General features: G+C 43.7%; 4 protein-coding genes across 8 annotated transcripts in view; 2 read left to right on the top strand and 2 right to left on the bottom strand.

Moving 5' to 3' along the window:
- LOC142490639 (zona pellucida sperm-binding protein 4-like) overlaps positions 1 to 9748 on the top strand; it is a 14513-nt gene extending 4765 nt beyond the window's left edge. The window contains exons 4-13 of the mRNA XM_075593058.1: positions 234 to 333; positions 1402 to 1557; positions 1699 to 1886; positions 2376 to 2473; positions 3891 to 4018; positions 5320 to 5509; positions 5605 to 5752; positions 7903 to 7978; positions 8362 to 8469; positions 9597 to 9748. Coding sequence (XP_075449173.1) covers positions 234 to 333; positions 1402 to 1557; positions 1699 to 1886; positions 2376 to 2473; positions 3891 to 4018; positions 5320 to 5509; positions 5605 to 5752; positions 7903 to 7978; positions 8362 to 8469; positions 9597 to 9748 — 1344 coding nt within the window. The remainder of the gene's footprint in view (positions 1 to 233; positions 334 to 1401; positions 1558 to 1698; positions 1887 to 2375; positions 2474 to 3890; positions 4019 to 5319; positions 5510 to 5604; positions 5753 to 7902; positions 7979 to 8361; positions 8470 to 9596) is intronic.
- A 1836-nt stretch (positions 9749 to 11584) lies between these two features.
- On the bottom strand, positions 11585 to 41784 carry LOC142491457 (syntaxin-19-like). Of its 3 annotated transcripts, none has more exons than XM_075594071.1 (3): positions 41390 to 41784; positions 38864 to 40570; positions 11585 to 14039 (listed from the first exon to the last, which is right to left on the bottom strand). In XM_075594071.1, exon 3 carries the CDS (start codon positions 13973 to 13975, stop codon positions 13100 to 13102), a length of 876 nt encoding a protein of 291 aa, XP_075450186.1. In that variant the 5' UTR covers positions 13976 to 14039; positions 38864 to 40570; positions 41390 to 41784; the 3' UTR covers positions 11585 to 13099. The 3 variants fall into 3 exon arrangements, with proteins under 3 accessions (XP_075450186.1, XP_075450187.1, XP_075450185.1); XM_075594072.1 differs by having other exon boundaries at positions 41655 to 41784; XM_075594070.1 differs by lacking the exons at positions 38864 to 40570; positions 41390 to 41784 and adding an exon at positions 19972 to 20195.
- LOC142491456 (uncharacterized) lies at positions 41782 to 56810 on the top strand. 2 transcript variants are annotated; one of them, XM_075594068.1, is made up of 9 exons: positions 41782 to 41908; positions 44471 to 45130; positions 46971 to 47037; positions 47895 to 48013; positions 49517 to 49618; positions 50811 to 51043; positions 51682 to 51745; positions 52304 to 52366; positions 56085 to 56809. In XM_075594068.1, exons 2-9 carry the CDS (start codon positions 44474 to 44476, stop codon positions 56271 to 56273), a joined length of 1494 nt encoding a protein of 497 aa, XP_075450183.1. In that variant the 5' UTR covers positions 41782 to 41908; positions 44471 to 44473; the 3' UTR covers positions 56274 to 56809. The 2 variants fall into 2 exon arrangements, with proteins under 2 accessions (XP_075450183.1, XP_075450184.1); XM_075594069.1 differs by lacking the exon at positions 41782 to 41908 and adding an exon at positions 41955 to 42088 and having other exon boundaries at positions 56085 to 56810.
- A 16747-nt stretch (positions 56811 to 73557) lies between these two features.
- DCBLD2 (discoidin, CUB and LCCL domain containing 2) lies at positions 73558 to 132256 on the bottom strand. Of its 2 annotated transcripts, none has more exons than XM_075594066.1 (15): positions 131666 to 132256; positions 114137 to 114364; positions 103088 to 103225; positions 102307 to 102358; positions 101246 to 101318; positions 100471 to 100604; positions 99667 to 99707; positions 90999 to 91214; positions 88923 to 89047; positions 88033 to 88180; positions 87299 to 87436; positions 84326 to 84419; positions 81241 to 81290; positions 80166 to 80303; positions 73558 to 79436 (listed from the first exon to the last, which is right to left on the bottom strand). In XM_075594066.1, exons 1-15 carry the CDS (start codon positions 131757 to 131759, stop codon positions 79006 to 79008), a joined length of 2100 nt encoding a protein of 699 aa, XP_075450181.1. In that variant the 5' UTR covers positions 131760 to 132256; the 3' UTR covers positions 73558 to 79005. The 2 variants fall into 2 exon arrangements, with proteins under 2 accessions (XP_075450181.1, XP_075450182.1); XM_075594067.1 differs by lacking the exon at positions 131666 to 132256 and adding an exon at positions 124405 to 124678.
- Positions 132257 to 144179: the final 11923 nt, after the last annotated feature.

Raw genomic sequence — 144179 nt, 5'->3', positions numbered from 1 at the left:
AACTTTATTAATGATCAATTAGGCTTCATTTTGAGATGTACTAAATTCAGCCCTTTACAATGCAATAACTCTTTACACGTGCACATTTTTGTTGGAATAAATAGGTGAATTATACAAGAACAAGCCTGTACAAATTAACTGTATTGCACAAGAGAATAAACCGAGTTGAGGGAAGAAATGAAAAGCTGTTGGTGCTTATATGCCCAAGTATTCTTCCCCCTTTATTTTTGTAGAACTATGACCATATAATGACTCTCTTAATTGAAAGAGAATATACTGCTGGGAAGTGGACTATTCCGCAAAGTGAAGAGCTGAGATGCCCTATGTTGGAAGGTAAGCTTTTGAATTCCCTAGTCTGTGGGTTTTTTTTTTTTTTGGGGTGCTAACATTGGTACTAGAGGAATGTTATCATTTGGTTTCAGATCTTAAAATTGCAATCTCTGTACTCTTTTTATAATGCCCCTATCTTGAAACGTCTGGGTACACAAGCCTGCCGGTTCGGTATGTATGGCACATTCACATGTCTTAGACTAAGTCCCTGCTTGCGCTGAGTGCGTTCATTCTTGGAGAGCACTCCAAGCATGAATGCCGAGTGTCCTGTTGTACGTGGGGGGGGGGGGGGGGGGCAGGGAGTTGAGTGCGCGGTTAAGTAGATATTTTTTTTTGTTTTTGTTTACTTGAGCGTGTGCACACCGCGTGAGCGGGGACTTAAATATTTCTATATGTAAGTCTCCTCTGCAAGCGCTACCCGATCAGCGCTAGCGGGGACTTGGCCTTAGACAGGTCTGCAACCCTGCCTTTCGACCATTATCACCCAGCATACAGTGCTCCCATTGCAGCAAGGGATTCTGGGAAATGACCTGCAAATGAGCACACAATGTCACCTGGAATATCCATTCACATGGAACCCATATAAGCAAATGCAATGCTGTTCACACAGCTTTTTAAGCACAACATGGGATTAGATGCAAAGTTAGTAAAACCAATCACAGACATGTTTCAACCTTAATTGGTCTCATCAGTGTGGGGTTGGTTGTTCTAGCTTTGCAATTTTCTAGGTTGAATGGATATTCCAGGCAAAAGGTGACACATTGTGTGCTTATTTGTATGTAATTTCCCAGAATCCCTTGTTGCAGTGGGAGCACTGTATGCGAGGTGATAATGGTTGAAAGGCAGGGCTGCAGACCTGTCTAAGACATGTGAATGTGCTCACAAGTGATATTCTTTATTGGCTATATGTGAATGGAGTTTTTTTTGTTGCCTTTTTTTTTTACCCACTATGTTGTTGTTGTTATTGTTATCCTGGGGAAGAAAATAACCCATATTGTCAATCTAAACCCTACCAATGTAACTGGCTTTTGTGACCATTTTACTACAGTTAATGAGATCCTAATGTTTCAGCTCTTGATGCTCCAAGCTCTGATCATTGCTCAGATGTCAAAAAAGAAGAGAGAATGTCTTGTGCCAGTTCTCCTGCCTCCCAGGATATCTGTCAAAGACGAGGATGCTGCTTTGACCCAAGTGACCGAAGCACCCCCTGCTATTATGGAGACAAAGGTGACATTAGCATTTATTTCTGACAACCTAATATTGATGTAAAGGGGACGCTGTTTAAAAGTATATAGTGACTCTACTACACCATCCACTTTCATACTAACTTGAGTATTTGAACCTAAATTGTCCTGACTTTCTACTTAGTGACTGTGCAGTGTAGCAAGGATGGACAGATCTCCATTGCAGTCTCAAAGGACCTCACATTGCCACCACTCATCGTAGACTCTGTTCGGTTAATTAAAGGAGAAGGGGTCGCATGTAGTCCTGTACAGAAGAACAATGCTTTTGTCCTTTTCCAGTTTCCTCTTTCAACTTGTGGTACAACATTCAGGGTAAGTTAGGAGGGATTACAACTAGCAAAACAGGGAATTTTGGGTCTTACATTGTGGTGGCAGTGGGGTTAATGGAGGAGTGGCTCAGTGAGTAAAGACACTGACTGGCACTGAGTTTGAAGCAGGGGAACCTGGTTCAATTCCCAGGGTCGCTCATTGTGACCTTGGGCAAGTCACTTTATTTCCCTGCGCCTCATGCACCAAAAAACAGATTGTAAGCTCCACAAGGCCGGGACCCGTGCCTGCAAAATGTCTCTGTAAAGCGCTACGTAAAACTAGCAGCGCTATACAAGAACTTATTATTATTATTATTATTATTATTATACATTTCTTTTAGGTATAACTATATACATTCTGTAGGACTATCTGTCTTAATGAGCAACGTGAGGTACAGTAATCTGAGGACTAGCGTATTGATTGTCTTGGTCACACGAGTAGAAGTCTTACATGTGTTCTGCCATGTACATGTTGCATTTTCTACACCTCCAGGACAGTGGGAATTATGCCTTGTATGAGAATAATGTGCTTGCAGACACTGATGTGAGAACCTGGAGAGCTGCGTCTATCACCAGAGACAGCACTTTAAGGTGAGTATAAATGACCGTTGTCTGCATTCCATCACACTTTATCTTTGTGCGATGCCAAGGTAACTATAAGCAAGGGTGTTTTGATGTGCTAAATCCCAGTAAACTCCTGGATTTAAATATATATTTTTTTAAATGAGAAATTAAAACTTTTCAAACATTTTTCTTGACTTTGCAGGTTTAGGTCAAACGTTTAATATCTATTTAAAAAGAGAACTAGATGCGCCTTGGTGTGTGTAGATGTGACAACTCATTTTGAAGTTCAATACAAATGGTTAAATTAAATGTTTGAATCGTACTTCCAAATATGAAACTTGCAAACATGCCCATCCTTCTCTTTACCTGTAGCCAGCTACACTATGGGGTGTTTATTTATTTTTTTGCAAAACTTGCACAGTAGACACTTTTTCTTGCTGGAAGAAAATCCAAACTGCGCAATGGAACCTTCTTGCAGCTGGGAGATTCTGCATTTTCCTTATGTTCAAGCAGAGGCTTTACAGTAGACCAACATTGCCCTGTACAAAGCAACCAATCTTAATCTTGTTAATATAACAGATTATGTCTCGGCATGGCTTTTATAACCCCCTTCATGGCATACAGCTATGCATGCTGTCCCCTGACTGGCTCCTCTCGCGTGTGCTGCTGGTAATGAGCCAATGACAGATCAGGGGCCTCTGGGAGTTGTAGCCTGAAATGGGGACACATGACATTACAGCCAATTGGTGCAAGGTTCAAAGGTCGGTGGACCCAGGAAATGTAGAGGAGCAGGAGGAGACCAAAGTTAGGCCTTGTATATAGTAGGCACCGGCACGATTGGTGTTTTGTGTGCTGTCAGGCCTTAGACCCTGAGAGCAGACCCTGTCTCAGAGCTGCTGCAACCTGATAACCAGGCCCTGAGGACAACTAAGGGGAGGTGGGTGACTAGGTAATAGACAGGCTCCTCGAGTGGAGGTGAATGTGGATCAGCAGCCTACCAGACTAAGGGGTTGAGTAAACAGAGGAGCCTCATTACAGAAAAGGGTACGACAGTCTTTGAAGATACATTCCTGCTACAGTATTACTGTTAAGTGTTCCAATGTTGTGCCGGCACCTACACATGGGCCCCTTATAACACTGGGTCACGGTGACTTTGAGAAACATTGGCACACAGCGCCTTTCAAGTATTGACTGTATGTATATGATTCTCCAACAGAGGATCACAATTATGTTTGTCTGGTTATAGGGGTTTAATATAAATACGTTTTTGTTATTCATAGCGCAATATCATGTCCTATTTTATGACCTTCAACTGCGTGCTCTGTTAGTCAGGGCACTGGCCACAATGGGGAATAGAACTTGGGCCCCCACCTTGGCATATAGAAGTCAGTCTAAGTGAAATAAAGAGGGGTTACATTCTGTATTTGTTTTTTTTAATCTGTAGGCTGTATGTCCGCTGCAGTTTTGCCTCCACAGACATTGTCCCACTGAATGTTAGTGTCTTCACCCTGCCACCCCCTCTCCCAGTGACCAGTTTTGGGCCTCTCACCTTGGACATGAGGATTGCCAAAGGTAAACAACGTCTTGTTCCCCTTTTTTTTTTTTTTTTTTTTTTTTTTTTAATCGCAAGACAAATTCAGTCTTGCTCCTGCTTAGCAGGGCTTGCTTAATGTTTAAATCTAAATAACCATTCCTAAGTAATTGTATAACAAAGGAGACTTTGAATATTGGAAGTTGCACTGATACTAAACACAGATCTCATTTAAATACCTTCTTTGCTTCCAAAGGAGGCCATGCTGCTATTGCCACGTGTTGGCATACCACTAATGTAGATCACAATGCACATTAGGCTTCCATTCTGTGTTGGCATAAAGTTTCGTAAAACATACTGGACACCTAACAAGCTCCTATTGAACCCCCAAAATAACCACAACATATATATATAAGCATATGAGTGTCACAGAGGAGTGCTACTGAGCATGGCAATATATATTTAAAACCAGAGACAGAACATAAAACACAGACAAAGCTCAGTTTTAGCACATCCAGTGAAACTCATACACGGTACAGTGCCTAAACATATATGTATAAATATCTATTAAGTAAAATGGTCTTTTAGTTTGACATTTTTGGCCAAAATTGTTGTAAGCCCCTGAGCCAACGGCACGGCAGACCACATTTCAGGGGTCCCTAACGCTAATATAAATTCATGTTGTGGTTATTTTGGGGGTTCAATAGGAGCTTGTTGGGTGTCCAGTATGTTTTTTACAATTCTTGTTCAGCTAGTCTTGGCTGTTTGGAGGGTGGCAACCTCCTACCTAATTGAAGCTCACCCTCTCCAACATTTAAATGGTTAGGGGCTCACTCCATAGCATCTTCCACTCAGGGGAACTTGCTTGCTTGCAGTTTGGCTGTGACAACTCTAATACAGAGTGCTTTTCCTGGTAATGTACAGGTTAATAAAAGCTTCAATCAGACTTAGAACTTTGCAACTAATATTGACAGATTTATTATAAATCATTCTTCCTGTTATTACACAGGTTATTAAGAATTTATATTAGCTTTAGGGACCCCTGAAATGTGGTCTGTCGTGCAGTTGGCTCAGAGGCTTACAACAATTTTGGCCAAAAATGTCAAACTAAAAGACCATTTTACTTAATAGATATTTATACATATATGTTTAGGCACTGTACCGTGTATGAGTTTCACTGGATGTGCTAAAACTGAGCTTTGTCTGTGTTTTATGTTCTGTCTCTGGTTTTAAATAGGCATAAAGTTTCAACTTGGATTCGTTTTATAGGCTCCTAAAGATATGGTGCACTTTCCAGAATTTAACAAATTAAGTGGCTTTTTTTTTTCTTTTTCTTCTGAAGACGACCAGTATCTGAATTACTATGTAGATGGAGATTACCCTGTAATAAAGCTGCTTCGAGATCCTGTGCCTATTGAAGTTAGAATATTGCAAAGAACCGATCCAAACTTAGTCCTGGTTCTTCATCAGTGTTGGGCCTCAACAACTGAAGACCCAATGCATCAACCTCAGTGGCCTGTTTTGGTTGATGGGTGCGTAGAATGACAATATTGCGGTAGTGGATGGTATAACTGCATGTCCTAGAATAATATCACTTATATTTTTATTATTTTTTTTCCCCTCACAGGTGCCCATTTACTGGTGACAACTACAAAACTCAGCAGCTAACTGAAGCAACTTACGCTGGGTTGAACTTTCCATCTCACTACAAACGTTTTATTGTAAACACCTTCACGTTTGTTGATGCATCCCTGCAAGTGGCTTTTGGTGGACTGGTAAGTGCTGGGGGCAACTTCTAGCCAATTACATTCATGAACAAGGCCTGCTTTGAAAAAATTCAATCATTGAAAAGGTAGTCTTGCCAAGGAAAGTTATCAGGCGGTAGTATTTCTGCTATTTGTCAGTGGTGAGAAGAGCCTAGGAGATACTTAATGTACAGTATGTCGCAGAAAATTGGTCTACAGTCTCTTCTTTAAACTAGAGTGGTTATCTACTGGCTCAGTAAGTTTCTTTTTCTTGAAGAAAAAGTTGGTATCATTTCATGTAGCACCTTCTCTTCGGGTACAAAATAACAGTTCATAAATCTCTCCTAAACATCAACCTCATCCAATGTATTAAAGCGGCAATCCCATCTGCTTGTTTGACTTTGTTTACATTTGTTTCAATTCTGTGCTGGCTCTCACAAACTAGAAACATGGCTGCAAAGGTCACTGATAAAGCTCACAAACCCTAAACATGGGGTCTCCAGATGTTGAGCGACCACTGACCCCGTGGTTCAAGCAAGAGTTTAAAAAAACTGGGATTGCTGCAGTAACCTTTTAAGCTACAATGCATTGGAGATGTAAAAGGATTAAGTGACCTGTATATAGCACATGGTTTTTTTTTTCTTTACACTGAAGAGAAGTAATTACATGGGAAGATTAAGTACAGACTTAAAATAGTTTTAAATGTTTAGTTTCACCCCCCCCCCCCCTAAAGTATGAAGATGTTATGCATTTTCCAAGCTAGGAAATGGCTACTAACATTCCTGTATCAAGAAATCTGGTGTTCCACAGTAACTTCCAATACCAGAGAAATTAAAAACATTGCACAAGTAGTTTTAGAACATACTATTACAGATGCAGCCACGAGTATTAGAACTCTTGCTTTGGAAATTCTGGGGCAGTCTCACAGTAAATTATGCAACATTTCTGTGAGATTCTTAATGGCCCATTGGATTAACACAGCAGGGGTCCCATTCAGTTTGACTGGGACTGGAGGGACCCCCCGCTGTGTTAATCTGATGGTCATTAAGAATCTCACAGAAATGTTGAGGCATTTACTGTGCGACTGCCCCGGAATTTCCCAGGTAAGTGTTCTAATACTGGTGGCTGCATCTGTACAGCATGGGTATCACTGTTGCTGGGGAATTGCTTCTTGCAACACTAAGGCCTGGGACCCGCTGCGCTCGTTGGCGCGGGCGGCAATGTAGCGAGTTCCCCACCAGCAGGGGAATCCTCGCGAGTCGGTCCCGGTCCCCACTGGCTGCACAGCTGATCACACGCTGTGGCGCGTCAGCCGCTAGGAGACACCACAGAATGGTGTTTCCTAGCTTCGACGCGTCACGTGGTGTGGCTGTGAGCCAATGGGGAGGGGAGGCTGCGGGAGGAGGAGAGGCTTCGGGCAGCGGGGAGGAGTGTGGAGTGAAAGCAGGTGAGTGCCTGTCTGTATATCTGAGTGCCTGTGTGTGTGTGTATGTGTGTGTGTGTGTGTGTGTGTGTGTGTGTGTGTGCCTGTCTCTGTCTGTGTGTGTGTGTGTATGAGTGCGTGTGTGTGTGTGCCTGTCTCTGTCTCTGTCTCTGTGTGTGTGTGTGTGCCTGTCTCTGTCTCTGTCTCTGTGTGTGTGTCTGCGTGTGTGTGCCTGCGTGTGTGTGCCTGCGTGTGTGTGGTTTTTTTACTTACCTGCAGCCCGTGGCAGCCCCTGGAGGGAGAGGGGGGAAGAGTAGCGGGTCCCTCCGCTCAAGCCATGCCCCCCCTCCCTGTCAATCCTCCGAGTCAATCCTCCCACCTCCCGCTCCGGCCCCTCACGTCATGGCCGCGCCCCCCCCGACCCGTTTGGCCACGCCCCCCCCGCTCCGAGAAAAGCATCCTGTAGACCGCAGATCGCGGTACAGCGAGTTGCACGCGCCGCCGGCAAGCAAGCCAGCCGTGCGGACGCGTGCAACGGGACCTTAGCCTAAGGCTGCGCTTATAGTGCTGGCGACAGCGACGGTGACGTCACGCTACGGTTGCTGGAAAAATCAAATGGACTTTACTTCCAGCGATTGCGATCAAGCCGTCACACCGCTTCTACTATAAGCGCACGAGATGGTGGCAATACATTTGTTTTGCCGCAACATCACCGGCACTATAAGTGCAGCCTAACTGTAAATTCTACTCTGTACAGGTTTATTTCCACTGCAGTGCCTCCGCATGCTTTCCAAGTACACTGGACTCGTGTGTAACTTTGTGCCAACAAAGAAGTAAGACTATTTTATGGGTTTTATGAATGATCAGGGATTCAATTTTGAGTGAATGAGGACAGTGAACATACTCTATAGAAATGTATGCAATATCATTAAAATAAGGCTGCGGGGAGCATGCTCCATCAATGGAAAATCACACCACTAGCTGTAGAGGAAACGTAGGTACAAAAGCAGGCTGCATTATATAAAATGAATGTGCTGGTGAGGAGCCCTGGAAGGTTCAATGGGAAACTACAGTATCAGAGGGCAGTACAGCACCAGTGTTCAATTTCTGCCTGCACCTAAATATATTATACTAGGAGTATCCCATTCTAGATGAAGCGATCTACTGTAGTTTGCATTCCATGTGACAACACGGATTACTTCAACTCCATTTTCAGAAAGGAGATCGGCTAGCAATGCAACTAACTATCTGAGAGAGCTGGTCTCTTCCCATGGGCCGGTGTACATTCAAAGTGAATTGGATTCAAATGCAATCTCTGCCAAAGGTACGTATAGCAACTTCTTCTAGGACAGACTTTCTATGGCTATCATGGTGTAACTCTAAGTGCCATACAAGGCCACGGCCGGGCTCGGAGCGTGCTCGAGCGCAGTGACATCAGACACTGGGCGGTTCCTGGCCAGCTAGATGCGTGCGTGAGGGGCGCGTGCCTGTGATGTCACGTGAGTGGTTTGCCCTCATTGGTTGAACCTCACATGACACCAGGGCAGTCACGACAAAAGTATTGGTTTCTCCAAGCATCGCACCGCTGCACTTGCACGAGCGCTCACAGATTGGACACAACAATTTACTTTAATTGTTGTGATCGCGCGCTCGCCTGGACGAGGCCTTAGGATGGCATAAAAAAATCAAATGTAACTTAATGCTCAAGATCTATTGAGCTACTTGAGCCATATCACATTTTTAACTTCTCTTCTTCTCCCACCCTCTGCACTTAACTTCTCTCCCTCCAGTGCCAAAATACTGTCTGGATTTGATGTCTGTTTTGTCTTATCAACTCATGGATTCCCTAGTCAACTATTACAACCCTTTTAGTCTTAATGGACACAAACTTGCCTACTTTTTTTTTCTGTAGGTACAGTAGCTACTTGTATCTATTTATATCCTGTACAGATTAAAACCATGTATACATACGGATTTTAAGAAGCCAATCTGCAAGCAGATTGCTGGCTCCACAGGTCGTATTGTTACAATTCATCAGTGGGTTGTATCCAATGGCGGTCTTGGATTAATCTGTGCAGATTGACACTAACAATCCGTTGGTGGATTTTGAGTGGGAAATGGATTTGGACTGGTTCCACCCATCTCTAGTGATCACCACTTTTTATTATGTGAATAAATACAGAAATGATGGCTACAATATTTGTGTATAATGGCACAGTATCACATGCATTTTTATAAGAGATAAAGCTCCAGTATTCTGCATTGAAAGGAAATGTAAATGTTCATGTTGCTAAAGGGGATGTTCTGTAACTATAGCTGTATTAAGTATTGCAATTCTCTCTCCACAAACTTTCTTTAGGGCCCTGCCTTAACAATAACTTTTGTATTTATTTATTTTTGCCCTGCATGTCTTTAGACTGGTTACTAGAGCTGTTCTTTCTCTCTCCACAGGCTCTCCAGTCACCAGCAGCCTACTAGATCAGGAGTGGTTCAGAATAGCAGTCGTGGCCAGTGTTCTTGCTGTTATGCTAGTGACATTGGGACTGTGGCGTCTTCTCAAAAAGAACTGCAAGGTTCAAACACTGAAAAGCTTAATAAAGTGAGCTACTCAAACATTAAACTTGCCTTTATTTTGCTAAACAATGTCTGGTGCTTCTCTGCAATTGTTTGTTTGAAATATTGTATGAAGCAAAAAAGTGACCTTATCCTGAAAGGTCCAACTAAAAATGTAAGGCCCTCTGCTACTTGTCCTGGGGTGTAAATGGAATGTTTGGGTCTCGACTTTCCTGGGCATAACTTTCCAGCCTCTGACCATCACGAGAATGTCATGCCCCAAAATTGAGTGCAGGATGGCTTCCTCTGCCTTCTCATCTGGGAAGGGGGTGGGAGTTGCCTTGTGCCCAGCCAGTCTCTTGACATTCCTGTGTGGATGGGAACTGAGCAGCTATATAAAGTGATGTGAGCAGTCATGTAATTCTTCCTTCTCTCCCTCGCTCCCCAAATCTCTGAAAATAAATGTAAACAAATTCTGACTGTACAGTGCTACACACTAATAGAATGTGTGTCTGCTCTAAAGGATGTACACTGAACAGGGTACACTTTCCAAAGATTACAGGAAAAACAAGATATATTTCTGGGCCAGATTTAAAAAAAAAATTTCTTGGGGAGGGAAAAAAGGGAAACTGCCCAAAATATTGTATTGAGACTGTAGAATAAAGATATACTACATGATTAGAGCCTGACACTATAGTAAAAGAATAATCTAGCAAAGGATTTTGATCAAGTTTCTGTTTTTATAACCAGTAAAATATTATGAAATCACATCCATTGATATGGACCATTTTTAGGGAGTTGAACGGGTTTGCAAGCTCTGTATTCAGAATGGCAAAATGATGTATAATATCATACCTCTAATCATAAGTTCCTTACATTGAAATAAGTGCTTCTGGAAAAACAGAATTATATTCTAAAATTTCTTGGGAATAAAAGGGCAATTAACCAGAAATTACAGTTTAGTGTAACACTCTACCCGCTTCTAAAGAAGGTCACATCAGATTGCTTATATACAGATGTACTGTAGCAAGACTTGGTTTCCTGCGTTCATGGGAACAGTAACTCTCCGGCATTTTGTGGACGCGGTGACTGCAGTAATGATAGGCAACCGTGTTTCTTTACTCTAAATGCAATGTAACCCATCCATTAATCCTGTTAATTTAATATGATTGCAGTGTTAAGCCACTACGTATTCCCATAACTTCAGGTGACTAAAGTTAAATTGTGACAATCACAGAGTGCAAGTGTGGTGATAATAAATGCAGATACAGGCGTGGGGATAAGGAATAGATCTGATGATAGATCTGGTATTATATACACTTACACGGCCCTGTGTAAGTCTGTACCAAACATGGTTTTTGTCTTTTCCGAATGCATCCCCTGGGTGGTGTACGTATCAGAGTACTCAAAGTACAGTGCTGATAATGCAGGCGTAGTGATCGTAATACGTAACGGTATTCAATATATAGAAGTGTAAATAATATATGTATATTGACTCTCACGGCTGTGAGTCACTGCCTCAAATATGTATTGTAAAATAAATACAATTAAAAAAAGACTGCCAGTCACTCAATAGGGAGCTGCGGCATTATCTCCTAATGACATCGCTGCTTTCTATTGGTCACTGTAGCGATGTTTACCTTGGCTGCCATATTGTGTCCACAGGACGTGCATTCTTGTCTCAGGGATGCAGTGGTAGATATCTCGGTACCTGGAGGTCGCTGGACTTTGCAGTACCATGAATCGGCTCTGAGGGAAAGTGTCACGTTTCAGCGACGAGGCAGCTGAATGCATCGCCTTTCTGACTGTGGAGTTTAGAGCAACTTGCTGTTTTTACCACATTTGTCTGCATTGTTTACCAAAAAATTATTGTAGACAAACATTGTCAGTGTCATTATTTTTATTTTGAAAAAACAAAAGTATTTGCAATGGATAAACAAGGAGGCATGTACAGATTATTTTAATCATCTATGGTCCAAGTAACCAACAGATTACATCAATCTACTAACTTTGCAATAAATATTTAAGTTAAAATTCATAATGATCATTTGTTAAAACTATATTTCTGATCATTGGCACAAAGTATAATCCTTTTAAGGCTCAAAGTAAACCATTGGGCTTATGCGTATGTGCTAAAAAAAAACTTAATTACATGACCTGGTTATAAATGAATTACTCATTGTCATTATCAACATTTTAATGAGCTTCCCCCTTTCTCTTCACTTAGCACTGGATGAACATCATGGTTCCCTTCAAAATGCCTCATTTTTGAGGGCCTGCAGTCGAACTAGTCCTACTGTGAAAAGCTAAGTAATGTAACTCGGTTTATTAAAGGAGCAAGTTACATATTTACTTAGTCTCTGGTGCATAACATGCTTACTGTTTGCATCCGGAGCTTAATCTGAGGCCTAATACTGTCAGTGATTCAAAAACAAGAAGCGGAAATTGGGAAATATACCTGATAAATGGAGGGCTAGCAGCGAGCACAAAAAGTATTTTGTGTGGCACAAAAACGTGGAAGCCGGAGCTACCAATTCATACCGTGTGGCTTCCTTCGTTACTTGGACACTGCACAGCCCTGCAAACTAGCAAGTAGTGTGGCTCTTGGTTAAAAGGTTAGAGCTGGAGACGTTGAAGTAATGTATTTGTTATTGTTTCTGATGTATCTGGCACACTGTGTTATTATTATCTCTATTTTTAGGCTTTCATTACATATAATAAAGTATTATAGAAGAGATACATAAATGTTTTTTTTTTAAATGCCATGCCAGTGCGGAAAGTAATTTACAAAGACACAGAGTGTACGTGGTAAACAATCGTGAGTCAAGCAAACATTGCATGAAAAATAAAAATACATTCCTTCTCATGAATAAAGATAGGATGTATCAGTTTCCTCCAGCGTAGCAGGAAGACGTGGCACGATAACATTCCATTTCTAAAACGCACATCTGCACTTTCTATAACTCTGTAGGCACGTTGCACTGTGCGATTACACCCTAATACGGCAGTTCATTTTTACCATAAAACATGGTTTCTAAAAACAAAGTCAGAGGTGAAATGCATTTTATTAAACCAAGTGAAAGGGTTATTTCCTGCCCATTACTCTTAATGAAGAGATGGCACTTGTGACTATGCATAAATGGGCCCATATTTTAGCAATTCCCCCTAGTACTGTTCTTTGGTGACTCCCTTGAAAGGAGTCAGTGTGTTTCTTTAATTTGGTCCTTATTGTTTAATGACTTCTATTCATGTCAGAGTATTATGTAATGAGTATAGAATAATAGAAACCGCACATTGAATGGGAAATTACCAATACCACATAGGTTTTAGGGGGGAAAAAACATGTTCTGTAACTTTAAGTGACTGTTAAACTGTAATATATTTTTCTTTTAACAACTTTATTACAAGCAAGGAAAACAACAGCACCATAGCAACTTGCATGGGTTTTTCCTTTTATACTTAACTGCCAGTTTAAACTCATCCTTTGATTTCTGGACATAGTCTTCAGTATTATTTGTGACCATTTCAATATTATCGATCATCTCCCCCTGTTCTTCCACTAAAAGGGATATCTGGATAAAGAGTTCTCTTAAGTCTTTCATCTGATTTTCTAAGGTGATCAGCTCCTTGTGCCTCTGCTCGATCTCGCACAACTGCACTTTAGTGATCTTCACTTCTGTGAGCAAGTTCTCATTGAAAACATCCCATTTACCTTGTTCGAGCATTTTGTTCACTTCCTCCTCAGATACTTCTTTGCCGGCTACCTCTAGCTGTCTAATGATGAATGTTTTACACTTTGATTGCTTAGCTGCAATTGTATCATTGTATTGGAACATTGTGTTCTGAAAGTTTTTGAAGATGGCTGCATGATGGGACTTGAGTATCCTGGTGAGACAAGATGATGGCCCATTATCCGCTTCTGCTTTTTTAACTTGATTTAATAAAGCATCCAAGCGCTTATTAATACTCTCAGCTTGGATTTTGATATCCTTGGTAATGTTGCATTCCTTCTTTAGGACGCTGAATCTTCTCATGGACGATACAAGGATCTTTTGCTGCTGCCCAAACTTTGTCACATTGTCTGACAGATCAGTAATATCATTTTGAAGTCTCTGTATTTCATGTAGGTAACTTTCAACGATCGGCTCTTTTTCAAAAATAACAGCTTGCTGCTTTAGCTTGGCAGGTTCCTTCTGGTCTTCCAGAGAGGATTCGATGTCCTTGGACAACTCCAGTTCTTTTGCCTTCTGCTTAAGCTCCTGAAGCCGATCTTTCATTTTGGCACTGTATGATCCAGCAAACAAATATAGCCTCTTGCGTAGAAACGTAGTCACCAATATCCTAAAAATGTACATTAAAAAGAAAAAACACAGTTAACACTCTTCTTTTGTGAATAAAATTCACAAATGGCCAAATTACATGTTTTACTGATATTCGTCAAAATTATTGGGTAAACGCTTTAGAATTGAGTAATCCAGTCCATGACGTCAATAACTTTTGTAACTTGGTTTCTACAAAACAATATCTTACAAAAGTTACTCTGTATCTGTGCCATCTTTCTATCTCTCCACTCTCACTTTTTAATAACCTCACTATGATAGGGGAAATCATTAGACTGGGGCACTATCGCACTGAAACTCCCAGTGACTTGTCGGCACGATCACAGTTTAATGTATAGACCCCAAAAAAAAAACTGCAAAATGTGACTGTTGTAATGCCTTAGAAGTGTAAAAAAGACAGTGTTAAACATTGCCGTAAGACTGGATTCTTACCCCAGTCTTGTAGTTTTGTCTAATTGTTTACCTCTGTGTAGCACCTTTTATGTAGCTTTAGACCGGTCAACCCCCTCAGCTACATTGCTGCAGTGTATATGCATTCAATGCATTTTGGACAAAAATCTTATGAGCCAGACAGATTTTTTTAGGAGCCAGAGTTTTGGGCTGTCACAACACCTCACCCACCCCTCTAGCTCTGTGTGTCGGAGTGTTTGTTTCAGTATGTATCTGTGGCACACTAAGAGACACACTGACATGACACCCAACGCACACACAACACACTGACAAATGCCCATAATATATGAATATATATAACAATGAACAATCGAGCACAATGAAATGAACCTCAAAAATCTAAAAGGATAACACAACCCTAATCCTAAATATTTGTCTATAGATGGTGTAGAAAAATATTAGCCAATATAATATACATGTATAGATCACTGTATCAAATGTAGGTAGTTGGTGTAGTAATCCGTCACTCATAATCTTAAAAGTTGCAGTTATGTAGCAAATCAGAGTAGATATAGTTTGTCTAAGAGGAGATCATGATTTATTCTCTGCGGCTTTTTAGTTTTTTTTTAATGTTATTGAATAGTTGCAAGGATATAATATCCAAATGAGGAATCTGTGGACCGTACATGGATTTAGCCTTGTATGTGGTGTCGTGTGAGACCACCCATGTATACACTCCCACCTGCTGACATGCTCTGCACCCAGACACTGGAGAGCGCTCCAAGCATGAGCGCCAGGTGTCCTGCTTGTGCGCGGGGGAGAGGGGGCATTGTGGGTAGTTGAGCGCGTGGGTAAGTATAGGTTTTTGTTTACCTAAGTGCCAATCGCGTGTGTGCCCGCGCACGAGCGCCACACGCACCGCGAGAGCGGGGACTTACATGTATCTATATATGTAAGTTCCCGCCGCCCGCTCAGTGCTAGCGGGGACTTAGCCTTACTTATAATGCTGCTTGTGCCTCTTGTGGTCTCCTAACTTAAAGGAGCAATCCATGCAATATCCTTCATGTGTTTTTTTTAATCAGTTCTGTAGTATTAGGTAACTCTGTAGTATTAGATAATACTTACTACACTTTTTAAATTCAATTCTTAATGCCATTTTTAATGAGTTGCAAGATAATGAGCACCCTTTGATTTCTATAGCAGGTTTAGCCACCTCCCCAGCAGTGGAAGATCTATGCAACATTTTCCTGTTTGTGATCATTTGTTGCCAATATTCCCAGCAGTTTGAGCTGCAAACTGTAACAATAGATCAGTGTTTCCCAACTCCAGTCCTCAGGGAACCCCAACAGTTCAGGTCTTAAGGATATTCCTGCTCGAGCACAGGTGGCTCAGTCAAAATGACTGAGCCGCTGATTGACCCACCTGTGCTGGACCAGGAATATCCTTAAGACCTGACTTGTTGAGATTCCCTGAGGACTGGAGTTGGGAAACACTGCACCAGCTAATGTTACCTTAGTAATTTAAGACTACATGGTAGCTGCTGAGTTACACTGACTGAAGGATTGATTGAAACTGAAAGGCAGCCATTTAGTGAACCCTGGGAAGCAGAATCTTTGCTGATCGATTAGGAGAATGAATCGATCAGCAGCTTAGGTAATTAGTTTTCATATATTAAAACAATTTTTTTTTAAATGCCGCTTGGATTGCCTCTTTAAGCAGCAATATGGGTTACACTTTTACATTTATTAATTTATTTTTTTAATGCAGGATTGAAGCAAGGGGTCTCAGGAGCTCAACTGTGTTAATTTCACTCAGGCTACCCCCTGCTAACAGAGATACTTGCCTCTGCAGGGATGCTGGTATCTGCAGGCAGAGAAACAGTGTGCCTAACATAATGGCGGCGCTTAAATGTCCCACATCACGCGGGCCCATAGGAAGCCGTGACATCATCCGGTGTGGCTTCCTATTGGACGGCGTGACCTGGACCTTTAAACTCCTCCAAGATACAGCCACCCCCTACGGAAGAAAGTATCTCTGGAAGCAGGGTCCCTAGAGCAGGAATCAATGCAGCTCTGGAGACCCTCTTTTTTTGGGAGGGGGGGGGGGAGGAGGGGTGCGCAAACTGCTGAAAATAATTAATCAGCATCATTAGTGAGAAAATACATGTAAACCGTAAAACTACAACCTTCCAAGACCGTCCGTCTTCTTATTGCTGTTAAAATGTTAATCTGTGATGTTCAGGGTTTCCTGGGAACGCTTAAATTGCTCGTAAAGAAAATTCATTTGAAAGGCATGTGAAAGTAAACTTGAATGCCATATATAACTTTTGAGACATCATTTGACCCCCCCCCCCCCTCTTCTCTTGGGAAAAAAAGAAGCTCTTGAAGCCAGCTAGTTATATGTACTGTATTCTGAGCATTTAAAGAAAAAACATTGTTAAAAAGATTTGTATTTTTGCGACTGGTATATGTAAAAAAAGTGTTGGGGGTGGGGAATAGACTCTCTAAACATGTTATCAAGAATGAATAAAGCACGTTTTTCTCTCTCGTTTTCTTAACAGTTGGGTTTCAAAAGAAGACCCTGAAGAATTAGTGGTGCTTGTTGCTTACTCTGGAACAGTCTTCAACAATGATAATCAGTGGTAAGGTTTTATTTGTTAGAGACGAGTTTGTGAGAATATGCCTAGTATTGCCCTTTTTTGTGAATGTTGGTCAAAAGTGTTTGAAATTGTTACTGCTGGATAAGAAATTTGAATCCGTTATGGGAATAAATGTATTTATTTATAAAATGTTTTACCAGGGTGTAATACATTGAGTTACCTCTTGTTTTCAAGTACTGTATGTCCTGGGCACAGAGTTATGATGACAGATGCATGGTTACAAATACAGGGTTATATTAGGTGAACTGGGTTATACATTATATATAAAGACATTGCATGAACAGTTAAAGATGAAATATGTTATAGGCGTATGTAACCGTTACAGACCAGATTAAAATGTGAGACAGCGTTTAGTTTTGAAAGAAGATGAATTATAATATATATCTTAATTTCTTACCAAAATATTTACATGTCGACATATTAATACTGTATGTTGAGATAAATGAAGGTAAGCATTTCCACATGAATAATCACTTTATTAAAGTCCAGGTGAGGCAATCTATCCACATTAACTAAAACAGGGGGGTAATTACTATTTTTCTATAGTATGAATAGATGTACTTTTCCATTTACTTCATCTTTTTGCCTGCATACCAAGCATGATGGTCTTACTAATGCTTCAATATAACTGCTCAGTAATAAATGTTTTTTTTTCTTCTGGTGGTTGCTGCACTATAATCTGTCATTAGACTACATTGTTATAAGAGTGGGTCTGTTGGTTATTAGCATTCGTTTAGACATCGAGAAAAACCGGTTTGAACCCTTGATATTGCCAATATATTTGGGGCTACAATAAATAGAGGTTTTGATGAACAGGGATGTATAACATTGACTTAGTGGCTTGGTTTGCATGATAAAGAAATCTTGTCTGCCCTATATGAATACAAGCTGCAGTTCTACAATTTGTCTGCTCACATCTATACATAGAAACACTGTTTTTTGATTTGTAGGTATAATAGGTGTTGCTACCTTTTACTTGACCAATAAGTGGGTTCTTCCTAGACATAATCGAATATGCAGACTATAAAGGAAAGTGTTGGAATTATGATTTGTCCAGTTTAAGTATAAAATGTATTTGTACATACACACTGGGCTACACATACAATATCGTCAAAGAACATTTTAAGCTATAAACATTAAGACTTGTGATCATTTGGTAATTTCCATGCTAAGTGCTAAACAAACTGATTTCTTGGCGCGACACGCAGGTCACGTGAGTGGTTCACCCAATGTGGGTGAACAGCTCCGTTACGCCCCTAGGAACGCCCCCCACGGCCCATCGACCATGGCCAGGGAAAGCACCCGCTTTCCCACAGCCTCCGCGCAGGCACCATCAGAATCCTTTTGCAGCATATGTGCTGCTTGTGGCACTGTAGCTTTAGAGGAAAGTCTTTGTAATACAGGTAGTCCTCGCTATCCAATGTTTCACTTTACACCGAATGGCATATCCAATGCAACCGTATGGGGCGTTTTTCAATGCCGGAATGCGTTATCCGACACCTGAATGCGTTATCCAACGCTCACCGCCACTGATTAACATGGGACTCACTTTACAAAGGTTTCACTATCCAACGCTACTTCCAGAAGGGATTCCGTTGGATAACGAGGACTGCCTGTATGTTGGCTTTGTGTGTTGATCAGGAATGTAGCGGGCCCCTCTTATTGAAACTGCTGTGAAGTTTCTCTGTCCTTACTTGGACAGATTGTGGCTCCTTCTCAAACAGGGGAAGGATTGAGTCGCAGCATTTTGACTAGGAGCCAAAGTGTTTCTTTAACCTGCTTTATATAGTATAGGTCGGATATCCTTTTATGTTTGTACAATTAAAAGCAAGAAAAACACATCCTGGTCTGCTTGCCATATGCTCTGTGTAATAAAAATGCATCCAAAACTGACATCACCCGTTATCTGCCATTTCCGTCTTTCTCTTTTTATAAATACTGCTGTACATCACCTACATATAAGCCAGACTTGTTTTATGTGGAAGGGTTCAGGTTGTCACTGAATGAACAGATTTTCAGTTGATTAGTGTGAGTGACAAAGGATATGAAGGGGATATGGGGGTTGGTGTATTTTGTAGTTTTTGTGTGGTTTGCTTTTGAGTAATCCTCCTTTAATTTCCATCTGTACTATTTAGTATCTATTAATTGCTCATATTACCATCAACATTTTTACACATTACTAAAATATTTAAGAACGATAATATAACACAAATGCCATAGAGACATTTAGACCTACGTTTGTATCTGTATTGCTTTGACGATCGTCCAGTGCCGTGGCATGCTGGGATGTATAACAATGGTGGTGAAAACATCGCATAAATGCCAGGGGCTCAGCCACACATTACTGTATTGTGTTCCTGGTGACACACGCACCGTTGGGTCTAGACATAATCTTCCTCCTCTCCCTATACTTTGAATTTATTTACAACATCTTTCTCCAGGAATAAAGGTGTTTTTTTTTCTTGTACAATAAATCTCATTGCAGCAAAAGTAACAAGTTGAACATTTTTCAGGATGCTTTCTCCCCCCCCCCCCCCTTCCCTTATTTGTATCTTTATATCAGATGCACTTATTAGATTATAATGACTCCTGCATGAAAACGCCTGTTTGTCTTATGAATATGGTTGCTGCTATGTAAATAAAAAGTACACCTGCATACATAAAAATACAAGTATTCAAACTGGCATACACGTAACAGATAATTATAAAAACCTAAAATTAAAATACCGGCAGATGTCCTGTAAATTTTACCTATTCGTAACCTTGTTACTTCGAATTCTTAACTACATATGAATCCGTAAAACGAACAATCGGTTATAATATCCACAAGTTTGCTTCATAAATAATTGTATAGAATTCAAAACAAGAAATGTAACAAACTTACCTGTAAGTCCTATCGTCCCTTTAGGGCAATGTTGAGCAGCTATTGAATCATGTTACTGCTAATGGTAAAAGCTGGCATTGTAAGGCTTTTTGGGTTCAGACTATGTACGACTGACTTCAGTGTTGTGCTTCTTTCAGATCCACCAGGAAACCAAATGGTGAATGGCTGGAGAGCACCGAGTTTCATGTGATCTCATGCTTTGCACTTCTTACAAATTGAAGGAATCTGCTTCTGCCTGTTGCAGGCCAATGCTTTTTGGTTGGAGGCGGAACATTATTTTGTCAGTAACCAATCAAAGAAGGTGGCAGAAATCTATTGTTTACATACTTTGTACTTCTTCTGAAGGGAAAAAAAAGCATCTTGGTCTAAAGCTCTGGCAAACGAAGAGATGTTTTTACTTTTACAATATATATTTATTTGGCATTACACTGGTCTTCTTTTTTTGACAGATACGTATTATAATACTGACTTTCCAACGAACGGGTTAAAATGACATTTTATTTTAAGTGAGAGAGACCAGACCGGTTTGGTTAGTTCATTTATTGACAATGCTCACTTTTTATGTTTGACGTTTAGCAGCCTGTTGAACAGTAAAACTTGTGTGTGTTAGATGCTGGATTAGATGCCAGTTCCCAGCCGTTTTCTGTTTCTTTAGAAACAACTGGACATTTACAGTAGAATTTGTACACTAACCTTGCCGTGTTTTTGTAGTTTAAGGGGAAATATGGATTTTGTGCAGATTTGAAAACTTTTCAACACACACACACACACACACACACACACACACACACACACACACACACACACACACACACACACACACACACACACACACACACACACACACACACACACGTCTTCTATTTAAGCTGTAAAGAGCATACATTTCTTCATATGATCATACTTTAAAACCACTAAACAATGTTATATATGTTATGCCACTGTGCTGCTCCAAAATGCGCTTATAGCGACGGCGATGCAACGTCGCTTCAAAACAATTGTATTGTTGCCATTGCGTGTGCTTATAGTGGACGCGATGGAGCGACAGCGCTACCAAAATCCTTGTAGTCACTAGAATTTGATTTTGCAGAGAAGGTCTCCTCGTGACTGCCTATTAGCCAATCACATAGCCTCTATGCCTCCCCCTTGCTGACGTCATTCCCCTTGTAGCCAGAGACGTCTCCAAACCTGATTACAACTTTTGCAATGGCGACGGGTGACGTCATCGGCACTATAAGCGCGGCCTTATTGGGCTGGTTGAGTTAAACATTTTACAGAGAAGTTAAAGATTTGACACATTTTTTTTCTTACGATATCAATGGATACACGAAAAGAGGAGAAAAACAAGCTACTAAAGACTCCTCTTTGTAGACACTGTAGTGGAATAGACAGGGTAAGAAGGGAACACTAAATATGTTCATGTAGCCCTTTCTGGTTTGGGCTAATATGTCTGCCCTCCTCCTGGCTGTAATCCTTGGTAAGGGCAGGTTGCCAGGAGTATTCATGGGTTTGCCCCACACCTCTGCAGCTCAGTGAGTCAAAAGAAGGTAGTGTAATCAGGCCTGGTGTCCAATCAGCGGCAAGAGGCTGGTTCTTACTGGATTTGTACTTAAGGGTCTGCACTTCCTGTATTTAGCAGTTGCCTCTACCGTTAGAGAGGCTGGTCTACCCGAGAGCAGTGTGCAGGGCTCTGTACACTGTGTGCCCTCCCTTAGGGGATCGGTGGGAGACTGTTCCCCTTACTCTACCAGAGAGTAAGGGAAGAGTTAGTACTGCTCCTAGTGGCCTCTGGCTGGGAGTGTAGTCCAGGACATCCTGAGGGTGCAGGCCCTAGTTCTGCTGAGTGACTGCTGTGCTCTGTGCATAGTGAATAAAGAGATACTGTTTACTATACTTCTGTCCTGAGATTGAAATCTATTGGGAAGAAGGAGAACGAGACTCAAGCAGGGATTTCTCCCCTTATGCTGGGGACTGCAAGAGATGGAGGTGCTGTCACGTGAGTAAGAATTCATATATGCCTCAGAAGCCTGTCCTGTTGCTATCCCCTACCACCATGCGGGAGACTCAGGGCTACTGCAAGTGACCAGCATAGTTTTCCCCATAATAGACCCTATCTGCGATGGGGGGGAGGGAGAGAAACAGGGTTACATTTGGAGGCGCTGCTGAGATGCTGAGAGCATCAGGACAGGCTTTCAGCGAAGCAGAACTGAAAGTTCCGAATGTATGCTTCCAGAGCAAGTGCTAAGGAAGGAGGGAATCTAGGTGTAGTCAGGAGGCACATAAACCTTGCAAAGCACGACCTAGACTAGCCCTAAAGGGGTGAATAGATCTGGAGACAAGGCTATAGCTGTTTTAGTCAAACCTGAGGCGGGTAATCGGGATTCCTAGAAGGAGGTGTACCTGGGTGTTCCAGGAGCCACTGAGGGAAGGATCTGTGAGGTACTGAAAGCCAAGAGGGGGAGATGCCCAAGTACTATAGGGAGAAGCCAAGGGTACTTCTAGTCAGTAACCAGACTATAACCACAGAGCACTTGCATTGGTCTGCAATTGTTTGCAGTATGCTGCATGAGGGAGTTCTGTCAGCCTGGGGTATAGAGATGTCCCACTGGTCAGAGTCTATCATGGATTGCAGTCGTAGCAGGAGAGTGGGTCCCCTACCAAATTGTGAGGGTCGTTCTATGCTGAAGCACGTTAGTTCACCTAAGATGGCGTCTACCCAGCAAGGGAGTACCTGGCGTGGACTAAGTGATCTAAAATGGCAGTTCCCGCCATGTCTGGATGGCGCACGTGCTGCGTGCAACCAGGCTGCAAGAAAATTATTTGCAAAGATCTGTCCGATTTTGGCGCGAAAGCCAAAGCCCCACCTTTGCAAGATGAGTGGTGTGAAAGCAGGAGCCCACCTGCTCCATGACTGGCTCAGAGCAGAGCCAGGGCCAACCCCTGATGCCGAGTGCCCCTCCTCTAATCTCCACTAGAGGGAGGGGGCACAATGAGAGCCAATCCCAGAGCTCTACCCAGGCTGAAGGAGGAGCCGGATGTGAGCTGCCACACCATCAGTCCTTCCTAGCTGGCGAGCAAGAAGGAGCTGTTTGTCGAGCTCTTGTATCCACAACTGCCCGAGCTACAGAAATTATGGCGTGTCGGCTAACCTCCTACCAACTTCCAGGAGGCTTCCTGGTGGTGGAAGTAGGAGACAGAGAGTTCCTAAGTTGTCTGTGTCTGCAGTGCAGACTACCTGGGGATGAATATGGAAAGTAGGCCAAGCGCTCAAATGCAGGTGCAATGAATAAAATAAGCCAAACCACTAAACCAGGGTACTAATGAGAATAATATAGTACTTAATGTGCAATAGTATGGGTACTATCCTCCTGAAGACAGGTGGTAGATGGTACAAGCCCACTAACCCTCAGTCTCATCGGCAGGTTCCCCTGAAAATCAGCAATACTCACATCCTGGTAGTAGGTAGGCAAGCTGTGCAGCTACAGATATGCAATAACAGGAAAAGGGAGACCAAAAAGCGCACCAGCAAAAACGGAGCAGGAAGGACCCAAAATGAAAAAAATGATTAAAAGGGCACTTTAATGTGACAGAAGACCCATCCAACGCGTTTCGAACATCACAGCGTTCTTTTTCAAGGATAAAACACAATATACTAACATCCATTAAATACCCTCTTACCTGTGGGCCGTTTCGCGCCAAAAAACGGAACCTGATGACGTCATGACGCTACGCGCGTCATCGCGCATGCGCAGAGCGACCTAGTGTCGTTCTAAGGGCAAAAGAAGTCCCACAGGCAGTGTGGCCATATTAGTTAAGGGCAAGCCATAGAGTATCATAGACCCAATGAATGCAATAAACCTCCCCATGAAGTTTACTCGCAGTTCTAATCACTGCGCATGCGCATCACGGCGATTCAAGTGCCAAAAAATAAAATCAGAAAATTAAGAAAAATTAGAAAAAAGGGAGGGGAAAAGCATCATGTACAAAAGGGAAAATATAAAAACAACAATGATGTAGCAGACATTTTAAGCTAATACATAAAGGAAAACATAGGGGTATAAAGCATATAGCCACGAATATACAAAAAAATAGAATAATTAGAAGCATCTAAATGACATGAAAAAACATGTAAAAACATGAATAATATATCACATATCATGTATAATCTAGAACCTAGGAACCAGGGAAATGTGTCCAAATATAGTACATGTAAAACATTGTATAGTAAAGCTAAAATGAACACAAAACATAAAAAACAAGTGTATTAAATACTATATGAAACTTTTCAGGGCTAATTTGATCAATCCATTTATCGTAAAGCAAAATTGACTTTTATAAATTAGCGTATAACAAGAAATGGGTTAACTACCAGTCAATATTCAGAACTTATTAATAAGCAAAATTGACTTATATAAAATAGCATGTGTTAGCTGACAGTCAATATTCAGACCCATAGGGAAGCGCGTTTGGAGGGTAAAGATCCAATACGCCTCCCTACGGTTCAGAAGGTTGACATGATCACCTCCTCTGGATTTACAGTTAACTAATTCAATTCCCAGGAAGGAAAAATTCCTTGTTCCTCCCTGACCACATTCTGTGAAGTGTTTGGAAACAGGATGATTAGTGTCTTTCAATCTTATGAGCCTTAGATGCTCTAACATCCTGACCTTAAGGCGTTGCCCCCGCTGCCTACTACAGCGTCCGCTGTGGCGGACGCTGCGCGCACGAGAGCCCTCCCCGCAATGGCGCCGGGCCCGCTGCGAGGGGGGGCTGCAGCGCTCACGCGAGAGCTACTCCTGCTTTCAATAGAATTGAGAGCAGGACTCGCGTCGAGCGATTAGGCACGCCCCCCGGCGGTTCAGCCAATGAGGGCAAACCTGCTGGGTGACGTCATGGCCACGCCCCCGTCACTCCTCTGCCTCGCCCCCCCCCCCCCCGTCTCTCCTCCTGCAGTGAGCTGCAGATCGGGGAATCGGCTGAACGCGCCGCCAAAAGCGCGGGCGCGCGTTACAGCTGAGATACCGGGGCCTTAGCCTAAGAGCTCTAATCGTTCTACCCACATATCTTTTGCCGCAACCACATGTTATGAGATAAACGACAAATTGACTTTTACAATTTATGAAACTGTTGATATAAAATTCCTTATTTTTAACTTTATTCCCATCATGTGGCTGCGGCAGGACATATTGTAGAAAACTTTTTGCTGGCTTCATGTGTTTTCAAATACTACAGGAGCCACATTTAAAGGAACCCCTGGTAACAAAAGGTCTTACAGACCCAGGAGTAATAAGATCACTTGGTGAGACATAAGATCCAATTGTTCTCGCTCTACGGTATACAAAGGTAGGACCAGATTCAACATATTTTTTAAGTACAGGGTCCATGGATAGGACATTCCAATGTTTGGAGATTATAGAATTAATTTTTCCACTTTGTTTGTTGAACTGTGAAATAAAAAGAGGACATTTATTTTTAGACTTTACCAATCCATGTGCACCCTCTTTATTAATATGTGTCTCCTTGTTGTAACCAAGACGAGAATCCCCAATTGAATATGTGGGTAACAATGACACCCTCTCTGTTTGTACTGCATTATTAAAAGCAACTGCTATATGGGATTTAGAATATCCCCTATCCAAAAACCTCTTTGTCAGATCCTCAGATTGAGAAAGAAAACTACCTAAGGTAGAGCAGTTTCTTCTCAGTCTGAGGAACTGTCCCTTGGGTATGGCCTTTATTATATGAGATGGATGGCAGCTGTCCGCCCTAAGGAATGTATTTCTTGCGTTTAATTTCCTATAGACATCAGTTTGGATTGTTTTGTCAATATCCACAAATAATTGTAGATCCAGAAATTCAATGTGATGAAAATGAAAATTTAATGTAAATTTTAGGTTGTATATATTGTCATTAAGATAAGAAACAAAGGTGTGAAGTGTAGTGACATCCCCTTTCCAAATAATAATTAATTCATCCACAAACCTTTTATAAAAAACAATATTGTGACGAAAGGAATTAGTGCTCGAATATATAAAAAGTGCTTCCCACCACCCCATAAATAAATTTGCAAAAGAAGGAGCAAAGCTCGTGCCCATAGCAGTGCCAATTAATTGTAAATAAAATTTGTGATTAAATGTGAAAAAGTTGTGCGTGAGCACAAAATTAATAGCGTCCCAAATAAAAGCCGACTGAAAGATTGAAATTTCTGGTATCTCAATAAATTGGCGAACAGCTGCCATCCCATGATCATGTTGTATAACTGAATTCAGAGAGGTAACATCAAGTGTCACCCACAAATAATTGTTGTCCCAATTGACATTTTTGATCTGATCAAGAAGATCACCAGAGTACCGTATAAATGAGGGCAATTTCCTAACGAATGGCTGAAGAAAACCATTAACATATCTTGACAAACCATCTCCCAAAGATCCAATACTGGAGACAATTGGACGACCAGGAGGGTCGACCAATGTCTTATGGGTCTTTGGGAGATGGTGGAAGATAGGAACAATGGGATGTGATGGTATGATGTATTTAACCTCTTCCTTGGACAAAACCTCCATAATAACACCTGAGTCAACCAGTTCAGTAAGGACATCCAAGAAGTGCGGGGTGGGATCGGCGGGTAGTACCCGGTAGGCAGGCCATCATCAAGTTGGCGTAATGCCTCCCTGACGTAACCCTCTCTACCCTGCACCACCACTGCACCACCCTTGTCCGCACTCTTAATGACCAAAGCATGATTACTTTTCAGAGATTTTAAAGCTAAACGTTCACTTTGATTCAAATTGTCATGATCTATACGTAATTTCTGATTTTATTTTTTGGCACTTGAATCGCCGTGATGCGCATGCGCAGTGATTAGCACTGCGAGTAAACTTCATGGGGAGGTTTATTGCATTCATTGGGTCTATGATACTCTATGGCTTGCCCTTAACCAATATGGCCACACTGCCTGTGGGACTTCTTTTGCCCTTAGAACGACACTGGGTCGCTCTGCGCATGCGCGATGACGCGCGTAGCGTCATGACGTCATCAAGTTCCGTTTTTTGGCGCGAAACAGCCCACAGGTAAGAGGGTATTTAATGGATGTTAGTATATTGTTTTTTATCCTTGAAAAAGAACGCTGTGACGTTCGAAACGCGTTGGATGGGTCTTCTGTCACATTAAAGTGCCCTTTTAATAATTTTTTTCGTTTTGGGTCCTTCCTGCTCCGTTTTTGCTGGTGCGCTTTTTGGTCTCCCTTTTCCTGTACCGTGGGATGAACCCAGTACTACCGCGAGGTGTCCGCAGTGTGGGATATACTACCTATGGCTGGTAGAACCGTTCCCGCCAGTTGTTGCCCAGCCGGATGGCTTGAAAGCAACACTAATCGAAGTGGATAGCCTCGATGTTACCACCAACGTGGGCCCGTGCGCCCTACCTGGTGCTCCAGGGGGTCCGTGTACCCCGGTTCCAGAGGCGGAAACCGTGATGGTGGAACCCAAGAAGGTGACTGTCCAGGGAGAATGGGGATCGCTATCGCTGGTGGTACCGGAGCGGGACCGTTTCGTACCGATTGCAGTCAGTGAATGAGAGGGGCCACGAAGTTGTTCCCCTACGGAGGTGTCCCTGCCTCATTCGTCGTACAACGACCATGACAGCGTGTCATCTGTGGTGATGCGCCAACCGGCGGACCACTCCAACAGTGCTGTAAACAGACGACCACTTACCAGTGATGTGGAGCGGGTGAGCCTGGATATCCCATGACAGGTGCTGGTGTGGCCTGAGCCACGTAGAAGCCCCACGGCCGTGGAGGCTCCTAGTGTCATCGAGGAGGTCCCCTTGGCTGCTCCAGAGGACCAGAAGACCATCCCGAGCCAGCGGAGTGGTGAGAAACCATCCCCTTACTCCCGACAGGCTGCTGCGGAGGAGTCTGGAGACGAGGCCCATCCTGGTGCCTACTTCAGAATGACGAGCGACACCAAGCTTCCGGTGACGTGCACTGCGGATGATGAACTTCCGGTGCAGGACCTGGACCTGTACCGGGATTCCGCGATGTCCCTGAATGATGACGTCACTTCCATGTCAAGTGCCGGAGTGGACCGGGACGGTGCTGCTACTGCTCCATTGAGCACCATTCCTTCCAAGGAGGACATGGAGAAGTACTTGCAATCTGTTGCGGGCTGAGAGAAACGGAGGTCTGTAGACCAGGACATTAAGAAGACTCCAACTGGTCGCAGCATAGCCCAACTTAAGGACCTTTTCCAGGACTCTGCCCCGTCCCAAACCCCACTTTCCAGTGTTCCTGCCATTGCCACTGCCCCGTCCAGCCCTGGTTCATGTCCTGGTCACTGGGGGTCTAAGAGTAAGACACCAAAAGCCCCCACACCATCCATGGACTGGCGGAATTGGGTGACAAGCGATGAGGGGTCGGAGGGGGAAATACCTGTGTCTAGCAAACTGCCTGTAATGAATCCTACTGTATTGAAGACTGTATTTAGGGGTAAACCCAAAAGGGTCAGTGTCTGGTGGGTCGGATACTTCAGGGGTATCGTCTAGAGTGGATACTGAGAAATCAGTACCTTCACCAGAGTCCACGGATCATAGTAGGAAATGGTGGTCTCCGTTATATCAAAGGCATTCGGTAGCTATGCCCGGTTTGTATTAATAGATGGAGATATAGTAGATCATTGGTGGGATGAAGGCGCTTACTCCACTGAGGAGGCTGCTGAAGAGCTCCGTAGGAGACTAAGGGCGATCCAGCAAGGGATTGTAACACCTAAAGGGCCTTCTATTCTGTATGATGAGATTGCTCCAGTGGAACCTTTATTCTGGGTACTGCCAGGAAAGGCCCATGGTAAGAAGCTGATTAAATTAAGCCGAGCAGACAGAGCCATAGTAGCCAGGTATAGGCAATCTCATGGCTATGAGTATCCATACGTGCCTGAGCCCATTATGTTGGAAATTGAGGAGAAAAGAGAGACCTTGCTCCGAGACGCAGTAATAGATTACCTGAGCTCTAAAAATAGTAACTCAGCGTACCACACTGAAGAGAGAATATGCTACCTCATGAGGGTCTAGAGTGTAGGGCGGAACATTTTTATGCATACGATTGTGAACCGTTCTGAAAATGGTCCTCCCCAGACTTATTTTGCAAAGGTGGTTGACCACAATGGTCGTACCGTAAAAAAACCTGACCCTAGACATTATTATTAAAAAGGATTCTCTATGTTGGAGACATCCCAGTTGTTATCACCATCCCGGGTGGGTGGGTTTGTAAACTGCAGGTACTATGATGGCATACTATGTACACTGTATTGTTTGATATATTTGTTGCAGGTTCTTCACCTACAGGATGGCCCAGCAAATTTAGGTCCAAGTGGGGACCAGTGGATTCCACCAGAGGGAGAGTGTAGCCCTGTCTGGTTTGGGCTAATACATCTGCCCTCCTCCTGGCAGTAATTCCTGGTACGGGCAGGTTGCCAGGAGTAATCATGGGTTTTCCCCACCTCTGCAGCTCAGTGAGTCACAGAGAAGGTAGTGTAATCAGGCCTGGGGTCCAATCAGGGGCAAGGGGCTGGATCTGTACTTAAGGGGCTGCACTTCCTGTATTTAGCAGTTGCCTCTACCATTAGAGAGGCTGGTCTACCCGAGAGCAGTGTGCAGGGCTCTGTACACTGTGTGCCCTCCCTTAGGGAGCGGTGGGAGACTGTTTCCCTTATGCTACCAGAGAGAAAGGGAAGAGCTAGGACTGCTCCTGGTGGCCTCTGGCTGGGAGTGTAGTCCAGGAACATACTGAGGGTGCAGGCCCTAGTTCTGCTGAGTGACTGCTGTGCTGTGTGCATAGTGAATAAAGAGATACTGTTTACTATACTTCTGTCCTGAGATTGAAATCTATTGGGAAGAAGGAGAACGAGACTCAAGCAGGGATTTCTCCCCTGATCCTGGGGACTGCAAGAGAGAGATGGAGGTGCTGTCACCGTGAGTAAGAATTCATATATGCCTCAGAAACCTGTCCTTTTGCTATCCCCTACCACCATGCGGGAGACTCAGGGCTACTGTTTATCAGCAGGTATGCACCACACTACTCCAAGTGACAAGCATAGTTTTCCCCGTAATAGACCCTATCTGCGATAAGTGGGGGAGGTTAACAGGGTTACATTCATATGAAAAGGAAGTGTATTTTATTAAGTGTAACTCCATGGAGGGGAAATATTATGTTCCATACTCTTCAAAAAAGATTGATTTACTGCTTTTTCGTACAATACTGCATTTTTCTGGCTGGTAAAAATGTATTCGTATTGACGTTGTAGTCTGAAAATGGGAACATACCCATGCGTGTAGATTTTGGAAATACTTTGCAGTTCTGTGTGAATTGTTGACTCCACGTCATCCTTTTTCAGACGGATAAATCATTGACTTTGAAAGTTGACCGAACCTTTGGCCTTTCCCACAGATGTTCTCAAACAGCCACTGGATACTCTTTTCCTGCTATGAATCTGACATGGCACAAATATTTGAAAAAGTGTAGATTTTTTGTAAAAATTACTTTTTTTCGTGTTTCATCCTGAGCACATTATAAAATCCTTCAACGGTTTTTGACTTTGGAAAGTAGTGATGTTAGTGGTTTGGTGATGACTATAAATATATAGCTTTATAAATCATCTGCATGCTTGCACGTTTGGAATTCTTTCCTCCGCTAGGTACGAGCTGCTATCATCCTCCTCACAAAAGCATCATTTCATTATATCATTTTGTTTTTATGTTTTTGGCACTAGAATTGAAGTTTTTTTAAAATATAATTTAACATCTAAAAACAGTTGTACTAATGACTGATGGCAAACTGATTTATGTATATACACAGACAAACGGCACCACCCTACAATATCTATGGCAATATAATGGGTGCACGTGGACATAAGGAATCCCTAATTCGTAAAAAAACAAGTCATACATAAATTCCTCAATTGTCCTCAGCTCTCCATAAGTTTAAAGTCTTAGGCTGGGGCCATATAGGGGGGGAGCCGTGCTGGACCACGCTGACGCTGAGGCCAGGCGATCGGGATGCGGGGGGAGGTGGTGGGAGGCGGGGCAGTGACGTCGCTGGGCCAATCGCCCGCAACGCACTGACGTCAACGTCACGGCGCAGACGTCACGGCGCCGTGACGTTGACGCTGCTTCGTGCTGATTGGATGTTTTCAGCCGACAGCGCGCTGAAAAACAGCTTGGCTGTCGGCTGAAAAATCCAACTTGTCAGCACGCCTGCGGACGCTCGCGTGAGCCCTCTCTCAAGGCATCTTCATTGAGGATGCAGGGGCTCAGCGCGGAGCGTCCGCACGGCTCAGCGCAGCCTGTCCTTCTATGGACTCGGCCTTAGAGGGGTATCTACGACTCCCCAACAATAGAAGCTCTAGTAAACAATCACCCTGAAGCGTTTACGTTGCCCCCTGCTCATTTAGCTCCCCTGCTCATTCATTTCTTGTGCACTTATTTTTCTAACCCCTTAGTGATTGTTGTGTAATTTTTATTTATCCTCTGCACTTTGTTTCATTTGTGCGTTGGTGTTGTAGTGCTGGTTTAGTTACTGTATGTATAGAAGTCTGTAGATCATTCTCATGCATAGTTGTGCTTAGGCATTTACAGTACTTATTTGCGGTCTTGATGCTGTGTGATTTTTTTTTCTTCACGTTTGTAGATTGTGTATATGAAATAAATTTGTACTTTCCACCCTATTTTTGTTTTAATTGTATCCAGTGTTTATTAAATTCGTTTTGGGCTAGTGTACTAGAGCTTCTATTGTTAGGGAGTCGTAGATACCCCTCTAAGACTTTAAACTTATGGAGTGCTGAGGACAATTGTGGAATGTTCAAACATATATGTGTGATCAGCACAATTGTGAATTAAACCTGTTCATTGTCTTGTTCATTTGATTAATTAGAATGGATAAGACCCCAAGACACTAAACCATTCAGGAATGTTCTTTACAGATGCTGTGAAACTAACTGCACAATGCCTGTCTACTACTGAAATTCCGGATTAGATTGAGTGAGAAAGGAACACATTCTTCTTTCTTTTTTTTCATGAGTTTCATTCTAGAAGGAAATATGTATCGAAGGCATTTACCTGCACAGTTGGTGCAAGAAACAGTCACGGGTAAAGGGAAGAGAGAAAAATCCTACTGAATGCTGTGCTTTGATGCATTTTGTAGAATCTGTTTAAATGTTTACTACAAAGCGATTGCATGGCACCATATTCTTTAGCATTAAGAGGAAGGTACTGTACTATCTGGTACTTAGACATTTATCAGCAAACATTACAGTTGGGGTGGAATGTGTAACTTGTGTTAGTGGCCCATCAACTTACATTGTTCAGCTTGATGGCAACTACTTAACTTTTTTTTAAACATTTTTTTTAGCATTGTTGCTTCAGGTTCCTTCTGTTCTCTTCCTTCCATGAAAAATATATTGTGTGGTATCTGTTTTCAAAAAAAGTATTTAATTCTTAATGCATGTTTACTTTAATTTAATTTTTTTCTTTTACTTGTAAAGATTTTACTTGTTGTTTGCAAACACACAATTCCTGTAAGCAGATTTAATGATCATATATGAAATATCATGGTACAAAATGACGATGTAAGAGAAAGGGGTCTGTGTACTAAGCAGTGTTTCTCAAACCTCTCCTCAGCCCATTGGCTACACCAGATTTTTGGAATAGCCAATGTGCTTGCGCACAGGTTAATCACACACCGAGTTTTTATATAAATATAATGTTGGGTGGTTTGCCTAAGAAACCTTGTCTGGCTCTGGGCCCTTAGCTAACACCGTTTTGGAAAAATTAGCATTCTTTTTGTTTTTACGTGCCTGTGTCAATCGCTGGGATTCACAAAACACAGACATAGGGTATTGAACCAGGATCCAGCATTAACTGCTATTGATTTGAACCGCGCATCAGCACTTTGTACATTTCCCTCAATTTTTCCTAATTTTTATTCAATGTGCATCAACTTGCTATTTCGGGAGTAACATGGCACAAATTATGAGATGTAATCAAATCTGAGGGACCTATTCGATACAGTGCAATAGTGCTGATTTGGTGTTACCACACGGAAACTGTTGTTCAGTGTCGAATCAGCACTCTTGCACTTTATTGAGTAAGCCCTTGAGTCAGTGTAAATTTTTTTTTTTTTAATGTTCCCTTCAATCTGTGTGACCGCTAGGTTTAATGTGGCATGAACTTTCTGCTCTCTAGCAGCTGCACCAGATCTATAAAACGGTTTGTACATTTGATGTAGCTGTGCACTGAGAGAAGTCCAATGCGTTAATACACACTTTCTCTGCTCCAAAATTGTGACACACAGTCACAGTAATGCATATACGACAGTCAGGTACAAGAGCTGACACTCTAGGACCCCAAAACACGGATCAGGGGCAACCAAGTGGGCTTAACTTTTATTAGTGAGCCTGGTTACCCCTTCACCGTCACAGAGGCTATATAATATTTTAAAATATTTGGTACTGCCAACCCACCTCCTTACTTAGACTCCAACATAATTGACCTGGCTATTCTCGGTTGTTTATGTTTCCAAATAAATTGCATAATTCGATGTTGAATTTCTTTTATATTTATATGTGGGACAGATACTGGTAGTGTCTGGAAATAATACAGAAGTCTGGGGAGGATATTCATCTTAACCTCGGTTATATGCCCTATCCAGGAAAGGCAATGAGAGTTCCAAGCTTGTGGGTCTTTTTTATCTTTGAGAAAAGCTCAGGATATTTATATTTATATAGTGAGTTGTAGTCTCTAGTACGGTGTATACCCAGGTATTTTAGATGGGTCTTTTTCCACTTGTAGTTAAACTACCGTTTAAGGACCTCAACCTCCATTTCCGTTAACGTTAAATTTACTGCGTCCGACTTACCTACATTGACTTTATTCCCTGATAGCTCCCCAAACCCACGGAGAGCGGATTGCAAATTCGGGAGAGATGTCAATGGGTAAGATATAGTAAGAATAATATCATCCGCAAAGAGTGATATTTTGTAACACTCATCTTTTATTTTAATCCCTTGTATATTTGGGGAAGTTCTGATTGTAGCCACGATAGGTTCGATTATCAAGGCAAAAAGAAGAGGGGACAGGGGGCACTGAGGAAGCGGTTAATCCATACAGAGAAACGCGTAGAGCATGGTTCACTGCGTGAACCGGAGGATACAGAGGCAGAGGAGACAGAGGCACTTGTTGACGATCACGGTCGGACGAATCAGCGTGACCGGAAGTGACTTGGGCCAATAGGAGCTCGCCACGATGTTAAATCCACTCGCCCGGGGCTTGTAAATGTATAGGTTTGTCGAACACTGTATATATATATATATATCTTGCATTCCCAGTAAAATCAACCCCACACTGATGAGACCCATCAAGGTCGAAACGGCTGTCTGTGGGTGGTTTTCTGGGTATGCACCTTAACCCTGGCTGTGCTCAAAGCTGTGACCATGCAGCAAGCTTAAGCCTATAGGGAACCATGTTAAAAATGGTTATTGAGGCAAAAAGTGACACTGTGTGCTCATTTGCATGTCATTTCCCAGAATCCCTTGCTGCAGTGGAAGTGCTGTATGCTGGGTGATAATGGGGAAAGGCGGGGTTGCAGACCTGCCTAAGACATGCAGATGAGCATACAGCTATATTTGCATATATATATATATATATATATTCACTCTATTTCATATATATATATATTCACTCTATTTCACTTTATTCCATTTGTTTTGGTGCTTTAGACCAGCGGTGGGCGAGACTGACTGCGGGGGGCGCGGGTTTTACAGAGGCCCCACGTGCTTCCCGAAGGCACTTAAATTAAGTGCCGGGGAAGCGGCGAAGGCCTCTATAAACCTCATTTACCTTTGCTCTGGCGGCTTCGTAGACGCGTTGCCATGGCAACGTGACTCTGGAGCTGAGGTAAGAGGGGGGCGCGGAGAGAGGGGAACTGCCGGCAGGGGGGCGCAGGGAAAAAAGTTTGTGCTCCCCTGCTATAGACTATTTGTGCTGGCACATTATTTTATGATAATATTATTTCCCATTCACTTAAATCACTGGGTTTTTAAAGGGAGTAGTTGAACGCCATCCAGTGTGTTTTCTTGTTATACGCCATTCTTATTTGTTATTAGATTCCTCTCACTCCCTGGAATCTTCAAAGTGGCTGTTGGTGTCTGATAGAGGGCACAACAACACTGCTTTCACTTTAGATTTACGTATCTGTTCAATCACATGAATAATTTTCCTGGTGTTATCCGACACCTGGTGTGCGCTCACAAAACCTACTTGATCATAATGCATTCATCTAGCAAGTATTGGGTTCAACCGGTGAGCCATAATTTTACTTTCATATCCGTATTAAGCAATGACATTGGCCTGTAGCTACCACAACATATGGGGTCCTTACCCTGTTTAGGGATCACCACTATATTGGCTTTCGTCATCTGTAGGGGGATTTGTTTTCCGCTAAGAAAATCGTTAAATAAATCCAATAAACATGGTCCTAGAATTCTTATACAAATTCTATAGTACAGATTTGAAAAACCATCTGGGCTAGGTCCGTTTGATGGCTTCAATGACCCAGTAACCGCCCTTACTAGCTCTATCTGAGTTATTTTTGCATTTAAATGTAGCAGGGTCACTCCTGACTACTAAACTGCCCTTCTCCTGGCAGTAAGCCCTGGTACAGCAGGCCTACCAGTAGTCATAATGGGTGTTTCCCCCTTCACTGGTGCTGCCCCTGAGTGTCAGAGGAGGCGGTGACAGCAGGTCTGAGATTGCCCAATCCTGGGACAGACCTGGTGCCCTCTCCTGGGTGTACTTAAAGGCAAAGACCGCGCTAAAGTTAGGAGTACCTTCCCCCACTTGAGGAAGGCAGGTCACACATTGGAAAAGCTGCATATTGGGCCCACTCTATTCCTCTTCCCCTTGGGGGAGAGTAAGTGTGTATCTTACCTCTGCCTCCGCTAGGGAGGTGGGTAAGAGCTAGGACGGCTGCGAGTGCCCTTGGCCTGTAGTGATGGTCCAGGGACCATCTTCAGTGATAGCTGACCTGACTGTATCCGGCAGAAGACTGCCATGTAACTGTTACTGCAGAGTGTAGTAATAAACCCGTTCCTGTTTTGCAATATACCTCCTGCCTGGAGCGTGACGTTACTGGTGGGAGAGGTAATAAGTGTTACCGTGGGAGATCATCTTCAGTTCCTGGAGCCTAGGGCAGATGGAGGCGGTGCACTGCTAAGGAGATATGTGGGGTATGAACCCCAGAAGCCTGTTGCTGTGTCCCCACTACCATCGGCGGACAACTCAGCCCTCCTGTTGCCAGCAGGTATATGCACCATACACCCTGTAATGGTCCCTATCTGCAATTGTGTGGGGGAAACACCGTTACATAAAGTTTGATGGTCTTTCTCTGTCAATTTTGGGAGGTTGCAATCTCTAAAATAATCCTCAATCTGGGTCTGGATTTTAGCATTTGGGGCTGAGATATCTATGTCATAAAGGTCCGTATAGAATTTAGCAAATTCCTCTGCTATCTTAGAGGGGTTGTAAGTCAATTCTCCTCCTTTCATTCCAATAGCGGGAACCAAAGTTCTCAACCTGATCCCTTTGAGTCTATTTGCCAGTAAACGGTCTGCCTTGTCTCCCTTATCATAATACGTCTTTTTAGTCCACTTAAGGGCCTTCTCTACATCTTCTAATTGCAACCTCTTAAGTTCTCCTCTTGCCAGAATGTTATAAATTTTCCTCAACGGGTTTTTTTTTTGTGAATATTCTAATTTTACAATTTTTTTTGGTGTAAATGTTCTGTTTCTCTATTTTTGTTCTCTTTCTGTGTGATGCTATTGAGATGAGCTGTCCTCTGATCGTGGCCTTTTCAGCCTTCCATAGAGTTGCTGTTGATTCTACAGACCCATTATTAATACGGAAATAATTTTTAAGCGAATTTCCAATTTGAGTACTAATCTCCAGATAATTTAGTAGGGAGTTGTTCATCCTCCAATGGAATGATCGAGTCCTGGCAAATGGGGGATCAAACAATATCGCCACCGGGGCATGGTCTGACAACATGATCGGCCCTATATCTGAATGAACCAATACCTCCAAGATACCTGGGGATTCAAATATATTATCGATTCTGGAGTACGAATCGTGTGGGGGTAAATAAAAAGAATAATCCCTCTGTCCTTTATGTGAGCTACGCCAGTCATCCCACAAACCAAATTCTTTAAGTAGCAGTCTAAATTTCTTTGCTACACTATGTCATTGCAGAGTGTGATTGCTCTGTGTGAGTGGACTTGTCCATATCTGGATCTGGTACCATATTAAAGTCACCTCCCAGGATCAGCAGCTGATCTCGGCTAGCTCTCATAGATTCCAGTGTTTCCCTTAAATAGTCAATTTGTCCCTCGTTGGGCGCATATATATTCACTAACATAATCTGTTGGCCAGAGAGGAGCCCATTAACCACAAGGGACCTCCCTCTTGATCTCTCCAACCTCCAATGCCTGGAAAGGGATATCCTGTTTTACCAGTATTACCCGCTTTTTTTGCTACTAAAAGACAAGTAAAATGCTACAGGGTATGTCCCGCTGAAAGTATTTGGTGGGCTGCTGGGTATCAAAGTGTGTCTCTTGCAGAAAAACAATATCTGCTTTCAGATTCCTAAATTCTTTTAGGGCCAATCTGCGCTTACCATTACTATTAAGGCCTTTAATATTCAGGGATACAAACTTCAATGGCGCTTGATTGGTCATTCCCAATATTGTGTCTCTCTCTCACATGTGAAAGTTATGAACGAAAAACTTTAATGGTTGTTGTGAACAGGTGGGGGTAGAAAAATAAATGAGGGAACTTTCCCCCTCCTGAAACTTGGGTAACAAAAAAAAAATTAAACGGTAAAGAAAGATGAGTGTAACCAGCTACACATCCCAATTTTGCGGCCAGACCCTACACGGCCTGGCGGGCATATGGCCCTACTGACTACACACCCCGCATTCTTCTATTCTCAATCCCCGAATAATACCCGCACCGGAGCTTGCTTTAAAGTACATATATACTGATGCAGCAGCCGTAATTCGAACATATCACGGCGCCGATTTTGAGTTCTCTGCTGTTCCCCACGCAGCATGAACGCGGCCAATCGCCCCTGGCACCCGCGCTTATCGTGGATGTTTTGTTTGAATTTCATGGATTCTGTTTCTTCGTTTGCAATAAAATGGATGAATTGTAATGTGTACAGTACTGTGCTACTGTGTCAATTTCATGTTTTTTAAAGCCAGAACACTCAAATTCGTTTTTCTGCACTCGCTGCGCTCGCATCTTAGTGCGGGAAGGCTGGAATTCATCCCGTGGTTTCAAATCGCGATTCCGATGTACATGACGTGTGAAGTGTTCGAATAACGGCCGCTGCATCAGTAAATAGGGAAAGGGGAAAGGAAAATACCCCTTAATAAACACACCCATTCCTAACATCTGTGGGACCGGTAAACAAATCAAACCTTTCGTATTAGAATACACATATAGGGGTAGGCTTCCCGGGCAAAAATATAAAAAAGGGGTTTTATGTATTATCATTAAATGTTCAGTATCTATAAGTGTTAGTTTTCAAGCAAAAATTGCTCTTGACCTTCAGTGAAGCTTAATGTCCTTTTGGTTCATAAACATAAACAATCCCTCTCTAGTCTTTGGGCCAAGGCCCCCTCACCCATCGCCAGGACCCTCAATCCGCTCGTTTATCGGTTTCATCCACCAGTCAGCTGACTGGCATGCAGAAAGTGGGCGGTAGACTCCAAATTGCAGATGAAACAGTCCCTACAATAGATTATAAGGAATAAATGGGGAAACAGGGGGGAAAAGCAGAGGGAAAACAAACCTAGCTATAGATCTGGTATAGACTTCTCAGGGTCGCCGTGGGAAGCCGGATCGTCGGTTAGGGGAACGGCCGTGGACTCTTATTGAGTCTTCCAAGGTTCTGGTGAACAGCAGAGGGACTCAGTAGGACTCCCGCAAGAGCGTAGCCGATCTTAGCCCATTCCTCTCCGGGCTACCGTCCCCTCAGCTGATCGATCATCCTCTGTGTTATCGTTCTGAGATCTTCGCTGCTGACCCGATCCATCCCTGGGGGTCAGATTTAACGCCGATAGGAAGGATGCAGATTCCTCAGAGTAACAAAGCAAGATCTGTCTGCCTTCATGGTTGACTATAAGGCGGAATGGGAAGGCCTAACGGTAGTGAATACCCCTTTCCTCAAGTACTGCAGTCACCGGTCGCAGCCCTCTCCGCCTATCTATTGTCAACCTGGACAGGTCCTGGAAAATCTGGATAGTCATTTTCGAATTCAATTGAGTCTCTGTTTCTGCAGCCTTTTATAATCCTTTCCTTGGTTGCATATTGATGAAGCCTCAGAACCACGCCTCTGCTTTTTTTGGGGTCATCAAATCTCGGGCCCAAGGCTCTGTGAGCTCTATTCATCAAAAAGTCACCATCTTGTAGCTGGGGGTCAATTGACAGAAACAGTCTCTTAAGATATGGCTGGAGGGCTTCCGCGGACACCGTCTGAGGGATATGTTGAATTAGTAGATTCTGCCTTCGCTCCCTGTTCTCCAGGTCATCCATACCGCCCCTCATAGCTCTTATCTCTTCGTTGAGACGCAGGACCTTATTGTCAGTATTTACCTGGTTTTGTATGGAAACGTCCATCTTATTTTCCAGCTCCGTAGTTCTTTTGGCCAATAAAAAGACTTCTGCTTTAAATTTATTTACAGCTCTATCCAGGGCTGGCTGAAAACCCGCTTGCAGTTCTTTGAGCATGTTCTGGAGGTCCTGCCTTGTGATCACTGTGTCTCCCTCTGCCATACTATTCTCTCTCTTTCAGTGGCAGCTCTCACCTCTGGCTCTTTTCCTGCTGTGCCTTTCTCTGCTGAATTTCTCAGAGTTGCCCTTCTCTAAGAGATGTCCCACAACCTATCTCACTCCTTCTTTGTCTAGGTTCGCCGATGCGCGCTCCCGTTCGCTCAGCTCGGCGCCATCTTTGTTTTTCTCCTTTCCACTGCCGCTGACTGCCCGCGGCTGAAGTGGGAGAGATCTGGGGTCCACGGCTTCAGATCCTTCTTCAAGGGCCTTGTGACGTCACGTGACCCAAATGACGCTGTGATGTCATGACGACATGTACAGAAGCTGGCTGAATCCTGGTAAATTGAAGTTGCAGAGGCCTCGCGTGGTCCCCCGGCATTTAATTTAAATGCCTCGAGGAAGAGCGCGGGGCCTCTGCAACCGCCGCGCCCCCTAAAAAAATCCTGTGCCCCCCCAGTTTGCGCTCCCCTGAGTTAACCCATTTAGTCACTCTGACAATGACGAGGTAAAGCGATTTTTTTGGGGGAGCGGGGAGTGGTATTTCTTCTTAGTGGTGTTCAGGGGAGCTTAACTGCGCTGCTCTTGTTTCAAGGCTCCTCCTCACCCCTGGTTGCCGGTAAATAAACCCCAAAAATACTTGCCTGGGAGAACAATATGGCTGCTGGGTGAGCATGAAATTACATTGTAGATTTCTATTTTGGAGATTTTTGCATTTGGAATGGCTCGCCTGATGAAGTAGCAAAAAAAGAAGAAAAAAAAATCAATTAAGAAAAGGAACAATATGAACATAATTTAAAAAAAATAAACACAATTTGAATAACTTCTTTAACAATTAAAAACAATAAATCAAATCAATTAAATTCAAGGCTGTGACCCCCGTGCCGCGGACCGTGCTCAAGCCTGAGAGTGGTGACGTCACAAACTCTACAAGCATGAGCGTTCGGGTGTCCGGCAACTTTTTCTGTCAGTGCAAGCGGGGGGAACGGGACTGCCAAAACACTGACTGGCGCTGACTGACTGAGGTCATGTGACCCATCAGCACGCCTGAAACTCAATTTAATTTGTCTCAGCAAGCACCCAGCGCGCATGCTCATAAGCGCGCGTTGCGTGGCTGGAAAAATTAAAATTGATTGTTCTGATCGCACCAGGCGCGGTCAGCGGCAGCGTGGACGCAGCCTTAAGTTATTCCCCATATTTGTTTTGAGAGCAGACATTTTCGGCAATTAACTTTATTAAACATAAGTACAGCTCTGTCGACAGACGCTCAAGTGTGCTCTCGAAAATCAATCGAAGGCCTCGGGCATGAGCGCTGACCCGTGCTGAGGCGCACTGCTGCTCGGCAGTGAGGCCCTGCAGCCGCAATGAGAGCGGCTTTAGCAGGGGCTCGCGCACGTTTCCGCAAGCGTGCGGAAGCGTAGGTCTTACCAAATTTTTAGTTTCTGCACTCGCTTTTTTTTCTGCACACTTTTTTTTTACATTTTTTTTTTTTTAGGATTTCACATTTTTTCACATTTTTTTTTTTGTAATATTTTATTGTTTTTATTACCTTTGTTTACTTTTGGCGTTATTTAGTTTCGATTTAGCTATTAATTTATACTTTGTGTAGGGGGCAGCAGTACAGCAGCCGCCCAATACAATTGTACACGCCTGATCTAGATGTGTTGTATAATGGTATTTTCACTTCACTACAACACCCACAACATTCTAATCTGATCTTATTAACTTATATTTATAGCCACCCAGCGCCTCTTTGAATGGCCAGGCGAACACTACATTTATAAACTCCAGGTTCAACCCATATAACCTCTCACATAGGACACATCCTCCAGTTGGACGCCAGAGGGCACCTATGACGTCACTAAATCGAAAAGCTTTCAATTGGGCAACTGGGGGAGAGCGAATCACAGCTCTGAACCGGACTAGCCCGCCAATAGGACCGCTCGCCTCCCGCCCAATCAGGGGGCAGCAGCGCGCCTGTTGAAAACGGTTGATACTGTGCAGTGTCTTGGAACGCGGGTTATTGCGTGCGCGGGGTCACGTGCGCAGGCAGCCGTTGGCGAAGGCGGTAAGTGGCCACCAGCGCTTAGTTGGCGCCGAGCAGCAGCCGGCAACACATCCCACGAGGCAGTGGGGGAGCCGCCACGAGGCAGTGGGGGAGCCGCACTCCGCTGGCGGGCAGGGGCTGAAATAAAAAAAAAAAACCAAACGTTCCCAAACAGCGCAAAGACAGTTATTGTTGATAAAAGTAACACATTTCCCATTAAAATGCATTTTTTGTTTGATCATATACTGTTGGAAGTTGCTCTGCTTATCCTTGGGTACAGCTGACACCTCCATGCTACAAGCCACAACAGCAGCTCATTCTGCTGGCTGGGAAGGCTACTGTGAAGCCTTTACTGGGATAAAAAAAAATCTAGGAAGGACCATGATATGTGTAAGGGGTACACTGGGCGGATGGAGGCTTTCTAATAAATTATATCTTAAACTGAATTTGCCAATCTGATCATCTGCAACATGGGGTGTGTGGTGTTGATGATGTTCAGTATAAGATAAAATACCCGTTTCTCTCACAAGCTACCCCCCCCCCCCCCATGAGTACAATCGAAAAGATAATCCTTCTATCCAAAGAAACAGAATAATACATATTTCTTGTTATATTAAAAGGTCAATTGCGTTGTTATCCCATGCATGTTTTTGTTTGTATGTGTGAGCTACTGTAGCTGGGGCCATCCCCCCACCCCCCCACCCAGTCTGGTAGCTGCAATAATTTTGGTAAAAAGGCATCAACCCCTTTAACATGTCACTGTCATTGGAACACTTGGGTGCTAAGAGGAACTGCCTTAGTACCGTGAGCTAGATGTGTATATGTACACACTTGTGGACTGTTTTATTGAAGCCTCGGTAGTGCAAAAACAGCATTTTACTTTTGCATCAGTTCCATTTGAACCAATGTTATTTTTTTCTTCGATAAATCCTATCCTGTTTACCCCCCCCCCCCTGCCACCAGCCTTGCTACATTTTTGTAGTCTTGATCAATAATCCACATAATGTTGCACATTTGTTTTATCAACCTGTTGTGTGGCAACTTTTTTTTTTTTCTAAACACAAAATTATGATATTCCTTAACCACACCTTGTTAATTTGTATTGTTTTACTGACTTGATGAAATGGTGGTAGAAATCATTTTATACTTATTTACTACTACTACTGTTAAGGTCAATTGCGTTGTTATCCCATGCATGTTTGTGTTTGTATATGTGAGCTACTGTAGCTGGGGCCAATCCCCCCCATCCATCCACCCCCCCATCCATCCACCCCCCCCCCCATCCATCCACCCCCCCCCCCCCATCCATCCATCCACCCACCCCACATTTGTTTTATCAAACTGTTGTGTGGCAACTTTTTTTTTTCTAAACACAAAATTATGATATTCCTTAACCACGCCTTGTTAATTTGTATTGTTTTACTGACTTGATGAAATGGTGGTAGAAATCATTTTATACTTATTTACTACTAGCGGATATACCCGGTGTTGCCCGGGATAGAATGTTCCCGCTCCACCACTCTCTCCGCTCACCCCTTATCTCCGCCCCCCCTCTCCTTTCAGCCCCGGTGACAGCAATCTGCACCCCCCCCCCTGCACGTGAATGCGGCCCTCCCGCATTCACAGCTGGGATCCCCTCCCACGTTCACAGCTGGTGTCCCCCCCCCTTCACACCTCCGCCCCCCCCTTCACACCTCCACCCCCCCCTTCACACCTCCACCCCCCCTTCACACCTCCGTTCCCCCCCCTACACATTGGTGATTCGCCCCCCCTGCCGTCTTGCTTGCCGGCGGCGCGTGCAACTCACTGCACTGCGGTCTGCAGGTATATTTTTTTTTTGCGTGGGGTGTGTGTCCAAAACGGGTCAGGGGGCGGAGCCACGTGTACCTCAGTGTATACAACTCTGAGTGTCCCTTGGAAGCAGTCTCTTCCCCCTGTATACAGCGTGTCACCCCTGTATAACGTGACCTCTCTCTGGGCACAGGAGAAGCTGTCCCTTGGCTTGCTCCGTCACCAGACACAGAGTGAATGCGGTGCTGCGGTGCTGCGGTCGTTCCCCTCCCCCCCCCCCCCCCCCCCGGTGTGTGAGCGGTGTAGCCGGGAGTGAGGCCTCTCTCCTCATGGGCCTCCCGGTGCTCCCGCCTCTCCACACTCGCAGCCCCGGAGGCCTCGGTGATAGCGGGCCGGGGAGGTGCAGGGTCAGGCAGGGAGGTGATGTGTGGCATTACCCCGTCTGCCGGTAAGTACTGCCGCAGTGTCTCTCTGTTTGTGTGTTGCGGCCTCCCCCCCACCCTCACAGAGCCGCAGTGGGCAGGGGCAGCCTGTGAAACGGGCACGGGGGGGGGGGGGGGAGAAGAGTTAACGGCTGCCATACAGACAGCTCCCCTCCTCCACAGCTCCTGTGGTGTGAGTGGGTTAGAGCGCACCGGCCAATGAGAGCCTTGGGGGGCACGACACACCGGCCAATGAGAGCCGTGGGAGGGCAGACGGACCAATCAAATTGTCTACAGGGACGCACAAACAACACTTTGAGTTTTATATATAGATATATTCTAATATGCATGTTGTGTGTTTTTAATACAGGCAATGTCTCTACACAAGACAGAGAGGGTGATCCCTGCTGGGAAATGTCCTATAACTGCCCTCAACGACCAAGAAGTGAAGAACTTTTCCAAAGAATTCAAGGAGCTGAAAAAACCTGAGCAGGAAAATGCTTTTGACCACAATCCCGTAAAAAGCAAGCACAAGCCACAGGGCTCCCTCTATCCATCTCCCACGAATATTCTGCACCCAGGACGCCAACTTCTACGAAGTCCTGGCCCAGGGATCTTGCCTCCTTTGCCCTCCCAGATATTTGAACCCAGGGCAGTAAGGCTTGGCTCCTTTGGGGAATTGTATAAATTAATCACAAATAATGCTGTGAAAATCACAGACAATATGGTTCCTTCTGGCAAACAGCTTCAGCGCACTCCCATATTAACAAGCCATCAAGAATCGATGACAAAGTCTGATGTCCTGAAGGAAAACCAGCCTCTTGCAAAGGAAAAACTGAGCAAGACACCAGCGATATCCAAGGATTCAATGGCGTGTGACAAACCAGCCACCAAGCCGAAGGCTAAAGTTGCCCACGTTGAAGAGCGTGAAGAAATATCCTTCGAGCAACAGTGTGCAGAGCCCAGCTTGAGGAAAGCCAAGAGTGAGCAAGAGAACGTGGATCCTGAAGAGGAAATACATCCAGATGAAGTGGGTGTTATTTTACATGCAACATGTAAGGCTTTGGTCCCGCTGCGGCCAGTGGCACGCACGCAGCCGCAGACCACCAGCTGCTTGCCTCTGGTCTTGAGGTCCCCGCTGGCTCCTTCCGGCGTGGCTGACTGCGTGCTGTGACGCGTCAGCCAGCCGGAGCTACAAGGAGCTTGTGATTTCGGCGAGTGCCGCGTCACGTGGCATGTAAGGGAACCAATCACGGATTGGATCCCAGCAGCCAATCCGATTTCTCCCCCCCCCGCTCCGATCCCCCCCGTTCCATTCACCCTCCCGTTCCGATTTCCCCCTCTGATTCCCCCCCTGCTACGATTTCCCCCCTCTGCTCCGATTCCCCTCCTGCTCTGATCCCCCTCCGATTCACCCCCCCCGATTCACCCCCCCATGTGTATTTGTGTGTGTGAGGGTGCCTGTGTGTGTGCGAGTGCCTGTGCCTGTGTGTGTGAGGGTGCCTGTGAGTGTATGAGGGTGCCTGTGAGTGTGTGAGGGTGCCTGTGAGTGTGTGAGGGTGCCATGGGGCTGAGGGGCGGCTGCAGTGCTGCGCTGTGGGGCGGTCGCGCCCCCCCACCCGTTTTGGCCATGCCCCCCCCCCCCTTCCACCCCCACCCCCCCCCCCCCCGCGCCGGAAAAAAATTCACTGCAGATCGCGGTGCAGTGAATTGCACGCGCCGCCGGCAAGCAAGGCGGGCGCGTGCAGCGGGGCCTTAGCCTTAGTGGATTAGAGCAGCACCCCTTGATGTTTTGGGGGGCAAAATCAACGATGTTACAAATTATTTTTGCTCTGTTTAGAGGAAAAGAGGACGTGATGATATTTGGAGGTGCATTAGAGATGGCAGCTGCGGTTGGGTGGTTTCCAATATTGTAACTCTGTTTTATGGCGCTTTCATTTAAAATACTGTATGTGATGTAAGCTTTGAAGTGTCACTCCTGGCTTTATTAGTTTGTGTGGTTGCACTTCTGATCCTCCTATCCAATTTAGGATTTGCAACACTGTCCCTATGTGATCACTCTGTAGGATTTATGCTTGTATTCCTGATCTCAAATTGTGCTGAAATCCTTCAGTGCTGCTTCAAATATAGCTATCAAGTATTCTCAGGTGCACTTCAATTCAGTACTATGAATTCTCAAAAACCTTGCTTAGCCCAGACAACACCAGTGTCTGAAAACTTTCCTATGATAAGCAATTCTGTTTTGTCCCTAAACAGCAGCATTTATTTGATAGTCCATGGTTGTGTTGTTTGAAGTGAACGGTTTTCATTTACTCAGATACATATGAAATCAGTAACGTTTTGAAAATACAATAACAAAGGAAAAAAGCATGTTCAATAAAATTGTTGCTTTGGTGACAAAACATGATCAAAATAAAAACTGAAGTACTATATACACTAGTTTTACACGTGCCTTTTTTGGTGATCATTCTTTTTTTGGGAAATCCGCGCTTGCACAAGGGACAGTTTTGTGATGTATATTTTCCGTTAAAATCATAGTAAACAGTATAGATGAATTTAAAATACACAAACTTTTCAAATTGTCTTAAAATTGTGGGGTGCAGGCTTACCTTTGCACCCTGGTTACTTTACAATTTGTCTGTCGGTAAAAAAAGGAAACCATAATGGTTATTCTCAAATGTAAGCAAATGTTTTGAAATGCAGAAGTTTTTTTTTTTTTTCTAGTTATGTTAAATCAAAAATTATTGTGTCGCGTCTAGTTAGAAAATGTAAACCTATTTATATCACCAATCGGAAGATTCTTAAAGAGTTTTAAGATCTTCATCTGTTGCTTTTTATAATGAAATATTATTCACGTTTTATCGAAACAGATACATAAAGAAGCAAAAGATTGTGAAAATAAGAGTAACCGGCGAATAAGTGAATTACCTGTTCACGGTAAGTATTGGTCTCAATGAATGTGCTTGTAAACGAAACCTCCAACGACACTCAAAGATAATACCACAAAGGCTGTGTCCTCCCAAAATGTAACGGAATGGTGAGTGTTCTTATCGCCTTCACAACCAGGATCCTATCTGCTTACATTTACCATATGCTGTGAGGGTCTTCCCCGTACTGGAAAATATTTGTGTTGCCATTCAGTTGAATGGAAATGATCTCTTTTCCAGCACTGGGAAGCGGCTTTTTAGCCTATTAAATGGAAGCTGAGACGCAAACCATTTTATGCCCCGGCATTTGGAATTTGATCATGGTTGTTTTAAACATTTCTATTACATTACATACAATCAAGGCTGCATGTGGTCTGCTGTCGAGGATTAACACGTAATTGGCAGAGCATTGTAAACTCATCTTTCACCATTACAAATAACTACATGATGTTGCTGATAACAGTTGGTATGATTTGTTTGTGTGACGATCTCTGGGGTCTCGCTGTGCTGTGATCTCCTCTTGTTTCCATTGAGTAAAACGCTAAAAATGTCTTGCTAGTGTGTGACTAGAGCTCTTTGGGTGAAATCTATCAAGGTATTGTGGCAGCAAAAATGGTTCAAAACTGGTGCCACAATACTGCACCATATTTATCTAAAACTCCCACTGGTTCTAAAAGGAATGTTTTTATTTTTCTCGTAAAGTCTGGTGCCGTGTTTGTGCTCCAGTTCTGCAATGTTAAGGCTTTAGTTAAATACGTCCCCTCCTTGCGTTTCAGTGTTGGTTTTCCAGTTAATTGTACTTTCAATCTTAGAAAAATACATTGGTATGTAATGCTCGTGTTCAATTATTCGATTTGTTTTGCTCAGGATTAAATCGGATGCGGGTTTCTGGTTTACTGAAAAAAATGCCTGGTTACCAGTGCCGTAATGAAGACCTGGAGTTTCTCAAACACCTGCAGAATCAAGAAAAAGCAAAGGCGCTGAAGGTACTGACTGACCGTTAAGTTATTGTCACCATTGCTGCTTATTGACAAGATTTTTACCATGTGGGTTTTCTAGCCAACGTTGGTATATAGTGCTGAAGGAGCAGCTCAGTGAGTAAAGGCGCTGACTCCTTCATATCCTAGCGTCGGCTCCTTGTGACATTGGACAAGTCACTATATATCCTGTGCCTCAGGCACCAAAACCGATTGTAAGCTTGTTGGGGGCAGGGACTGTGCTATGTTGTAATTGTGAAGCGGCTTAAGTTCTGTTGGGGGGAAAATGCTGCATATAATAATAGTCCTTCCTGTTGTGCTTGAGGGAAAAGTTCGAATCGTACTCGTGAAACAAATGATTTAAATGTTAAAAAAAAAATGTAATTTTTTTTTTCTCTCTCAGAAATAAGGACCAGGGGGACTCCATGGCTGAACCACTCTGTTATCAGCTCCAGGGTCCTCTGCCTGGTTTCCCATATACATAGTCGTAGCTGCCAATCACCTCGCCTCTTCCTGAGGATTCAAAACGGCTGCCAAAGCACAGGCCAATAGAAAGCTGCAAGAGATGACATTGTGGCTTCCTATTGGATGACCCATTTTTTTTAACGATAAGGCGAGCGAAACACATTGGTAGTCACAGCTAATTATCAATGGGAGGGGGCAGAAAGTAGAACGGTTCAGCATGGGGGCAGAAGGGGCACAATAGTTATTTGCCACAGGTTAAAACGTGGCTTATTTGAATGAAATTGCATTAATCATACTTTTAAAAGAAACATTTTTTTATTATGGATTGTTTTATTGTTTTTCAAATATACAACATATCACACATAACTAACACAATATTTCAAAATCATAATTTATACTTACATCATATTGAGACACTTACATTACCATTTACATAAAAATGGACATAATATTATTTATAACCCGTTACAATAAAAATAACACCTTTTTTTCTTACACTTCTCTAATACATCTTATATTTACGCACTACTTGTTCATTTGTTACCTCTTCAATATATTCTTACTATATTATTATGCCTTTCCCCATTAGTGTTTATATATATATATATATATATATATATATATATATATTTTTTTTTTTACAGGTTGAGGATCCTCTATTCTCCTCATAGCTGCGTCTTAAGACTCCACTTGGAATGATTAATCAAATTTTAAACACTTGCACTACATGCAAAAATAATAATTTGGAGAACCTAACAATTAAGGAGAACCTTGTGTTGTTTTTTTTTTTTTTTAACAGACTCTTTGAGGTGCACAAAAGTTGCTTAGAGACTTTGTTATTTAAAACAAATTGAAAGAAAAGTTAAGTTGTGTCTGCTTTATGGTCACACCCTCAGTCATACATTTTTTCATACAAGAGTTTTTGAAATTACGAACTTTCGTGATGTGTATTTATTTTATCATAACACATTTTTTTTCAGGCAACATTTAGTAAAAATCAGTCTTGGCTCTTTCTGGTATTAATGAGTAATAATACTATATTTACAGGATGAATTGCTACATCTAAAAAAGGAGCTTGCTAAAGCAAATCAAGAAAAAGAATGGACGTTGGCTAAAAATGAGAAAATTGAACACGATATTCACAAAATGGTAATAAAATGTAGTCCACGTGCTGAATACAACTTTGCAGGTTTGGGGTAGTGATATTACAATTCATATACTCCTGAAGTCAGCAACTTCCTATAGTGTTATGTTAAAAGACGCTTCAGTATAAGATCATTTCATAAGAAATGCGTCTGTGGACCATGTTCTACGTTATTTTTATGCAGTGTACAAGAATGATATTGATTTACCGTGGGACATTTTTGAAATGCTATGTACTACTGTGATGTCTTGCCATAGAGGCACAGATCACATTTTAGTCACTAGTGCACCATGTACAAAAGCAAAAATAACGGGGTAGACCACACAAGTGGGATACATTCTTGTTCTACTGTGTATGGGTTTTTATCATTATTCATACCTCCATATGGGATAATGATGCAGACTGGTATATTAGGGTAAGGTCTAAAGGAAGACCAAAGTTGCTAACAGACAAGCAAATGGGAATACATATAATTGGCGTTGGTTGGCAGGTATTATCTTGCATGCTGGGTTATGAAATGAAACTGTAATATTTCCTATGGTTTTTTTGGGGGGGGATCATTTTAATTTTTATTCACGTAAGTGTTTCGATATATCTCTTGAATATGTATGCCTGTTAGTATTTTCTTTTAATGCTCCTGCTAAGCTTTTCGTGTGCTTGTATACATGTTATGTTTCGCCATTGTCAAAGAATCAATCACTTTGGTTATTATTTCTGTTCCTCATATGGCTACTTTAAGAAATCTATCTATCATCCTAGGTGGGGAGCAGGGGGTCTCCGGAGCTGAACTGCATTAATTTCAGCTCTGGGGATCCTGTGCCCCCCGGGATACATACCCCTAAAGCTGCTGCTGGTATCTCAATCCTGTTTAAAGCTCAGGTGGGCCAATTAGAGCCACATGGGATGACGTTGCTGCTTGCGATTGGGTCGCGGGATATTTAAATCGCTGTATTGCGTGTTCAGAGGTATCTCGGGATGCAGGTGGTCCTTGCATCTGAAATGAATGCAGTTCAGTTCCAGAGACCGACCTACTTTCCACCTAGGACAAAATCCCCAAGTACAAATGCTGCTTTACACACCATTACTGTGGACTAATAATTCCTTCTAGAAAAGGGGGGCATACATATAATGAAAATGTTGCATTCACCCCCTACTACAGAGAATGAAACATTAAAAGATGTTGTTTTGGTCTTCTAGAAAATGTCCTATGAAAGGACAGTGCAGCTTGGGAGGGTGTTCCTGTGTAGGAAGCAAGATCCCGCCTCTGTGAAGGATTTGCCTCCTGAGGAGGTTCTGAAGCAGTTAAACCCAAAGTCCATCCAACATGTGCAGCAACAGGCGTGTGCTAGACTCCTTGCAGCGCAGACAGAATTGAGGAGAAGAAAGCAAATCGCTACAAATACAATAAGTAAAGTAGATGATAAATTGAGGTATGTACTATGTTACATGATAAAGCATACTGCCATGCAGTATCTCCATTTCAATTTCATGTATACAGACATCTTTCATAAAATATTGAAGAAGGAGATGTAGACACTTTTCCAAACCATTTACAATATATTGTAATGGTCCAAGATAGGTAGAATGGGCACACCAGGAAGTCACTCCTAAAATAAACAGTAGTGGTCATTTAGACAGAATAAATTAAATCAAAATGTGACTTTTTTCGGCTTCAAAAAAAGACTTTTACCTTCCAAGGATTGGTTTAATTCACTTTATTCTTTATATTCTCAGCAAAATAATGGTCCCTTCGAGTCTGGGGGATATAGAAAACCGCCAGATATCAGCGATGGTCCCTTACATATAGGCTCACAAGCAATTGCCACTTCCCAAAAGCTCAAAGCTCTGCTCGCCTGACAGGTATAGGGGCTCCCATGTATAAGTGAGCAGTGCTGTTCCTGGGACTGTGCAGTCAGGGGGGCAGCAGGAAAGCATTGAAGGGGGATTTGCTGCTTAAAGCAATCAATGTATATTGCCAGCTTCTCCTGTATGTTTTTTTATTTTATTCTGAGAACTTGACAAATTGCTAATTATTACGCTTACTTTGTTTTGTTTGTTTTTGTTTTAGTCTTAAAAGTGATTCCTGTAATGAGCATGTGAAGGCGGCTGAATCTCGAGTCCAGAAATTACATGTAAGATATGTTCTGACATAACCCATATCATTCAAGCAAAGCCTTGTATCTAAATGTACGGGATACTGCAATTCACAGCCAATATTTCTAGTTCAATTAAATTGTAACGTGTGTGTGTGTACTTTAGAAAAAAGATGCTGAAACGCATGAAATCCCTGTATTGTTGTAATAATTGAACCAAATAGAAAAACATTAGGAATCCTTGCAAAGCTTGCAATGTGAGAGGTATGTGTGATGAGTTACTGAGACTGTAGTGGGTGTATTTGCAAGTGCAGTGCTTAACCTGTGTGAGTTTAAAAGAAAGCCAAAGACACCAAGGAGGTTTTAACTTCCAATCTCTGGCTTATGTGATCAGTCAGCGCCCTAACTAGATGGCATGGATTCCAACTACTTAGTCTTAATCATTTTAATGCTACAGGTGCAGATGGGTCACAAGTGTATTAAACACAAAGGAGCATCTGCTCTAAAGCTTTCTAACAGGTGGTTTTGGGCTATGAATGTTTCTTGTCACAGCATTTCTTTGGCAGCATGTGTTCATCCATGTTTTTACCTAACCAGGAAGAAGTTGTGGATCTCAAAAATCAAGTTACAAAAGTCCAGAAAGATATTGCAGTAACAGAGGTACGTTTCAGGGAATTCTGTGCTGTTGAACTTTGTTGGGTGAACTTCTAAGGCTGGGGCGATGGTACCGCAGACCGTGCGGACGCTGAGCAAACAGACTGCCGTAAGGCAGTGTTCGCGTCCATGCGGCGTGCGTGCGGATGCAGTTCAAACTGATTTCTTGGCGCGACAGGCCGGTCACGTGAGCGGTTCGCCCAATGAGGGCGAACCATCTCTTTGACGCCGCTAGGCACGCCCCGGCACGGCCCGGCCCGTCGACCACGCTCGGTGAAAGCACCCTCTTTCTCACAGCCTCCGCACGCCTCCGTGCGGGCGAAGGCATCATGGCCCGGGCCTAAGACTTTGGGCACTTGTTCCGTAATGTTTTAGATGTGGTGTTTATGCCCTTTGGTATAAACATATGACACGGCCTGGTCATGTACGACATTCCACAGTTCATCAAAGCTGTTTTACTTTCGTGGCATTGGTGCCTGCAATGTGGCGTTGAAGGGCAAATGTGTATTGGCATTAAGTAACAAAAATGTCTTCTGCATTTGAAAGACACTGAACTGTTTAAAGTGTGTGTGTGTGTGTGTGTGTGAAGTTTTTTTTTTAAACTCCTAATGCTATTAATTTATTTTTTAATTACTGATCATTCTTTGGCTGCTATCGTATCCACTTCCCTTTGGCCACAAAGTATCACAAACATAACAAACAGTATTAGACAGCACACAAAACTCTGTATAAAGTGAAATAATAGGTGCAAGACGGGAACAAGGAGGACCCTGATTCCTCCCAAATAATCAATAAACCACAAATGTTCCCAGCACTCAAACGGAAAGGACAGATAGTAAATGGATCAGCCAAAAGTAAGTATTTAATGGTACACGAATGATGCAAAAAAATGGTCAAACGAAGACCAAAAAAAAAGCACTATGTGCTAGGGCAGGGACAAGGAAGGGGAAAAGGGAGAGGGGAGAGGGAAAGAAAAGGGAAAACATGGGGAGTTAAAAGTCCAGGGCAAGGGGGGCAAGGTCCCGTTTCAGGGTATAGGAACCCCTTCTACAGGCCCTTTCCCGTGGTCACCTGGTACATCCCTAAACCCTGAGGCACAAGACTCAGACCAACTAACCCTAAGTGAGTAACAGGAAAACTGGATGATAAGGGTCTGAACCTAAAAGGTATATATAAACACTATAAAGGCTAAGTAGCAGTGGCGTTAGCTGGTAAAGACGTCATCAGGCCACGCCGCTTTAAGGCTCTCAGACATCACCATCTGCACATTGCTGGGCTGCCTGCACAAGGAGGAGTTTGCTGCCACGACCTGTTTTTTGCCATTGGACATTTCCTGCATTTACTGGACTCAAAGCTCTCCAGCGTGGGGCATTAACCCTTCAGCACCCTGCTTTGCCAGCTAACTCCACTGCTACTTAGATAGCCTTTATAGTGTTTATATATACCTTTTAGGTTCAGACCCTTATTTTCCAATTTTCCGTTTACTCACTTAGTCCCAGTCCCCCCTCGCTGCTGGCTCACTACGCGCTGTGACGCGTCAGCCGCCAGGGGATGCAAGAAAATTGTGATCCCGAGCAGTGACGCGTCACATGGTGCGCTGATGAACCAATCAGCGGTGGGGGGCGGGAGCTGGAGCTGTCAGGAAGCAAAGTGAGGGGTGTGTGTGTTTTGTTGCTGATGCTTACCTTCCAGCAGCAGCTCCCTCCTGCAGCCCGAGCCCGTGGAGGGAGGGGGGGGGGAGTAGCGGGTCCCTCCGCTCAAGCCACGCCCGTCCACCTCCCGCTCCGGCTCCCACTCCCTACAGACCGCATATCGCAGTCTGTGTCTGTCAGCGCCCCGCCTGTCTGCAGTGCGGGCGCGCTGACTGAGGGAGCGGGGCCTTAGGGTTAGTTGGTCTGAGCCTTGTGCCTCAGGGTTTAGGGATGTACCAGGTGACTACGGTCTACATGGGAACGGGCCTGTAGAAGGGGTTCCTATACCCCGAAACGTGACGTTGCCCCCCTTGCCCTGGACTTTTAACTCCCTGTGTTTTCCCTTTTCTTTCCCTCTCCCTTTTCTCCTTCCCTGTCCTTGTCCCTGCCCTAGCACATACAGTAGTGCTTTCTTTTTTAGTCTTTGTTTGACCATTTTTTGCATCATTCGTGTACCATTAAATACTTACTTTTGGCTGATCCATTTACTATCTGTCCTTTCCGTTTGAGTGCTGGGAACATTTGTGGTTTATTTAGTATCACAAACAGATCTGTTGCTGTTTTCCAAACAGCAGACTGTCTATTACAGGGGTAGCTAACTCTAGTCCTCAAGAGCTACCAACAGGTCAGTTTTTCAGGATATCGCCGCTTCAGCACAGGTGGCTCGGTCACTATGATTGAGCCACCTGTGCTGAACCAGGGATATCCTTTCAGTCAATATCGTAGACATTTAAACTCAGTTTGGTCAAAGATGAGATGATGGCTCATGAGCAGTTTCTTTCATTACACAACATTTGTCCAATAGGTGGTGCAATTGTACTGTTGCCTGATTAGCTGTAAGCCAATATAGGGGCCTATGCAGAGAGCAGCGAATTTAAAAATTGGAGAGTTTCAGAAAAAGTAGCTTTAATGGAGAGTTTTATTCTCCATATGCAGAAATGGGCGAAATCCGCTATTTTTAGCATTACTGCATGTGGAGAATTGTAAAGGAGGAGATTCGCGCAGCTGAAAGGGAGAGAAAAAAAAAATCGTGCATTTTTTTTTTCCCTATAGCCTTTTAGAGCGATTTTCGCCGGAAAATGGCGAGATTGTTCATAGCGCTGCTCTCTGCATGAGGCCCAAAGTCGCAAAACATTTTGCCATAAATGTGTGGTGTTTTTTTTGGGGGGGGGAAGAGTTTGTTCTATGATTTGAAACAGGGGGTCTCCAGATCTGAATTGTAAATTGTTCAGCTCCGGGGACCCCAAGCTTTCAGAGATACTTGCCTCCATAGGGGGTGCCAGTATCTCTGTGGAGTTTAAATGTCCAGGCCACGCGGGCCAATAGGAGGCCGCAAGGGATGACATCATGGTTCCTATTGGCTCGTGCGACGTTTAAACGCTGCCATTTCGTTAGAGACACACGTTCCCTTGTTGCAGAGATACTGGCACTTACGGAGAGGTAAGTATCTCTGGAAGCAGGGCCCCCCGGAGCTGAAATTAACAAAGTTCAGCTCCGGAGACCCCTGCTTCAATCCTAGAACTAAAAATAATGTAGTGCACGGGGTTTTGCTGCCTTAACAATAATACAATAATAACAATAAAACTGCTGTATAACACAGCTCAACTCACAAAAACTATGCACAAGCATTGTCAAAGGTAAAGTTTTATATACTGGTTCCTAAGGCTAAGGCCATATAGCCTTCGCCCCCGTACGGAGGTGTGCGAAGGCTGTGACGTCACGTGTGTGTGAAGCGGGTGCGTTTTCTTTCCATGGTAGACGTGCCTGGGGGCGTCACGGAGCTGGTTCGCCCTCATCGGGTAACCGCTCACGTGACCTGGCTGTCGCGCCGAGAAATCGGTTGAAACTGATTTCCCGCGCAACGTCTGCCCGCGCGGTCTATGGGCGCGATCAATGCCTTTAGGCAATGTGATCGGACCCCGCCGCGTGGCCTGCAGCAGTGGACCTGCCCTAACAATGGTAGTATACAATATTTTGGTTTGTCTTTGTTTCTCTGCCACTTGTAAATGTATTTTGTTTTCTTACCCAAACAGGAAAGTTTGCAGAAGAAGAGAGATCACATCACCCAATATGATAAACAGTCCACTGTCTCAAAGCAAACCAGCAGCAAGACTGAAGCAGACCGAGAGAAACTAAACCGGAGGCTTCAGAGAATTTTACATCGGAAAGATCTTTTTCTAGAAAGGGAGAAAATATTACAAAGATTAAATCAAGGTCTATGATTTTTGTTTTAGTACAATTGAAGTGCACTATACACTATCAATAAGATCAACAATTCAGTGAATGAAGGAACAAATTAAGTGCTAGATGACTAGACAAATAGTATATGTGAATCTGTTAATAAATACATAATACGCAAGTGTGACTCAAATGGAAAAAATATATAAAAATAGTGCAATCAACATGCACGATATGACCAGGGTATAAAATGTGAATTGACGCTGCAAAGACCAATAGAATCTAAAACGTGTTACATACCAGTGGTATAGTGTAATGACAATGTGCCCAAAAAGTGAAACAAAGTGAAAGGAGAAAACTCAGAAGTGAAACTCTTGGATTCATATGCTGCTTTAGACAATCGACGAACCAGTCTGTGAATAGAAGAGACCTCATGCACAAAAAACAATGAAAAAGCACCCAGAATCCACATATGAAATACAATAATTTGACTGATATTGAAACAGAATGGAAAAAACAAGTATAAAAAGAATTTCAGGTGACTACACATCATGCTTCAATCTGTTTGTGGCAGTAGAAGTTCAAAGTACCTAACATGTAAAGTTTCTAATAGGAGAGGAAAGAAGAGCAGAGGCAATAGGACTCAACGTCTCCAGAGTTCCACTGATAGGTGGCTGCTGAGACGTCTTAGTGTAGGTCCTGCATGACCTGAATGTCCAGAATGGAATAGAACAAAACACAGGTAGACAACACTGACTAGACAAGAGTGGAATGTCTCAGTATGGCAGTACAATATAGAAACAGGTCACTGCTGGTCCTTTGAGATCCCAAAGGAGATGATAATTTGAAGGCTGATATACCTGTAGGACTGCCAGCCAGTCATCAGTATCTGTAGCCTCTGATGCCAAATGGGAAATGGAAGTTCCTTTACCTGGACATTTCCGTCTCAGGTGGGTGTGCCGGTACAGCTTGATCCAGTGACTGCAGTCATATGAATTGCCGGTAAGAGAAGGTACAGACCACACACCTCGCCAGCCATGTTCCAATCCACAGATAACGGTTAATGTTGATCCGCTGGGAGTACTGGATTCTTTACATTGCCTGCACCTCGCCAAATAGGACAATTGCCTTGAACTCCTCCACCAGCTGTAATCACAGGACTGATCGCGTTGAAAGCCACAGAGAACCGCAAGTATTGACGTCCCAGCGATACACGGTAAGACTACGTGTCAAAGTTCCGGATGTGTTTGCTTGCCTACCGCCTATTCAGCTGTTCACAGTGGCAGGGTGTATTCACCTCGAAACCTGGGTAGAAACCACCCTATGCATTTTGTAGTTAACGGCCACTTTGACGGGTACGCCTGACGAAGTGGCCATTTGCTACAAAACGCGTAAAGGTGGTTTCTACTGCGTTACGAGGTTAATACACAGTGCCACTGTGCCTACCGCCTATTCAGCTGTCATTGTCACTTGATCAAGCTGTACTGACACACCTACCTTTTGATGGAGGTTCCTTTACCGGACGCTTCCATTTCCCACTTGCGCATAGGCTACAGATATGGATGCCTGGCTGACAGTCCTACAGGTACATCAGCCTTCAAATTATCATCTCCTTTGGGATCTCAGAGTACTAGCCGTGACCTGTTTCTATATTGTACTGACATTCTGAGACATTCCGAGACATTCCACTCTTGTCCAGTTCAGTGTCATCCACCTGTGTTTTGTTCTATTCCACTCTGGACCTTCAGGTCATGCAGGACCTACACTAAGACTCTCAGCAGTCACCTATCAGTGGAAATCTGGAGATGTTGAGTTCTATTGCATCTGCTTTTATTGCCTTTCCTATTAGAAACTTGACTTGTGCAGTACTTTGAACTTCATGCTTCAATCCATTTGTGGCAGCAGATGTTTTCACCTGAAATTATTTTTATACTTGTTTTCTTTTCCATTCTGCTTCAATATTAGTAAAATTATTGTATTTCATATGTGGATTCTGGGCGCATTTTCATTGTTTTTTTGCATTCGGTCTCCTCTATGATTGTTTTACTTCTAAAAAAAATAAATAAGAAGGATGTTAAAACACGAGGGATTTTTGTGTTTAGAAAAGATGTAATGAAGCTTGAGTAGGTTAATGCTGTGAATTGGTTTTTTTAATTATCCATTAAAAGGCTTCCTGAACCATTGAACAATTGTATATTTATTTATTGTAAGGTAATGCATTTTTACAATGCTGTATATTACTTTATAAATGCTAATGTTGCACTTCTTTGAAACTATAGGGAAACCGCAATGCAACTACATTGAATGATTTGCTACTTAACATTGAAACAAAATGAAGTTGTATGTTCTGTAGTTTGTCGCTAGCATAATAAAATAAAGTGACCTCTTAAACTTATTGTTGGTGTAAGTTTTTGGCAATTTTCATGTAGCCCATTAGAAAGTCTGAAATTACAGATGTTTAACATTTCTTAATGAAACAATAAAGCGGCAAATCGTGTGTGTGTGTGTGTGTGTGTGTGTATAAATATACAGTTACCAGAAAAATCGTGATGACAGAGACAGCACACTGCAGGTTTGAACAAAAATAAAGTATATTGTGAACACAAGGCAACCAATGTTTCGGTCCTCACAGAGGGACCTTCCTCAGGGCAGTGCAACAAGTGACTGATCCGGACACCCATATATACCCCCACCAATGTGGGAAAAAAAAACCTGAACCTAATAACTAAAATCAGTGAAGCCCGCGAAAATCCAAACGGCAGCTGTTGGGTAACGCCCACTGCAGTCAATGAGCCAATCAGATAAAGTCCCGTGTTGTGGATGCTTGGGAAAACGGCACAGGGTGGTGTACCAATAGGAGCGTTGACATCACCGGGGGACAACGCATGTGTTGGTCGTAAGCTTACAGATGTATCCATGGTGCCACGTTGCTCCGCGAGCTGGTAACCAAGGGCTGCTTCCGACAGCGTTCATAGCAACCAGGAGAATGTATTACTGTCACTGTGAGAGCCGCACATGCATTGGCTACGCACACAGCACAGGCCATATGCAGTCAAATTGTCCGTGGCAATGCACATCTGCGGGATCGTATAACTGCATACTGCATCTGACCGTAACACAGGCAACCACTCAATGCGTAATGCCGTATGCTGTGCCACTCAAAAGAATAGTCACGCAGATCAAGGGTCACTAGTAAAGTTGCCGATATAGGTTTGCGCATGCATTAGTCCTGTGCTTGGGTAAGAGCAGGGGACCAGGGTAAGCAAGAATCAAGGGCAAGGACACGAAGGCATGTAATAGCACGGAGCAATAACCAAGATGGTAAAGGGGCAACGAGAGATGCTGAGCCATGGGAAAAACGCAGGACCAATCCCAGGAGGGAGGGTAGTGAAGTAGGGACGGGGGGGAACCAAGGAAGAAATGCTACTTTGCTGCAGTAGCTGCAATTTGGGCGATCTATTAATACAAACAGATCCAGCTAACACATACGCGCCCACCAAATCGTGGCTAAGTAGAAAACCTGGATCTTACCGATGCCATGGTTGCACAAATTGCAAAATTTTTAGCCCTTTAGTTTTGTCCACATAAGGACCATCAGTTAACTTTCAGTTAAGTTTTTGGGATGGATACTTAATCCATCCCCCCCATATACAGTACTCGTTGTTTTTTTGTGTCTGTTCTCCTAATCTTTTTCCCCTTCCCAAGGTGTTCCCCTCCCAATACCACAACAGAACTTCGAGGAAGATACGTTTTCCCTTTTTCGAGACGGGTAGTAGTAAGTCCTCAGGTCGAGGTAACGATGTCTGTGCACCCACACTCTATTTTATATCTCACAAAATCTGCAGAGCGAGTTTTGATTTGTAAACTATGACTGCACAACTCCCCATTAAAGTAATCTCTTTAAATGTAAAGGGACTAAACTCAAATAAAAAGAGGAGACTAGCCCTGAGAGAATTTAAGAAAATGCAGGCAGATATTCTATTTCTTCAGGAAACCCATTTCAACACCCATGGACCTCCCTAACACTTTTCGGGGTACTTGCCCGTTGGCTTTCTACTCCTTTTTTTCTAAAAAGAAAAGAGTAGCTATTTTGTTAAAACATGATATTCCATTTCAAATGGAAGAAATTAAAAGAGATAAGGAAGGTAGATTAATTTTGTTGACAGGGCTGCTGTCGGGGGTTAGATTGACCTTAGTTAATATATATGCCCCGAATGATCAACAAGCTGATTTTCTGAAATCAATTTTAGGGGAGATTGGGGGATCCCCCTCGGATGATATAATTGTAGGGGGTGACTTCAATATGACCCTGAACCCCGATCTGGACAGATCCTTATCCCCACGGTATAAGATAACGAACGAGGTTTTCAGCCAAGCAAAAATGTTTAAGAAACTGATAAGAGTTTGCACTGGTAGACGCTTGGCATATGAAGAACAAAAAACAAAGGGATTATACATTTTACTCTCCCCCACACGATATATACACCATAATTGACTATATATTTGTCTCAGCGAATCTGCTGGATCGGGTCGCGCAGACAGGTATAGGCCCTATATCATGGTCTGACCACGCCCCAGTGGAAATGGTCCAGAAACCCCCTTTTATTAGACCTAAGGTGTTCCAGTGACGCCTAAATGAGTCGCTTCTGAACCAGACTGGGATTGAGGAACAGATAGGTAATATTCTGGAAGATTATTTCAGACTAAATAAAGGTTCAGTCGAAAGCCTGTCCACCCTCTGGGAGGCTCATAGAGCCTCCATTAGAGGTCAATTTATCTCAATTGGTTCATACAGGAAAAAAGCAAAATATCTTAAATAAGGCAAACTCACAGCTAAAATAATTGAATTAGAACAGGAACATAAAACACGCCTTTGCATGAAGATTTACAAACTTCTCTGTCCAGACTAGAGAGGAATTACGTAAACTAAGATTGGAGGACACAGAAAAAGCATTAAAATGGACCCGCCAGACTTATTATGATAAAGGTAATAAGGTAGATAAGCTTCTCGCCAGCAAGCTAAGAGGTGTTAAAGCTAAATCGCAAGCATTAGCCATAAAGCAAGGTAACAGCGAAATTACACATAACCCTTTCCAAATTGCCGAGGAATTTTCTACATTTTACAATAAATTGCATAATCTGGATTCATCAGATCCCAATTTTAATAAATCCTCCAGTGAACAAATAGACAACTATCTACAGGCATGCGAACTTCCAAAACTCTCCACGGAAGAGCGCCTCAATGCTAAAGTTAGTCTGACAGAATTAAAAGAGGTTATTAAAGATCTGAAGCCCTCAAAAGCCCCAGGGTTGGATGCTTCTCAAATCTTTATTATAAAAAATACTGGGGAATACTAGCTCCACATCTTTTAGATATGTTTAATAGTTTCCTATCCGGCTCCCAGATTCCCTCGCAAATGTCAAAAGCAAATTTAGTAGTAATACCTAAGGAAGAAAAGGATCCAATGAGTTGCGCAAGTTACAGGCCAATCTCGCTACTTAATACAGATTTAAAGATATATAGTAATTTTCTAGGACTAGATTAAACCCAATTTTGCCCAGACAAATCCTTATCGATCAAGTAGGTTTTATAAGCAAGCATCAGGCCTCAGATAATACACGCAATATTATGAATATAATTGATTATGTCCAGTTTTCTAAACCTAAGGCGATGTTGTTGAGTCTAGACCCCAAAAAAGCATTCAACAGAATTAACTGGAATTTTCTAGATAGAACTATGTTGGGGTTGGGCTTCTCTGGTCCATTTTTAAAAGGGGCCCAAGCGCTATGTGATGCCCCTACAGCCTCCCTAAAAATGCCTATGGTGAACTAAACCAAATCAAGATCAGTAATGGGACCAGGCAGGATTGTCCATTATCTCCCCTGCTCTTCGCGTTAACAATTGAACCGCTTGCAATTAAAATAAGGAAAACCCCAAATATTCAGGGTATCAAGATTGGCCAGAAAAGTTTCAAATTATCTCTCTTTGCCGATGATATTATCCTAACAATTTCCAACCCTCTGACTTCACTCCCCAATTTACAAGATGAGCTCTCTAGATTCGGTTGGTTCTCAGGTTATAACATTAACTCATTTAAAACCAGGGACAGAACATGAAACACAGACAGAGCTCAGTGCACATCCAGTGAACCCTAAACACGGTACAGTGCCTAAATATATATGTATAGATATCTATTAAATAAAATGGTCTTTTAGTTGAACATTTTGGCCAAAGTGTTGTAAGCCCCTGAGCCACTACACGGCAGACCACATCTCAAGGGTCCCTAACACCAATATAAATTCTTAATAACCTGTGCATTACCAGGAAGAATGATTTATAATAAATCTGTCAAAATTAGTTGCATAGTTCTAAGTCTGATTGAAGCTTTTATTAACCTGTACATTACCAGGAAAAGCACTCTGTATTAGATCTGTCACAATCATACTGCAAGCAAGCAAGTTCCCCTGAGAGTGGGAGATGCTATGGAGTGAGCTTTTAACCATTTAAATGTGGGAGGGGGTGAGCTTCAACAAGATAGGTAGAGCGACCTTCCAATCAGCTAAGACCAGCTGAACAAGATTTGTAAAACATACATGACACATGCAAGCTGATATATTGAACCCCCAAAGTAACCACAACATGCCGTGTAGTGCCTCAGGAGCTTACAACACTTTGGCTAAAATGTTAAACTAAAAGACCATTTTATTTAATAGATATCTATATTGTACATATATATGTATAGGTTTCACTGGATGTGCACTGAGCTCTGTCTGTGTTTCATGTTCTGTCTCTGGTTTTAAATATATATTGCCATGCTCAGTAGCACTCCTCTGTGACACCTATATGCTTATATATATGTTGTGGTTATTTTGGGGGTTCAATATGAGCTTGCAGGTGTCCTGTATATAACATTAACTCTGCTAAATCAGAAGCTTTAAATTTAACTTTACCAGCCCCCTCGGTTAAAATAATCAAATTAAATTTAAATTACCTTTGGAATAAGGTGGGATTTAAATATTTTGGGATTGTCCTCACAAAAAACTATCACTCTCTATATAAATATAACTACCCAGAAATGTTCACCAATTTAAAACAAGATCTCCCATTCTCGAACGGCCACCAAATTTTCTGGATAGGCATATTTTATCAGTTAAGATGAATATTCTCCCGAAACTGCTTTATTGTTTCAGACACTCCCAGTCTCTATCCCGATAAAATATTTAAGGGATCTACAGAATAAAATGATGCAATTTATTTGGGGTAACAAAAGACCTAGAGTGCCGAGACCAGTTATGCTCGCACCCAGAGAGAGAGGGGGGGGGTCTAGCGGTTCCTGATATCAGGAAGTATTATTTAGCCGCCCATTTGAAACATGTGGTCTTTTGGCATTCTCAGGAAGGTCAATACCGATGGGTAGGTATAGAAAATAGATTTTTTTTTAACTAAGGGGCACTCCTGGCTCTCTTATGGAATAACAAGCTGAGAAAGGGTCTAAAACCCTTTTTAACTCGGCAGTAATAAAATTTTCTATTAAGATTTGGTATAAGGCCAAATGAATTATCAATTGGCCTCAGTTCCTTCAAGATGTACCCCTATCTTTGACAACGCGGACCGAACCTGGTCCGGGCTGGTCCACAGGTACTTTTGATTTATGGAAGGTTAATGACATTAGAGATGTGGGAGATATGCTTCTGAGAGGTAAATTATATCGACTTTTGTCTGAGATACTCTTTCACGGGAGCTGAGATATTCAGATTTACACTGTAAATAAAGGCACAGAGTCACTTATTATTTTGATGTAATAAAGTTGTATTATTTTATTTAACTGGGTTCTTGATTCAGCTTCAATATTAAGCCATTACATATATTGAGAATATGCATGGACTATTTGTCCAGATGATACCTGACAAACAAACAGAGTGCAACTAGTGGAGGAATCTTTCGGATCTTCTCTTTGATCCACCTTGTATTCTGTATACCTATCCTCATGCACCATGTCATGTTAAACAAAGCACACAAATAGAATTGAAGGAAGAGCGGCTATTTCTACAACATATTGACAAGGTTAAAATGACACCATTTGCATTCATTTTCCTCCAAATTTGCCTGGTTGCTATTTTTCTCCAGCAGCTGATCGCAGCCCGCTTTTATGGGGAACGTTACAGCTTTTAATTATATTTATCCATTAAACCCCCTGCTGATTGCAATGCTGGTTTCAGTCACAATACATTAAGTAGCTTTCTAACTCCTTAACTCAGGGGTAGCCAACTCCAGTCCTCAAGGGCCACCAACGGGTCAGGTTTTAAGGATATCCCTGCTTTAGTACAGGTGGTTGACATTCTGACTGAGCCACCTGTGCTGAAGACAAGCTATCTTTAAAACCTGACCTGCTGGTGGCCCTTGAGGACTGGAGTTGGCCACGGCTGAATTAACTAAATAGGGGGGTACTAGCCTACGGCTATTGCTTAATGTTGGTCCTTGGAGAGCAAAGGCAACATTGCGCATTGTGCCCACCTACCATGTTCCAATCGGAAGGGCATATCACTGGGAACAGGATTTATATGCAGTATATATATATATATATATATATATATATATATATATATATGTAATTGAGGAATGTAGAGTATGTATGTCTATTTATATAGCACCATTAATATACATAGCGCGTCACAGCAGTAATATACGTGACAATCGTATAAATAACACAAAGGGGAGAAGTGCTTCAAACATAAAAGTAACATTTAGGAAAAGGAGCCCCTGCTCCGAAGAGATTACAATCCAATTTGTTGGTAGGATGAACATAAAGAGACAGTAGGAGGGCGTTCTGGTACTGGCATCTGCAATGGGCTAAGGTGTATAGTTGTTACAACTAGGTAAAAAACATATCTGAATTGTCTGTCTGCAAGCAATCCTGTGCTATGTGTATTTTTAGTTGTAGTCTTGAGTCTAGTCTTAATTAAATTAACTTACATGTAACGGGTATTCCCCCACCCAATCGCAGATTCTACTGTGTGAGTGCAGGAAACATATATTGTTACTCAGGTGTGGTGCATTACCTGTTGGCTCACAGGAGGGCTGAGCTTCCGCCACGGGGAACCTGGGGTAATTATACTAGGGGTGATCACTTACAACATCTTCTCGGTACAGCGCCTCCACCTGCGATGGCTCCCACCAGAGGGGGAGTGGTTCCTCGCAGGACAATCAATAATACCATACACAGTGCTTTATATAACGAAGGACTTTACTAACGACTAATAATGATAACCTGTGTCTCTCTCACGGTGAGACACTAACAGTGACGTCTCGCAGGACGATTCCCAAACACTAGGTGATCCCACCCAGTGTCCCAAGAACCCCACCCAATGTCCCGTACTCCTACAGAGATAGTCAATGGGTGACTGCGCAGTCACTAAGAACCTCTAGGCCTGTTGGTGCACATGTGATGGTATAATACCTGCCGAGCACTCCGGTGCTCGGGTCAGCAACAAACTTCTCAAAGGGTCAGACGTGTGATGAATCCGTCTGATCCAACCGAACTCCTTGCACGTGCGGACCGCTTCACAGGAACCGCAGCGTCTGCTGTGTCCCTGTCTAATCTAAATGGTACTAACGTGACAGGAACCCTAACCTAGGGCCTGTCCCTGTAGTACAGCAACCTGTAGTGGCTTGGGGAACTCCTAGGGCCTGCAGGGGTAATGACCTGTCCCACTCCCCCAACTACCCAAGTCCCTTCGGTAAGTGATCTGGAATGGACTAGAGTACTCTTCCATGCAGTACTTGGGCGTCTACCTACTGTTGGCTAGCCTAGTGCAGATCCTCTCCAGAATTCCTGCTCTCAGTTACCAGTTTATCCCTTCAGGCATCCTACCCCTAGCGCTACCTCAAGGTGACTAGAACAGCTATAGCCCTTCTCCAGACCCACTACTCTCTGACTAGTCCCAGCGCCTACAGCAGCAAGCTGTAGCTCACTGGAGGTTGGCAGTCAACGTGCTGCGCAACAAGGTGCCTGCCTGTCAGACCTCACAGCACTGACAGCCGTGACTCTGACAATGCAGCACTACACTAAGGGCAGCGTCCCTATCTTGGGCCTCCCTCAGCAATTACCCACTAACCTAGTGGGGAGTTGGGGCCTACCTGGGGTGTGGGTACCTATGGGGTGCAGGAGCTGCTCTCGCTCCCCGCACCTTGCTTCCCTCACAGCTCCCTGACTCCAACTCTCTGTAACCTTCCTTTCCCAGCTCCCACTAATGTAAGTGGCAGGGTCCCTAACCCGAGGGCTGCCCCTGGCAACACTCACCTTACTGGGGAGCTGAGCTATCTCGAGCCCTGGGGGTGCTGGCCTAGTACAGGGAGTCCCTGACTCCTGTACCCTACCTCCTTCCCTGGGCTGCTCCGGTCTCTGACTAATCTAACGTGCTGCAAGCCCGCCAAATGTATCTCTTTTCCCAGGGGTCTCCTAAGCCCTATTGGCTCCCTGGGGTCACATGGGGCTCGCAAAGGCTCTTGGGATATGTAGTCCCAGCTCAGAGCCTTCCCTGGTAGGCTAGGGGTTCGCGGGCTTTTCCCTACCTTCACTGCGCTTGCGCAAGCTTTCCCGGGCTGCCTCGACCTTCCCTCAGCTCTCCCTGTGCTCGCGCGAGCTATCCCTAGCTCTGGGGCTTTCCCTGCGCCTACGCGTCCCTGCGCATGCGCAACGCTGTCTTCAATGGCGGCGCCCTGCTTGTCCGGCCGCCGGGACCTTAGAGACGCGATCGCGGCCTTAGCAACCGCCCGATCGCGTCCCCGGCAACCGGCCGCAGGCAGGAGAAGCCGCGCTGCTCCCTGCTCCAGCCCCCACCCTTGGAAGCAGCCGTCGGGTCTGTCGGCACCCGCGACCGAGCTGCTCAAGGGGAGGGGGGTCTCCAGGAGCCACGGGAGCTCCAGGCTACACTCTCCCCCTGGTGAAACTCCAACGACCTCGCTTGGATGGCAGACATAACCTGGTACACAGTTATACAATGAAAATGCAGGGCATATGTACAACCTATCACTGGTGACTTTAGACATCAGGTTACAATACAGTTCACATACCATACCCGAGGCCAGCTGAGCGTCAGCTGTTTGCTGAGACCATTCGTGGGGTGCCCCTAACTGATCAAGTGGGGGTACCTCACTTTTGCGTCCGTGAGCCTCCCCCAGAAAAATTTCTTGAAGAGCACACCGGAGGGCAACAGTCACTGGTTCCTCGCTACTTCCTCCCCCTGGTGGAAGGAGTAGCACCATGTCTCTGAAGCAGACCTTTACCCGGTCACCCGCGGCATGGATGCGGTAGACCAGGCGGCCAGGACCTTTTCCGCGGTCCACTACTTGGCGAATGGCACGCTCCCTTTTGGGCTTAAGGGAGGCAATTTTTACTAAATCCCTCGCCACACAGTCCTTGTCCCTACGTACTTGCGAGGCTTCCGCTGGGAAGCGAGCAATGGACAATGTCTCTTTCCTCAAAGTCTCTGTTTCACCTGGCAGGGGGTAAAGGGTAGATACCTTACCACTGTGGTGATTCACGGTAGCCAACAGGTCCTCGGGGACGCTGTCAGTTCCCACCTCGGCTGTATCGGGACCTGTCCCCGGCACTTCTGGGACAGTCCACTTACTGGCTTGAAACTCGGGAGCGTTGGATCCCGGTCCTGGGACCATTTGAGTCGGAGCGCACGGGCTCACACTCGGTTCAGGAGCCGTAACTCTGACCTTTTTCACGGCCACCTCCATCGGAGCCTGTGGGGGGCAAGGGGGTTCCTTACCACTCTGCTGGCTTGCAATGGTTTTCTCTTCTTGTGGAACACTGTCAGGTATCTGCGGTGCTTCACCTGACACCACGACAGAGCTGACTGTTCTCTTCAACTGAACGGTAGGTGGTAGATACTGGTCCACTCGCATGGCGGAACAGCTTTCTTCTAGGGGGAACACCTCCCCCTGTGATTCCTCTGTCTCACTGCTGGGGTGGTTCGCCGGTAGGCGCATCGCCACCGATGGTTCGTCCTTTTCCGTAGCTGGCTGGGCCTCAGTTCTTCCCGCTTGGTTGCAACAGGGAACCAGGGCAGCCTTGTCTGTCAGCTCCTCCACCTCCGTGGTTGAGGTAGAGCAAGTAACAGCATCTTCATCTCTGTGTTCTGCCATCTGAGATTCCTGCTTGGGATCTGGGACTGTAGACTGCAGCAGCACAGGCTTTAGAAACTGTGCTCCGCAACAAGCACACTTGGGACCCCAGGTCGGTTTGCCACCTGGGAAGTCACACTGGTCACAAACACATCTTATGCACCCGTCATCCTCCACCACTGCCACCCGCCATTCTATTGGTAGCCTAAAGGGGTTAAAGTCCATACCACCAGATAGATTCAAATCCTTTTGTAGGCACGGGCACAGAAGAAAGGGTATTTTTCCTCCTTTTGTCCGCCATGCCCCATACAACTGCGGGTGTGTTTCTCTACAATCTGTACTGTCTTTAGTGGGAACAGCGGTTGCTGATCGCTGTTCACTGAGCTTGCTCCCCCTGGTGGACTGTAGCAGCACGGGTTGCAGGGTCGGCGCCCTGCAGCAGACACATAAGCGTCCCCAGGCCAATTTACAACATGGGCAGTCACCCTGGTTACAGAAACATTCCAGGCACCCATCCTCGTTCGCGTCGTCCAACCGCCCCTTTATCAGGCACATCAAAACATCAAAGTTCATACTACCCAACGGACTCAACGCTTCTGTCATACACGGGCACACCAAAAAGGATACGCACCCGGCTTTAGTCGGCCAGAGTCCATATAACGGTGAGCAATTTTCTTTGCCCCCAGTACTTTCTTTGATGGAGACAGCAGTTAGGGGTGAAGGCTTACAGTACTTGCTCCCCCTGGTGGAATCTGAAGGAGGGGCTCGCGCTATCACTGAGTCACTCACATTGCGGGGGCGGAGCTTAGGGTTTCCCGCCAAACCCGGCCAGTTTGCAACATTTTCCCGCGCGGGCGGGAAATCAGCACGTGACTTCTTCATGGCGAACAAAAATAGCACAATTTAGAAAAAAAATATACCGGGCACCCCAGGTCATTATCTCAGCAGCGCCTCCAAATGTAACGGGTATTCCCCCACCCAATCGCAGATTCTACTGTGTGAGTGCAGGAAACATATATTGTTACTCAGGTGTGGTGCATTACCTGTTGGCTCACAGGAGGGCTGAGCTTCCGCCACGGGGAACCTGGGGTAATTATACTAGGGGTGATCACTTACAACATCTTCTCGGTACAGCGCCTCCACCTGCGATGGCTCCCACCAGAGGGGGAGTGGTTCCTCGCAGGACAATCAATAATACCATACACAGTGCTTTATATAACGAAGGACTTTACTAACGACTAATAATGATAACCTGTGTCTCTCTCACGGTGAGACACTAACAGTGACGTCTCGCAGGACGATTCCCAAACACTAGGTGATCCCACCCAGTGTCCCAAGAACCCCACCCAATGTCCCGTACTCCTACAGAGATAGTCAATGGGTGACTGCGCAGTCACTAAGAACCTCTAGGCCTGTTGGTGCACATGTGATGGTATAATACCTGCCGAGCACTCCGGTGCTCGGGTCAGCAACAAACTTCTCAAAGGGTCAGACGTGTGATGAATCCGTCTGATCCAACCGAACTCCTTGCACGTGCGGACCGCTTCACAGGAACCGCAGCGTCTGCTGTGTCCCTGTCTAATCTAAATGGTACTAACGTGACAGGAACCCTAACCTAGGGCCTGTCCCTGTAGTACAGCAACCTGTAGTGGCTTGGGGAACTCCTAGGGCCTGCAGGGGTAATGACCTGTCCCACTCCCCCAACTACCCAAGTCCCTTCGGTAAGTGATCTGGAATGGACTAGAGTACTCTTCCATGCAGTACTTGGGCGTCTACCTACTGTTGGCTAGCCTAGTGCAGATCCTCTCCAGAATTCCTGCTCTCAGTTACCAGTTTATCCCTTCAGGCATCCTACCCCTAGCGCTACCTCAAGGTGACTAGAACAGCTATAGCCCTTCTCCAGACCCACTACTCTCTGACTAGTCCCAGCGCCTACAGCAGCAAGCTGTAGCTCACTGGAGGTTGGCAGTCAACGTGCTGCGCAACAAGGTGCCTGCCTGTCAGACCTCACAGCACTGACAGCCGTGACTCTGACAATGCAGCACTACACTAAGGGCAGCGTCCCTATCTTGGGCCTCCCTCAGCAATTACCCACTAACCTAGTGGGGAGTTGGGGCCTACCTGGGGTGTGGGTACCTATGGGGTGCAGGAGCTGCTCTCGCTCCCCGCACCTTGCTTCCCTCACAGCTCCCTGACTCCAACTCTCTGTAACCTTCCTTTCCCAGCTCCCACTAATGTAAGTGGCAGGGTCCCTAACCCGAGGGCTGCCCCTGGCAACACTCACCTTACTGGGGAGCTGAGCTATCTCGAGCCCTGGGGGTGCTGGCCTAGTACAGGGAGTCCCTGACTCCTGTACCCTACCTCCTTCCCTGGGCTGCTCCGGTCTCTGACTAATCTAACGTGCTGCAAGCCCGCCAAATGTATCTCTTTTCCCAGGGGTCTCCTAAGCCCTATTGGCTCCCTGGGGTCACATGGGGCTCGCAAAGGCTCTTGGGATATGTAGTCCCAGCTCAGAGCCTTCCCTGGTAGGCTAGGGGTTCGCGGGCTTTTCCCTACCTTCACTGCGCTTGCGCAAGCTTTCCCGGGCTGCCTCGACCTTCCCTCAGCTCTCCCTGTGCTCGCGCGAGCTATCCCTAGCTCTGGGGCTTTCCCTGCGCCTACGCGTCCCTGCGCATGCGCAACGCTGTCTTCAATGGCGGCGCCCTGCTTGTCCGGCCGCCGGGACCTTAGAGACGCGATCGCGGCCTTAGCAACCGCCCGATCGCGTCCCCGGCAACCGGCCGCAGGCAGGAGAAGCCGCGCTGCTCCCTGCTCCAGCCCCCACCCTTGGAAGCAGCCGTCGGGTCTGTCGGCACCCGCGACCGAGCTGCTCAAGGGGAGGGGGGTCTCCAGGAGCCACGGGAGCTCCAGGCTACATACACTTAGGCATGACAAGACCCTGTTGAAAAAACCATCTGTGTTAATATGGCTCAAATGTGCTAATTAAGGTGGTTGGGCTGAAATAAATTCTGTCAGGTGACTTATTAGGCCTTTATAAGAACAACCAGAGCAGCCGTAGCTGTGAAAAGCAGCCCAAGATTCAAAGTGGCCCAGTTTTAAGTGGCATGGTCGAGTTTAACAGGGAGTTCAACAGGAGGGAAACAAGGGGACTACAGAACACCTACGGGCCCCCAATCTTGGATGTGAACTACGCTGGAAAGGTGGACATTTTCTATCCCAGACCACACATCTCAGCACTAAACTACTGCTGCCATGATGCTGCTACTATTTATATTTGCTCTGACCTCGCTTCTTTTCAAAATACACATTTCTTTCTACCAGCCCCATGTCTCCAACTCTATTCATATATCTCCATCTTCTTTACCCCTCAATAAAAAACACTCACACAAATCCTCGATTCACACCCTCTATCTCCTCCTTCCTGCTGCTGGGGATCTCCCTTAAGCCTGAAGCCAGACATACACACCTGATCTCACCTACGCCTCCTTGCCATCTCTTGCCCTTTAAATGGTGTTAACCTTTTCATTTAACACTGACTAACCTTAAAACTTGCCCCACAAACCAAGCATCCCAATAGCCTGCACTCATGGCTACTGTCCCACAGTCACTTATACCTCCCATTGTGGCCAAGCACACCCATCTACAGCACTTATTCCCCCCCCCCTTGCTGTCTCTAAGTTTCCCCTCAAACCTCTTAGATTGTAAGCTCTTCAGGGCAGGGATTTCCTTTCTCATTGTCTGATTTTTGCTGCACTTATTGTATTTTTAAAATTTCCTGTACTGTATTCTTTGTGAAGTGCTGAGTACACTTTTGGCGCTATATAAATAAAGACATACAATACAATAGTATCATCCATGGAGCTACTCATATGCTTCCTTAAGCAAGTGTGTTTTGAGGTGGGTCTTAAAATGTGGATAGAGAGGGTGCTAGTCGGATATTGAGCGGAAGGGCATTCCAGTGGTGTGGGGCAGTCAGTGAGAAGGGTTTATGGTGGGAGAGGGCTTTAGACACAAAAGGGGTAGAGAGAAGACATCCTTGAGCAGAACGCAAGAGTCGGGATGGTGTATAGCGAGAAATTAGGGCTGAGATGTAAGGAGGAGCAGAAGAGTGTAAAGTTTTAAAAGTGAGGAGGAGAATTGAGTGTGTGATGTGGAATTTGATAGGAAGCCAGGAGAGGGATTTCAGCAGGGGAGACGCCGAGACAGATTTCGGAAATAGTAGAGTGATTCTGGCAGCAGCGTTTAGGATAGATTGTATGGGAGACAGGCGAGAGGTAGGAAGGCCGGAAAGCAGGAGGTTACAGTAATTGAGACGGGAGAGAATGAGGATCTGGGTCAGAGTTTTTGCGGTCGAGCAACAGAGGAAAGGGCGTATCTTGGTAATATTGCGGAGGAAAAAAAAGTTTTTTTGCTACCTTTTGAATGCGAGAGAGCAGTCGAGTGTGACCCCATGGCAGCGTGCTTGGGCTACTGGGTGAATGATAGTACTTCCAACAGTAATGTGGAAGGAGGAAATAGGGCCAGGTTTGGGAGAAAATATGAGAAGCTCTGTTTTTGCCATGTTAACTTTAAGTCGGCGGATGATATCGCAGACATTCAGAAACTTTGGTCTGTACAACAGGTGTAAAAGGTCAGGGGTAAATAAATGTGTGTCATCAGCATAGATGTGATATTTGAACCCAAGAGATGTGATTAGGTCACCTAGAGAGTGTGTAAAGAGAAGAGGTCCCAGGACACAGCCCTGGGGTACCCCCACAGAGAGATCGATAGAGGAGAGTGCAGTGACTAGTACATATTGCATTGTAGAATGAATCTACCCATACTAATTATTGCTCCAATTAGATGGATGAGATTAAAGACCTTGCAGAAACGTGCCAAACATCTGATCTTCAATAACTGGTTTCATTATTTTTTTCTGTTTGCAATTTGTTTCCTGTTTTTACCATTGCCCATTCTCGCCCATGTTTGAAGTTTAACCAGGTGCTGCAGCATTTCTCTACAGTCTCCAGCTAGCAATGCAATATTTTCTGGATATCAACATTTCAAATAATTGATATTGCCTCCATTTTTAAATGTAAGTAATTTCCACATGGTCATTAAAATGACATTTCTGTAGATTCAACTTTTATGGTGAATTCAGTCTGCATATAAATCAGGAGAAAGGACAGGTCATTAAAGAAGGAACATGAAAAGTCTTTACAAAATTATTTTATTTTATGTACAATTTTTTTTTTTTTAACACAAACAGATCCTTCATCCTTTATACAATCTACATCCTAACAACATATACAAATACGTGTCTACAGTACATGCTGATTTAAAACAAATTACATTCAGGGAGCACTGGACAAAAAATAAAAAAAATAATGAACATTTAGATCAAATTTTGTGTTAAAATGTGTCCATTATGTTCTGTGACCGCTACTCAATGCCATTTATAAACACTGATAGACAAATAGAAAATCTAGCTCTCTGAAGCTGTGAAACATAAGCAGCTGCTTAGTAGTGAATTATTTGTAATGCTATTTGTAGTACCTGAATAAGTAGATATACTATTATAAAAGTCTAGAAAAAAAAGTTCACTTTTTTTGTGCAAACAATTTTTCAAATAAAGATTATTGCTCATTTATTTTCTCACCACATTGACTTGTTAAAAAACATAAAAACAAAAATAAAAATCATGGTTTGGACAAGACTAATATGCAGGCCTGCCGACACGTTTCCAGGGGCTCGAGACGGAAGTCTTGACCTGTGCCCGTGATGAGCAGAGGGCTGTAAGGCGTGGGCGGCCCTTATCGAGCAAAGACCGGCTCCTCTCACCCCCTGTGGGCAGCCATCCAACTGGGGGCCTATAAATAAAGCTTCTGAAAAGTGCTCCTTGGCAGAAGTCAAAATTTACATTGTTCTTATTAACAGCATCAAAGATTGTTCATAAGGTCGTATATTTGATATATTTAATATAACAACATTTTTAGAAATTGTACATCCGTTTACAACATGTTGTGTAACTTCTCAACTCCACAAACGATATGTATCCAACCTGAACCCACCAGCTTTTTTTTCTATAGCCACTTCTTAAAGAAGAAAAAGGACATGACTTTCTGTACTCGTGACCCATCACAAAGATATCATGGACTTTAATAAACCATCACTTTGGCTGTCACATATTACCTTTACCTCCCCACATTCAATTCAGTGAAAATTTGAATTTCAATTAAGCAGCAAAAAGTAAAAAAAAAAAAAAAAAAACTTTATTTTTTTATTTTAAATAAATCAGTTCTGTAGTATTAGATAAGAATGTCTCTCTTTTTAAAACTCCTAATGCCATTTTAATGTTTTTTTTTTTATGTCCCGATCATCCTTTGGTGGATACAGAACCATTTAGAAAGTCTTTTTGAAACAGGCTCCCAGACGCACTTTTTTGAGCTATGCCCTTTGGCAACAAAGTATCACAAACAGATCTGTTGTGTTCCAAACAGATGTCTGTTACTCTGAAAGCTGTAACAATAATGTATTACACTTCGTAATATAATGTGACATATCAGCTGCAGCACAAAGTTAGAAGGTGACCATTTGGTTAGGCACACAATCAGGATTTTGACCGATGTATAACAGGAGCACCAAACGATTGCAAGTTTAGGTAAGAATGTGGAATTATTATACATTGTCACATGCTTTACATATAAAAATAAAAAAAAGACAGAAAAAAAAAGGGGGATAGTATTGCTGTTTTAACCAGTTGTTTTTATGTGACGTTTTAGTGTTAAAATCTGTAATTTAGTGGATTAATCCGACAGTTCGTTTGCTCCTGTTAAGTCCTGGAGAAGGTCTTTTAAAACAAGGGCAGAGACAATAGAATAACTCGCTCTCTGAGAAAGCATTTGTTACCAAAAAAGAGTCACGTGATTCTTTGCAGCTTATGATACCTTTTACTGTTACCTAGTGGCTTCATGTGGGTTATTCATAGCCTATGGCCACCACCCCCTTTACCTTGTAACATATGAGAATATGAGTCACAATTTAAGAAAACTCACTTTCTGGGAGACGATAGAATACCAAGTTTTCATTCATTACAGTCTGTATTGTTTGGAAGTGTTCGAAACCTGTGCCTCGTAAGGCCATGATTACACCCAAAATCGAGCGCGGCGCCAAAACAAAAGTAGCTTACATTCAATGAAAGTGCTCATACAGCAAGCGCCAGTCGCGGCGCATCATACTGCAAGGCGGACGGCTGGGGAAGAGACTGCGATTTTTTTTTCTTGCAACGATTGTGTCGCGTGAACGGTTCAGCCAATGGAGGGCTAACCGTTCACGGCCACACCTCCGCCATACCTCCTCTGCCCTGTCTCCCTGATATAATCAAGATGCTGCTCGGCGGCAGCACTGGGTGACGTCACAGAATAGCGCTGCCGCCTTGCAGCACTTGGTATACTCGAGGCCTTACATTGAAAAGCCAACCTATTCATCGTACATGCCAAAATTCACTGACCCACAACAAGAATTTACATTCGCCTGTACTTCAGTGTTAATAGAATGAGGTAAACATCAAGCATGTTCCACACCGGGAGATAGACTCAACTCATCTTGACAGTTTGTAACAGCCTAATACTTGGTGTGCTGAAAAATACACGATTCAGTGGCAACGTTGGTGCCGTATTTCAGAAAAATATCCCAACACATCAGAACTGAGAGAACAATGAAGTCTTGGACATTGGGGAACTACCGGAACAACAAATCGTCTCTGGGAGACCCACTGGTGTAGGCCTTCACATTACAAAGTATATGTTCTGATATTTCTTTAAGGTATGTGTCCTATTTGTGGGGTTTTTCTATAGCGAATAGTAATGTTATTTGGGAAGCCATTGGCAAGGGGACCCTGTACCTGTACCAATACAAAGCGGTTTTGTAACTGGAAGGTTTGCACCACTAATTTATTTATCGACTACTAGCAACATAACAGATTTGCATTTTACACCGTCTTATAATTATTTGTGTGTCACAGCTTGGAAAATATTTGGTAAGTTTCAAAAATCAAAAAGCAAACAAAAAACAAAAAAACAAACAAAAAAAAAACAGACGAAACCGAAGAAGGGAGAAATATAGACAATAAGATGGACATTCGAAGAGAATAAGGAAGAAAACTTAATTACTGTATTTTTTATTATTATACCTCCCTTCTCATTCATTGAAAAATTCTGGCTAGTGTTCAAGTTTAATATGTTTTAGCGCCCCTAAAATATTAACCCTTTGAGCGACCATGACATTGTGGCAATGACATCAAGCGGACACCTTGTGGTCTTTCTGATGTTGCCCGAACATAATGGAGATTTTGCCGGTTTATAGGGGAGATTGTGACCTCCGTTCTGGGTGAGCGGAGATCAGAACAGCGGTGATGGGCGTAAACGTCAACGGGCGGATTCGGAGTCATGTTATTGCTACACAAAGGGTTAATTCAGGCTAGAAATATCAACAATTCTCGCGGATAAACAAATTTTCCGCTTCCCTCACAGTCCTGCCTACAATAAACACAGACAGCCCTTGAGGACTCGGCGCTCAGTGGATTACAGTGGCACACAACTATTACCATACCTACTTGCATCCTGCAGAACACCTTCCCTATCCCTACTCGGCTACAAATAAAATAACAGCTAGAAAGCATCCAATGAGTCATTTACAAACTGGCCTCCAACCACACTTACAACAAACAGAACTCCCACCCAATAAAATACCAGAACTTGCTATCTTTATGCAGTCTGTAATTTCCACTATTGCCAAAAGAGGAATTATTTCACTGTAGTGGCTGAATGTATATTTTGCTTGGCTGCCATATTCAGTATACAGGTCTTCTGCCAAAACACATTATCAGTAGAATCAAAACAAAAACTGTAAACCCAAACACTATTGCTTTCACATAAGAGGCTATATTGTGGACACAGCCTTTGCACTGTCAGAGCACTTGGGTTATCACTAAGTAGTATCACCACAATATCCAGTCACTATTACTTCACTCGAGTCATGTCACCGGAGTGTCTGTTTTAGCATTTCAACAACTTTCAACCCCTGAAGCTTCACTCACCTAACACCAACTTTCTGTTCCAATCTATTGATACTGGAAAACAATGATAAAGGCAAACTTTGTTGCTTGTATACTGCACTAATAGGGATCAAAACAGACGTGTTCCCCTCCCCCCCCCCATGAACATATCCATATTTGTTTATAGAGCAAACAATGGAAATTAGTTTATCAGACATAGAAAAACTCTCACATTGGGGGGGGGGGGGGGATTCCATTAGTAATGCTTGCTTAAAGGAGCAATCCAAGACGGCAATTCATTCAATCCCATTCATTTCAGCTCTGGGGACCCTCTGCTTCCAGAGATACTTACCTATGAAGAATGTGCTGGTAGCTGCTCTGGCCCAGTCAGCAGGGCCTTCAAGTTTGAAGCTCCCGTGTCACATGGGTCAATAGGAAGCCGCACCGATGATGTCACAGCTTCCTATTGGCCGGCGATCTCTGAACAGCAGACATATTGTGAACCCTGCTAGCCGAGGAGAGCTGCTACCGTCACCTAATTCGTAGGTATCTCTGGAAGCAGGGGGTCCCCAGAGCGGAAATGAATGGCGTTCAGCTCCAGAGACCCGCTGCATCAACCCTATATAAAAAATAATCAATTTGCAAATAAATCCACCCCTTGGATTTTCTCTTTAAGAAGGTACTTACCAAGTCACAAACATTTCTATTAAACTATGTGAAGAACTACACAGTGTGTTAGTCCGTTGCACAGAATCATAATCTGCAACAATCCAGGACCTGTTGCAAATACGTATCAAAATACTAAAGGACCAAGTCTCAGTTTTATAGATATTGCGTAAATAGTAGCCACAATGGCAGCCACTGACTTCATTACTAGGATCCATCATGCTGCAGTCACCAAGGAATATACATGAAACACAAGAGGAATAGAAGATAACCTTACAAAAAGAAATGTAAAAAAAACAGCATGTCTATGTGTTTCAATCTGGATATGCATGTGTTTATGGGCTAAGATCTGGTTTTATGTCTATTTCTTCTTTAAGTGCTTCCTTTCCTTCCTGCTATAGCCCAGCTCAGTGGCCTAAACAGGTATGGTAACCTGTCAATCATAGCTTATGCCTTCCCCAAAAGCTTCCTCTCCTCTGAATCCAAAGCATAATACCACTGTTGTAATTAATGGCAATGCTCAGTGCACGACTCCAGATAGAACAGTTTGAGAAAGCATGCATGTCACCGTGTACAACTCATGGATACTTGTTAATGTCGTGTGTAAGAAGTTACACATCAGAAACCTCATACAGCTATGAGAGATTTAGACAGCACTCGCACTCCTGCCGAATATACCCAACAATGAAAATAACATGCTGCCGTGTTAACAACTATTTGTATTGATGTATTAGTCGAGCTACGTAATTCAGTGTTACTGTAAAAAGCGAACAGTGGCCGAAATCTTTGATTTCGGAGTTCTGCGATCGTTTTAGTAAAATGACTACAAGCTACGTTTTAGATGGACACCTGCACAAAGAATGCAATGGGCTCTTAGAAAATAAAGCCACTTTGTTGAAACCAATATCTTTATCGTCCACACCACAGTGGTAGGCATAGCCTAAGAGGGTACGTCCTTGTTTCCCGTTGGTTGCGGCACTTGGTACACCATCTCCTCTATGGCGCACGGCCCTTGCGTCCCTTTAGGAGTGTCATATAGCACCTGTGTGGACGCTGAACCGTCTGTCCTAGATAATAGTTTGTTGTAGGTCCCCACTAACGGGAGGGCTTGGGCCCCCACGACTTTAAATGTGGATGTCGAAGGCAAACACAAAGATCCAGCTGGGTGGCCCGACATGTCCATGACAATAGGAGTGGCATATTCTGGCCCATTGGTAGGCAGTGGTTCTGCGTAGGCATGATAAATGTCCTGATCTGGGGAGTTGTAGGAATCCAGGTCAGCATAACCCGCTTCTTTCCTTTCCTCTGGTTTGAAAGTTGATCTCTGATGAAGCGTGCCGACTGCTCCTCCTACCAGTGGCTGGGCATATTCTGTCAAGCAAAGCATGAATGTTAAAGCAGAAATAAGCAGCAGCTTCATCTACTTCAAGAAAGAAGACATCTATTTTGAATCTAAACATAGGCAAGACTTTCTATGCTTTTTTTTTTTTTTAAAGAGATTTTACTTTTGTTTCATACAATGTTGCACTTTTTTCTGTTTTGAGATTTACATTAAATGCCCCTTTGGCTAAGGGATCAAGCAAACAAGCCTATAGTTGCCATGAGCATGCCCGAGAGAGTAGCTTTCAAAAAAATGAACCTGCTGACTATAGATGAAGGACTATTGGAGGAGTTTGCAATAAAAGTATGGGATCATATTGAGCGAAGTGGTGCTGTACCATAATCCTTACAGTGCCGGGGACCCGGCAGCACCAGGGCACCAATGGACAACTGCATCCCATGAGCGATCACATGGCGTGAAAAGGCTCTGGATGACAAAAACAGAAGTTATGGTTTCTCCACTTCCAATTGGGCTGGACGTTCATCCACCTGATTAGCCACTAAGAATCGAGCAAGGGCCCATGATGTACCTGGTATGTCACAAGGGTCCCTGCTGTGCCACTACCAATGCCATACTACCTGGTTGTCATTACGGCACAGTAAAGCTCTACACTTTCAGTGCTGCAATTGTTAATGCTCAGGTGACGTAACTAAAACAACTCTCCTCAGTACAGGTGTTGCTACAGGTGCAGCGATCTGCCACAGAATAAGGGGCTGTACCTGCTGACTCGGTCTGTAACATGGTGGCCACCTCCCTTGGTCGCAGACGGCTCACTTCACTGCTGCTGTATCGCACAGGAGTTTCCTCATGCTCCGCTGACTTGGCAGGAAGAAACTGCTTCATTCCCTTCCACCAGCCTGCGCAGAAGGAGAGTGAATGAGAGTGAAGGTTATGAGGATGGCGAGGCGATGCATTGCTCAATACCAAGGCCAACAACCTATTGTCATGCTTTAAGTTGTATGTATTTTATTTTTTGTTCTGGTCCTTACGTCCACATTGCAGAATATGTCGGCTCCATAAAAATAATTAGAAAAGTTATTAGCTATAATGGAAGGGTGCAACATGTCAGACCTAACTCTAAACTGGATACCCTTGTTAAATATTCACCCGGTGTAATTAAACACATAATTTTACCTATGTAACCATAACACATATCACAGAGAGGTTTGCTTGATGAGCATGGTTACACTTGATATCCAGACATTACATGCATTAGTATTCCACAGATTGTAAACATGTCCATGAAAATGACCACATGACCCGAGCAATTTACTTACTCAAGCACTCACCAAAACCATCACTGACGAAACCCACTTGCTTCCCCCTGAAATATATTTACTGTCCCAGTATCATGAATCAGCTGGTCTGTTTTCCTTCCCATGTTGCCCCCCCAACGCCTGCATTGTACATCCAACTCTGCCTCATTTTAAACACGTCTGTAAAGTGTTTGCTATGTTGAGAATTATGTTTCTAGTTCTATAAGACATAGCTGACAATTAGATCTTAAGTCGTTTTTAAGTAAGCATATATCCTCTTCCTTACAGAAATGAGGAGGAGGAAGGAGCGAGGAGCAGGGGGGGAGGGGGGGAAATTACACAACCATAAAGACAAAATGCTCCGGGCACCTTGTCTGAGTGCATGCGTGTTATTATCCTGCAGAAGACAGCGTCTTAGGGCTGCAATAATAAAAACGAGTGAAAATTGAATCATATTTCAGACTCCTATTACAACTAAATCATAATATCCACGGGTAACATGCAACAGGGTGATTTTATTAAAGTGAAGACGTTTTACCTGCACGATCCCAGTAAGGCAAGTCATACGTTCCTTCGGCTTGTTTCTTTCTACAGTGCAGGGCCATAAAAAGAGATTGAAATTTGTTCTATTCGAAACCTAATATACATTTCTTTAGCCAAGACATGTCTTTTATAGAAACAAACAGGTGAATAATGGAACTTTGGAATGTATTTAGTTTTATTTATAAAAATGTTTTACCAGGAAGTAATACATTGAGAGTTACCTCTCGTTTTCAAGTATGTTCTGGGCACAGAATTATGATGACAAATACATGGTTATAAATACATAGTTACATTAAGTGAACATGGTATACATTATATACAAGACATTGCATGCACAGTTAGAGATAATATATATTATAGGCGTATGTAACAGTTACAGACCAGATTAATGTGAGACAGCTTTAGTTTTGAAAGAGCTTAGACTGGTGGTGGCTGCGAGAGTCTCCGGTAGATATTTGGCTCAATGTTATAGTAAGGGTCACATTTACCACAGTCTTCTGGCATAAGGCATCTTCCGAGTCAATGCAATGGGCTGTAAAGTATTTCAGTGCCGGAAGGTGTCTTATGGCAGAAGACTGCTTAGTAAATATGGGCCAAAATGTATAGCAACATGGACACATTGTTTGTGGTTATACTGTTTGCAAAGCACTATATACACCAACAGCAGTATGCTAGAAAAAAAACAAACTAGTTGACTCTGGGCCCAAAGTGGATACCCTGTCACAATGGGGAGGATACCATATTTCATAACCTCGTGTACTATGAGACATAACCACTTCTTTGCAGAAGCGCACTGATTAATCAGCAAAAGGGGGGTTACAAGATCCATAGCCACAGAGTGGGCATGCCGTTTTCCTGATCCCGAGCCTGAACCAGGTATTCCTTCCTTATACAGTACTAGACTTCAGAAGCCTGGTGAATTGAGCTGGTGAGGACCAACACTTAAGTCAGCTGTCCCACATACCCAGCAATTAACTTGGATTGCCCAGTGAACGAAAAGTAGCATGTAGGCTGAGCAGACCATGTCTGCGGTCATATAACAAGCTCTTTCATTACTTCTGCCCAATCAATTTAAATTGAAAACATAAACCTGCTGGATATTTTTTCCTCTCTCTACTGGGATGGATCAATCTCATAGAAGTGCTATTTGACTGCCATTTTTATATACTCAAGTTCTAAGTACTTTAGGAAGTGGAAAATAAAATAAATTGTAGGCTATTACATATTTATCTTTACAGAAGGCTTTTATTGGAGATAAAGGCCTTAGAATCTGTGGCTAATAAGGGTAGAGGAGGAAGCATACTTCAATACACAGTAATCTGTCATTGTTTGCTTATTAAAGTCCTGTAAACGTGCTCATATTTCCCAAACACCTTGGTGAGCCCATAGGGAGCACACACCCACGTTGTGATATACAGCTATTATAAAAGGAATAGAAACCAAAAGCATGACACGCATATCTGTAAATTGGCATTGGCTGTAGTAGATAGTAGGATACATGAGAACAGGTTACAAGAACATTCTTTCACCCACTTGAGTGCCAATGGAACCAATGATTAGTTTAGACTAAGTGAATCTCTTGCCTGTTTAAAAAAAAAAAAAAAAAAAATCACTCCAGGAAGATAAACATGTAGGTGAATATAACACACAGATCTCTCTTGCATTTTTTTTGGATGTACACGTTTGCTTTTCCCTCTCTGAAGTAACCGATTAAAAAAAAAAAAAAAAGGCTACCTACACAGTCATTCCTTCCTGAGAGAAATTAAAATTAACTGAACAAAATTTCTAGCTGGACAGTGAAAGATAAACTATATAATACAGCCACAAGAGAGCAGTAAAGAGAACAGTGAAACAAAAGGACATCTGAAGTAGGTTTACTAAAAAAAAAAAAAAGTATGTTCATGAAATAATCAAATAGCTGTAATATAGGAATGTTTATATTAAACTTAGTATCCATTAATTAAATTAACCTTATTAGGGCACCTTGCCTACATACGTGGCCGTTTCCCTGACCCTCAATTTATTTAGTACTACTGCATAAAGAAAGCTGCAAACTGTGTGTACAGACAATGTTTACACGTGTTCAAGTACCTGAAATAATATCAGTCAACTTTAAAATGAATTCAAAACCCGAATTTAGAGAGAAGATGTTGTCGTCTTTTAAAATAGAAGCCATGGGAATATAGAGTATTGTTGTGTAGGACCTTGTGTACCAATAGTGCTACATTACAACTTGTTGTAGCCACCTCAAAAGATCAATTGTGTAATGCAGGCGTTCCCAAAATACCTCAAGCAGCGATCTGAACCAAGATTCAGACGTGCTGAACCTCGCTACGTTCAGCTCCGGGTATCCCCTGGTTCTTGAGATACTTGCAGTTTTAGGTGCTGGTCCACTACCTGGCAATTTAAATTTGATTGCTGCGGTATTCCAATAAGAAGCAAAGCCACAACGTCATCTTGTGCAGCTTCCTATTGAGCTGCAGTGTGGCGGCCATTTTGTATTCCTGGTAGGCAGAGAACACTGGCACCTCAAACTTTGTATTGAGAACCGGGATGTCCCAGAGCCGAACATAGCGTGGTTCAGCTTCGGAGAACCCACCCCAGCTGTATATATATTTATTAACTGCAAAAATATTAGGAATAAAGGAAAATAGTAGCAGGCACTCCAGGGTGTGTTGAAAAAGTGAAATATATTTATTACAAAAGGTCAATGTTTCACCCCTCCAGGGAGCCTAAAAAGCTCCCCGCACGGCCAACACATTGACGTTTTGTAATAAATATTTTTCACTTTTATTTATTTAACAAGTCCTGGAGTGCGACACACAGACACATTTTTCATTAAAGTGCAGTGATTAAACAAAATGTAGAGAGAGATGGCAGGTATTTAATACATTTGTTTAAAATCCACCCCTTTCTTGAATAATTAGCGTGAAAATAGCTTTAACCACTACATTTCCAGAAGCACATGTAATGCATCGCAAGCCACCTCTGGAAACAAAGGTGTTAAGCTAAATATTAAAGTAAACTTTATACAGCAGTACATATACTGACAGACACCACAGGGAACTTAAGTTACCAACCTGTTTCTCCAATGCCAGGCACAAACTAAGATCAGTACAAGGCTGGTGAAGACCATGACTAACACAGGAACCAGGATCGCAGCCAACGGTACATCTGCAAGCCATTAAAACAAGACGCTGCAGTTTACACGCCAATCAGTGAGCACATTTTTGTGTAGGTGTTGGAAGGAATAACCTCTTCTGCTTAAGCAACACCGACTACAGTGTTTCTTACTAGAAATTAGGAAAAAACTTTTTCAAAATATACTTACTTGAGTCCATCAGTGTAAGTGTGTGTGTTTGTGTGTGTGTGTTTGGGCATGCATGCGTATCATTTTGTCTCAAATAGCACCGACAATGTAAGCAGTGCAGTACATGGACAGTTTACAGGCACAAAGAATCTTTGTTGTGAACAGATTAAATTCTACATTTTGGTGCCGGAGAGAAAAAGTAATAAACTGACATTGCAAAGAGTAATCCGTAGCGATCTCCCAGATCAAATGCCAATCGTGACTAAAACATGCATTTTTGTAGTGTAATTATATCCATGGTAGATCACTCCACATCAATTAATCCTATTCGGTGGTGTCATAGTGGAATTATTTTTTGACTATAAACGCATAGGTTCGGTTATCCCTTTCCCTAGTTACTTTTAGATTTGGTGCAATTATTAAAGTATTGATTTCTCCACTACATTTTAAATATAGTGCATATTTACATCACACACACATAGTTATTTGTAATACTGTGTGTAAGGGCGAGAATGTTGGTCAGAGGAAATTATGCAAAATGGAAGGGTAAATTAGAACAAGATTTTGATTCATCAGAAAAAAAACAAAAAATCTATTTCAATACAAAGATATAGGCCCTTTGATGCTAGAGTTGCCTGTTTTGATATGTGAAAAAAAGACTCATATGCAGCTTGTGGCAGGTCTACTCACACTAGTAGGTTAAAAAAACCCAGAAACAACGATTCCTGCGCTCCTACCAATTAGGCTAAAATAAAATAATAATCTCATGAAAAAGGGTATTTTGTTAAACCCTTTGGCCAAAGCATTTATAAGCCTGCATGCCATGACAAGGCATAACCGTAATGCAGGTACCTACACTATATACTGTATATATGTAATAGTTGTCCTATGGACTAGTGAAAAAAATGTGAAAGCCCTGAAGGGGTTAAATAAAGCATGAGCTTATGTCAGTAGTGCAATTAAAATCTGGCTAAAGCAAGTATCATAGTAAACAGGAAAGATAAAAAAAAAGCGACATTTATTTGGAAATAGCTACATTTAAACCCTTAGGTGTGTACTTTAAAGGGTTACAGAGCCATTGCTGGCCCATGCCTCCTCACAGCATGAGTCAGAGTAATACTTGCAGAGTTCAGACCCCTCTGATGTCAACCCCAACATTCCTGACTGAGAACAGGCAGCTCACAGCTGACATTAGGCAGAGCTAAGCATTTCTCAGCAAACAACATCCAATAACCCTTTCACTGCTGCAAGGTGCAATTCCACTTGGGTTTGGAATCACTGCAGCATTGTTTCCATACTACAGCAGCCGCTCCTTCTGCAGCTATATTTATTATTACCGATTGTGTAATACAACTTATCAGTCACAATACGCTTGCAGCTTTCCGGGTGGTATTATTCTTATAAACATATATTCAAACAAATATTGCAAGTCATTGTGCTGCAATTGTGTGTCAATATTATCTTTATCCTACAACCACTAAAAGTTATACTGTACAGAAGCGGCGGTGGGACTTAAATTTACAGAAATTCTACAATTTATAGCCAAATGTAACTGTACTCTCAAGAGCACAGATTATACAATAATTTCAACATGCTCCGTCCTGCCTGAACTTCGCTATTTCCAAATAAATAGTAAAATGCTTCAAATATAGTTGACCTGAAGCAGACAGGCCAGAGAGGAGAGACAGTTTTGTAAAAGTGCAATTAGTGTTGCCGTACAATAAGTTTAAAGATGCTGCAAGAGAGGACGGAGCAAACTGGCAGCTGGACGATAGTCACTTACGGCCCTCCCACTTATAATGGTGCTCTCTGAGTCCCATAATAATACAGTGAATTCTCCAGAGAGGAGCTGGGCCGCATATTATGGCACAAAGTTCACATGATTGTACAAGATAACTGCAGCCAGCTGCCAATTTCCTCAGGAGCCTCCTGCATCATCTCTGACCTGGAACGAAACTGGGCTGTTTCACAGGCCAGACCAACAATAATGAACGTGCAGATGAGCGGGCAGATGAGCATTGTTGAGCAAGTGGATACAAAGATAAGCGGAAGTGCGCATCTAGATGTGCAGGTACGGGCTTCTCGATGTGTCTGGGTGAAAGCATCCTCTGCAGTGTCAATGTCCTCTAAAGTCCCAGAGACTGAAAACTCTCAGACTAGACAGAGTTTAAATGAACGTATATATGTATACACACACACACACACTCACACACTCACACACTCACACACTCACACACTCACACACACACACACACACACACACACGTCTAATCAATGTGCGGACAGGTAGCATGGTTCCCTACAAATGCCAGATGACCTCCTCGACTGAGCCACTGAGCGAGCCACCTGTGCTGAAGCAGAGATATCCTTAAAACCTGACCTGTTGGTGGCCCTTGAGGACTGGAGTTGGCCAACCGAGTCATAAGAACAAGGTGTCAGAAATGCTTTGGATAAACCATCATTACCCTGATGAACCCGCCCCTCAATAAGACAAAAGCAGCAATATGCAACACACGTTCCTGTCTTGTGTTTGGCCCAATTAATAAAATTAACAGAATATAAAGTATCATTTAATAAAGCTAAACATTTTAAAATGTATTTTTCTTCAGGAGTTATTACAATTGTGTCAGGAAGCCAAGTACACAGATACATATGTGTAATATTAGCCTGCCCCATACAATGTTGCAGGACCAAGACAGCCAGTTCTGATCGCTGTGGCTAGGAGCCCCGCTCATAGATTTACCTGTGGCAATGTTTGGCGTCACTGTGGTGTTCTTGATCTCGGGGGGGAAGGTGGTCTTGTCTATCCGTGGTGGAAAGTTGTTACTGGCACGTGGCTTGAGAGGTGGAGGTGGGGGGACTGTTAACTTTGGAGCCCAACCTTTCAAAAATAAAAGCAGCACACTTAGATTTGCACGGCTTGAAGTATTTTAAGATAAAGGCCCAATCACACCCAGCGCCCCCACATTCCTACTTCTAGATTATAAACTCAGCGACTGGTTTCCTATTGTCTCAACATATATGTACACTTGTCATACAATGTTATTGCCCTGCCACATTGTACTGTGCTGCGGAATATGCTGGCGCCATACAAATAAAAGATAAAATACTTGCTTTTTGGCATTTGGCAGGTTGTTATTGAAAAGAAAATTAAAAAATGTAAACGTTATATACAGTAAATGATAATCAGAATTTCTCTCAGTGCATATTTATCGCCCCAAGTGAAGAGCTTACAGCAAAAGTATAAATCTTGGCCTTCAACAGGATTATGTTGAAAGCCGGATGTCCAGATCCTTTTGCTAAAGAGTATTTTGGCCACATTGCAGCAGCCATGGGAAGCCTGCAAGTTACATTCCCCACCAACTAGAACGATAGAACAGTTTGTAGAGACAGGGATGCAGCAGTTGGCATTGCCCCGACTTTCATAGGCACCTGGTACGATGGAGGCAGAGAAGGGGGATAAACATGCTCGCTCACCTATGTTAAAATGGCATCCAAGCAATTCTACTTTCATAGCAATTTTCTGGTGCCACTGCAAAGGGTTGATCTTCACAAAACGAGCCATGATGGGAGGAATGAAATTGTTGCGGACTGCCTGATCATAGTCCGAGTTTCCTTGGAATACCTAGAAAACGGGATAAACCCACACGTTGTATATGTTATAAAAAAACAAAACAAAAAAACACAACATTCTACAATGTTGCAAAAGTCTGTCACCGAGATAATTATGGAATGAGCACCCTGAAGATAAAAGAAATATTATGGCAGGGTTCCACAATCATCGTTTCTGAGCAGAAAGCCTCCATGGTAATTCACCTAACCGCCTTGCGCCCTTGAGGATCACACATAGGCCCAACATTGCTGAGGTCAATTAAGCAAATGTACAGAGACCGTACATCATGCGCTGGTTTTACCAACCTGCAATGCCCAATTCTGTCAGAAAACACTACATAGAAGGATGGCGCCTTTTGTTGGCAGACTAAACTTCCTTAACTACTTTTGTCCCTGTGGGGTGAAGCAATGCATTGCAAGCCCCAACTGAAAACCATATATTTCCCCTATTGGATATCATGCAGTGTTTGCATTTGGAATATAATGTTCTCAAACCCAGAGTAAAAACCCGAGGGAAAGGCTGTGGTGCATCAGCAATCACCGCAGTGCTTTTTAATACGGTTCCTCTCCACAGATTTGTTTGCATTTTTTCTGGTTTAAAAATCGGCCTTACTTCCTCTGATACCAAGTATCCTTTGCAAACCTAAGTAGCACATTCACGCATGCAGCAGCAGCAGCCGCCGCCAGACCGGAGCTCTCTCATTCTAGTTGTCTTATCTGATCATTCTCAGGCTGACATAGCGTGGTGATTTTACCTTGTCTTGATCTGTATGAGGTTCTCTGTATGCGGTCCATTTGGACCCATCATCACTATATAGAATTTTGTAAGCAGAAACATAGAAGTTGTATTTCACTATAGTTGAACCGGTTGTTATGATGCCTATATATAAAAAAAAATAAAAGAGAAATATTGACTTTATTACCTTTACAATGCGCAGTTTCTTCCTGTACAAAACTGTACTAATGGCTCTTACATGCTTAAGGGTTTAAATCGGGTCGATCACAACCTAACTAAAATCAAATATTTAAGAGGCGTTGAACAGTGAGCTGAGACTTGGCAGGTGTTGGATTTGCTCAGTGTATAGCATAACATGGACATTATCCAAAGTGCTGGCTAAAAAGGAAACATGGACATTAACCCTTACACGTGTGTTTATGGGGCTTTCCACATGATGGCATTAGTTACTAATGAAAAGTTTTAGCATAATATACAGATCTACTAAATTCATATCTTATTTATTTATTTTTTTTAAATATAAGTTGAGTAGATGGCCTCAGGCACAACAAAATATTTGAACATTTTACACATCACCCCCATTATCCTGCAATCCTAATGGAGGACACCTGCACGCATGTGAAATCCAACTATTTGTGCATTCAGAACTACCAATATTTCCTTTAAAGTAGGCATGTATGTTTAAGGATAATACTTTGACCCACACGAGGAGTAAAGTCTTTACAGAAGAATGAATACCTCACGCCCCAATAAAAAATAAATAAAAATCTGTCCTTATGTTTGGGAAGGGTGATAAGGTAGTACGAATTAGCATCGGAGTCAGGAGGAGTTGTTTTTTTTGGGGGGGGGGGGGGGGGGTTCAGTGTCAAAGAAGTGTTAGATTGAGAAAAAGTATTTTGTACGACATATTGATATATACGGCTTTACATTTTGTCCCTTCTATTTTTTCCCTCTTACCAGATTGTACTGGTGAGAATAATAATTGTACAATTTCACAATCTTGCTCATTTTGAATACTGCCCATTATAAACACTATTGTTTTTTTATTCTCATACTCTTCTTGTTCTCAAAGAGAAAAACAGGTTTTCTCCGACTTCCAGGCACAGATGGACTCTCATACACTCCGCTTGCGGGAGTGTGAGCTCTTGCCGTGCGGCTGTAGCACAAGCAAATCTGTGCTCAGTGTTTCAGGCGATGCGGGGGCGTGGCTATGACATCACGGAGCTGGTTCGCCGTGATTGGCTGAACCGCTCACGTGACACAGCAGCCGCCTGAAAAGACAAAAATGTATTGTCTCCTCAAAAAGCTACCACGTCAACGCGCTACTTCGCCTGCAGACGCGCATGCACTTGGATAACTCTCATAGCAAACAAAGAGAGTACGCTTATCGCGCACACGCAGCAGCTCTGCAACTATGAGCTCGACCTAAGACACGCGATTGAGAATATATTTACACACACACACACACACAAGTGTGTCTGTGTGTGTATGTATATGTGTGTGAATATGTATGTGTGTGTGTGTGTGTGTGTGTGTGTGTGAATATGTGTGTGTGTGTGAATATGTGTATGTGTGTGTGTATATGTATACACACATACACACATACACGATATCCGTCTTTATGTAAAAGGTACCACCACCTCAATATAAAATTAGTGCATTTCCACTTCACAGAAACGAAATATTTAAGTTTTTGAAATACAATCAATAAATACCTTCTTTTTCATGTCTAAATGAAATGCATGGATCCTTAATATGGGGTCAAAGTTCTGCATTGACTCTTTTTTTTGCATAAATCATAATACATCCTTAGATTACCAGCCCTTCTCTTCCCACTGATCTGCGTGTCTTCCGTCTGCTTTCTCTCTCTAAGACCTCTACTAATCAAGCTATGAACCCACATCCCTGTGCTAAAGAAGATTTCAATCCAATTCATGTGAATGGAGCTTTTTTGCACTGAAATTCGGCTTGACAAAAGATGGCATAGTGGACCTTTGATTGTAAGGATTCAGTAGGATTACCGGCATCAACATAACCTTAATTAATTTCACTGTGCCCTTGGGAAAAGAGTAATACAATATTCATTAGTCCTGACCTGAAATCTTTTTGACTTTGTTAAGATCGATCTGCAGCCACTGATTATCATCAGAGAACGATGCAGCCCAAGGAGGACCTTGTTTCTTCAGTCTTGCCTTTTCTGATTTCCACACATTATTTTGTCCCGTAAAGTCTGTCCATTCCAGGATGGAGGACGCGGTTATTTGTGTATCTGGTATTACCCCCGACTCCATTCCTAGAGTTCCATAACATCCTAGACAGAAACAGGCAAGTTTTAACAAAACATCAACATTCGTTAAGAGAAAACACAAACACACAAAACACACAAAACACTATTGGAATGGTATGTTAGTTCGCAATCTTAAACACCCGAAATTACAGAAAATATATTTTTCTTAACATTAAATTTAAGCAATACAATATTACTGCTATTATACACAAAACATTGTTGATATATCATTACTAACAATATTAACATTTTGGACCCTGACCAAAGCAACATTTACAATCTATATTATTTAAAGTAATGAGATTAAGGATGAGCAGTTTGTTTACCCAAACTATCTGCCCTGCTTTCCTGATTAAGTTCAAATAGAAGGATGCATGGAAATCTTTTTGATACTTAAGAATAAAAGGGACAATAATAGAGGCTAAACGGTCTCAATTTTCCAACAGTTTGCAATAACAACACATTTACATTTTACAGGTCACCACCATCGAGTCAGCCCTGTGTTCTGTGCTCGTGGGGAGAGCACACACTTAAGGCCTCAACCTGCACCTCAGTGTGCAGACACAATTGGTGTGATAAGGTGCATTGCTGCTCTGGATGCAAAGCATTGTGGGGAACGACTTTACTTCCTGCTGTAATTGACAGTTATACCCATGCCAAGTATGTAGTCCCCACACAGGCTCAAGAAATCCCTATACTCCCTGGGATCTGCCATTACATATTGTGCTTTGGAAACAATCTCGGAGACACCCAAAGAGCCCTTAGGGGGTTCCCAACCACCCTGCTGGAAATCAATATTTTTCTGCTAGCAAGAAATTAGCAAGAGAGCAAAACATTCTACTACTTGCCTTAATGGCTTTGTTGCTCGATGTGACTACGTTTAGATCAACTGAACCACTGTCACTTTTCTCCATGAGGCACTGAACTCGCTGGAATGAAAGGACTGCGTACTAGGTATGTGCTACAAGTCACACTAGGTTAGGGCTGTCAGCACATACGCACTATTTCTGGAATCCGCACCACTGAAAGTATTTGTTGGAAAGATAAGCACTGCACATTCAATGCCAAGACTAGAAACCCACACAGCCACGTTTAGATCTCGTACAAATCGTGCGGGGTCACTGTAGTGACTTCTAGACCCTTCTGATTCTTTTTGCAAACACATAATTGTGAAATAATGAGGTAACACGGTTTTCAAAGGGGAAGGGGGACTGCCTTGCAAGATTACAGCAACCAGACGTCTGTTTAGGATTCTCTAAGTGGCTGCATTAACGCTAATCTGCTGATCTGCTTTTAAAGCAGCAATCCTGACTATTTTACATAATTGTATTTATTTTTGAATTTTTTGGGAATTGTATTTGTTTACAAATTTTTTTAAAAAATGAACAGCGCCATTTAGCTCCGTAGACCGCCTGGATACGTCTCGGTTTAGTTGCCGTGTTACTTCCTGTATTTTAAATGATGGCTCCCGCAGTCATCCAATAGGAAGCCTCTGATGTGGCTTCTTGGAAGACTTGACTTCCATAGTTGGAGCAGAAACACTGGCAACTAAACTGGTATCTTGGGAACCAGGGGGGCTGGAGCCAGAAATAGGAAAGTTCAACTCTGGGGAACAACTTGGTTCAAATGATGTAAACAAGTAGGCAGGATTACGGCTTTAAGATGTGAAGACGCTATATAAATGCAAGGTAATATCATTACATCTCTTCTGTAAGTTTACAATCAAAAGAGCACTCTTACGGAAATGATAACATTTACATAGTTACATAGTAGATGAGGTTGAAAAAAGACTTCCGTCCATCAAGTTCAACCTATGCTAAATTTAGACAACAGATACTTTATCCTATATCTATACTTATTGATCCAGAGGATGGCAAACAAAAAACCCCATTAAGGGGAAAAATTAATTCCTTCCTGACTCCATGAATTGGCAATCGGATTAATCCCTGGATCAACATCCTTCCCATGTATACTTATTTGGTATATCCGTGTATACCTTTCCCATCTAAAAAGATGTCCAACCTTTTTTTGAACAAATCTATTGTATCTGCCATCACAGTCTCCATGGGTAATGAATTCCACATTTTAACTGCCCTTACTGTAAATAACCCTTTCCTTTGTTGCTGGTGAAATTTCCTTTCCTCCAACCTTAAATGGTGGCCCCGAGTCCTTTGTACTGCCCGTGGGATGAATAGTTCTTTTGAAAGCTCCTTGTATTGTCCCTGAATATATTTGTATATAGTTATCATATACCCTCTTAGATGCCTAATTTCTAATGTAAATAAATCTAATTTAGCTAGCCTCTCCTCATAAGTTAGAATGTCCATTCCCTTTATTAATTTGGTGGCTCTTTTCTGCACTCTCTCTAGTTCCATATTGTCTTTTCTTAGGATTGGTGCCCAAAATTGTCCTCCATATTCAAGGTGTGGTCTTACTAATGCTTTGTAAAGGGGCATAATTATGTTTACTTTCCTTCCATCCATTGCCCGTTTGATGCAAGATAAGATCTTGTTTGCCTTTGCAGCTACTGCATGACATTGGGCACTATTGCTAAGCCTGCTGTCTACAAGCACTCCTAAATCCTTCTCCATCAAGGATTCCCCCAATATATCTCAATTTAATTTGTAAGTCGCCTTTTTATTCTTGTATCCCAAATGCATAACCTTACATTTATCTGTATTAAACCTCATCTGCCATTTACCTGCCCACGTTTCCAGTCTCTCCATGTCCTTCTGAAGAGAAATTACATCCTGCTCTGATTCTACTACCTTACACAATTTAGTATCATCAGCAAAGATGGAGACTTTGCTCTCGATCCCAACCTCAAGGTCATTAATAAACAAGTTAAAAAGCAGGGGTCCCAGTACTGATCCCTGAGGTACTCCACTCACGACTTTAGCCCAACCTGAAAAAGTTCCATTTATGACAACCCTCTGTTGTCTGTCCTTTAACCAGTTTTCAATCCAGGTGCATATATTATTACTGAGTCCAACTTTCTTTATTTTGTACACCAACCTCTTGTGTGAAACCGTATCAAAAGCCTTTGCAAAATCTAAGTAGAGCATATCAGCTGCATTACCCTGGTCTACATTCCTACTTACCTCCTCAAAGAAGCAAATAAGGTTAGTTTGGCAAGATCTATCCTTCATAAATCCATGCTGACTATTACTAATAATTTTATTTTCCATTAGGTATTCCTGAATATTATCCCGTATTAAACCTTCAAGTAGTTTCCCTACTATTGAAGTCAGGCTTACAGGTGTGTAATTTTCTGGTTGTGATCTAGCTCCCCTTTTAAATATAGGCACCACATCTGCTTTACGCCAATCTTGTGGTACTGAGCCTGTGGAAATGGAGTCCTTGAATATTAAATATAATGGTTTTGCTATTACTAAGCTTAACTCCTTGAGAACTCTTGGATGTATGCCATCGGGGCCAGGTGCTTTATTTACTTAAATTTTTTCAAGTCGCTTATGAACTTCTTCCTCAGTTAACCAATTGTTCATTAAAGCTGCAGTTCAGTCAATATCCTGCATGTGTGTTTTTTTTAATAAATCAGTTCTGTAGTAAGAAAAAATACTTTTAGCATTTTCTGTTTTTAAAAAAACAACTTTGAAAGACCAATTTTCTTGTATTCTATTTTAACAGCCATTTGCTAAGGCACTACCCCTACATGTCCTGTCACAAGCCCTGGCACACCCCTTTGTCAGCCCTGCACTCCCTCTAGCACATGTCAGTGCAGGAGTGCTCATGAATATTCATGAGCTTCCACTGACAGACAAGCAGATTATAAACAAAACCCGGCTTTTAATATGTCACCAAATTTCGACCTATCAATACATGGAGAACGAATTGACCTGCAGCTATACAGTTCTTTAGGTAATTAGAGATTGCACACATGAAACTATTGAAGTAAAAAAAATAAATGTTAAAAAAAAAAAAAAACACTGAACTGCAGCTTTAATATGGAGGTTGTGGCTTCCTCCTGCGGCACTATTATTGAACTTGATTCTTCCCTGGTAAACACAGAGGCAAAGAATTTGTTTAATACCTCAGCTTTTTCCTTATCTCCAATAATCTGCCTACTCATCTCACACTGAAAGGGTCCTATATTTTGTTTTCTCATTTTTTTGTTATTAAGGTACTTAAAGAATTTTTTAGGGTTGACCTTACTTTCTATTGCAATCCTTTTGTCATTATCCATTTTTGCCAATTTGATTGCCCTTTTGCAATTTTTGTTACATTCCTTATAATTCTGATACGATGTCTCTGTCCCTTCTGACTTAAAGAATCTAAACGCCTTCTTCTTGTTCATTTCCTCCCCTACCTGTTTATTTAGCCACATTGGTTTTGACTTATTTCTTTTATACTTATTACCCAAGGGAATACACTAATAAGTGTGCTTTTCTAACAATGTTTTAAAGACTGCCCATTTATCTTCTACATTTTTCCCTGCAAAAACATCATCCCATTGTATTACTACTAGATTAGACCTCAGTTTATTAAAATCTGCCTTTCCAAAATTGAAGGTCTTTGTTGAACCCAAGTAATCTGTTTTTTGATAATTTATTTCAAATGAGACCATGTTATGATCACTGTTACCCAAATGTTCCAGGACTTGAATATTTGTTATTACTGCTACATTGTTTGATATGACCAAATCCAGAACTGCCCCTCTCCTGGTTGGTTCCTCAATAATTTGGGTCATATAATGGTCTTTAAGCACCCCCCAAAAACCTGTTCCCTTTTGTTGTAACGCTAATCTCATTGCCCCAGTCTATGTCTGGATAATTAAAATCCCCCATTATGCAAACATGACCCAGTTTGGATGCCTTCTCCATTTGCAAAAGTATTTTAGCGTCCTCAATCTCACAGATATTTGGTGGTTTATAGCATATTCCCACAAACATTTTCTTTATACTTTTACCTCCACTGCTAATTTCTATCCACAAAGTTTCTACATTTTCATCATTCCCTTCATAGACATCATCCCTTATAATAGGTTTTAGATCCAGTTTAACATATAAAGATACTCCACCTCCCCTTCTATTTGTTCGATCCTTCCGAAAAAGAGAATAACCCTCTAAATTAACTGTCCAGTCATGAGTTTCATCCCACCATGTTTCAGTAATGCCTATATCATACTGCTCCCTTGCAGCTTTTAATTCAAGCTCCCCCATTTTATCGGTCAGGCTTCTTGCATTAGCAAGCGTGCATTTCAGGGTTTTTTCAGCCTGTACTATTATCTTATCTGCTCCTTCCTTTCTGTGCCCACTTTGTTTAGTCTTTAGAAGTTTTCTAGTATTATCTGTATTTACTATGGGTGTCTCACTGCTTGTCAAACTTGCACTTGCCCCCATTCTACCTCCATACCACCTTGTATCCTCATCTATTCCATTTAGTTCATTATCTGTTTCATTCCCCTCCCCCCTCCATCCTAGTTTAAAATCTCCTCCAACCTTTTTAGCATTCTCCCCCCTAGCACAGAAGATCCCTCTTCATTGAGGTGCAATCCGTCCCTAGAATATAGATGGCACCTCTCAGAAAAGGAGTCCCAGTGCTCTAAAAACCCAAACCCCTCCTTCCTGCACCACTTTCTTAGCCATGCATTAACCTCCCTGATCTCTAACTGTCTCCCTGCGGTAGCGCATGGCACTGGTAGTATTTTAGAAAATACTACCTTGGAGGTCCTTGCCTTAAGTTTTTGGATTAGAGCCCTGTAATCATTTTTTAGGACCCTCCATCTTTCTCTAACTTTGTCATTGGTGCCAACGTGTACCAAGACCGCCGGGTCAATCCCAGCCCCCCCCAACAATCTGTCTACCCGATCCGCAATGTGCCGAACCCGAGCACCCAGGAGACAACAAACTGTTCGGTTCATGCGGTCCTGGCAACAGATTGCCCTATCTACCTTCCTAATAATGGAGTCCCCTACCACCACAATCTTTCTTTGTATCTGAGCATCCTGAGTCCCCTCTGTGTTGGAGGAACTATTCCCCTGGCTGCTAGAGGAATTAGTCTCCCCCAGCCTTGCCATTTCTGCCCCAACATTCCCAATATCTTCACTCAACATGGCAAATCTATTGGGATGTGTCAGCTCAGAAACGTCCTGCCTCTTCCTATTGCCCCTGCTTCCCCTTCTAACTGTCACCCAGCTACCTACCTGCTCCTCACTAACAGCAACCAAGCTACCTACCTGCTCCTCACTAAACGCGCCACCATCTGCACCACTAGTCGAAGCAAGGGCCTGCTCAGTGAGTTCTAATTCCCTTTCAAGATTGCCAATGTCCCTCAATATTGCAAGTTGCCTCTTAAGATCAGCAATCTCTGACTCTAAAGAGACAACCCGCTCACACGTCTCACAGCGGTATGCTCCTTGGAACAGCTGCTCCAAGTGCACATACATGTGGCAAGATGTGCATTGAGTGGCATTTTCAATCCTGCTCATTCTAGCAACTATGAAGTTTAGAAGTACTAACAGTAAACTGTACTTCAATAACTATACCTTGTTTAACCGCTTCCTTGTTCAAACTGCTTCTGGTTCTAACTGCACACACTTTAACCAACCAGCACTTGAAATCAACCACACATCAGTCAATACACGCCATTTAGCTAAAGAATGTAATAAAAGTAAGTTAAAGGGAGGGGGAGAGAAATGGGAAGCTCTTGCCACGGTCTAATATACTGTTGAGATGGTGCTAGAAGGAGTGAGAAATACAAAGTTGAACAAAAACTTGCCACGGCAAGAAAAGAGCCCCTGTAGAGCAGCACTCAAATCAAAGATAAAGTGAACTATGCAACTATGAATTGATGTTATTATTAAAACATAACCTTTAATAAGAGGATAAACATAAAAAAATAAAAAAAATCAGACAAGCGATGACGCCTAGACAACACAAAGGTAATAAAAATGAATTAAATGTGACGGAATATCAGGAAAGCCCAGGCTGCAGGTAAATGTATAGCCACTCCTATAGATTGTATAGACACGTAGGTGCAGTACTGCAGTCTGGCAATCTGGATTCTAAAGGTTTAAATCCTAGAATACCGATATGTGTATTAGTGCCTAGTCCCATAGAACAGGAGAATAAACCCCCTAGGGTATGCACAAAAGTGTGCGTGTATAGCTAATGGTAGATGTTAATAAACAGGACTGGTTAACAGGTCATGCTAATGACACTATTGTATGAAATGAAACAGACAAGCCCTAGATTGATATTGAGTTTAAGTCAGTGCAAGACAGGTAGAGCTAGTCCAAGTTTTGATTAAGTACATACATCCAGAGGATAAGTTTACATGTAGCATTCAAAACACATAGCACCTTGCTAATGTGAGGACAGAATGTGTGTTGTCCCTGCTAGCCTGATGGATATTTGATCAATCAATGAAACATGTCTGTTCTGTGGCTCGTGTGCACAAATTGGAATTTGAGTACTGTCCTGTGCCATAATATCATGTAAGTAGCTGGCCCAAACAATGTAGCTATACATCTAGCAACTGATGGAACAATGCATATTTATACATATGTGTAAGGCCGTGCTTAAAGTGCTGGCGACGGTGACGCGACTGATGACGTCACCCTCGAAAGTTATAATTTAACTTTCGGCGATAGGGTCATTGATTGGTTCACATCTCCCACCCCCTCTCTTCCCCTCACAGCCACCGGCAGCACCGGCAACCAGGAGCACCCCCCCTCTCAGTCTCCAGCAGCACCAGCCCCCCTGTGTGTGTGTGTGTGTGTGTGTGTGAGTGATTTGATCACACTGTTTAACAGAAAAACATTAAAAAAAAAAAAAAAAACTAAATAAAGGGACTTATTGTTGATGCATTTTATTCCCCCACATACTTTAAATCAGAATTAGGGAAAGGAAAAAAATAAGTTTGTTGTATGTTAATGCTTATACAGTATATACCTATTGGTGTGTACAGTATATGTATGTGTTTGTGTAATATTCATGCATGTGTTGCAGCTCTCTGAATATTTTGGACAAAGATTTTTTTTTAAATATAATGGCTCTTCCTTGAAAGGTTGCAGACCCCTGCACTAGGGGGTTTATTCGCCTGTTCTATGGGACGAGGCACTAATACCCATACCGGTATTCTAGGGTTTAACCCTTTAGAATCCAGATTTCCAGGCTGTGGTACTGCACCTACGTATCTATACTGTCTATAGGAGTAGCAACAAATTTAGCTGCAACCTGGGTTTTCCTGAGATTCAGTCACATTTCATTCAATTTTATTACCTTTGTGTTGTCTATATATCTTCGCTTGTCTGATTATTTTTTATGTTAATCATCTTATTAAAGGTTAAGTTTTAATAATCGCATCAATTTACATTATCTTTGATTTGAGTGCTGCTCTGCAGGGGCTCTTTTCTTGCCTTGGCAAGTTTTTGTTCAAAGAATGTAATAAGTTTAATTAAAATCAGTAATTTTTTTTTTTTTTTTTTTTACAGAAAAAAAATAATACCACTTACCACTAGTCTTGAATGTAAAGAGACTTGCAGATAAAGGCCCCCTGTAAGAACCAGAGCAGGAAATTATTAAAATAATAAATAAATCAAGAAATCAATTATTATTATTTGAAATGCTTTTTTGATGTGTTTACCGATAGCTATAGTGGAAATGTCACCCCAGGGCTGCCCCAAAAAAGCAGTCAAGCAAAATGTGTGCTCATAACATAACTGCAGAACATGTATGTTTAGCATGACCAGTGAATTGGAGCACTGAAAGGGAGCCACGGCTATAAATGATGCAGATACATTAACCCCCTCTGTACTGAAGTGCCATGTACCAGAACAGCGTACTCGTGCACTGATGGGGTAAAGAATAAAGGCATGTGTAACGCGAATGAAGAGTTGATTCTTCTAAGGAGAAGACGTCCTGCGCTCTGGGGGCCATCTGTTTCCGACATCTGTGGCCTTGTTACCAATGTTCGAAACCCTGACCCACCTTCATATAAATTTTATGAAAATCTCTTTATTATATTTTACATGCCTTACTACATTTTATTGTCTGCTCTAGGGCACACAGATGAATTGTGCCTTTTGCAATTTTGTGTACACACACAAACATTGCACAACGCCTCCCTCGCCCCACTGGCAGCGAAAATATCAAGTGATACGTGCTTTGTAAAAAAAATGTAAAAAAAAAATTAAAAAACGATATATTCGGCAATGGCAATGTTATCACGGTTGGTTCTTTAAAGGGCAATGTGTTGTAGGCGTTTCAGCACTGAATGGGATAATACAAGACAGAACGATGAACGCCAGAATACTTACACTTTCGAAGTGACGTTGTTCGCCAGAGAGCTCTCATAATATGGGATGCCTTTGCTGATTACAACATTGATTTGACCACCAAGTATATTGGACACGACACCAGCATGTACCCCTGCCATGCACAGAGAGGAGGACTGGAAACAAACAAGAGGCCTCGTATTAACTCTGCAGGCTGGCTGCTCTGCTTATGGTGTGTGACACACAAGCCCCGAATGACTGAGCTCCGATACAGGTTATCGCACCACAATCCCGGGTTAACTGCCCACTGACTGGAATTACTGTTAACGCGGGATCATTGTGCAATAACTTGAATCGAAGGTTAGACATTCTCCCCCACAGATGTAAACATGAGGAGCTTTAGAAAAAGAAAGCAATGCTTATGCAAGAAATAAACAAACAAAGAAACCCCAAAGCACATCCAAAATGATAAATTATTTAGTTCATTTGCACCACATACATGTCACACGTCCCATGCTATTGAATATGATTGTTTTGTGCTCTGTTTTCTCTATGCAGTGGAAGAAATACAAAAAGACAGTCCAAAATTGGTAGTGTAGGACCTGCTGATGGGGTCTATCTTGGGGAGGGGAGATTTCTGACATGGCAACAATAAGAAAGTCATGAAAAATCGCTGGAGCAAAACATTACAGTACAATCAGGCAGGTTCCTATCCTAAAATGATATGCAAAAAAACAAACAAGGATATTCAGATAGGTTTAACTTTTTATGCTGAAACTCAGACCCAGAATACTTAAGGACAATCAGCGGTACATACATCTCTATAGCCATGAGGAATGGTGCCTGAAATTTCCCCGAATGGTGTTAGACATCCAGCTGGACAGTATTTGCTACAACAAAACAGAAGAGATTAAATTAGCCATAACTACAAGGGTTAGCTTAAAAAGGGAAACCGTTTACATAAACCATAGACTTGTTGCTTTCCACAATACAAAAACAGTCCGTAAAAGGCAATTTACCTCCTACCAGAGATTAAAATCAAGAGAATGAGATGTGCTAAAAAACAAAAAAAACCAGATCAATGTCTGTATTTCACATTTTTAAGTACATGTGATACGTTTCTGTAGGACCTGTGTGTTCTAGTCCTGTTCTAGTCACGATCTTGGTTCTAGAAAAGTGCAGATATACAGTTGTAGGTTGTGATGCCTTTAAATGGACCACCAATAAAGCCCTTTAGGCTACGGGCCCGCTGTCTGCGCTGCACGCGCGCCTGCCAGGCTGGCGGTGCGTGCAGCTCTGATCCCCGGTCTGCAGTGAGCTGCAGGGGCAAAAACGGAGGGGGCGTGGCCATGACATCACCCGGCAGGTTCGCAGTCATTGGCTGAACCGCCGGGGGGGGACGGGGGACGGGGGCGGCGTGGCCACCGCGCTCGTCGCCAGTATTGATCTCAATTTTACTGACTTCAGGAAAAAGTGGCCGTGCAGCGCGGCGGTCACCCCTTGTGGTGGGTCCGGCCCCATTGAGGGGCGGCTCTTGTCCCTGCAGCGCCCGCTATGCAGGCAGCAGGGACCTGGCCTTAGAAGTGTGTACACAGCCCCCACCACGTCACAGCTCTTTATTTGAACAGCCATATTTACCGACCATACACGGGAAAGTAACTTGTGGAGTTCTGAAAAAGCTATGTACCAACACAGCAAGGAAGACCTTTCTTGTTGGTCTATTAGAAGGTATTACAATTGACGTCACATATTGGCGTTCACTAGTATTTCTACAGCTTTCTGCATTGAAACAGTTGGGGAAAAGGTACAATATAATTTACATTTTTTACATCCGATTAAAGATTTCATATTGTGGATGAAGCGGTCATGAGGCCTTACCTGTATTCAGGCTCAGAAAAACGGCTTGCTTTTTCTAAACACGTAATAAGATCTGGAAAAAGGGGGAAAAATATATATATATATATATATATATATATATATATATATATATATATATATATATATATATATATATATATATATATAAAAAACATGGCAATGATTAAGAGCAGATTTGTAAAGCCCGTTCCACTTGCATGACATGATATCCAACTTTTTTTTGGGGGGGGGGAGAGAGAGAGTGCAGCTTACATTTTCTTCCTGATCTCATGCACCATTTTTAAATCTACCAATAGATTTACATTTTGGGGAACAATTTACTTTCTCTCTGATCGCCACTTCTTTTGAATTTCGACTGCATGGTTTCCTTGCCCCCGAACTTGTCTTTATTGAAATCAGTAGACAGTCGACGTGCATTGGTTTCCCTTATTGTGCATTGGTTTTCCTTATTGTGCTTTTCTTAGTGTGGCTTCAGTACCCAATTAAGACATTGGTATTAAACATCTCAATCTCTGGAAGAACTGGCAAATATTTGAAGTGAATGTGTTACATGACCAAGTATTTTCCCTGTTCTGCACAATAAGGCAACTACTTCGGCGTAATTATAAAATACAGAGCTTTAAAAACCTCACTGGTCTCTTACTCAAGTGCAGGGGGGGAGCATGATTACAGAAGGTAGTGATATAGTTTGTCAGCTAAAATGGATTGCACCTTTTGGGTCAAACAGACCCAGACTTCTGCACACTGTTTAATCCTTCTTACCAAAACTTTGTAACAATACCTGTCTTATTGGTGGTTGAATATGAAGCAAGGAATCCTCGCCCAGAGATGTGGATCCCACTCATGAACTGTACGGTGACCGCATTGCTTTTAGACTCAATCAGGTCTCCCAGGTGCAATGCCAAACCACAGTATTTTGCTGAGGGGAAAACAGAAAGAGAATAAAGCTTCTGTGAGTGTTGAGGTATTTACCATTATAAGGAAGTGACCACACGTAGCTTGCAGTGGCCCGTATTAGAGGACATCACGCACAAGGGTTTAGGATTTGAGTGAACGAAAGCTTCAGAACCATAACAAATGTTCTCTTGTGCAGGAGACACCGGCAGATTAAATGTGTTAAATCACCTGCATTTCTTATAATCTTATAATTTCATTACTGGATGGGACCAATCATATTACACCTATGTATTTGCGCAGTTCTAAGTCTGAACTGTTTAAAATAAAAAAATACACAACTCAACTCCCAAAAGGTCTTTTATTTGGGGCCTAAATGGTCTGACCAAATATTGTGGAAAATCAGACTTGCAGATTCTGAGAATATTATGATGTCTCTCAAACTGAGACAAATAAAGTATTGTGCATGTCTTGGTTTTGGAGTTTACAGTATCAAGATATAAACATTCAATTAAAATGGGGAAATCGTGCGCATCAGAATGTGCGCTTTTTAATACCTTTTCTGTAGGTGAACAAGCTCTTCAACACAGCTCTTAACTTTTGGTTACATCAAAGAATAAGGCTGCGTCCATAGAGGGGGGGAGCAGTGCTGAACAGCGCTGACGCTCGCCTGCTGAAGCTGTGCGATTTCATGCACATGCAGGCGAGCCAGCGGCGCGATCGGGAGGCGGGGGGAGGTGGGGAAGTGACGTCGCTGGGCCAATCGCCCGCGACGCACTGACGTCAACGTAAAGGCGCCGACGTCACAGCGCCGTGACGTTGACGCTGCTTCGCGCTGATTGGATGTTTTCAGCCGACAGCGCGCTGAAAAACAGCTTGGCTGTCGGCTGAAAAATCCAACTCCTCAGCACGCCTGCGGACTCTCGCGTGAGCCCCCTCTAAAGACATCCTCATTGAGGATGCAGGGGCTCAGCGCGGAGCGTTCGCACGGCTCAGCGCTGCTTGTCCTTCAATGGACGCAGCCTAAGAGGTGTTTCATTTGAAAGGTGTTCGCTTAATAACAATTGTGGAGATTTAGGAACCCGACCTACCTATTTATTATAAAAGACAAGCGGCACTTGCAATGTCTAGCAGATTAATCTCAAACTATGCTGCTACTGCTGGCAGGTTGTAAAAGCCTTCAAATCACAAACAGACCTAACAATATATTAATGAACTTCTGCAATTTAATTGCTGCCTCTTCAGGAGTATTTCAGGCAACTATGAGATCAATGTGACAAGAACTGCACCGCTCTCAATCCATCCTACCTCTGGTATATCAGCGTAGCCAACATTACCTGCTTTATGAGATAGGAAACTGTACAATGAGAGCTGGGCAGTGCTTAGATTTTCAGTCTTGTGATAACAATCCCTCTCTCAATGGTGTGGCATATCTATAGTCGTCTGAGAAATTAAAGGGCTACCATTTGTTTTAAACAGGGAATCTAATGCAGGGATGGAGTCTGTCTGTCCTAATCTCGCAAGAGACATGCAAAGTGTAAATATAGAGCACGTTCAAGTCCCACATTGAGATTTATATTGCTACTGATCAGTCCGAGATCAGAAGATTTTTCTGGGTACCTTAAACTAGGGCTGCTCAACTCCAGTCCTTAGGGCCCCCCCAACAGGTCAGATTGTCAGGATATTCCAGTTTCAGCACAGGCGGCTCAGTCACAGACCGCGCCACCTGTGCTGAAGAAGGAATATCCTGAAAACCTGTGAGATATCCCAGCACCAACATGGTGCACACATTGAAATCATATGCTCAGATCTGCTATGTCAAATTCAAAATATTTAAAATGGCCAATTCCTGGATTCAATGAAGTAGACGAGATTGGACCAATGACACTTGTCATATGGAGTTAATTGCATGCTAAAAATAATATGGTGCCCGGTTTGCATTTTCAGTAGGGGGACAGCAGCTACCACGAGCATGTCTGCACTATACATTGTTATAGAGACCGATTCAAAAGTGCTTCTACACGCAGACACCTAATCTACAAGCCGAGAATGCGTTCAGCTCTTGACATTTAACGACTTGTCAAACTAAAGGCAATAAAGGCTCGGACTCTACATTAATGCTGGTTACCATAATCCTCTGCATTTTATTTCTGGCCTCCATAGTCACAGAAATATTTAGGTACGAGACAGTAATGATAACTGAAGAGGGCAAATCCCTAACCAGGCAAAAAAGTTTTGAGTGAAAAAGAAAGTCATATCATCATATCTCGCAAACAATCTTACAAACCAGCTCATTAGCAGCTCTAACAAACCCTAGCAGTAAACCCACCCCCCCACAAACATAACAAATATATACAGTATATTTAATACTGTCGTGTATACATATTACTTAAGATCCGAGTGAACCACAGATTATTAAATGGGGCATCCAACATAGCAAAGCAGCAGGAACACTAACTCGTCACTAAAAACTTTGTATTAAAAATCACTTTTCCAAACGCTAAAAAGCCCTATATTTGGCTGGCTCAACTACAGTAGTTCCTACATGTTCCTCTTTAATATACTCCTTAATAGCACGTGTCTACGGACTAATTGCCATGTACGCAACACTAAGTGAGAATCGGAGACCTTTGGTACCTGGGTAAGTGATGAGTCCTAAGAATGTTTTACAAACCTAGGTTCTCCAAGTACAAGATCTTTGGAGGTTAGGAAGTGAGCTGCTTCATTTTAAAATAATGCACATCTTCAAGGGCTGTTGCACTGCAACAAGTATTTGGCTCATTCAATATTGCATAGGTAGCCAGGTCCCCCCTGCCTGTCAGCACCCCCCTCACCTTGCTGGCGATTGCGGGTGCCGCCGAGTCCAATGGCGGCCCCGCCAGCTGATCGCAAGAGTGAGGGCGGTCAGGATCCTGCTCGGGGGTTGCCGGGGACGTGTGCGGCCGGTTGCCAAGGCCGCGATCGCGTTGCAGGCCTCCCGGCGCTACGCCATCTTCTTGCACTTCGCCCATGCGCAGTGAGTCCCCGCATGCGGTGGCCAGCAGGGAAGGACGCGCGCGAGAGGCAGCCAAACGGTGGAGGGCTCACAGAAGGGACTACATCTCCCATGAGCCTCAGGAACGCCCCACGTGACGCAAGGGAGCCAATAGGGCTGCAGCATCTCCCTGCAGGGGAGATTAGATACATTTCGCGGGCTTGGAACACGCTAGGCAGTCAGCGCCAGGAGCAGCCAGGGGAAGGAGGTAGGGTGCAGGAGTCAGTGACTCCCTGCACTAGGTCAGCAGCCCCAAGGCCCGAGATAGCCCTGAGCCACCCAGTAGTATTGAGTGTTGTAGGGACAGGCCCAAGGTTAGGGACCCTGTCACTTACTATCCAGATCCAGAGACAGCGGACGCTGCGCGTCTATCCCGAGGTCTGGGCTCAGACCTTCGCTGTCGTTGCAGTAGCCATCCGGTGGGATCGCCCCGGACGGTAGCTCCTGCATTCAGCCGACATCAGCCTTCGGATCCTTTGTGAAGTTCCTTGGCAGGTCCGGGCACCGGAGTGTCCGGCAGGTAATCCACAAGTGCACCAATGAGTCCTCTCATATTCACACGGGACATAGTGGCTGCGCAGTCACACATACACATCTCACTTGAAGGGTGGGGTAATACTGTGTGGGGTTACTGGACACTGGGTGGGATCATCTGGTGGGAGTGTAAGGGAAGGTAGCGTCCTGCGAGACGCGTGAGTTAGTGTCTCCTCTAGGGAGGGACACCTGTTGATTATTGAGTGTTATGCTTGAGTACAGTCATGATAGTAAAAGCATTATTGGTTATTATACATACGGTGTGCTGGTTATTTGTATGTGTCCTGCGAGGACCAATTCCCGCTCTGCCGGGAACCATCGCAGGTGGAGGCGCTGCACCGAGTACAGGGTTACTCCTAATATAATTGCCCCAGGTTCCCCGTGGCGGAAGCTCAGCCCTCCTGTGAGCCAAACAGGTAAAGCACCACACCTGGTAACTGTAGGTTCTCCACACTCACACTATATCTGCTATTGGGTGGGGGGGAGGGAATACCCGTTACATTTGGAGGCGCTGATGAGAGAAGACCTGGGGTGCCCTGTTCCATTTTTTTTTGTCAAATTGTCCACCATGTTTGTGAAGTCCGGACGCGAGGTCCTTGCCTGGGCTTTGAGGCAAGATTTTAGCCCTCGCCGTGTGGTGGCCATAGGAGGCCTTCCCGCAAATATATCAGATGTGGAGGTCTGTAATCATATGCGTAAAATCCCCGGGTGGCCGTACGCCTGTATTTTAGATAAAGATCAAGACCCCACGTCCATGTGGAGATCGATACTTTTTGTGGTGACACCCATGTGGGATATATGCCTGACAGAGGCACCGTCCACGTTGTTTATGCCAGGGGGTCCCCCGGAGGGTTACCCTTTAGTCTATTCTGACCAAGCGCCATGGCAATTTTCCCCAAGGTGAAGCGTGCACGTGCTTCTGCGCTCAAGAAGGCGCAGAATGACTTTGCAGAAAACCGTCCGGGATTGGCGGGAAAACCTAAGCCCCACCCCCGTCAAATGAGTGATGCAGTGCAGAGCCCGAACCACTCCTTCATAGAAAGCGCCCCTTCTCTAGAGTCCACCAGGGGGAGCGAGCGCCTTGAGCCGCAATCAGCCCATTCTGTTCTCCATAAGAAAAGTGCGGGGTGCAGTATATCACACCCTCAGATGTATGGTGAGTGGCGAATAAGAGGAGGGAACATAATCGTTCTTTTGTGTCCATGCTTACAAAAGGACTTGGATATAACTGCTGGTGCGGCACTTCATCCCTCTAAGTTACCAACCGGGACTTTAATGGTAAAAGTGGAAGGGAAGGCGTGTCTCAGATGTCCCTGTTCCAAATGTGATTTACCAGGTTGTGATTTGACCTGGGGACCCCGGTGTGACTACTGCGGGGTAAAGTTCCTGATTCCCAAGCTGCCGCAGCCTACAGAACTGTCAGAAGAGGAGGAGGAGGACACCGTTGCCGTAACAGATTTCTTTCCCTCTGAGGATGAGATAGACTGTCAGGGGGTAAACCCTAATGTGTATGTGCCCTGGCGAGCGCCAGGAATGGATGTCCTTGCACTAATGTGCCCCTGCCTGCAAGAAGCCTATGACAAGGGAGCCGACCTGTTCCAGTTACCGCTAGACTTCAAGACAACCGAGGTGGACGGAGAACCGGGTATACAGTGTTTTAGCCCCACCTGTGACTGTTCTAGAGGCGCACTGGCGTGGGAGCCCGAATGTGACTGCTGCGGTGTATGGTTCTTTAAGCCTATTATACCCCAGCCTACGGAACCAGCCGAGAAAGAAGAGGATGAGCCTGACCTCTCTACACAAGTGAGTTATGCTGGTAATCGGTCTGTTCTAACTCCAGAGGCCTCAGGGGACCCGTGTGTCCAAACCCATGTTGCAGACACGGTTCCAGACCCTCTCAAAGGGGACGTGCTAGTGGTAGAGCAGGAACCTCTGATGGCGGAACCCGTGGAGAAAGAGGCGCCTGATGTCTCCACCCTGGTGGTCAACGCCGCTGCTAGTCCACCTACCTCGGCTGTGGAGGTTGTGGAGGGCCCGTGTGCCCAAACGGACACTCTAGATTCAGGTCTGGAACCGGAGCCGCCGAAGGCTGAGCTACAGATGTTGGAACCACAGAGCCCCGACCAGCAGATTCCGGAATCACAGGGTAAGGTGTCTCTACCCCCATCCCCTCTTGGTGATTCCAGTGACCAACAACCAGCTGTGGTGATGCGCCAGCCGGCGGACCACACCAGTGAAGCTGGAGATAAAGAACCAACTACCTCAGTTGCAGTGAATCCTGATATGGGCCCGTGTGCCCTACAACGGCCAGTCCGGCCTACTCCAATGGTACCATCGGTCCTAGGCTGGGGACTAGTACCTAACAAAGACAAGGGTGGGTTGACTTCCCCAGGGGTGTCGGGTGTGAGCCTCCAGGTGACCGCGGAGCACGGTAGCTCCTTAAGTCTGGCCACCAGGGCGAATGGCTCCACTCGGCATCGCGTCCTGGCGGAGGTGTCCCCCTTAGAAGATAGCTGTCCAGTGGTGCGAGGGGACCAGTACCCAACGCCTATCGTACAGGCGAAGAGAACAGTCAGCCCCATTGGGATGTCCAGTGAAGCACAGATGGTACCTGACCATGTTCCAGATGAAGAGGAACCCTTTGCACGCCAGCGGAGTGGTGAGGAACCTCCTTACTCACCACAGGCTCCTGATCTGAGTGTGAGCCCGTGCACTCCAACACAAGTGGTCCCAGGACTGGGATCCGACGCTCCCGAGTTTCCAGCAAGTAAGAGGACTGCCCCAGAAGTGCCGGGGACAGGTCCCGAGACAGCCGAGGTGGGAACTGACAGCGTCCCCGAGGACCTGTTGGCCACCGTGAATCACCGCAAAAGTAAGGCATCTACCCTTTACCCCCTGCCGGGTGAAACCGAGACATTGCCCATTGCTCACTTCCTAGTGGAAGCCTCGCAAGTATGTAGGGACAAGGACTGTGTGGCAAGGGATTTAGTGAACATTGCCTTCTGTAAGCCCAAAAAGGAGCGCTCCATTCACCATGTGGTGGACCGCGGAAAAGGTCAAGACCTCCTGGCCTATCGCATCCATGCCGCGGATGGTCGGGTAAAGGTCTGGCCAAGAGACATGGTACTATTCCGTCCACCAGGGGGAGGAAGTAATAAGGACCCTGTGACTGTTGCCCTCGAGCGTGCTCTCCAAGAGATTCTTCCGGGTGAGGCTCACGAACATAAAAGTGAGGTACCTCCACATGATCAGTTAGGGGCACCCCACAAATGGTCTCAGTAAACAGCAATCACTCAGCTGGCCTCGGGTATTACTGTGGGTGTTATGTGGTGTACCAAGTCATATAATTGCCATGTGATAAGTTGTATTTTCTATGTACTGCATTTTTATTATATAACGCTTGTACATGGTTATGTCGGCTACCCAAGCGAGGTCGTTGGGATTTCACCAGGAGGAGGATGTAGCCAGGTCCCCCCTGCCTGTCAGCACCCCCCTCACCTTGCTGGCGATCGCGGGTGCCGCCGAGTCCAATGGCGGCCCCGCCAGCTGATCGCAAGAGTGAGGGTGGTCAGGATCCTGCTCGGGGGTTGCCGGGGACGCGTGCGGCCGGTTACCAAGGCCACGATCACGTTGCAGTGCTCCCGGCGCTCCCGAGGCAGGGCGGCGACGGCGCCGCCATCTTCTTGCACTTCGCGCATGCGCAGTGAGTCCCCGCATGCGGTGGCCAGCAGGGAAGTTCGCGCATGCGCAGGAGACGTGCGGGAGAGGCAGCCAAACGGTGGAGGGCTTACAGAAGGGACTACATCTCCCATGAGCCTCAGGAGCGCCCCACGTGATGCCAGGGAGCCAATAGGGCTGCAGCATCTCCCTGCAGGGGAGATTAGATATATTTCGCGGGCTTGGAGCACGCTAGGCAGTCAGCGCCAGGAGCAGCCAGGGGAAGGAGGTAGGGTGCAGGAGTCAGTGACTCCCTGCACTAGGCCAGCAGCCCCCTAGGCCCGAGATAGCCCTGAGCCACCCAGTAGTATTGAGTGTTGGAGGGACAGGCCCAAGGTTAGGGACCCTGTCACTTACTATCCAGATCCAGAGACAGCGGACGCTGCGCGTCTATCCTGAGGTCTGGGCTCAGACCTTCGCTATCGTTGCAGTAGCCATCCGGGTGGGATCGCCCCAGACGGTAGCTCCTGCATTCAGCCGACATCAGCCTTCGGATCCTTTGTGAAGTTCCTTGGCAGGTCCGGGCACCGGAGTGTCCGGCAGGCAATCCACAAGTGCACCAACGAGTCCTCTCATATTCACACGGGACCTAGTGGCTGCGCAGTCACACATACACATCTCACTTGAAGGGTGGGGTAATACTGTGTGGGGTTGCTGGACACAGGGTGGGATCATCTGGTGGGAGTGTAAGGGAAGGTAGCGTCCTGCGAGACGCGTGAGTTAGTGTCTCCTCTAGGGAGGGACACCTGTTGATTATTGAGTGTTATGCTTGAGTACAGTCATGATAGTAAAAGCATTATTGGTTATTATACATACGGTGTGCTGGTTATTTGTATGTGTCCTGTGAGGACCAATTCCCGCTCTGCCGGGAACCATCACAGGTGGAGGCGCTGCACCGAGTACAGGGTTACTCGTAATATAATTGCCCCAGGTTCCCCGTGGCGGAAGCTCAGCCCTCCTGTGAGCCTAACAGGTAAAGCACCACACCTGGTAACTGTAGGTTCTCCACACTCACACTATATCTGCTATTGGGTGGGGGGGGAATACCCGTTACACATAGATTAACAGGCCCAATGTACTGCAATTAATTTAAGTCCTGACACCAACAGACTTGTAAGTCACAGTCGCTAAACACCTCCCCGCTTTAATAGTTCAGAACTGCCCTACACACAGAACTAGAAATGTTTTCTGTATTTTTTTTAGGAGACTGGCAATTCTTGAACTTTTCAGTAGTTCTGGGAATTTGCCTCACTATCCGTACACAGAAAAGTCAAAATATATAGAACCAAACAAAAAAAAAACCACTGCAGGCAGCTGCAAACAGAGTCAAAAGCAGATTAGAGACATTAAGCTGGAGTGTATAACAAAGATGAACAGACAGATTTTACAAGAGTTCCTTGCCATTTAAGGACCTTGGTGTTTATTACTTTACAGCAGAGGCTGGATTAGAAACAGTGTTAAAAGCAGTCGTTTTGCTGGTACCACTAAAACAGAGCATGGTTCCAAAGAGTACAAGCTCCCTCACAAAAGCTTAATTTACATTATTCGTAGGTTACGTGTGCAAAGGGAAAGATGCTAAAACCATAGCAATCTTTCAGATTCCTATTATATTGTACTTGTGCACAATAAGCACGTTCACAAAACCTCGGGGCCAGGGAGGTATGCAAGGGATGGAGATATTTCTGGTACATAGTTAAATCATCAACAGGGTATAAATTGGGTTTAGCAGAAATGTTCAAAAGCAAACACTGAGATATAACTTGGGCAGTAGTGGGTTAACAGTAACCTAGTAGAAAGGCAAAATATTTTTTATTTTAAATCAAGAGATCATGGATAATAACAATACTACTACAGAGCTCAAAGCGCTTTACCAGCATGTCACCACATAAACACATTATTTAGAAAGGTGGAGCAGGAAAAGGCAAATTGTACCAGTGCAGCCCTGCTCATGGGCATGGAGAGGACCTGCTTCCATTAGTTCTGTTAATACACCCACCCCAGGGACAATCAATGGGTTCAGGATGACAAAACCTGGCAATTTTATTCCTGACTAATTTCCTCGTCAATTTTGGATGCAGTTTTTTTTAAATGGAGTGTACGTAGAGAGCCAATCCCTCCTAGGACCAAAGTGTACCAAAGGCAGTGTGACATGTTTAAGTGGTGACATCTGGGTTATTGATTTACTTTTTTTTTTTAATGCCAAAATTAGACTAAGTTAGTTAGCAAACATGGCGAGGTTTGGGAGGGGGTTGGAGATCTCTGACTGCTCCCTTTTGTCTGAAGTCTCTGGATTTAACACGAGACAGCCCTCCTTCCCAATTGGCGCTATGATGAAGGTGGGGTGGGCTATGGGAAAAGGAAACACTTGATTGACAAATAGTCCACCACCCCCCTATCCATAGGTCCCTAAAATGCAATTTGTAATAAATTTTCAGAGAAACAAAAGAAACCCCATCTTGGCTTTTATTAGTTTACGGAAGCCAATTCAATGGGTTACAAAAGGCTGTTTTGTGGCCGGCTACAGGAATTGCACATTTAAGCCACAGTTATCAGATATGGAAAATATGTCTTTAATAACTTTTAGTGAATTAAACATTTATTTTTTTTGCCCGTTTTACAATGTTATGGCTTTAAATAATAGCAAAAAACAAAATAAAGGCTGCACACCATAAACTGAAAAATGGCTTTAAATAAAACACAAACAAACAACACGTTATAAATATCACACAAGTGTGTTGTAATACAACTTTTGATGTAATGATAGGGGATGTATGGGGTGGATCCACTGCTCTCCATTTCCTAACTTGGAACAGGTTCAAAGGTAGACATTACCGTTATGTAGACATTTTTTTTTGTCAATGAATTATATTTCTGCATTTAATATATCTCTTTAAAATCTATTTTAAGAAATTCCCTTTATGATTTACATTCATCATTTACACATGGAAGATGAACTTTTTTCCATTCTTCTGTCAGTTTCTCTTATGGTCGACATCTGTTTAGTACATCGTCAACGTATTACATGTAATGAACAAATTAAACAATTGGACTCCAAAAGGGCTTGCCCGCCATATTTAAAGAAACATTCCATGATCCAAAGTAAAATGGATAAATATAGTTGGCATTAAACGATAGAGGAGACCTCAACTACCAGTACGCCACCATGTTCTATGGCTTCATCCAGTCTGAAGTCAGTAACAATGCTCCTTCATTAGTGAGGCACGCCCTCCTCTACTTCCCAAACCATATGATGAATCAAGCTGCTTTGAAGGTTAATTGCTGCCCATGGAACCTAAAGGAAACACCAGTGTCCTTGCAAAAGGCTAATCTGTATATAACCTGCTCCTTTGGGCTTTATTCTCTATACGTCGAAACAGACGGTTTCAAGTATATGGGAATTTTTCAGACAAAGATTTTCGGCCCAAAACATTCCCATCTGTGTATTTAGAATGACCCCTGTTGTAATACTGAAAGCAGCCTCGATCATATACTGATAATTATATTTGTGTTTAGAACATGCAGTTCTCCTTAGGATACTCTGCGTTAATCATTTGGTTCAGAAGAGAAAAAAAAAATATATACAGTATATGTACACATCTTTACAAATGTGTTAATATTGTCCAGCAATAAAAGGGGAGTAAAAACTCATACCTATCTCACTTCTTGCAGACCCAATTCCATCGTAGACCCGCAAGTAATTAAGATGACAAGAATCAGAGCCTTCAATGTCAAAGTCCCCAAACTTCAGGTGAATCCTGTCTCCTGGCTTCACACGAATTTCCCACTCACAGACAGTGCTGTTAGTATAAGTCTGTGGGTAGTTTATTGATGTAAAAGTCCCACTTTCTGGGCCCAAAACGGTGTAGCCACAACCATCACCTGTGGGGGGAAAAAAAGTCATTACGCTGAAGATTAATTACTACAGGTTTCCAGATGCAAAACTAAGGTAATACATACATATGCAAGAACAGAAGAAAAATAATAAACAGTCAGCACTGAAATTACTTCTCTTGAGTCCTACATGGTCATGGTTTGTACATGGTTCTATTCAAACAGCAAGAAGCAACACAAATTAAAGGATAAAATAACTTGTCCAAGTGTGTGCGCCTGAGATTATATAGCATAATTTTACATTCAGATTCTAAAAAGCTGCCCTGGACAAACCCCTTTCAGGATATGCCACCCCTTACCTAGATGCAATCACATCCCCTCTGTAATTATTGTGCATCTTTTATTAGGGGTACTGACCATTAAACAGCCCATGCTCCAAAGGTGCTATTTTACTGCATGACTAACAGCAGTCGGCGTATACAACACACACATTTTTTTTTTTTACATTTTTACTACAGGATTAAAGCAGGGGGTCTCCAGAGCTGAACCCCATTAACTTCAGCTCTGAGACCCCCTGCTTCCGGAGATACATACCTCCGCAGTAGTTGCCGTAAGCCGCTTCAGGGTTCACATTATGGCGGATTTGCAAAGCTCCCGAGCCCTGTGGGCCAATAGGAAGCCGTGACATCACCCAGTGCGGCTTCATCTTGGCCCATGTGAAGCGGGAGCTTTAAACTGCAGGGAGATATCGGCACACCCTTTCTGGAGGTAAGCATCTCTGAATGCAGGGGACCCCCGAAGTCGACATTAACGGGGTTCAGCTCCGGAGACCCCTGCTTCAATTCTGTATTTAAAAAAAAATAAAAAAATCCCTGGCATGGATTGTGCTTTTACAAAAGTTTACAATTTATTATATCCAAGCAAAATACAAAAAAATAGACCCGTATGTGCCCTGACAAGAAACGCACAGGGGGACCGATATTCTCTTGCTGATCTATAATAAAATGTATACTCTCAGCTCCAATAGTTAATATGGAGTGTGCTCGCTCTTATATACATGAACCTTGCCAAGCGACTGTAAATGGGCAAAGTGTTTCCCCAGCAAGATACAGACAAAAGGTTGTCAGTAAAATTGAACAATGAGAATGACATAGAACCAGTCAGACAGGCCTCAGGACACCAGCCTGGTATGCAGGTCTGATATACAGTACCGGTGTGTGCAAGTATGCCCGAGAAGTGCCTCTCCAAGGTACAACTAACAATAGTTCTAACCATTTGCTGTTAGAATTAGTGAGTAACTACAACCCACCTCTAAACTAGGAAGTCAGGAAAGCTAAATAATGCAGAAGATCACCATGGAGTAGAAATAGAAACAGAGGTTCAGAAAACCCTGGTTTATATTTGTTTTATGTCAGTACTGTTGTGCTAAAGTAAAACTGGACATACCACTCTGGCCCCCAAGCGTACAGGATAGGAACCACTCCAAGGTCTCCGCAAGATACTTCCAGGTAAAGGTACCGGTATCACTACCTGGTTACATGCTGGGATTTAAATAGCCACCCAATAGGAAGCCACTACGGACAACGTATTGGTCTGCGCGATGCAGGAGATTGAAACCCGCCGTTGTTTCCTGTGAAATGCCAGTACTTTCACATTACAATTATCTCCGGGCGGTCAGCGGAGTTTTGTAACCCCTGTAGGGTCAACAAAAAACAAAAATGAGCAGTCAGGATTGCTGCTTTATCTCCTTTACAGTCAAATGAGCCAGTCATCAATGGCAGTACTGTCATTAATGGGGCTAATTGAAAGCACTCAGCCATTTAAATAATAATAATAGAATGTTCTTGTATAGTGCTGGTAGTTTTATGTAGAGACATTTGGCAAGGACCTGTGCCTGCAAAAATTTCTCTGTAAAGCGCTACGTAAAACTAGCAGCACTATATGAGAACATTATTATTATTCATTTTTATCGTAATCCCTATTTTTTTTTAAGTAAAAAATAAAAATGCACAAAGAGGGAGAATTGTTTTGGAGGTAGAAACAATTGACTGTAATGGACCAGAACATATTGTATTTGGATAAGCTTGTGGATTGCCATTTAGTGGTCCAAGCATACGTAGCTTCTACACAGTGCAGAGGCTCCCGTACATAATAGACCTGGGATATACAGTACATGCAGGGGAATGTTGGCATAAGGCCAAACGCATGGGTTTTCCTCAGGAAATTACATAAATGTATATTTTTAGAATTCCGCTTTTCTCCTTCTCCTGTATGAATGAAAGTAGATTTTCTCTTTCTTCTCTGACCCGATTTATATTCATTGTTTGCTGTGTTGTCTAATTATAGACATTGGTGTGTGTGTGTGTGTTCTTAAGGTATTCATGCTCTCTGGCTTCCAGGAAGTATCTATTGCCTTATACTCAAAATGTATTTAATTCAAACCTTAGTAACAATGGTCTTCAATAGGTTTCTGACCTTATATTGCAGCAGAGACCTAGGCATCACTACAATCTGGAAATAACAGCATACACCCAAAATTACATCTCTGGCTTTCATACCCAATTACACCTCAAATCTCTTAAAGTGATCGAGATCTCTCTGGCATGTACCATGCACCCGAGGGAAGACACGACTATACGATTCTGAAACCTTGCACTTACTGAAACTTCTAAAAAATGTCCGAAGTAACATCTGCTACAACCAACAATTCAAACGTTAATGAGGAAGGGAAGGATGCAAACCTCCGAAATCCAGAGGATTTTGTGCATTGCTGTCCGGCAGGAAAGTGTGTAATATATTTACCGGCGAATCAGAGAGCGGTCGATGTTCGTACAGCATCTTAAAAAGTACAGTATACTGTATGTGACTGTGCACAGTACTTTAAAGCAGCAATTCATTCTGCTACAAGATCGCCCGGTGCTAAAGGACTCCCCGCAGTGCTCGCAGCCTGGCCCTCAGCAGAAATGGCCGCAGTGTCAGGGCTGGTTGAAAAAACCCCAGAACATCTATGGAAGATTACATTGCGGCTTTTTATTGGTGACTCAGTCTTGACACTCAGGGGTTCCCTGGACTTTTACTGCCCTTTTAAGTAGAACAACCACCTTCACTTTCCAAGCTTGTTTTGATTAGAGATTGGATTTTTTTTTTTAAGCCACAATATATATTTCTTTTTTAAATGCAAAACTGAAGGAAAATCAGTTAAAACCTCTTCACATCTCTTCAAGCAGTTTGTTGACCTTGATATCTAGCCGTGAATAATAATAATAAAATATACACACACACACATATATATATATATATATATATATACATACATATACATACACATATATAGCAACTGTAAATATTCCTGTATATTCATTTGCATGTCTTAGACAGGTCTGCAACCCTGTCTTTCACCATTATCACCCAGCAAACAGCACTTCCACTGCAGCAAGGGATTCTGGGAAATGACATGCAAATGAGCACACAGTGCCACTTTTTATCTCATGCTCACATTACATGAGAAACCCTTAGTCAGTCAATGCATGCTGCTTTAAACACAGCTTTTAAGCAAGGACTTGGGAGATGCAAAGTCAGTGTGCTCATTTGAATGTCATTTCCCAGAATCCCTTGCTGCAGTGGAAGTGCTGTTTGCTGGGTCATAATGGTGAAAGACAGGGTTGCAGACCTGTCTAAGACATGCAAATGAATATACAGGTATACATATATATATACATACATAAATATATACACACACACACACACACACACACACACACACACACACACACAGTGGTCGACAATTAACAAAAAAAATCTACTCGCCACCTAGTACAACACGTGTGCTGCTTGGGCCAATAGGAGCTCACCACGATGTTAAATCCACTCGTCCGGGGCGTGTAAATGTACAGGTTTGTCGAACACACACACATATATATATATATATATATATATATATATATATATATATATATATATATATATATACATATACATATACATATACATATACATATACATATACATATACATATACATATACATATACATATCTCGAGACACTTACATCTGAAGGTGATATTTAAAGGTGATACGGCACATGCAAGCCAATAGACAGAAAGCCACAAGGGATGATGGTTGGCGCTTTCTATTGTCCCACGGACCTTTAAACAGACATTTTCTGTGCCTAGCAGCCCTTCCCAATGCAAGTATCTCAGGTAGCAGGGGTTCCCAGTAGCTGAAATCAACACGGTTCAGGTCCAAAGACCCCCTGCTTAGAAAACATCTATACCCCACGTTGTATAGCCGCTCCTTGCAATTTTCTCACAAGAATGGCAAAAACGTCAATTGTAAATACCAAACAATATACAATTTGCCTTGCTGTGGTTTGTTAGGGTCTAGACAGAGCTCATACAGCAACTTAAGGTGCAACTGTAAATAATAAAAATGTTGCCAGTCTTATTTTGTCCTGTATTACTATAACAAATAAGCAAATCTTGGTGGGTGTGGAGAAATCATATATTGGATTCGCAAGAGACTAAAATAACTCCGTAATGTAACTGCCATTGTTTAGTACAGTTGATTCCACTAACATCTTGCTGATGCTATTATTGTTTGTTTGTGGTGCCAACATATTCCGCAGCGCAGTACAATGGGGTACAGAGTCATTATGTATGTTACAAAAACATGAACAGTTACATACAGGTAATGAGGGCCCCGCTTGTGAGAGCTTACAATCTAGAGGGAATGAGGGACAATGTTGAAATAACCAAGTAAGGTGACTGCTTATTGTGGGATAAGGTGTGGCTCAAGTTGGATGATGGCCCAGCCTGACAATTGAAGCCATTGAGGTTGGGGGGGGGGGGGGGGGAAGGTGTATGTTACATAGGGTAGTCTACACAGGGATAGCCACACAGCTGGTCCTAATGGGGTTGGATGTTAGAGGTAAGGCGAGTAGGCTTCCTTGAAAAGGTGAGTTTTCAGGGAGTTTTTTTAACCTCTGAAAGCTGGGGGAGAGTCTGATGGTACGTGGTAGGGAATTCCAGAGAGGGCAGCACGGGAGAAGTGTTGCAGGAGGGAGTGAGAGGAGGTAATAAAGGTGGACAGAAAGGCTGATGTCACGCTGTCGTCTACCAATCATGTGATACGCTTTCTACGGATGTTATTCCCTCTTTTGAACGGTAGCAGCACCCCACCTGTATCTGCTTACGGTTGACTACCATTGTTGGGAGTGCAAAAATGGCTTTAATGTCACCATCGAAAGGAACGATTTGGTTTCACCACTTGTGACCAAATTGAACTATTGACAGAATGTGTTTGAATGGATCCAAGTTACAAATGCCTTTAAAAATAGGCGACAAATATTTTGCCTTCTCCTTCCTAATCTGTCCTTGTTGCAAATGAAAGCATGAATGTTTTAAAATACTAATAGGTGTGATTCTTTATATAAATCACCTACATAATAAACCAATATGGAGAATAAATTAGGTCCAGTACATTTAAGAACTGAAAATCAAAAAACTGGTTCTTCTATGTACTATTTTTTTTTTTAACCGGTCACGCTAACATTTGCCCTGGTGAAAAGACGCTGCTATCCCAACCCCAAGCATCGCAGGGCTCCGGCACTGATAGGGTTTGAGTAATGGCTTAGTGAAAGCAAATCATTACTGACTGTTTAGCGAGTTAATACAGGCCATTAGGGTATTTAATTATGTAGAAAAGACTAAATAAATGAAACCTCTCAAACAACCTTTATACTTTTCCAATTGTATTTCTGCCCAGTAAAGATCGATCAGGTATATTGAGCCCCGTCCATAACATCTTAAAGCAACATGTGAAATCATATTGCTATTTTAGTTATTATTTTTTTTAAATAAAATCCAATTCTGTAGTATTAGATAATAGTGACTGAATTTAGTTTTTTGTTTTTATTCAACCCTTAGCAGTAATATTACTTTCCAACTTAATTATTACTTAATTAATATACTGATAATACTTTCATTTGTGTAGGTTTTAAACACTTTCCCAGCAGTGCAAAATATGTTGCAACACTTTCTGGTTTGCGACCATTTGTTGCCAATATTCCCAGCAGTTTGAGCTGCAAACTGTAATAATAGATAATATTACCTTAGTAATATAAGAATACATGGTAGCTGCTGAGTTACACTGACTGAAGGACTGATTGAAACTGAAAAGGAGGCCATTTAGTTAACCCTGGGAAGCAGGATTTTGCTGATCAGTCACAGTAGAACCAAATCGATCGGCAGCGTAGGTAATTAGTTTTCAATAAAGGTAATAAAAGGCTACATATAAATAATAATAATAATAATAATAAAGTATATCGAGATATAGATATTAATTTAAGGTGCTTGGATTGCCTCTTTAAAACCCATAATATTTTACCTGGTTTGCTGCTTTAATGTCATTTTCTAATTAGTTTTCTATTGCAGGTTTTAGCCCACCTCCCAAGCAGTAAGATCCTTGCAACACTTTCCCGTTAGGGATAAATTTGTTGCAAATATGCCCAGTAGTTTGAGTTGTAAATTGTAACAGTATATAATGTTACCATAGTAAAATAAGGATACATTGTAGCTGCTGAGTTACACTGACTGAAGCGGCCATTATGTTAGTCACACAATCAGTATTTTGACAGATTTACAATAGGAGCACCAAACGATTGCCAGCTAAGCTAAGAATGTAGAATGATACATTGTCACATGCTTTACATATAAAAAAAATAAACATTGGACAGTAAAAATACATTCCCTTATACTTTAAAGAAAATGTTGTGTTAGTCCTACCATTCAAGAAACGTTTTTCTTTAGTTTGTTATGTAATGGAGGGGTTTTTACCTGGCCCATATATGAGGTTTATGATATTTAGACTGTAAGCTTATCTGGTCAGCGACATCTTCTCCTTTTGTGCCAGGATGTGACCGTGTTGCATTATATTGTTGTATGCTATATGGCTCCTTTTATGTCTTTATGCACCTTTGTATTGTGCTCCCAAATATGCTGGCACAATATACATGAATAATGTAGAAACTCAGATATTTATATATGTACTTACTTCGATACATGCGCCTAAATATTTATATGATATATTTATATAAATGATACACAATTTCCTCTCAACCCCTGAGCTGCTAACGACATGGCCAAGCTTTAGAATTTCCCAGCATATGTTTTGTTTTATGTCATTTGTGCAACATTTCACACCCGTTCACCTCACCATGCTCATGAAACACTGGCAACGTGCTGTATCTACCTCACCTTTACACCTTACTACAGTCACAGTCACATACAAACAAGATCCACCAGCCCCACCCTTCATAAAAACCAGACCCGTCTGCCAGAAATACATACAGAAAATTAAAACGACAGACTATGTAGGACCCTTTAAATTCTTATCAGATGCTTTAAAACCAGCTGTGCGCATCCGAGGACCATCCCTCGTTGTGTGATTACAGTGATTTCCAGATGGATGTACACTAAATAAGGTGTGGAAGTAGAAGTTGTCAGTATTTCTGTTACAGCAGAATTAGCACAGTAACTGTTAAATAATCAGGTCTGGCATTTCTACAGGGAACCAATACAGAGGTCTGAAGCAGTGTTTGGAGAGATGATGCTCCAGAGAACAGGTTAAGTGTAATTTTTTGCTGAAGGACTCAGGAACAGCATGTTAAAAATATGAACCATTTAATGTGGAGCCCACGACTTACAAAATAGATGATGAGGAGGTATGTGCAGTAAGTAAATACAGGCCTCCATTTAAGGGGGCCCGCTACAGATTCTGAACAGACACAACAACTCTGTCCCACCCTCCTATCGATCTACATGCCCCTCTTCTCTCCCTCCTGTCTAACCTGCCACACACGCATGCCCCGCTCCTCTGAATGCTTCTGGAGGAAATCTTATACTCTCGCAGACTTCCTTCACTACAAATGTATCCTCTCCTGTTTCAGTTCTGCCCTCTCCAAGGCTAAACAAACTCTTTTCCGACTCCTTTTCCACTGTCACAGAGGAGGATGTGTAGCTACTGATTGGCTCTTCTCCCTCTACCACCTGCCCTCTTGACCCCATTCCCTCCAATCTCCTAAAACCTCTTGCTCCAACTATAAATTCTTACACTTATACACATTTCCAACTCTTCCCTCTACTCTGGTACCTTTCCCTTTCCCTCCTCCAAGCACACAATAGTTATACCCTTACTCAAAAACAGTAAACTTTACCGTTCCTGTCTCTCTAATTATCACCCGTCTACCTCCTGCCTTTTGCCTCTCAACGCCATGAATGCCTTGTTTTCTATCGCTTTCTCCATTTTCTCACCATTTACTCTCTCATAGACCCTCTACAATCTGGCTTCCGCACTGCTCACTCCACTGAAACAGCCCTCACCAAAATAACTATTGACCTCCATGCAGCAAACACCAAAAGGTCATTACACCTTGCGCATATTACTCGACCTATCTGCAGCCTTTGATACTGGGGACCACCCAATTCTACTTCACATTCTCCATACCTCTTGGTACCCGTAACAGCTCTTTCCTGGATTCCTTCTTACCTTTTCCATCATACTTTGTGTCTCATTTGCCAACAGCTCCTCCGATCTCTCTGTGGGTGTACCCCAGAGCTCTGTCTTGGGACCGCTCTTTACACACACTCACTAGGTGACCTCATCACATCTCTAGGGTTCAAATATCATCTCTATGCCGAGGACACACAAAATTTACATTACAACCCCGGATCTCAAAAAAAAAAATCTCAATGTCTTTCTGCTATATCAAGCTGGATGGCCCTACGCCAACTCAAATGGAACATGTCCAAGATGGAGCTCCTCATATTTCTTCCCAAGTCAGGCCCTACTGCTCCCTTCTACACTACTGTTGGCAGCGCTATCATACACCGAGTATCACAAGCACGCCGTCTAGGGTCCTATTTGACTCCTACCTCACATTCTCCTCTCAGATTCACAATGTAGCTAAAACCTGTAGTTTTTAGCTCTGTAACATTGTAAAGATACACCCTTTCCTCTGTTCCTCTACCGCAAGAATTATAATGCAGGCTCTCATTCTCTCCCGTCTTGACTATTGTAACCTTCTACTGTCCAGACTTCTGCCTCTCACCTGTCTCTCCTACAATCTATAATACTGCTTCTCGAATCCCTTTACTCTCCTAAATCTGTCTCAGCGTCTCCTCTGCTGAAATCCCTCTTCTGGCTTCCAACTAAACTCCGTATCACTTGCAAAATTCTCCTCCTCACTTTTATGGCTATACGCTCTTTCTGCCCCTCCTTACATCTCAGCCCTAGTTTCTTGCTATACACCTACCCAACTCTTGCGTTCTGCCTACCCTATTTCTATCTATCTGAAGCCCTCTCCCACCTAAAATATTTCTCACTCACTGCCCCCACACCTCTGGAATGTCCTTCCCCTGAATTTCCGACTGCACCATCTCTCGACTTTAAGACCCATCTAAAAACACACCTCTTTAACTAAGCATACGGGTAGCTCCGCTAACTGATGCTAAACATCTCAGATGCACAGATCCTGTGCAGATGCACTTACCAGAACACCCTCCTCCTGTCTCTTGGTTCTCCCTAATTACCACTTGGATTGTAAGCTCTTCGGGGCAGGAACCCCTTTTCCTATGTACTGTCATGTCTGAAGCGCTTATTCCCAGTGTTATATTACGTTGCCTGTATTACTGCTGTGAAGTGTATGTGTACATAAATGGCGCTATATAAAGATATACATACTTTAGTCTGTTTGAGAACAGCTACAATTAAATACAATTACTGTGTTACACACAAGACAGACAGGAAAAGCTAGAGTTATAATAATACATGGTTGCATTAGAATGAACAAAGGTTATACATTCAGTTTGCAGACATTTCATGGACAGTTAGAGATATGATTATGGGCATAGATAACATTTACAGACAGGATTAAAATTGTGTTAGTGGAGGTAGGATAGGCCTGCAATGTGTTATTAGAAGCCCTGTCTCAAGGGGCTTACAATCTATAGGCAGTGTAGGTTTAAACATTGGGTACAGGGGATGAGTGGGTTGGTGAGTTTCAGAATATAATAGAACAGCTGAAATATTACCAAACTGTGACATCCTTTGGCTGACACCTTTGGGGCTACTCGGGTGGTATGTTTCACAGATTCTTTGGTAGAATGAAACAGCAGCATAGCACAGTACAGGACCTCAGGGCAGACATGCACGGGGAGGGACTGATGAGCCCCAGGTGGTCTTAGATGCTTCAATTTTCCTGTGTGTGAGATGTCTGATAATACTATATACACACACAAGGTCACCCATTTGCTGTATCCATGCTTCACTGATCAGGCTGGTACCGGCACAAATATCTCATAAGAAACAGCAAGGAAGCTTCTGACTTTACTTTTGACACTATAGGATAAAAAAAAAAAAAAACACAACACTTGTAGATTTGTTTGTTACAGGGGGCAAGGGCTTACTGGACAGACCATGGATGCAGAAAAACCACATTGGTAGCAGAGCTGTTAATCCCCTCCCTCTACTTCCCAAAGTTGCACCTCACAATGCCGTTCCAAAACATTATGCAAGCTTGTGGGAACCAATTCTGGAAACAATTGACCGGTCTGTCACCAATGTGATTCTTTTGCATGTACAGCTTTTCCTGCTCTGGGCGACACGTGGTAGAGGAGTGAATTTTTCCCATAACTGGCGAATCTCAATGGAATTTCTCATGCCCCAATTAAAAATAATAAATACTTTAAATGCTGATTGCAACTTGTAAACAAAATGTAGTGCCGTTCTAGGCCTGGCTAAATATAGTACAGGGATAGTTCTAACTTATTCAATGCATCAGTGTCCTTTTTGTAATTTGATCCTGGTGTAGGATTGTAACCAAATTTACTTTCCAAAACGTAACAAACTAAAACTGCCGACTACAAAGAGCAAACCAAGTATTACAGAATATTTCTATACTGCAATATTTCTTCAATATAAATAAAAACTAATTCAATGTGAAGAACAAATTCAAAATAACAGAAGAAAAATAAAATGGAAGGGTATAAGATGGCGACGGCGAGATTGCCCTGCGGGGAGTAGTCCTGGCGTCGACTTGTGTGGCAGAAATGTAGTCAGGGCCAAAACATACTAGACCGTCAAAACCTTGCCCAAATAGCACAATGCCAAGTCAATAATACATTTTGCTCATTTAGCATCCCGCAAGCGCAAGGTCAAGGGAAATGACCACAAATTGTAAGCGTGGTTCAAAGTTACACTTCCACTTTGTCTGTTCACAAAATTATTCTGACCCAATGGTTAAGTATGAGGGATGGAAGCACTAAGAGGAGGCCATTACTTACAAACAAAAACCCCATAGCAATTAATCACAACTGTCCATTTAGTTGCTTGGTTGGTCTTCCAAGAAAGCACAAACCCAGCACAACAGCTCAGAGCTGGAGCGTCATACAGCAATGAGTAACATTGTATAGACTGGCAATTCACTGCATGCTTCTACTGTTTAATGAATACAGTTTAACAGATCTGTTTAAAAGGTCAGTTGTGTTGAGCAATGTTCTCCTAGATACTGGACTATGTGAGGGTCTCATTTTCACTATTTGGATCATCGGCGTTCACAAAAGAGACACTGGGAAAAACCTTCAGGGTGCAGAGATTTAACTTTTGCTCATCAGTTAAGCTCTCTGAAATTTCGTTTGGAGCAGAGAAGAGCTGTGTTTGCTTGACTCAAAGTGTAAAAGGGCCATTTTCCATTAGGAGGTCTGCCAAAACTGTCAGGGCTATAGTTTAAAATTTGTCCGTCCTACTTTCTTTATACATGACAACTATGTTTTGTATCTTACAGCAATGCACATGCTGTACAAGCAAGACTCCCAGACCCAGCCAGTCTCTTTATTTTTGCAGTACAAATACTGTGAAACCACACAAGATTATGTACCTATTGCTTGTTCTGTATTGTGAGCAAAACCAAATAAAAGTTCTGACAATTTAAAAATGGACAACCCCCTCCCCTGTACCTTGAAGGATTTCACACCTTTACAATACCATAACCTGATTGTCTCAATGCATTATTAATGCTTTATCCATGTAGTAACAAAGAAGGGAGAGGGAGTAGTTGAAAATGGACCAACAAAGTGTCGAGAGAGAAAAATAAGTTTGTGAACCACTTAAGATTTCCACATATTTCAAACCTAAAATGTTATTAGACCTTAATCTAAATCCTAATAAAGATAACCTGATCAAACAATTGACAAAAACCATGATACTTTTTCAAACATTTATTTATCCACAAATTATTAAACATTCAATATCCATGCGTGAAAAAGTATGTGAACCTTTAGAGTCAGTACCTAGAGGCACCCCCTTGAGCAGCAATGACTTCAAGTAAGCGTATCCTGTAAATGCTGGTCCGTCTCTCGTCGGTTTTGAGGAATTTTGGCCCATTCCGCCTCACAGAACTGCTTAAACTCAGTGGCATTTGAGGGCTTCTTTGCATTTACAGTTTGCATCAGTTCCTGCGTCAACATTTCAATGGAGTTTAGGTCTGGACTGTGACCAGGCCACTCTAAAACAGAATTTCTTCTTCTTTTGTAGATCTGCTTGTATGTTTAGGATCAATGTCTTGCTGCATGACGCACTTTCGTTTCAGCGCAGCTCACGGATAGATGGCCTGACATACTCCTCTAGAATCTTCTGATAACCATGAATTCTGCATTGTGTGTCAATGATGGCAAGCCGTCCAGGTACTGAGGCAGCAAAGCAGCCCCAAATCATCAGACTCACACCACCGTGCTTGATGGTTGGGAGGAGGTTCTTCTGTTCGAACGCAGTGTTTGGTTTTCGCCAAACATAATGTTTCTCATTGAAGCCAATAGTTCTACCTTTGACTCGTCTGTCCAGAGAACATTGTTCCAGAAGTCGTGGATCATCTATGTGCTCTTTGATGAACTTCAGATGGACAGCAATGTTCTTTTTAGAGAGCATTGGCTTCCTCCTGTCTATCTTTCCGCTCGATATATTGAAATGTATCTTATATTTATAAAGCGCCAACATTTTCCTCAGCGTGGTATAATGGGAGAACGACAAACAGAACATAAAAAAAAGAACAAATGAATGCCGACCTACACAATAGGTACCGAAGGAACTGCTTGTGAGATCTTGATTTAATGCAGTCATCCTACAACAGGTCAAGGTTGAAGTTGTCCAACAATGAAGATTTCTGCATATCAGGCTTAGGCTGCCTCCATAGTGGTTGCTATGGCACGAGCGATGTCGCTTGCGCCAAAAGCTAACCAATTGAGGCCAATGCGCGGCGAGGCAACATTGTCTTTAGTGGTTCGCCCAATGAGGGCGAACCAGCTCCGTGACGTCACGGTCGCGTCCCACTCGACACGCCTCCCGGTCGCCACTGCCTGCAGGGCAGAAATCTCTCCTGCTGCAGATGAGCACACGCACGCACACATTCACTATGGACGAGGCCCTAAAGGGATACTCAAAACCATAAATAAACCTGCTGCCTGCCAAAGTGGCCTTCCAGGGGTGGTTAATGAGAAAGTGGGAAGAGATGAACATCTCAGTGAGTAAAAGCACTGACTCTGTAAACAATGACACAGTTTGAAGCAGGGGAACCTGGTTCAATTTCCGCTGTCAGCACCTTGTGCCCTTTGGCAAGTCACTTTATCTCCATGTGCCTCAGAAACAGATTGTTAGCTTATCTGGGCAGGGACTGTGCCTGTAAAAATTCCTATGCTGTGTACTACGCACTATAATGTAAGAGTGAAGTGCTTTTTATCCCATTGGAAGAAAACCGCTATATAAAGTAAAACATTGTATATCATCAGTCACACTATGACAGCACTCACTCACAGAACATGCTTGAATAGGAGATCCATATCTTAATGTATATTTCCTGGTAAAGCATTTGTAAATAAAACTACCTCACCCTATCGGAAAGGATCACACCCACACTTTACATGCACATCTGACCTTCATATTCACTGTAAGCAAATTAACAAACTCAATACCATTTTTCATCTATCCCATAAATGGTACTATTTGCAGGTGCTAGTATTTTCGTTGGACCAACAGAAACATTATACGTAGATGTATGTAAACCTTTGACGCAACAAAAAATATATTTATGTACCATAGGTGTCAGAAGTGATTAAGTTTTGGGGAAGGGACACATGGAGGGGGGGGGGGGAGGAGAAGAAGGATTGGGGCAATGAAAATATTTTCAGAACCTAAAATTTATTAATAAGAAAGGCATTTTTCAATGAAAAACACACACAAAAAAAAAAAAACACTTGAAATCAGGATATCATGACAAAGCTGGAGGAGGCTGGTAAACTCAAGGCAAATTTCAAATTTGGGGAAAGTATTTCTCATAAAACAGGGACAGACTCCATGTAGAAGCAGTGACACCAAAGACTACAAAGACATTTCCAAACTCAGCCTTTCCGTATTATGTACCAAAATTAGTTTACATTGTGGTATAGTTTTAAATGCACGTTCGGTTTAATTTAACCAGTCTAAATATACGGCAGTTCAAGTAATGTTTCATATCAAGTAAACAGCCCGAACAGAGGAGATGACCTCGTTGCTCTTATCTACCACTCATTTCTATGAATAAAAGCATGCAACATACAGTAAACGCGGAGGAAATCCTAAACTAAAATCAGAAGACTTAAGAAGCGCTTATAGACCACCAGATGGGCTGCATGTTCTCCTTAATTAGTTTAGAGACAAAATGTATTTATATTTATTTTAAAATATTTTACCAGGAAAGATAGACATTGAGATAAATCTGGTTTTCAAATAAACCAAGCGTCCCATTCAAAAATAGTTGGGAGGAGGAAACGTACAATACTCGCTTGCTTAGTGCACGTGCTGAAAGGGCATCGGGCTATAACCACTGCTGCAACACAATCTACCTAGAATTAAATACTTGATGAAGCAGAGACCAGAGAACTATACACTGGGCAATTGTTTGTAAAACAAGAACATTTGAACTAAACTTGATTATTAGGTAATCAGGGCAGGTCAGAAAAGAAGATACAGGCAATCATCCAAACCACGTGTACTGTTAAGGTGTAAAGTCATTGGACTGCAAGCAGCACACACTCCATATTTGTTCAAACAGACCAAAGTCCCTATTGTGATTTCTATCATGATCAAACAGTGAAATGTGTGGAACATCTGCAGAAACAAAATAAAAAATGTTTTTTTTACAGTACTTTTTTTTTAAATTTCCATTTCAATTTGCCAACTACTTGTCTTTTTTTACCTAAAAGAATGGGGTGTAAATAGAATACAGTTCCATTGCATCCAAGTGCTACAATTTAAAAAAAAAATGTACTGTAATCGCCTAACAAAAATGCCACACTGCTAAATGTGGACAGGCGCAAACAGGGATTCTAGGATTTAGCCGAGAAAAACAAACAGTACAAATAAATCCACACAAAATCAAAGGAGGCGAAAGCTCCCTTCTGTTGTGATCTTGGTCAACCCTCTCTCAAATGCTGCTGTAGCAATTTGCAACTAGTTCTGACACTTCAAGACTCCAAACCATCTGACACAGTGAACCTGAAACATCTAAATAACTTCTCTTACAAGAAAAAATAGATATAAATACTAAAGAAATGACCACCTACATACTTCAAAATCACAAATTTAGACAAAGTGCAATTTTTTAATCACTTAGAAGAGCTGGGGAAGCAGACAGTAAAACCATTAACGGAAAAGGAGGTATTCTCACTCTTAAGACTTGGGAGGAGGCATAAAACGATTTAAATCTTCTGATGTGGGTGGATGGTTCCAAAATTCTCTCTAGGAATAGATCATTATGACACATACTGCTAGAGCAGTGGTTTCCAACCTTTTTTGGTTAAGGAACCCCAAGTGAAACCCCCAACCGTCTCTAATAGCAACTCTGTGATCAGATAGATGCATTGTAAATTCTTCTGTATTTGATACAATTTTCAAATGACAAGAACATTTCAGGGATCCCTTCAGGGATGGCCGGGGAACCCAAGGGTTCCTAGGAACCCTGGTTGAAAAACGCAGTGCTAGAGACAGATACAATAAATAGAGCCATAACCTGTATTTGCAAGCATTTCTTTCTTACCAATTGGTGATGGTGCAGGCTCTTCAGCAAGGGATTCATTTCTCAATGTATATTTTTATGCTTGATGCATGCATTATATTATAATTCTCTATATTCTAGTGTGTGCACAGTGAAGCACTGTGGATATTACAGGCAAATGTGTTTTCCTTATACTGTACAGCGCAGAGCTGCATATGTATTTTGAAAACAATAAATCCCTCGCACTTAAGAACTTACAATTTAATTTTGGTGCCTGAGGCAAGCGACTTGCTCAAGGTCAAAGAGAGAATTGTTTGAGATTTTAGCAAAACTGAACTTCTTCAAGGGCAGTATACTTGCTACTAAACTGTTGCTTCAAAAATGTAAAAACACATACACAGAGGAAACAAGATGAGATTTGGATATTTCAATCACTGTTAAGGAAGGGACGCCAACTAATTTATCTTGGCACAGTTAAGCAATATGCAGAACCCTCATGCTAAATTACCCTGTACTGTACAACATACACCGGCTTCTCCACTAGTGATGGGGTTAAGCATCACGTTGCAGACATCTTAACAGTGCAGAGATTGGACACCCCCTGGAAGTGAGAGTGTGTGCATTTTCTGCAACATGCTGCAGACCAATCCAGCAGAGAATGACTTCTGCATCACTTGGCACCCCACAGCAGGACACTTCGGGGGAGAGGGGCACCACTGACTGGTAGCACTCTACTAATAATAGGTCGTGTATTTGTAGGAGGACCTTTTCGGGAGTTGGGCAATACCTCTGGCAACAAAGGGGTTAAATAATACTTGGCAGTGCCCCCTGGCAGAGAAAAGTGTGCAAGCCTCAGGCTTCCTCCCCCACAAAAACAATGCAATGAGGATGCATGTGCCTGGTAATCTGGTCTCTTACTCTAGAGTCGAGTAATCATTAGGATTAAAAGTACCAAATCATCCTACTTCTCTTTGGTAACTTCATTCGGAGACAAACAAACACTGGACTAGCATGCCTAGTAGTAAAGTGATGACATAGTCCTGAAAGAAGAAGACAGTCCTAGCATGTTTATAGTGGTCACTTTCTGTGACCCAAATGGCTCAAGATCACAGGGACCGCTCAGCCAGCCCTGAGTTTGCACTCCCCCCCCCTACCAAATCTTGTGTGTGGGGAGATTACAACCTGGACTGACTCATCACACACATGTGGAGCTACATACCACCCTTCTCCTCCCCCCAGCATTGTGTTTTCAGCTCTATCTCCCCACTCACCTTTCTGTGCCCCCGCACTCCTGACCAGCAGAGAGAGAACGCAGCCTGAAACAACGAGGGCGAGCTGCCTGCTCACCATCCCCCCTGTCTCCATCCCAGCCTGCAATCCGAATGCATACTGGGGCTGCAGCTCCCCCGTCCCTGCTCACACTACTTCTACTTCATACAACAAAATACAAACCATAGGGTAGGAAAAAAAATAACAACCGGAAACAGCGCTCCCCCTGTCTCTCCCTCACTGCCCCGTCCTACTTTATCACTATCAGGGTTGCTCCCTGCTCTGGCACAGTCCGGGTTGCAGCGCACCCTGCTCTCCTAATCTCGCCTATTAGTTTAGGTTGCAGATGCCCAGAGTCAACGCAACGCGTACGCGCTCTCTCTCTCTCACTGGCGCGCGCAAGCACCCGATCCGCCACCGTTCCGAGGTACTTCCGGTGCCGGGCTGTGGATCGCTGCCACCGCAGTCCCACGTTTAACCCCCTTTCCCGCCTCAACCAAAATGAAGCAACGACTTGTAACAAGATGCGCCAGGAGTGTTCTATCCAGCGCCCGATAGGGTTAAAGGGAGGATAACTTTTTTTTTTAAGTTGGGGGCGGAGTTCTATTGGCGCGCGCGCGCACAGCAGCTGGAGGAGGTGTTCTCGCGCCGGCCGGTCGGTCTCGCGCACAGCGGGTTGATTGCTGCAAACCCCCCGAGAGGGGGGGGTTATTAGATGCCCGTTTAATCACGTGATATGTTTTGCGATTACTTTTTTTGTGGGGGTGGGAATCTAGGAAGACCTCTGCACGCCACACGCCACTATCCACCCAGACCTTACTGGCGGTCACTTATCCAGATGTCACGTACGCAAATGCACGAAGATCCCTGCTGCTCGGTAAAGCTGCCGAGGCGCACAAAGCCATTCCCTACCAATAAAATACACGCGTCCCAAGTCTCTATCAGAAAAACAATGGGGCAGGAAAATACTCAGGCGTGTAACTACTGTAGTAGAAAACTAGTGAAGCGAAAATACCAGATCCTCCACCATTTTGCACATACAAATAAGTAACACTGTCGTTAAGGGCAGTCTAGGACATTGTGGTTGAGGCCGTTGCGCCTGGGACCCAGTGACTATCGGCGTTTAGCCGCTACTCGCCTCGCTGCAGCGACATTTTGCCACCAAGGTGATGTCTGTAAAACCCTGACCTTAACCCCTTATTAATACTCCATGCTAGTCCAACCCTAAAAACCTTAACCCAGTACCTGAACCGTTAAATCCCCTAAAATTCCCTGCCCTAACAGCTAAAACCGTTAAAGTTAACCCTTGACCCCAACCACTAAAACCCCTAAAGTTAACCCCATACCCCTAAATGTACCTTCTCGTAGAAGCGTCCGGCGGCAGAGGGTCTGTTTGCAGCTAAACGCATGCGGGGACGCTAAGTCGCGGCGAGACAGTTACGACCAAATATCCCATTCCATTGTACTGGATGGGGGAGGCAAGTATAAGCAATTTCTATGCAGCTTGCCACACACACAAAAAAACTGGTGTAACAGGACCCAAAAACATGTAGTGTACGTGCTGAATGGGTATAGTTGGACGGTATGAAAAACATGGGCATATATCTAGCAGAAAAATAATGTGAAATGAAAATACTCGGGCATATATCTACAGAAAAATAAGGTGTCATTTGTAACGTTGATTGAAAAGCTTCCATTAAAGACCAGAGTGATCAGGATGAGGAAAAGGTGACTAGTTTTGTAAGCTGAAGCTGAAGGAGAAAAATACTGTTGCGTGCTTTAGTCTACGTCCATAGTAGGGGAAGCCGCGCTGAGCCCCTGCATCCTCAATGAGGATGTCTTTAGAGGGGGCTCACGCGAGTGTCCGCAGGCGTGCTGAGGCGTTGGGATTTTCAGCCGACAGCCGAGCCTGTTTCTCAGTGCGCTGTCGGCTGAAAACCTCCAATCACAGCAAAGCAACGGCGCCGTGACGTTGACGTCGGTGCGCCAGTGACGTCACAGCCCCGCCTCCCGATCGCGCACGCTGGCTCGCCTGCCAGTCCATGGGATTGCTCCTGACTGGGCAGGCGAGCGTCAGCACGGAGGAGCGTGGGCTGAGGCTCTATGGACGCAGCCTAAGAGAGTTGAGTCCACACAACAATCCTCTTGTGTCCCACTCCCTACCCAAAAGTCTCCTCACTGCTGATCACTCCAATCTCCTCTCCATTACACCTCTCCCTTCACTACCCTTTTCCCATGCCCTACGGCAGCGGTGCACAAACTGGGGGGTGCGAGATTTTTTTGGGGGGGCGCGGGCTTTTGCAGAGGTCCCGCACGCTTCCTCAAGCTATTCAAATTAAATGCTGGGGGACCGCGCAAGGCCTCTGCAACCTCTACTTACCGAGATTCAGCCGGCTTCAGGATGCGTGACCATGGCAACGCGGCGTCATGGTAACGTCAAATGACGCCATGCGAGGTAAGGGGGGCGCAACATTGAAGGAGAGCAGACGGGGGGCGCAGCAAAAAAAAGTTTGCGCACCCCTGCCCTATGGAACACGGGGTTTGTGCAACAAACTCAACCTTCTAGCCATTACAGAATTCTGGCTCCACCCCCACTTCCCTAGACACTACCTCTCCTGCCACACTCTCCTACAGTGGTCTCTACCTCAGCCACACACCCCTCTCCTCATCCATCAAAGTCCACGCTGTCCATCTCTTCTCCCCCCTCCCCCATTTCCCTCTGGGTCGCTGTCATCTATCGTTCCCCTGGACCTACATCCCAATTTTTTTTTACAACTTTGCAACCTGGCTCCCTCACTTTCTCTCTTCTGACACACATACTGTCATACTGGGATACTTTAACATACCTATTGGCAATACCAATGCCACCTCAGCTGCCATCCTCTGTCTCTAACTTACTCTTATGGTTTCTCCTAGTTGACCACCTCTCCTAACCAGTGTAATGGCCACTCCTGGTTTTCTCCTGCTTCGTCTCTCTCTACCTCTAAAACACAGTTTCCTCTGTCTGATCATCACCTCTTAACCTTTAACCACACTCTACCTTATGCACCTTCTACAACACAAACTTCCACACGCACGTGCAGAAACCTACATAACCCAGACCCTGTCCAATTTTCAACATCTCTACAACCTCTCCTCACTCCCACTTGTACCCTTTCCTGGCCCAACCAAACAACCTGTCTATACAACAGCATACTATCATCAGACTTAAAGACGACTGCTCCAACCACAACCATGGCACACACCTTCCACCCGCTACCTCCAAAAGTGCTCACACACTGTAGAACATTTCAGGAGGACATCCTGCTCGAAAGCAGACTTCCTCCACAATAAATGTATGCTCCCTCCTACAACACTGTCCTCTCCATTGCCAAGCAAACCTACTTCTCTTCACTCATATAAACTTTGTCCTCCAACCCTCAACACCTATTTGCCACTTTAACTTCCTTCTCTGCCCAACTACATCCCTGTCCACCCTGACGGCCCGAGACCTCGCCACCTACTTCAGAGACAATATTAAGTATCTCAGATGCGACATCTCTTTGTATAAAACTCCACAGGTAAGCCCTATCTCCCCTCGCATGCCTAAATCGACTCTCAGCTCATTTTCGCCTGTGACCGAGGATAAGGCCTCAACGCTTCTCTCAGCTTGCCCCACATCCTGCCCCATTGATCCTATTCTCTCACATCTCATCCACACCCTCTCTGGTACACTAAGCCCCATCCTCACTCACCTCTTTTTCGTCTCTGGCACACGTGTTCTTTCAAACATGCACTCATCACACCCCTTCTCAAGAAAACCTTACTTGACTCATCCTGCCCTCTAACTATCGCCCTATCTCTCTGCTCCCCTTTGCCTCCAAGCTACTTGAGTGACTTGTATACAACCGCCTGACTCATTTTCTTTCCTCTAGCTCTTTACTTTACTCTTTACAATCTGGTTTCTGTCTTCTACACTTTACTGAGACAGCACCAACAAAAGTGACCAATGACCTATGCACAGCTAAATCTAAGGGTAATTTCTTCATACTAATTCTCCTGGATCTCTCTGCTGCCTTTGATACTGTCGGATCACTCCCTTCTCCTAAATATTTTCCACTCCATTGGTCCCCATGACGCAGCCTTCCTTTGGCTCACGTCCTACCTATCCAACCACTCCTTCAGGGTTTCCTTTTCTGGTGTCTCTTCTCACTCCCTCTTTCTGTTGAAGTCACACAAGGCTCCCTCTTTCTATTGGAGTCCTTGGCCCTCTACTCTTCTCACTACACCTCTTCTCTTGGTGAACTAATACAATCTTTTGACTTTCAGTATCATCTTTATGCGGATGACACCCAAATATATCTCTCCTACCCTTATCTCTCCCCCTCTCTCCTGTCCCATGTCTCCAACTGTCTTTCTGCAATCTCCTGGATGTCTCACTGCTAACTGAAGCTAAACATGTCCAAAAGAGAATTCATATTATTTCCCCCTTCCACTGCCACCGCTAGACCAACACTCCCTCACTGTCAATAACACCACAATCTCCTCAACAACTCAAGCCCAATGTATAGGGGTCATCCTTGATTCAGATCTCTACTTCATTCCTCACATGTCCCTCCTTGAGAAAGCGATATAAGAGCGTGAAGCGTGTGGGAGGAGAACCCCTTTGTTTTGTCCCCAGTATGTTTTTTTAACCATGTAATTTAATAAATATTTTTTTATTTTTTGACCCTACCCGGTGAGTTTTGAGTGCCTTTTTTCGTGTTCGTGCCGTCCGCCAATCCCTTACAGTGTTCTTAGTCATATATTGAGTGAGCGGAGAGCGTTCAGCGTATGCCGGATGGATCGCTGATATGCAAGTATTGCCGGCCAACAGGTGTATACAGTATTGGCGCTCCCCCTGTTGTACTCTAGCCTTGTTAGTTCATTCAGGAACAGAATCTGACACGAGGACTCGGAAGCACCTTCCCTGCATCAGCACAGATCGTGGGATTATATCAGTGCCGATGTCTATGAGGAGTGCTTGACGTGATCAAAAGTAGAACTATATAGCATTCCCGTTATCCAAAGTATGCGGGGACACCAAAGGTCGCAGGTGTTGTGGTACTGTATTATAGTAAGGTAAGGTCTGAGTGATACATGTCCTCAGAGTATAACACAGTAAGTGCACCTTCCCTACATCTGCACAGATCGTAGGGTATATCCGTGCTGATGTCTCCTCTGGGAGTGCTTGCTGGAGTCAATATAGAACTACAGAGCAATGTAGTCAGTAAAAAACCGTGAGTGAATCAAGGATCCACAGATAGATGTAACAAATATATCCCCCGTGTATAGGCACTCAGCTAAAGTGGAATAGCGTATGAGTGCACATGTAAAAGGTACAATGACCAAGCGCAGATCTCCGCAGCAGTGGGTCAGTTCACATCTGTGCCGTCAGTTACCATTCAGTGACAACTTTATCTCATTTACTTTTATTCACTACATTGTTTACACAATAATTGCATATATTTTTTGCACTTCACTGTCATTTTAAGAATAGTGAGCACTTTTTGTGTACAAGCGCCTTTGAGAACACTTTCACGTCTCTAGCAATACCAAGACTACATTAATCACAGCTGTAGCCCAACTTACCTTCCTTGAAGCTTTTTCCCATTGTTCCGGGGAAAGTGGCAGCCGAGCAGCTTCATCTTTGTCTGCGGGTTGCCCGCGGCTGCTTTCCCTGCAGCCAGGGACACATGTGGTTTGTTTTCCGCTGCAATCTCCGGCTTCGGGGAATATAAAATGGCCTACATCTGTGCCAAATACGTATTTTGGAAAATTCACAAGGTGCACATTTTTAACCCCTTTGCGGCAAGGGACTTGCAAGGCATGGCTATGTAATGCACTGCAGGCCCCTCTGGTGGCAAAAAAGAATCCACAGCCCAGCAAATAATTTTATACAAAAAAAGAGCAGAATTTTGCAATGAAGTACTCTATGGTATGACAATGAAAAGTTAAGCATATAGAAAAAGTGTAAACAGGACATACGTTTGACTGACTAAGTGGGACTGCACTTTTAAAACATTGATTCATTACACTATGTGGGACTGAGCTTTGTAAAGCAAAATCACTGTATTCCCAGTGCACACATTTGATTGAATACCACGGGCAGTGCAGAAAATATCCAAGCTTCAAATGTCTTTCACTAACTAATGCTGTTGCTCCTCCTCCTTTTAGCCATAGGGGTCTACGTATCAAAGGAGCAAAGACAGATGTGATTTTATATATATATATCTATATATATATATATATATATATATATATATATATATATATGTTCCATAAATGATTGATAAACATACAATACCATTTTTACGCGAAATCAGGGACAGCACTCGGGTAAGTCAGGTGCAAGAGTTTTGTATTGAAACAAAATGATACTGAAAAACGATGTTTCGGTCCCACAAACGGCACCACCTTGAGAAAGGTCCCGTTTATGGGACCGAAAACGTCGGTTTCCAGTGTCATTTTGTTTCAATACAAAACGATTTCACCTGACTTACCTGAGTGCTGTCCCTGATTTTGCGTAAAAACGGTATTGTATGTTTACTTACACATATATATACAGGCATACCCCGCATTAACGTACGCAATGGGACCAGAGCATGTATGTAAAGCGAAAATGTACTTAAAGTGAAGCACTACCTTTTCCCACTTATCGATGCATGTACTGTACTGCAATCGTCATATACGTGCATAACTGATGTAAATAACGCATTTGTAACAGGCTCTATAGTCTCCCTGCTTGCGCACAGCTTCGGTACATGTAGGGAGCCGGTATTGCTGTTCAGGACATGATGACAGGCGCATGCGTGAGCTGCCGTTTGCCTATTGGGCGATATGTACTTACTCGCGAGTGTACTTAAAGTGAGTGTACTTAAAGCGGGGTATGCCTGTATATATGTCTTATACAGGCCTGCAACCCTGCCTTTCGCCATTATCACCTAGCATACAGTGCTTCCTCTGCAGCAAGGGATTGTGGGAAATGACATGCAAATTGCACACAATGTTGACCTCAGCTACACCTTTTGTCTCAAATCCATTTTTACATTGAACCCTTATAAGCGAATGCTCTGCCTTGAAAATTGCAAAGCCAGTACAACCAACCTCCCACTGATGAGACCCATAATGGTCGAGACAGCTATCTGTAAGTGATTTGACTGGCTTTGCATCTAATCCCATGCTGTGCTTAAAAGTTGTGTGAACAGCAGAGTGTATATTATATAAATACATATATATATATATTTATATTGTGATACCATCACTGTCCTCTAGGTGCTGAAATAGGGCAGCTCTGGGACTTTGCAGCATACATGGAGATAACCTCCCCTGAATAGGCTACCCTCAGGTGGGGTTTGTTACGTCGGTGCTGCCCGCAGACCAGACCCATCCCCTGAGCTGAAGGGGGAAGTGGTAATACACGCACCCGCAGCAAAGGGAGTGTGTCCGGAGTGTGGTATGAAGCGTTGCCAGGCCAGGTGTAGTAAGGTAGACAATACTTGCCGGTACCGGTTGTAGAGATAGAGTGAAGGATGCCTCGCCGAAGTCAGGGAGTGGAGAGTGGAGATAGGTCGTTGTCCAAGCCGTGTTCAAGGGGTTACCAGAGTGTGCGTTGTCCAAGGAGTGCCGAGATCAAGAGCCAGAGGGGGTAGTCGTACAAGCCGCGTCAGAACCTGTGAAAACACTGAGAGAATCCAGAAGTACTGTACTTCCATGCAGAGACTATGTCGAGCAAAGACTGAGAGCAGAGAGGAGCTAGATAAAGCAGGAAGGTCCAATTAGGAACGGAGGCGGGACAGGAAGAGCTACAGGGAGACACTGCAGATTGGTGCAGGCATAACAGGCCAGGTGAGTCTTGTTGGTAACCTGAGTATGCCCGTGCAGTGTGCGGGGGTGGAGCCTGAGGTCCGGGGGATGGGAAGAAGAGTATGCAGACTGAGCGCGCTCCGTAACTCGTGTACGCGCGTGAACCGAGCCAGTGGATGGTGCAGGTGTGCGTGCAGGAGGGCGTGGACGCGCCCGGCGCTGAGCAGAGGAATCGCCGAGGGGAGTGATCCTGCGACGACGGCAGGGGCGAGGAGCCGTGGAGGCCGGTAAGGCAGGTTTGTTTTGTGTATCCAGGGGCTCCCTGCGGGAAGGGGGTGCTCTGTGTGGGGAGTGTGGAGAACGCCGATTCCTGACAGTACCCCCCTCTTCAGGAACGGCCTCAGGACGGTCCAAGAACGGTTTCTCTGGAAACTTTTTCCTGAAGGACTTAAGAAGGGCCGGGGCATGAATGTCCTTTGAAGGTACTCAGGATCTCTCTTCAGGGCCAAAGCCCTTCCACTGCACCAAGAACTGAGCTGACCCCTGGATAGGCGAGAATCCAAAAGAGAGTGAACTTCATATTCCTCGTTATTTTGTACAGTAATGGGATCCGGTTTACGAGTCTGATCCGGAAAGAAGTGACTGGAGATAAATGGTTTTAAGAGAGACACATGAAAGACATTGGGGATCTTCATACTGGGTGGTAGTTGGAGCCGGAATGCCACAGGATTGATTTGTTCGCAAATAGGGAAAGGACCCAGGAACTTAGGTGCCAGTTTAGGAGATGGTACCTTGAGGTGGATATTCTTAGAGGAGAGCCATACCAAATCCCCTGGTTTGTAACTGGGCGCCGAACGACGACGACGGTCGGCCTGTAGTTTCGATCTGCGGGAGGAGTTGAGAAGGGTAGACTGAATCCTGGATCATGCGGTTTGGAGGGAAGAAATGCGTTCATCTACGGCTGGTACTCCAGAAGGGATGTTGGGGATGGGAAGACAGGGAGGATGGAACCCATAATTTATAAAGAAGGGCGACTCCCAGGTGGACTCGTTTTTGGCAGAATTGACGGCATACTCTGCCCAAGACAGGAGTTGAGCCCAATCATCCTGGAAATCGGATATGAAACATCTCAGGTACTTCTCCAGGGATTGATTTATTCTCTCCGTTTGTCCATTGGACTGAGGATGATAGGCAGAGAGGAAGAAGAAGAGATGCCCAATCTCTTCGTGAAAGCTCTCCAAAATTTGGATACGAACTGAGAACTTCTGTCAGAAACAATGCACGAAGGGATCCCATGAATCCGGAAAATCTGCTCCGTAAAGATATCAGCAAGGGCGGGGGAGGTGGGTAATCCTTTAAGTGGAATGAAATGGGACATCTTCGAGAACCTGTCCACGACCACCAAGATAGTGTTCATTCCTCTGGACCTGGGCAACTCCACGATGAAGTCCATCGAAATGTGGGACCAGGGGCGGTCGGGAACTGGAAGGGGTAACAGAAAACCCTGAGGCTTTTGACAGAGAGTCTTGCTTTGAGCGCACGTGGGGCAGGCGCGGGTAAACTCCATAATATCTTGAGACATCCTTGGCCACCAGAAATTCCGACGAATGAGATCAGTAGCCTTCTTAAAACCTGGATGACCTGCAGATTTAGAGGAGTGACCCCAAGACAGGACCTCTGGAACAAATTTGGAAGGTACAAAGAGTTTGTTGTCGGGAACGACCAAGTCCTTGGGAATGCGTCTCTGGGAGTGCAAAATCTTGTCGAGATTCTTGAAAGAAGACGTGGCGAGAATCCTCTCATGCGGAAGGATAGTCTCCAAAGATTCCTCTGGCCTCTCTTCAGAAGAATGTATACGGGAGAGTGCATCTGCCTTTACGTTCTTGGTCCCGGGTTTATAGGAAAGGTGAAAATCGAATCGAGAAAAAAACAGAGCCCAACGAGCCTGTCGTGGACCAAGGCGTCGAGCGTTCTCTATGTAAAGAAGGTTCTTGTGGTCCGTGAGAATAGTAAACGGCTCTTTCGACCCCTCCAGCAGGTGTCTCCACTCTTGAAGAGCCATCTTCACGGCCAGAAGTTCCCAGTTACCCACGTCATAGTTCCTCTCGGCAGACGAGAATTTCTTGGAAAAATATGCACAGGGATGTAACTTATCTTGGGGCGTGGGTCTCTGAGAAAGGACGGCACCAGCACCGCAATCAGAAGCGTTGACCTCCAGGACGAAGGGAAGTTCGATGTTGGGATGACGGAGAATAGGTGCGGATATAAAGGCTTCCTTGAGTGTCTCGAAGGCGGAGATGGTCTCGGATGACCAAGCAGAAGGATCAGCTCCTTTTTTGGTGAGTGCAGTAAGGGGTGCCACAATGGTGGAAAAACTCTGTATAAACTTACGATAATAATTAGCGAACCCTAAAAAACATTGTATGGCCTTGAGAGAGTTGGGTCTTGGCCATTCAGTGACTGCTTGAAGTTTACCGGAGTCCATCATAAACCCTTCATCGGAAATGATGTACCCCAGGAACGGAGTAGAGGTCTGATAAAAGGTGCACTTCTCCAGTTTGGCGTACAAATGGTGTTCACGGAGACGGGAAAGGATGTAGGAGGTGTGGCGTATATGGTCCTGGAGATCTTTGGAAAAAATCAGGATATCATCCAAGTATACAATAACAAAAATATTGAGTACCTTACGAAAGACGCCGTTGATGAAATCCTGGAAGACAGCGGGAGCATTACATAAGCCGAAAGGCATTACCAGATATTCGTAGTGTCCACTACGCGTGTTGAAGGCCGCCTTCCATTCATCCCCCTTCCTGATGCGCACCAGGTTATAGGCACCACGTAGATCCAACTTGGAAAAAATCTTGGCCCCCTGTAATTTATCGAACAGTTCGGTAATAAGGGGAAGGGGGTAACGATTTTTAATAGTTATGTGGTTTAAACCCCTGTAGTCGATGCAAGGCCTCAACGACCCGTCCTTTTTTTCTTGACGAAGAAAAACCCAGCCCCTGCTGGGGAATTGGAGTGACGAATAAAGCCTTTCTTGAGATTCTCCTGGATATATTCATCCATAGCGTGAGATTCTGGTAACGACAAAGGGTAGGTCTTGGACTTGGGTAGGGAGTAACCAGGAACTAGATCGATCGGACAATAGTAAGTCCTGTGTGGCGGCAAGAGGTCTGACTGTACTTTATTGAAAACGTCCCGGAATTGATGGTAAACGGAAGGTAGAATAACTTCGGGAACAGAGGTATTGGCCAGCAGTTGATGAGTCTCGCCTGACCTCGGCCTCCAGGAAATGGGAGCAGAGGAAGTCCAGTCAATGAGAGGATTGTTAAGCTGTAGCCAAGGAAGACCAAGGGTGATGGGTATCCCAGGAGCGTGAATGGCATCGAGAACTAAGATCTCCTTGTGCAGATGTGAGGACAGAAGCAAGCGAGCCGTCTCTAAGGAGATGTGGGCCGGGGTAAGAGGACGTCCATCGATACCGACGAGTGCGATGGGAACCTTCTTTCTCACGAGCGGTATGCGGTTTAACCTGGCGAATTCAAGATCCACGAAGTTTCCTCCAGCTCCTGAGTCAATGAAAGCGGCGGTAGAAGTCTTGAACTTATCGCCTGAAAGGGAGACTGGAAATGTAAGTTTCTTAGGGAGTTCACCTTTAGAAAGGGGACGTGTAGACATTACACCCAGAGAGAGCCCCTCTGTACTCACTGGGTGTTCCCATTTCCCGGACGCAGTGGACACTCCCGAACCAGATGTTCCATGGATCCGCAGTAGAAACACAATCCCCCGGCGTGGCAGAACTGCCGTATCGGCTGCTAGAGTCCGGAATTCCACAGCATACTGTGTCACCATTCGCCGTCCCTGAGTGATCTGGAGGAGAGAAACAGATGCCATCTCCCGACGAGCGGGAGAATCGAATACTCGTTGAAACTCGACTTTAAATGCCGGGTAATCTTGGGTAAGGTCAGAACGTCGCTCTCAAACCGGGGAAGCCCAAGCCAGGGCGCTGCCAGTGAGGAGGTTATAAATGTAGGCTACCTTCTTGCGATCAGTATTGTAGAGATGGGGGGCCATTTCAAACTGCACCTCACACTGGTTTAGGAAACCCCTACAATCTTGCGGTTCACCTGCATAAGGCTTGGGGGGAGGAATCCTTACATCTGAGCTGCTAACTGCGCTTGCGGAGTGGGGGCTTACATCTGGCGGGGTCACGGTCGGTACCCTGTCTGAGAGTACTGCGACCTGGCATGTAAGTACCACAATTTGATCCGCCATGGCCTGGTTTTGCTGAAGCAGATTGGAGAGAAACTGTTGAAGTTCGGTCTGGTCTGCGTCTTGTGGGCTCGACATAATGTTACGCCGGTGCTGCCCGCAGACCAGACCCGTCCCCTGAGCTGAAGGGGGAAGTGGTAATACACGCACCCGCAGCAAAGGGAGCGTGTCCGGAGTGTGGTATGAAGCGTTGCCAGGCCAGGTGTAGTAAGGTAGACAATACTTGCCGGTACAGGTTGTAGAGATAGAGTGAAGGATGCCTTGCCGAAGTCAGGGAGTGGAGAGTGGAGAAAGGTCGTTGTCCAAGCCGTGTTCAAGGGGTTACCAGAGTGAGCGTTGTCCAAGGAATGCCGAGATCGAGAGCCAGAGGGGGTAGTCGTACAAGCCGCGTCAGAACCTGTGAAAACACTGAGAGAA

The sequence above is a fragment of the Ascaphus truei genome, chromosome 3 (genome assembly GCF_040206685.1).
Source record: "Ascaphus truei isolate aAscTru1 chromosome 3, aAscTru1.hap1, whole genome shotgun sequence".
In the NCBI taxonomy this organism is placed as follows: Eukaryota; Metazoa; Chordata; class Amphibia; order Anura; family Ascaphidae; genus Ascaphus; species Ascaphus truei.
The sequence above is the reverse complement of the archived record's forward strand: the minus strand, read 5'-3'. Positions and strand labels throughout refer to the sequence as shown.

Bases quoted from the DNA above. Each gene is read 5' to 3' on its own strand.
- DCBLD2 (XM_075594066.1), bottom strand. From the start codon at position 131,759: ATGGAGACAGGGGGGATGGTGAGCAGGCAGCTCGCCCTCGTTGTTTCA. The intron at 102,359-103,087 runs GTATTGTTACAA...CCCTTTTTCCAG, and splicing joins TTCAACCACCAATAAGACAG to ATCTTATTACGTGTTTAGAA. The intron at 101,319-102,306 runs GTAAGGCCTCAT...GTTTTGTTGTAG, and splicing joins TTTTCTGAGCCTGAATACAG to CAAATACTGTCCAGCTGGAT.
- LOC142491457 (XM_075594071.1), bottom strand. From the start codon at position 13,975: ATGAAAGATCGGCTTCAGGAGCTTAAGCAGAAGGCAAAAGAACTGGAG.
- LOC142491456 (XM_075594069.1), top strand. From the start codon at position 44,474: ATGTCTCTACACAAGACAGAGAGGGTGATCCCTGCTGGGAAATGTCCT. The intron at 45,131-46,970 runs GTGGGTGTTATT...TTATCGAAACAG, and splicing joins AGGAAATACATCCAGATGAA to ATACATAAAGAAGCAAAAGA. The intron at 47,038-47,894 runs GTAAGTATTGGT...TGTTTTGCTCAG, and splicing joins AAGTGAATTACCTGTTCACG to GATTAAATCGGATGCGGGTT.